The following is a 144,179-nucleotide window of genomic DNA, read 5'->3' on the forward strand; positions in this document are numbered from 1 at the left end:
GGCCTCCCGCTGATCAGGGAGCCCGATGCGGGGCTTGATCCCGGGACCCCGGGATGATGACCTGAGCCGAAGGCAGCCGCTTAACCAACTGAGCCACCCAGGCGCCCCTAAATTTGTGTTATTTAAGCCACCTGGTCTATGGTAATTTGTTACAGCAGCCTGGGCTAAGACAATGGGTCAACAGCATTTTCTTTGTATGCGAAGGACAGCACATTGGTCTTCATGACTCACAAGCAGAGAGTGGGAGTGAAAAAGAAGTCTGAGGCATTGGACAGAAGCAACTCTTCTGCTTAAACAAGTACACTAATAAAGAAAGCAACAAATGATTCAAATTCTCATTCTTTAAAAAAATCACTTGCGCATTTCTAGATGTCAGTGAAAACTTTTACATGTTGTAAAATTGCTTTAGTGCCTTTTTGGGTTCTCATTTTACTCTTTAAGGTTAAGGTAACTTTTTCTCTTTGAACTTCCGCATTTTATTTTATGATCACTCAGCTTTCAGAAAGTAATTTCAGTAAGTGCCTAACTTAGTTTGTGTGCACACACTGATGCATAGGGCTCTACTTACATACCCTTCATGTGATTGGGCCCCCCATAAATCTGGATCTTTCCACATGGTATACTTCTGAATTTGTGTGTAGCTTTCTTGTTCAAGCACTGTATTAAATGCTCTGCTTCCTACACTTTTAGGGACAATAGGAATAAAAGCAGTTTTGGTTACTTCTTTTTATCAAAAGAAGTTCATCTCCTGATTACTAAAAGCTTTTATTAAATGTCCATCTTTTCCTGCTACTGTGCTAGGTACTCTACCAAGCTGCATCAAATAGATAACGCCCATGCTCTGTAGAGATGATTATATATTCCATATTTTCCGGGGGAGTTCTGATCTCATGTATTTCTCTCTTCCTAAATAAAGGCAATTTTCATCTTCATATCCTCATATGATTTTTCATATAAATTCTCAAAGTTTAGTATCATAGACCCTTTACAAATAGTTGTCTTCAAAAGTCGGTCTCACGAAGAAAAGTGTATTCATTATAAATTATATTCTCATAAATTCAAGCTTAAAAAGAGTTAAGTATAGTAGAAAGGTGGTAGAAAAATCATATTCTGACTAGAAATGCACAACCATAAGGCGAGTTTTGACATAGACAGACATTTTATTCTGTATTATTTTTGATTGGCAGGCAAAAATGATGTAGAAGTCTGACAACTTATAGAAGTAATAGAAGTGTAGGAAAGCACTCTTCTAGGATTAGCAAAAAATGACTAAGTTTTGTTTTGGACAATTAAGCTCAAGAATAAAACTCCACTTATAATAGATGGCATAGTATTTTGTGGTTTTGAAGCCACAGACAGGGTAATGAAAAGCATTTAAATCTATTCAAGTCTAGAGAAAAGTAGGATTTTCTAAATAGAATGAAAACAGTTTAAGATTAGTGAGAAAAATTAATACATTCAAGTATATTTTGCAAGTATTATTTTATATTGTTTTAAATGATAGTGATAGTAGCTAATATTTATACTCGAACACTTCTTGTGAGTTATATGTAAATTTTAAAATAATTTAATGGAAAACTGCTTATATTTGCTCTCAGTAAATTTAGTCTCAGTCTAGCAGTGGGGACCATGAGACTACACCTGAGATTGTCTGTATTAATATAAACTGAATAGCAGGTGTCACTTGGGAGGAAATAAAATAGCTTCAGGCAAAATTTCACAAGCTTATGATGTAAGAGTAAGCATGACTTCAAAGAGCTGACTTGAGTTAAAACTTAAAAGGATGAATGTGATGTCACCAGGTATGGAACAATTCCAGGACTATTCATGAGGACTGGGGGTCAGTGGTGCAGATAAATACTCCAATTAGAAAGTAACTTTCTTTTCTCTCTTTTTTTGTTTCCCTTGTTTCATTTTTCTTTTTTTTAAATTTTTTTTATTAACATATAATGTATTATTTGTTTCAGGGGTACAGGTCTGTGATTCATCAGTCTTACACAATTCATAGTGCTCACCATAGTACTTACTTCTCTCTTCTAAAAAGATTTTATTTATTTTACAGAGAGAGAGGAGAGAGAGAGAGAGTACACGCACAAGCAGGGGGAGCGGTTGAGGGAGAAGTGCTGAGCAGGGAGCCCCACATGGGGCTCTATCCCAGGACCTAAGCGAAAGGCAGACGCTTAACTGACTGAGCCACCTAGACACCCAGTAACTTTCTTTTCTCATACGCATCAGCAACAGACTGCAAGGACACATCAGAGATAAAGTGTTCATCTTGGCTTTTAGACACCGTTCAGTTACATTTTGTAAAGGCATAAAAATTTATTTAATTTTGAGGGCCACTCTAAATGCAAACTCTCATCTTATTGATAGAAATTGCGCTGTGTATTTATTTATACAAATTTTTTTAATTAAGTAAAACATATTAGCATTTACACTTGCAAAAGCAAAATTAGAATTCAAGACTTCACAATCATGGTGAGATGATTTTAATCGATCTCTGTTCATTAACTGAAATTTCCTTTAACTCTCACATCTGCCTTTGACTTCTTCAAAACATTTTTCTAGTATTTCATCAGAACAAGGTATCAGCTGGGTAAAATCTCATATTGGTGAACTTTGCTAATTCTTCATAACTCTGATATAAGGTTTAAGGAGAAAGTGAATGAAATTCTCATATACTTCTGCTTTCTCTAACTTCTAAGACTAGAGAATATTTATAGTTATTATTTAAAAATTTGGATTAAAAGAGACCATGATTATCCTTCATGGGTTTTAACAGAACTTAAATGGTTTCATTAGAAAAACACGGAGACCTCCCACACTGTTGGTTTTAATCTCACAATTACCTAGATATCTATCAACAGAACTCTTAAGTAGTTTGTTAACTCTGGATGCCAAGGGCTGACAGTTTCACTTTCACCTTCAGAATATCTATTTTTTTAGTGGTGTAAGAATGTCATCAGAGCTTCTACAAAATAATTTGTTGTAATTGTAACTTGTATTAGATTTAGTACCAGAGAAATGTGGAAGACACAATTCATTAATTATGGGAATTTGACTAACAATTCTTCTGGGGGGGAGGGTGTCTGAATTTCAAATGGAGGCATCTTTGCAAGTCAGACTCAACGCCTCATTACTCTGTGATGCAGGCTCCTCCAAATGGCAGCAGAAATGTACTACTCTTTAGAAATTCTACAGTAGTGCTAAAATTTTATGGTTTCGGAGATAGGCACAAATTTAAAAAAATATATTCTTAGAAGAATAGCATTATTTAAAATAAAAACACTTCTGTGACTGTAAACCAGGATAGCTTTTCTATAATAGTAAGCTCTTTACAATTTTCTGTACATTTTTTAAATAAAACTGTATTTTTTTCAATGTGGAAAAAAGAGTGAATTGTTTGAAAATATGACATTTTTGTGTATAATTTAACAAAATTTAAAATATGTAATTATACATGATATCCTCACATATTTTTGATAAGCTTCTGATTATACACAAAGCATGTCTATTATAAAAAACCGTCAATTATTCAAAACTTCATGTAACCATAGTGACCAAATTAATATTGGAGGGGAAAAAGACAGAGTCCAATGATTCTAGCACTTCCCCAAAGGAAGAATCCAGGCCGGGGTGTATCAGTAACCATGTTCAAGACGATCAGACATGTAGATCTAGGACAGATGGGTGGAAAGGAAAAACAATGAAGATACCAATGGATACGGTGGATTTGAGATGTCCAAGATCAAAAGTCACTTCCCCTGTGAAATCTTGTCAAATACTCCTACTTCCAACTGGAATTGATTTCTCTTCTGAGCTCACACAGCACTTTCTTTGCATTTTGATAATCACATAACTGTATTTTGTTCATAGGTATTTCTTATTGTTGCATTGTTATTTTATAGTTGTTTTCATATTTCTCTTGTAGCACCAGTCATCTTCATCATATCTGGCCTACAAGTGTATTTTTTTCCTCTTTCATCTACTCTTCCCCAAACTCACTACTTGAAGGCCTGTCTACTTATTTTTGTATTCCTAGTGCCAACAGAGCATCCACGCATAGATGATGTCCAATAAACGGTTGCTTAATAAATCCTCTTATCATAATAGCACTATGTTAATATAATCCCCAGTCAAGATTTCTTAATGTTTTACTTAATAAACAGAAGACATTCATTTAATAAACATTTACTAAAAACCTACTAATTTCCACACACTGCTCTAGGATGGGAATATTAAGGTAATTATGGTAAGCACTTCTTTCTACTGAAAGTCTCGACGGTGCAGAACTATGGGTCAAACTCTTCATGAAATGCCTTCAGATTTCATATTTGGAATAGCACATATTACCAGTTACACCAAGATTCTGCTACGCTCTGAAGCTACACTTTACCTATTTCATAATTTTGTTGACAGCCCTCCCTGATGTGGAAACTTACACTATACTACACATGAAAATTCTTTTTATGATGCTAAGTACATGCTATCTAGTTCTTCCATATAATGCTTATGCATACCAAGTTTGCTTTATTTTCCATATAATGTGCTCTTTGTAATATGCATGCACCACATAAAAATTCTGTTAATGGCCTAGTACCAAAGTTGTGTCTGTTGGCGAATCGGTTATTACTCTATATGATATATTAAAATCTACCAAAAATCTAAGTACAGAGCAAGAGTATCTTTATGATATACATGTACTTATTATTTTAAATGTTTGCCTACACATATGAAACTACAGAGTTATAAAATGAAAAAAATAGTGTTATTAAGTCAAACTCATGCTCGCTTACTTGGCAAGAAACAAGAAAGCAATTACAAGGCAAGTTGGTGGCTAAACCTGCTTTTGTTTTTGTTTTTTAAAATTTGGAAGTGGTAAATATAAACCAAAGTGAGCTCACATATTTCCCATCATCAGTACCAGAGTGCATCCTAGCACTCTTGGCTACACTGACACCATTAAAGTATTTGTGAGTCTAAAGGTTCATGTGACATTGTTCCTACCTGCAACAGGTTCTACTGGTCTTATAGAGGGATGCTATTCAATTCATTAATACAACCTGAAGTGCTTAACACAGTGCTTTATTTACAGTAGATACTCAAAAATACTTCACTGACTTACAAAATGAACAATTACGGACAGAAGTCTTCACTTGGTGGGCGTCTATAAGGCTGAAGGCAACTCTGAAATCCTGTAGAAGAGAGAACCACTCTTCTCCACAAGTAATGAAGTCTGTCAGTTTCAAGGCTGTAAGAAGATACTGACTTAAAATTAATTTTCTAATAACACAGTATCGCTATATATCCAATATGGGGTTAGTAATAGGAAAAAACATAAGAAAGAGTCACATTTGAAAACATGTGCCCCCCCAGGGCGCCTGGGTGGCTCAGTCGTTAAGCGTCTGCTTTCGGCTCAGGACATGATCCCAGGGTCCTGGGATCGAGCCCTGCATCAGGCTCCCGGCTCCGTGGGAAGCCTGCTTCTCCCTCTGCCACTCCCCCTGCTTGTGTTCCCTCTCTCACTGTGCCTGTCAAATAAATAAATAAAATCTTAAAAAAAAAAAACATGTGCCCCCCCAAAACCAAACACAACACAACAAAAGAACCTGTGTGCCCAGAGCATAAGAGATGCCCGTTGGCAATGTGCCATTTTCACTCTCAATATAGCAGGGACATCTGGTCTCCAAGCCCTCTTCCACAAGTCAATTTTCTTATCACTATCCAAGGCCAACACTATTAATCTCTCCTCTTAAACAAAGTATTCTACATTTTCTATACTACTTCTTCCTCTCCCCAGATGCATATAATAGTAACACTGTAATGTTTCTTTCTCCACTTTATTTAGTGGAATTTTTTTTTTACAACTTAGACCTAATTTTCAAACCCCACAGTGATGAATTCCATTTCATATATTGTGAAAAGCACTGGATTGACGTCAAGAGGCTTGGGAACAAAATTCTAGTTCTGCTCGTGCCATGAAAGAGACAAATCACTAGGCTTTGCCAGGATTCAGCTTCCTTGTTTGTAGAGTGAGAGAACTGTAAAATCATCTCTCTGGTCCTATTAGGAAATGAAATGCTGTGATTCTGCAGCTGTTTCCTTTTCTCACCTAAGAATACAGATACACACTGACACACAAGAGGCTACAGAACCTGAGTGTTAAGAGTCTCTACTGTTTGAAATTCTCTCTTGCTTTGGATTCAGCCACAAAGGTCTCTTATTTCTTAAGTCTCTCTTTGCTGTTCTCTTGTGTACCTGGCTCATATTTTTCCATCCTTGGCGATACTGCCTCCTTTTCACCCTACATGTTTTCTCTACATGATGTGACCCCACCCGTGGCTTCCCCTGCCATCCATGTGCCGGTGCCTCTCCTCATATTAGCACTGCCAGCTAGCTCCGGGATGCTTCCAGGCACTCCCAATTCACTATAACCGCAACCGAGCTGTCCTTCCCCTGCTTCCCCGATTTGCTCCTTTTTTGGTGTCTCTTTTTTTTTTTTTTTTAAGATTTATTTATTTGAGAGAGGCACAGAGACAGAGACAGACAAACTGACATGCGGGGCTCGATCTCACAACCCTGAGATCATGACCTGAGCTGAAATTAAGAGCCAGCTGCTTAACAGACCAAGCCACCCAGGTGTCCCCTTCTGTGTCCTTTGTGAGAAATCTGAGTCATCCTAAACTGTTCCTTCTCCCTCACTTTCCACATCAAATCAGTCACCAACTTGTGTTGATTTTATCTTCTGAATGGTTTCTGGAAAGTGGCTGTTATGGACTGGATGTGTGTCCCCCGCCCCCCGTTCCCGTTGAGGCCCTAACTCCCCACGTGACTGTATTTGGAGATGCAAAGCCTCGAAGGAAGCAACTAGGGTGAAATGAGGTCCTAAGGGTGGGGCCCTGATTTGACAGGATTAGTGTCCTTATGAGAGACCCTGGAGAGCCTGCTGCTCTCTCTTGCCACATGCATATAGAGAGGAAAGGCTATGTGAGGACAGAGCAACAAGGCAACCTGTCTACAAGCCAGAAAGAGAACCCCTCTAGAACCCAATCCTGACAGCACCTTCATCTTGGACTTCGAGCCTCCAGAGCTGTGAGGAAATAAATCTCTGTTGTGAGGCCACCCAGTCGATGGTAATTTGTGACAGCAGCCCAGGGCAACTTCTCTCCGTCTGCTACCGACCCTTCAGGGCAGCAACTCATCATCTCTCCCCTGCAGTCTGGCCATTCTCTTCTCGCCTACCTAACCGCAGCATAGCTCTGTGGGTAGTCGGGTCACTGGGGACTGAGTCCGTGCTCCACCATGGACTCTGTACTCTTGGGCCAGCGACTCAATCTGGGTGCTAGGGACCTCCCTGTAAAATGAGGCTGTGGACAGGAGGGCTGTTTCAACATGGTGATGCAGGTACAATGCTGACGATGATGCTTGGCACATTATCAGCATCTGGTGAATGCTGGCCGTCTATGTTAGCAGGACAAGCCATCTGAACCACAGAGCTGCCCATGCCATTCTCAAGTATTAAAATTCTTCCCTAGGCTCCCCGCCACCAACAGCATGAAGGCCAGGCTCCTTAGCATGACTTACGAGCTCCATAGGAACTGGCAAGTTCCACAGCAGGAACTCACGTGCACCTTCCACTCGTCCTCTGGCCTCATTCGTATCACTCTTCACCCACACCACACTGCAGCAATATCGAACTCCACGTAGGACCCTGCTGCTCCATAATGCTAGCAGCTGCTTCCCTGTGTCCTCTGCCTGGTCCGCCCTTTGTCCTTTGCTTCACCTGGCCAGTTCCTATTCATCCTTCTAGATTCCACTTGGATGTTTCCTTCCAAGGAAGCCTCCATGACCCTCTCCCAGTCTCAGTTATGAACCCCTCATCTTTGCTCTTTTCATACTTCATGCAAGCCTTTATCATAACACTTAACCGTTATAATACTGAAGTGACCTATTTGTGTGTCTTCATTTCTCACTAGATAGAAAACGCCTCTAGATCAGAGACCATTTCTTATTCTTTTTTTGTATCATAGCATTTCACAGCCTGACATACAGTCAGGATTCAGTAAGTATTTGACAAACTGGAATTGAGCTCTGGCATCTGGACAGTTCTTTCCATGCCCACCGCTGCTGTCTCAGTTCAAGTCTTTACTTCTCATGGGAGGCCATGCAAAGGCCATTTCACCCTAGTTGCTTCCTTCGAGGCTTTGCATCTCCAAATACAGTCACATTGGGAATTAGGGACTCAAGAGGAATGGGGGGCGGGGGACACAAACATTCAGTCCATAACAGCCACATTCCAGAAACCATTCAGAAGATAAAATCAACACAAGTTGGTGACTGATTTGATGTGGAAAGTGAGGGAGAAGGAACAGTTTAGGATGACTCAGATTTCTCACAAAGGACACAGAAAGGGACACCTGGGTGGCTCTTTGCATGGCCTCTCTCTCCTCTCTCTTCTCCATACTATCCTTTAAGCAGCTGTCAGAACTGTTTTTTCTAAAGGCACAAATAGCTTACCTTACATAGCCTGGATTGAAAACCTCTGGGTTTCTCCCTGCTTAAGAAGAATCTAACTCTTTAATAAGGCACACAGATCCTTCAACACATCCTTCCATCTCACTCCTCTTCGTGCTTCTTCTTGCTACACTGAATTTCTTACTCTTGCTGGAATGTGTCCAGCCTTTCAAACCTCCCTGCCTGTGCATACACAGATCCTTTTGTCACGAACGCCCTGCTCTCTTACACCTGGAAAATCCTCATTCATTCTATATGACCTATTTTCATTGAGTCACCTCCCTCATCAAGCCTTTTTTGGATTTCGGCTGGGAGAGTTAGTTGCTTGCTCCTCTGTTCCCATAGCACGTAGTTCATACTGATATTATAATACAGGTGAACTTTGAACAACACAGGTTGAAACTGTGTGGGTCCACTTGTACACGGATTTTTTCGATGAATACTGTATAGTGCTCTAAATGTATTTTCTCTTATGATTTTGTTAATATTTTCTTTTCTCTAGCTTACTTGATTGTAAGAACACAGTATATAATACACATACAAAATAGGTGTTAACACCTGTTTATGTTATTGGTAAGGCATCAATAGTCGACTACTAGTACTTAAGTTTTATGTCAGAAGTTATATGGAGATTTTTTCTTTTTCTTTTTTTTAAAGATTTTATTTGTTTATTTGAGAGAGACAGAGAGAGCGAGAGAGAGAACCAGCAGGGAGGAGAGCGAGAAGCAGGCTCCCCATTGAACAGGGAGCCTGAAGCAGGGCTTGATCCCAGAATCCCGGGATCATGACAGGAGCCTAAGGCAGACTCTTAACCAAATGAGCCACCCAGGTGCCCCAATACGAAGATTTTCAATTGCACAGGGGGTTAGCACCACTAGCCTCTGCCCTGTTCAAGGGCCATCTGGACTTACTGAATGTTATTGTAATTGTTGTCTGTCTTATCCATTTCAGTTCAAAGGCAAGGACTGAATCATCCTCACCTTTGTAGATCCTGGGACCTAGAACTGCATCTGACATGTAGTAAGTGTTCAATATGTAAGTGTTCAGTATGTATAAACACATTTTGAGATAAATTTATGAACAGAATAGCTAAAAAAGGAAGAGGGGCGCCTGGGTGGCTCAGTCCTTAAGCATCTGCCTTCAGCTCAGGTCATGATCCCGGGGTCCTGGGATCTAGCCCCGCATTGGGCTCCCTGCTCGGCAGGAAGCCTGCTTCTCCCTCTCCCACTCACCCTGCTTGTGTTTCCTCTCTCCCTATGTCTCTCCCTGTCAAATAAATTAATAAAATCTTTAAAAAAAAAAGAGAGAAGAACCTCAGGCTTATTATCCTACTGTCGTACTAAGAATACGTCTTCAGTAGACACACATTAGACCACTACTTTTCAAACTGTAGGTCCCGATCCATTATAAAGAATAATTTGAATAACAGGAAACCTCAGAGGGCAACACATACAGCAAGGTTGGGCACTATTTTACACAATTTTTGTTTCAGTTCCATATGTGTGTGTGTATATACACACTGGGTTGAAATGTAAAATTCCTTTCTCACAATGGGGTGTGATTTTTAAAAAAAAAAGCTTGGGAAACACAGCATATGGTCACTTCTTAGTTTAGTTTATTAGTTTTTGTAATGACCCCAACTATAATATAATGTCCACCATGTAGAGTTTTGGGAACATTCAATGAGATGTGAAAACTGGTGGGAAAGACTGGGTCCGTTGCATAGCTCACTGGGACACCTTCCAAAACTTCCTTTCTTCTTTCACCTTACCCACGGGTTTCAGTTTCCTCATCAAAATCACCCAGAGGGCAGTAATGGAGATAATGGAGTGGAGATAAGGGGTGGAGATAATGGGATACTGTATGTAAACGTATGTAAAGCCCCCAAGTACCAAGCACCATGCTTTTTATTCAGTAAATCTTAGTAGTGGTGATGATGATGTTGATGATGATGATGGCATAGTGGCACATAAAACATTTAAAAAAATGTTAGTTCCTTCCTTTGATCAAATAAACTTAGATTGCTGGTACTAAATTAGGCAGGAGGTCATTGCTGGCATCTTGGAAAGGTAGATTAAAATAAAAAATGACTACTGTAGGGGTGCCTGAGTGGTTCAGTGGGGTTAAGTGTCTGACTCTTGATTTTGCCTCAGGTCATGATCTCAGGGTCATGAGACTGAGCCCTGTATTGGGCTCTGAGCTGGGCATGGAGCTTGCTTGAGATTCTCTCTCTCTCTCTCTCTCACCCCTACTTCTCCCTCCCCCTCACTCTCTCTCTCTCAAAAAAAAAAAAAAAAGACTACTGTATAAAAATAGTGAATACTTATTAACAAAGCCAGGTTCACTTGGTACAACAGTGGAGTGACTCATTTGGAAGGAAAAGGAGAACAATGCAAGTGAATATGTAACCTTACATATGACAAAAGAAATAAAACATCGGAGTAGCAGTCTCCTAGACCAAGCCTTTACCTCCAACACAAAGAGATAGCAAGAAAAGAGGGCTTCCCTCAAATAAATGACTTTGTCTCTTTTGGATTCATTTTTTCATTAGTAAAAACAGTTTCACAGAATTTTTCATTAAAAAAAAAGTCCTAGTATACCACCAGAAAGCAGAACTTAGTAGGTGTTCAAAAAGAACTATTAGCTCTGCTTTATTAGCCAGCAGATACCCACCTGGTTCTAACCCCCAAATTAGCTCTTACTTCTTTTCCTAAACAAGTCTATTGTATTTATTTAATTCAATCACTTCCCTTTACATATTTCAGTGCAATATAAGAGATATTTCAGTAATCTTGTTAAAATAGATATCACAGGCTATTTGGAATCACCCTGGGTTCATGGTTGGACTTTAGCTTTGGCTTGTTTTACTTATCAATTCATCCACTGATTCATGTTAATTAAATCCATTACAGAGTAATTTACAAATAATACCAATTTGTTGGTTTATGATAGGAGATATTAATTCAGCCACAAATATTTATTGAGCATCTCCTACATACCAGGGAATGAGCTCTATATGCTGGAAAGCTGATACCAATAGGCATTTCTTCCTAGTAAAAAAATATTCTTGGGAGACATTACTGAACACCATGCCTTGCACAGCATAACAAACATTTAACAACTATTAGCCGAATAAAATTAGAGACTAGAATGACACCCAAGAGTAAAGAAAAAGTCAACCTGGCTTTTTGAGAATTTCTATCATGTTTTGCTCTTGACATTGTCTTCCTAAAGACAACCATAGGTTGCCTTTATTCTCCTTAGTTTTCCATGTAGTTCCATGTAATAACCACTGGTTATTATAATTAAGACACCTTGTCCCTGAGAACTACTGGCTCAATAAGGACATTCCTCCTCTTCAGCATTTCTATCATAGATGATGCAGACTTACAGCTGTATGTCTACCTGCCTAACACACACATACACAATTTTTTTTAATGGACAGAAGAAGGAATCAAATTCAAGAATTGAATCTTAGACTTTGGATGACTTACAGGAGTGGACATATAGCTCCTCCTAATCGTATTCCATAAATAGCACAGCCCAGGTTTTGATGATAGCTGAAGAGTGTACCAGTTTGTCTAGCAAAGGCCTAGAGAGAAGGGTTCAGCAAACAATGGTTTGTGGATCTCAAATGCTGCCTGCTGCTGGTTTTTGTAGATAAAGTTTTATTAGAACCCAGCTATGCCCACTCATTTTTTTTATCATCAACGGCTGCTTCCAAGCTTTAACAGAACTGGGTAGTTGTACCAGAGGCCATATTTATCACCTGACCCTGTATTAGACAGTTTGGGCTGCTGTAACAAAATACCATAAATTGGGTGGCTTATAAACAACAGAAATTTATTTCTCATAGTTCTGGATGCTGTAAGTCTAAGACTGAGGTGCCAGCATGGTAGGGTTCTGGTGAGAGTCCTCCTCCAGGTAGCAGACTGCCAACTCCTTGGTGTTTCCTCACGTGGAGAGTAGAGAGAGGAAGCAAGCTTTTGACTAAGTAATTAGGTGAGGTGATAAAGACACTAGTCCCATTCATGAGGCCTCGACCTTCATAACCTCATCTAATTCTAATTATTTTCCACAGGCTCTGCCTCCTAATACCATCAGATTGCAAGGCAGGGCTTCAACATATGGATCTGGGGGCACACAAACATTCAGTTCATAACAGACCCTTTAAGAGAAAGTCCACTGATCCTTGGGGAGGACAAGTATTCTACGTTGCTGATTAAGAGCTGAACTACATGTATCAGAGGCCAGATGAGCAGGTGATAAGGCTAATACTCTAAAACGGAAATGGAGGTTCCTAATCAGGGCTCTTGCTTTGATAGAAGGTTACCTTAATAAGGAGGGAGACATATACAGGCAAGGTCAGAATTTTCTGCAAGAAGTTGTTTTGAGTCCATTTTAACATGTCAACAAGGGCTCAGCTATATTTAATCTGTTAACTATGCTTCTACGAATGGTTCTCTTTAGCAGAGATTGCTTTCTTCACTAAGTTCCAAGACCTTCTGGGAAGTGGGGAAGATGGGATAAAAAGTGTCTCAGGACTTACTGAAGGGAGTGTTTTACGATTTTCAACAGAATCACCATCTCAGGCATCAAATAAATGGGCATCAAAGCTGCAGCCAACAGCAAGGAGGGAGAGCAAAACATGACAGGAGGAGTAAGAAAGGAGGGTGGTCTAGAATGATCTGGGGGAGCTTTTATGTGGTGGTATGTTTCAGTGTGCTAGGAACTGGACACTTGAACAAGACGACATACATAGGAATGTTGATAAAACAATGGCCTCTATTGGAATCGGCACAATTTCTCTGTTTCTTTGTTTTTGCAATCAAAACCTTTAAAAATTGTTTGACAAAACACATTATTTTTTAAGTAGCAAGAAAATTAATATTATGCAATCATTAGGTGGTTTAAAAAAAAACAAACCAAGACACCAAAATGGGAAGAAACACGAGGAATTACTATCCAAGAAGGAAGGGATATAGCTGCTTAAATCAATTTGTATATTTGTTATCTAACATGACACCACATCAGAACAGGTACTTAAGTCTCTGCTGAACATGACGATTCTCTTTCCCTTATAGTACCCATCAAATCCACCTGTGCACCCTGAATTTAACCAGCCTCTGCCATCGCCAGGGTTACAGCTCAGGAGGAACTATCATGATCTCACTGGACTACCGTAGATGCCTCATAGTGAGTCTGTGCCACATGGCATTCAGACTGATCTTGCCAAGTGCAAATCTAATCCTGTCCCTTCCCTGATTAAAACCTTTCTGGGGCACCTGGGTGGCTCCGTCGTCGGTTAAACGTCCCACTCTTGATGTCAGCTCAGGTCCTGATCTTAGCCCTGTGCTGAGGGTGGAGCCTGCTTAAGATTTTCTCTCTCCCTCTCCTTCTGCTCCTCCCCCCACCCCCTACATGAGCAAGTGCTCTCTTTTTCTCTAAAAAAACAAACAAAAAAACACCTTTCAATGGATTCCTATTAAGGAGAAAACTCAAATCCAAGTTCCTTATCCTAAACAATAAAACTCAAATAATCCCAATGAACTCTCTGAACATCTACCATTCTTTTCCTAGATTATTCCATATCCCAGGCACATTAGCCTTCTTACCTTCCTGTCACCAGCCAAATACAATCCTGCTTCAAGACATTTACACTTGAACCTCCTTCACCCATTATTCAGTCTTAACTCAAAGGTTACCTCCAAGAGGCTTTTCTTGACCACTTAGCAAAAGTCATCATCCCAGTCACTCACTACTACATTATTCCATTTTATTTTATTCATATTACTTGCTAATACTAAGTACTGAGTAGTGTTATATTAAGTACCAAGTATTTTGTACTATACTAAGTAGTATATGCTTTTTGTCTTCCCCTCACATCCTAAAGTGTAAGAGCATTTCTGGAAAGCACAGACCTTTTCACTCCTGTATTAACAGCAGCTAAAACAGTACCTGGAATATAGCAGTGTTTGATATAAATTTATTGACTAGCTACAAAACATTCTACTTAATTTCATTTTCTCAGCAAAACACATATGCATTGAAATGTAATTAATTGGGTATTGGTATTTTTGCAGGTATGTTCCAATCTTTAAATAAAATATTTACTATTTTGGTCAACTAGAAACATTATATTGTAAAGTGTTTTAGCAGCTGGATAGCTTCTAAAAATGTTTACATTAACACAAGTTTTTCTAGAAATGTGCATTCATGACTGGACAGAATACATTGAATTTTTTTTTAAGTTTAGACAGAACACAGTGAACTCTTTTTCATTTATAAAAAGCAATGCAATGTGGAAACTTTAAGTCCAGTATATATATAAGATATATACACAGTTGATTCTGCAGGGATTTTTTAAAATTTTTATTTATTTTTAAGTATTCTCTACACCCAATGTGGGGCTCGCACTCACAACCCCAAGATCAAGAGTTGCACACTCCACTAAGCCAGCCAGGGAACCCATTCTGCAGGGACTTTTAAAGTGTAAATACCTCTTTTAACACTAACCACAAAGCTCCAATATCTATAGGTTTAAAACTGACTGCTAGCTCATTCCCATCAAAATATTATCCTGTGACTTCTCACCTCTGTCTACTCATTTTTTATCACAGCAAAATTCTCAAGATAATTGTTTGTTTCCTCCTGATCCACCCACTTACCTTTAGCCCACTTCAATATGGCGTCAGTTCCTAGGGCTCCTCCACTAAAACTGCTTTTATGACGGCCACCATCAATGATGTCTATGTTGCCAAATCCAGTGGACATTTCCTGTCCTCATCTTACCCAATCTCACAGAAGCATTTGACATAGCTGATAATTCCCTCCTTAAAACACTCTCTTCTTGACTTTTAAAAATACTCAACTCTTCTTTTTTCCCCCACCACTTCCTACTCTTCTATTGGCTTCTCTTTGTCTGACCTGTAAATAATAAGAACTCAAGGACTGGACCAATTCCCTTTTCCATCTGTGTGTTTCTCCTGGGTGCTCTCATTCAGTTCCATGCCTTAAATACTATCTGTAGGCTGAAAAAACACTTATATCCCGATTTTTTTTCCTAGGCTCTCTTAAATCACTGATCTACTTGACATATCCACTTGGACTTTTTTTTTTTTTTTAAGATTTATTAATTTCAGAGGTTGGGGGGAGAGGCAGAGGGAGAGAGAACCTAAAGCAGACTCCGCACTGAGCCCAGAGCCCGATGTGGGGCTCGAGCTCATGATCCTGAGTTCACGACCCAAGCCAAAACAAAGAGTTGGACACTTCAATCAACTGCACCCCACAAAGGCCCCCCTCTTGGATGTTTTAACAGGCAACTGAAATTTAATGTGTTCAACAAACAAACTTGACTTTCTCTCCTAAACCTGTTCCTACCTCCTTCAATAAGTAACATTACCATTCTGTATTCATATACTGAGAATAAGTTCTGTTAAGTATATGTTGTTGTAAAATTTATTAAAATTCTTTTCTCCTGGGGTGTCTGGGTGACTCAGTTGGTTAAGCATCTGCCTTCGGCTCAGGTCATGATCCCAGGGTCCTGGGATCAAGCCCTGCATCAGGCTCCCTGCTCAGCAGGAAGGCTGCTTCTCCCTCTCCCACTCCCCCTGCTTGTGCTTGCTCGCTATCAAATAAACAAATAAATAAAATCTTTAAAAACTATTAAAAAAATTCTTTTCTCCCTAGTTATTGTGAGTAAAATGTTAAATTTATTTTCTCTAAAAACTTCACGTGTAGGATATTATTATTTTAGTAGGCTCCACACCTACTGTGGAGCCCAATTCAGGGCTTGAACTCACAACCCTGAGATCAAGACCTGAGCTGAGATCATGAGTCACACACTTAACTGACTGAGCCATGCAGGCACCCCAGGATTATTTATTATTTTATTTTATTTTTTATTTTTTTAAGACTGTATTTATTTATTTGACAGAGAGAGACACAGGGAGAGAAGGAACACAAGCAGGGGGAGTAGGAGAGGGAGAAGCAGGCTTCTCACGGAGCAGGGAGCCCAACGTGGGGCTCAATCCCAGGACCCCGGGATCATGACCTGAGCTAAAGGCAGACGCTCAGTGACTGAGCCACCCAGGTGCCCCAGGATTATTCTTTTAAACAGAAATCAACATTAAGTAATGTAACTTCTCTATTTTGTTAAAACTAGGTCTTCTCCTTGTGTTCCACTTAGTATTTTTTTTTTAAGATTTTATTTATTTATTTGAGAGAGAGAGAATGAGAGACAGAGAGCACGAGAGGGAAGAGGGTCAGAGGGAGAAGCAGACTCCCTGCCGAGCAGGGAGTCCGATGTGGGACTCGATCCCGGGACTCCAGGATCATGACCTGAGCCAAAGGCAGTCGCTTAACCAACTGAGCCACCCAGGCGCCCCCCACTTAGTATTTCTTTGTAAAAACAATGACCCAGATCAATATTGGTATCAAAAAACTCATAATCTTATACCTTTAATAAGCATAGTGTGTAGCAAGGGATTTTGCCATCTTATATTACAATAAAATTTTTAGCTTGAATATTGGCAAAGGATGGACTGCTGAGAATAAGACTGCATTTCCCAGCTTCCCTTGCAGCTAAGAGTATTGCTGTATGAACAAGCTCTAGCAAATTACATATAAATGGAAATGTCATGTGGTATCTTCAGGATGTGTACCCAAAAGAGAGAGAGAGAGCACATGCATGGTTTTTCCTTTATTTTCATACCTTTATCTTGATACCTAGAACGCAAACGCCACCATGAGTTTGAGGCCAAAGACAGCATGGCAACAAGCCAGAAGTTTAGTTCCTTGATACCGTAGGATGTTATACTCATCTTAGATCTCCATGCTGTCTTACGTGGCCAAATAAACCAACTTCCAACTTGTTAAGCCACTGTCATTTAGGGTTTTCTGCCATCCAGAACTGAATCTATTTCTAAATAATTAGCCACAACATCTACATTCATGTTCCACTATGATAAGTGTTTTCTACAGGTTCATTGTGTAAGCCTAACAACCACCTGAGAGTAGTTATCCTTTTCCCCATTTTACAAATAAAGGAAACTAATGCTCAGACTGAGGAACTTGCCCGAGGTCACCCAGCTCTCATGAGAGAAGAGTTATTAGAATTTAGTCGAAAACCAAAGCCCATGACCTTTATCCACAAGGCACCAGACACAACTCTTGTTACTTCCTACTTCAAAATGATCATATAGGTAATACTAAGTGAATACAGTTAATGCCAAACTTTCATATTTCTATTACATATACCATATTGTTTGATACAACACACAACAGAAGTAAAAACTAGGAGGTAGGACTGAACATGGCATATTAATGGGACGGTAGAAAAGATCTGCCTCTGCAGTGAAAAAAGAGTAATAGGAAGTTAGATGGTTAAAAGATTTGACAGTTAAGGTAGAGTGAGGATACTAAAGGTCTTGATGTTGAGGCAAAAAGGTACAATGATAACACAAGAAATAGAAGGTTAAAAAAATAAGACAAGGTGGGGCGCTGGGGTGGCTCAGTCAGTTAAGTGGCCAATTCTTAGTTTTAGCTCAGGTCACGGTCTCAGGGTCCTGAGATTGAGCCCCACATCAGGCTCTGTGCTCAGAGTCTGCTTGTCCTCTCCCTCTGCTCCTCCCCCTCCTCTCTCTCAAAACCTTTTTTAAAAAGAGAGAGACAAGGGAGTAACAAAGATTTGTAAATGTGGCATAAAGGATGGATTAAAACAGGAAGGACCTGGAGTTGGGGAAGTAAGCTAGAAGGTTACATAGTTAGGAGGGCTTGGATTAAGAGGGTGGCAGTAGACATTCAAGAGGAAATGTTGGATACATGGTCGGTCATATCAGCTGTGAAGTACATGTTTGGTAAAAGTACATTCTGAAATCTTCACAATGCAAACAGGCACTTATCTAGACCCAAAAGTTCTTCATTAGAGTGTCTCTCTTTCCATAAAACTCAAAGAACTGAGGAGGTCGGATGTGTAATTGTTTAGAAACAATTAATAAAAATTCATTATTTAAAAATAAATCAGGAAGCAGAAAAAATAGGTCATACTACTTTAAAATTATGTGCTTCCCCCTCCTATGCTGCATTTTTCTTTTAAAAAAACAGCATTTACTGTTCTTTTCTAATTATATATATTTATGACCTCTTAGTTCATGCTGCTGACAGAATACCTGTTGTTATAAACAACAGAAATTTATTTCTCAGAACTCTGGAGGCTGCAAGTTCAGGATCAGGGCGCATGGTTGGGTTCTGGTAAGAGCTCTCTTTCAGTTGCAGACTGCTGTTTTCTTGTTGTATCCTCCCATGGTGGAAAGAGAGCTCTCTGAGGTCTGTTTTATTAGGAAGCTAATCCCATTCCTGAGGCCTACACCCTCCTGACCTAATTACTTCCCAAAGGCCCCACCTCCTAATAAGACCACATTGGGTGTTAGGATTTCAACATAGGAATTTTGGAGGGACACAAACACTCAGTCCATAACAACCTTCATTCATAAAGTTGAAGTTTACCATTTCTTTTTATACATGAGAAAACCAAGGCTGGACAAGATTAAAGCTAAGGTCACGAAGGTAGTTAAGTGGAGGGCCCAGGATTTAAAATGAGATCTGTTTGATTCCTAAGACTATGCTGTTTCCACTATATTTAGTGTGAAGTATGATGGATTCAAGAAATGTTTAAAAGGTGGAATTTGAAACGTGTCCAGTCTAGAAGGGAAGACATACATGATACAAACCTAAATTTTCAAAAGTAAAGTGTCTTAATAATGAAGGCAAAATGCTAAAATTAAGGAGAAATCTAACCCAGACATTGGGAATGAACAGGACTGGCTAGAAATGTTTCTTGCATTAAATGATACACGATATAAATCTTGAAGGAAAAGTAGGTTTTAAATAGATAAGGAAGCAGAGAAAGTTGTAGTGGGCAGAGTGTGGAACAAAAGGCTCTAACGACACCGGCCAGTAGGACTTTCTGTGATGATGGAAACATCTGCTATCTGCACTTTCCAGTAAGGTAGTGACTAGTCACATGTGGCTTTTGAGTTTATCATACATGGCTCGTGGAACAGGAACTGGGTTTTAATTTTGATGTATTTAAACTTAAATTTAAATAGGTGCATGCAGGTAGTGGCTATCTTAAACTGTGGAAGTTAGATGTGAGCAAGGAAATGACAAGCTGTTTCATGTTGCTAGGAGATGAAGTTCAAGGTGGGCTGAGGCGGGAGAGGAGGCTAGAGAGGGAGGCAGAAGCCATGTTACAAAGAAACCCACTTTAAGGTTGAATCACATAAAATTTCCATTATTCAACCAGTTTTCATTTTTTAAAATCACCTGGCAATTTTATAGCACACTATTTATGCTAAGGAATTTAAAACACTTTGCATTCTGCTCTCTAAGCTCTGTGCAAAGCAGTAGGGATTTTTAAATTTAAGACAACCTAGTCAGTTCTTAATCAATATTAACAATATAAATAAGAAATAACTTCTATGTAATCTACATTCCATATAATCAGATTCAGAGCTTACCTTATGCTTCACAATACGGTCCTACTGTGGGAAGCCCAACAACTAAGGTAGTTTGAAAGATCAATTACATACTATATAGTTAACTACATTTAAACTACATAGGTTAAAAGTACCTGTGATCCTTTCCTTTCAATGTTAATAAAAGGAAGATTGTCAAAATTAGCTTGAGAGTCTTACCAGAGAATTATTTTGACTAAAATAAATATTTATCAATAAAATATTACTCTGTCAGTATTTACCAACATAGAAGGAAGGACATATATACAGCCACTTAAAAAAAATCTTTTCCAATCTTATATTAGATTTATGGATTCTTGAATTCCTTTCTGTTCTCTAGGTGCCTTTTAATAAGATTTTTTTTAAAGATTTTATTTATTTATTCATGAGAGACAGCGAGAGAGAGAGGCAGAGGGAGAAGCAGGCTCCCAAGGAGCAGGGAGCCCGATGTGGGACTCGATCCCAGGACTCTGGGATCATGACCTGAGCCGAAGGCAGACGCTTAACCATCTGAGCCACCCAGGCGCCCCTCTAGGTGCCTTTTAAAGTCATATTTCTGACAATATAAAACCACAGATCCTTTGCTTGAGCCTGGTATTTAGTCACTGTATTAACAAAATATAACATAGAATCTTAAATAGATAATATTTTCTTAATTCTTATATTAAGAATTCCATGAAAACATCCATCTTTCCACGTAATTGCCTAAGACACTGCCACACAAAGAGTCAAAAACAAAGCCGTAACTATGAACACAGCATCAAAAGATACAAAGCTGTTTTATCTTCAGACTTAAAAAAAAAAACATTTTTCACACCTGTGATACTGTTGGAAATGATGCATAAATTGAAATGAAATTAAAAATTTAGTGCTATTATTTTTTTAAAAAGTGAATTCCTGGACATTCCATATATACAAAACAATTGACACTTCAAGAATTCAAGCATTAAAAGAAATAATCTATTTTATCCTGCAGTCTTTTAAAGGGATTGCCTGCACTAAACTATTCAATGTGATTTAGTCATTTTCAATGCACCAGAATAGGTTAAAAATGCCAAGCAGCAGCAAGGTTAAGTTTTTCTTGCAATGGATGATGTCTCTTATAGGAGGAACAGGGATTCCTCTTGGGCAGAAAGGAGTATCCAGCACAGTTACAGACTATCCTCAAGTGCAGGGTCTTGTCCTCTCTGGCCTACTAGCCTCTCTGGTGGTCTTTAACATACAGTGTGGCACAGGAAGTCTGTGTCACATTCTTCTTTGTATCCCCACGATCCACTCCAATGTCTGACAGATGGTAAGAACTTCGCAATGTCCATTGAAAATACATCAATAGTTGGAAGAAAATCCTTTGTTTCCACAAAAAGATATCACTGGCTTTTGGGGTAGCTAAGTTCATCATGAAGCTAAACAAAACTACTTAAGGTCATACCAATGCCAAGATATTTCTTGACTTCTAAAAATCCAGTCGTTGGGCCAATCAATACTACTTACAGTAACATGAAAGATTGAAAATGCTCTTATTCTAAACATTTTCTAAGAAGTTGATTCTACAATAGGTTTTGGGTTTCCATTTCAATTGCCAATAATTCTTTCAAACTAAACATGACCTAAATTTTTCTTTAAATTGATCCTTGGAATGGAATACTGTTTTCTCACTTTAGAATATTTAAGCGGATACTGAATCCTTCCAGATAAGCCCCAAATGAGGAACATTCTACCAAAAAAGTGTGTGTGGTGGGAACATGTGTTCTTCCAAAATGCTAATGTCATAAAAGACGAAGTCTATGGAAAGTTTACAGTTTAAAGGAGACCAAAGATACACTAGATGCCTAACCCCATACTGGGTCCTATACTGGGAAGGGGGAAAAATGGCAAAAAGAACATTTAATTGGATTACAAATAGTAAAGTATCAATGTTCAATTTAATCAAAGTTTGTTAATGTATTTCTTAGGAACTAAACACAAGAATTTAGGGGTATAGGGCTGTGATATATGTGAGCTACTCTGAAATGATTTAGAAAAAATATTGTGTACGCAGACATATATACATACATATACATACACACGTACATATACATGTACATACACATATACATCTACAAACACATCACTGAGAGCAAGAGGACATAGGAACATAAATAATAAAGCAAATGAGGCAAGAACTTAATAGGTGAATCTAGGTAGAAAGTATACAGGTGTTCTTCATGTTGTTTTTTTTCAATTTATCCATATTTGAACTTATTTTCAAATAAAGAAAAACAAACAAGGAAAAAAGGACATTCTTTTTCTCAGGAAATCTTTTAAACATGACCAACTTTAACAGCTCTTCCTGGTTCTGAGTCTTTCCCCTCTATTTGTTTAGATACTTGTTAAAATATTAAGTCCCATATAAATAACTGTATTTTTGTTTCATTTGCATCTTTTAAACACTCTAACATTCTTTTTAAGGAAACCTATTTAAAATACCACATTTATTTCCAAATAAAGTAGTAAAGATAATTTACATCCTTCTAGCAAAAGCCATAGGTGCAACCCAGGTGTTCTAGCCTTTATATAAGTCAATCACATTGAATTAAATATTTTTAAAGCCCTGTAATAACCTCAGCTAAGGCATACAAAAGTGAGTTAAGACATGAACTCTGCCCTTCAGTGGACAATCTAATTGGGAGATAAAGATATAAACAATGATCTGAAAATAGGAGCAAAATCAACAAAGTTGGTATTGTTACCTATTTTTGCATAACACATTTGCCCCAAACTTAGTAGCTTAAAACAACAAACATTTATTATTAATGTTTCTGCAGCCAAGAATCCAGGAGGGCTTAGCTCTAGATATGGCTCAGTGGCAGACAAGACTTTGGCTGGGGCTGCAGTCCTCTGAGGGCTTGACAAGGGCTGCATGATCCACTTCCCAGGTGGCTCCCTCATATGCCAGGCAAATTAGCACTGCCTCTTAGGAGGAGGCCTTAGTTCTCATCACTGGGACCTCTCCACAGGGCTCTTGTATCCTTATGACACGGCAGCTGAATTCCCATAGAGTGAGTGATTTGAGAGAGCAAACTGGAAGCTAAGATGTCTTTTATGACCTAGCCTCAGAAGTCACACACTGTCATTTCCACAATATCCTACTGGTTGGTATGGGAGGGGACCTCACAAGGACAGGAATAACCAGGGGTCATCTTGGAGGCTGACTCCCACAAAAGTATGCGGGGTAACAAATTCCAAGAGTGCAAAGGAGGTGCAATTAAACTTCACTCCTTGGGATGCCAATGTTAAGACATACTAGGTTATCTCTGGGGTATAGCCTTTTATTTTTTAAAAATATTTATTTTAGAAAGTGTGTGTGTGAGAGGGTGTGCGCGTGTGCGCGCATGTGTGTGCAGGCATGTGCACACACACACAGACACACACAAAGGCGGGGGAAGGGAGAGAATCTTCAGACTCCCTGCTGAGCACGGAGCACCATGCAGGGCTTGATCTCGCAACCCACGAGATCACGACCTGAGCAGAAACTAAGAGTCAGACACTTAACCTACTGAGGTACTCAGGCGCCCTTGAGGTATAGCCTTTTAAAATTAGTTCTTCACTCAGAAATCTGGTCCATAATTGTAACAGAAAACACAGTCCAGCAATATTCCTCCCACTTGTAATCTAGCATACACTAGTATCCAAAGAGAACTTTACGAACAGATTTTATAATCAAATACTGGGGCCCCACAATTAACGCCCATACATACTACTCCAGATTGGCTAGGTAAGTCTTAATCTGTATAGAGGTTTACCATATACTCTTTAGTATGAATTAAATGTACTGTCCCTAACCAACTGATACTCCAAATGCAAGAGGGTCTCATCACATTCACAGAATTAGAAGCTTGGAATCCTAGATGTACAAGGTACTTTTGAAGACCTTGTCCCTTCTTTTAAAGAAAGGGGAATTAAAGCTTAAAGAGATTTGTCACAGGTAAAAAATGAGTGTTGAATCTTAGAACCTGTAGCAGAGTTGTGACTAGAACCTCTGGATGAGCCACCTGCTATTGAAACAGGCGAAGCGCAGTTCTAGACCAATGCACGCTCTCTACAAATTTTCAACAACTACTGCCTAGCTTATACTGTACATGTATGCTTATTCCCTAGTAATAACAGACCTTTGGTGAGTTCTTTCTCAACTAAATATACAAAGATTTTTTAAAAATTTTAATTCTAGTCAACATACTGTGTTATATCAGTTTCAAGTGTACAATATATGGCTTCAACAATTCCATACATTACTCAGTGCTCATCATAGTAAGTGTATTCTTACCTGCCTCCTTAGCGCAGTAGGCAGTGCGTCAGTCTCATAGTAAGTGTATTCTTAATCCCCTTCACTTATTTTACCCATCCCCTACCTACCTCCCCTCTGGTAACCATCTGTTTGTTCGCTATAGTTAAGAGTCTGTTTTGTCTCTTTTTTCCCTTGTTCATTTGTTTCTTAAATTCCATATGAATGAAATCATATGGCATTTGTCTTTCTTTGACTGACTTATTTCACTAAGCATTATACAAAGATGGTTTTAACCTAAAATTACTACATGATGTGCTCATTTCTGTGATGGAAATGATGGATTAATTCTAATCCATCTATAATTATTATATCTATAATAATAAATTATATATATATTATATAAATATATAAAATAAATTATAGATATAATAAATTATATATATTATATAATTATAAATTATAATTATATATATAATTATATATATAATATATAAATATTATATAAATTATAATCCCATGATTATTGGAAGGCACATTAAAAGATGACTGGAATAATGCAACTAGTACAAGCAAGTACTACACTTGATTTGAACCTCATTATTCTATTATCAATTGTGTATTATGGTTTCAAGCATGTAGGTGAGTAAGCAGTGGACCAGTCAGAAGATCTACATTTTAATACTAGTTCTGCACTTAGTTGTAGGACTTGAATGACTTCTTTGTGCTTTCTGGTTTTGGTATTCTTATCTGCACAATAAAGGCTTACAAAATGTTGTGGGTTTGTGTTCTCCAAAAAGATGCTGAAGTCCTAAGCCCCAGTACCTGTGAATGTGACCCTATATGGAAATAGGGTGTTAGCAGATCATAAAGTTAAGATGAGATCACTAAGGCGGACCCTACACCAATACTATTACATCCATGCAAAAGGAAAATCTGGACACAGACACAGAAATACAAGGAGAATACCATGTGAACATGAAGACAGAGATCAGGGTGATACATCTACAAGCCAAGGAACACCAAAGTCTGCTAGCAAACCACCAGAAGCTGGGAAGAGACATAGAACAGATTCTTCCTCATAGCCCTCACGATGAACCATCCATACCGACACAGTGATTTTGAACATGAGCCTCCAGAATTGTGGGACAATATATTTCTGTTATTTAAGCTACCCAGTTTGTGGCACTTTGTTACAGCAGTCTTGCAAACTAATACATGAGAGATGATTTCTCAACTTTCTATAGGGTCTAAAATTGAGTAATTCTATGAAATACTACAAGTGTTCAGAAAAAATTCTCATATTCAACTCTTTACAATATACCACCGGTCTTTCAACAGAAAACACAAAACAGATCCTCTATAATGATATGCAAGAGATGACAAACTTTCTGCAGAGACAGATAGTAAATATTTTGTGCTTTGTGGGCTATACAAGGTCTTCATCATATTCCTATTTTTTAACAATTCTTTAAAAATGTAAAATTCATTCTTAGGCCAAGGGACATATAAAAACAGGCCTCAGTCCAAACTGAACCCACAGGCCATAGTTTGCTGAACCCTGATGTGTAGGGGTAATAAGCTATTTTTCCCTTAGGCTCCTTTTCTTCAGAATCCCAAACCCAAGGAAACCATTTCAAATTTTTTCACAACTAGATGGAAGATATTTTACACAAGACCAGGCATGCTTCCAGTGTCCTTAGAGTTAGCTGCCCCTTCTTGACTATTGTAACTATTATAACTATCATACCAGTTCAAGGGATAGCAACTTTTTCCATTTTTCCTCCTGTTACTCTCTGTTAAGAAAGGGGCATGCACATGCAAATTACTTATGACTGTCAGCGACACACTCTCAGAAGCACTAGTACCTCCATGCTATTTCCAGGGCCATTCCCCAAAGGTACCCCAAGGATATGCAGCTTTCATATCTCACAAAAGGATTTACATCTAGAGATTTCAATAGTTAAGATACCTTTTGGAAATATCAGGTATTGTGGATCTGATAATGGCAGGGCTAAGTATATAGAAACTAGGGTAATGGCCAGAGACTCAAAGTTCCAAAGTGATGTCACAAGTCTATTACTGTTGCTTTTCCTTTTCCTTTTCTAAATTGGGTCACTGCTGGTTTTCTCACCAAAGTGGATGGTTTATGTAAAGTGAATAACATAGTACCTAGCACAAAACAGGTACTCCATAATGTTAAGTCTCTCTCCTCCTTCAACTGGGTTACTCAAGTATTTATTTTATAGACTGAAGGCAGAAAAACAACATGGATAATTTTCTTGTTGCTTAGGAAAATAAAAAGCTTGTTAAGAGAATATAACGAAATATAAGGACTGAAGGCAAAAGGGCCAGCTACCTGGTATGCATGGGTGCTGGATAGGGTGGTGTAGGGTAGGGTGAAAGGGTAAAGAAACAGAAGGAAAAAGAGTTATAGCTATGGTGGTAGGGTAAAGGATAAGACCCTTCTAATCTGTTCTATTTCAAATGCTAGATCGTAACTTGGCTATTTTGTAAGAAGAGGTTCCTATAATCCATTCCTGATTTCTGTTCCTGTAACAAAAATTTTTGGTTTTGAAAAAATACCAATTATAAAATACCGTGTGAAAGGGTGGAAAATGGCCTGCCCCTGTATTAGTTTGCATGGGCTGCCATTACAAAATACCACAGACTGAGTGGCTTATACAAGAGAAATTTATTATTTTTTTAAAGATTTTAAGTAATCTCTACACCCAACGTGGGGCTCAAACTCATGACCCCAAGACCAAGAGTTGCATGTCCCACTGACTAAGCCAGCCAGGTGACCCCAGAAATTTATTTCTTAACGGTAGAAGTCCAAGATCAAGGTGTCAGAAGGTTTGGTTTCTCCTGAGGCTTTTCTCCTTGATTTGTAGATAGTCACTTTCTCACTGTATCCTCATGTGGTCTTCCCTCTGCATATGTGCAAGTTTGTGTCCGAATCTCGTTGCCTTATAAAAACACCAGTCATAATGGATTAGGGCTCAACTTAAAGATTTCATTTTCACTTAAATCACCCTTTTAAAGATCTTATCTCTAAATATAGTCACATTCTGAGGTATGGGGAATTAAAGCTTCAATATATGAAATTTGGGAGGGGACACAATTCAGCCCATTAACAGGCCCAAACCTTAATTTGTCAGCACTGTAGTTGGCATTTATAGTACTGACTGCATCTGTGTTTACCTAAATGTCACATATGCAAATGAAATATCGTATGACAATCTGAATTCATTAAAAGAAATCTCTCCCTTTTCTCTATACAAACCCAAATCTATGAATTGTATATGTGACTGATTTGATCAATTGCCAGGGCTGGCCCATGGAAATCGGCAGACCACAAGGAGGACCACTGAGAGATCCCTTTCCTACTCCTCGCCTCCTCACTGGCTTGCCAGAAAACCTAAAATTCTTTTATTCTATTCATTCATTGGCATTATATTACCTCTGAAAATGTAAATAATTTCTGGAAGAGTGATATATTAAGTGATCATCAGCCACTAACACTTAGGGTAGAACAACCAAGACTGCAGTCTTATAATAACTAATTCCATCAGATGGGATTTATTATTGCTTTACTATTATAATGTTAATGATATTTATATATCACTTATCACCTTTAATAATAATTCTAGTCTGGGTCATTGAAATCTTTTTAAAAGATAACAAGACAAATAAGATGTATAAAAATATTTCCTAATAAAGAAACCTGAGAAGAGTATGAGAAAGGTGGTGAAATTAACATTTTTGAGTACCAGCTCTGTAACATGCACTCTGCTAAGTGCTTAATTTTCATTATTTTTTAAATTGAGGTATAAATGGCAATATAACACTTACTAGTTTCAGGTGTACAACATAATGATTTGGTATCTGCATACACTGGGAAATGATCACCACAAGAAGTTTAGTTACCATCTGTCACCATACAACATAAAATTTGTTTGTGAAACTTTTATTTCCTTTTTTAGCAACTTTCAAATATGCAATACAATATTATTGACAATAGTCACCATGCTGTACATTACATCCCATGACCTACTTATAACTGGAAGTTTGCACCTCTTATAACTGGAAGTGACCCCCTTCACACCCATTTTGTCCACTCCCCAAAACCCATCCTCTCTGGCAACCTACAATCTGTTCTCTGTATCTGTTGTTTATTTTAGATTCCATTTTAAGTGAAATCATACAGTATTTGTCTTTCTCTGATGTATTTTGCTTAACTTCCTCAAGGTCCATCCATGTTGTCACAAATGGCAAGATTTCCTTCTATTTATGACCAAATAGTATTCCATTGTGGGTGTGTGTATATGACACCTGTTTCCATATCTTGGCTACTGTAAATAATGCTACAGCGATGCATCTATCTTTTCAAATTACTGTTTTCATTTTCATCAAATACCCAGAAGTGGAATTACTGGATCATATGGTAGTTCTATTTTTAATTTTTTGAGGAACCTCTATACTGTTTTTTATAGTGGCTGCACTAATTTACCTGCCCACCAACAGTGCACAGGGGTTCCTGTTTCTCCACATACTCACCACCACTTGTTATTTCGTTTTTTTTGATAACATTCTAAAAGGTGTGACATGGTATCACATTGTGGTTTTGATTTGCATTTCTGTAATGATTAGTGATGTTGAGCATCTTTCAAGTGCCTGTTGGTCACCTCTATTTCTTTGGAAAAATATCTCTTCAGATTCTCTGCCCACTTTTCAATTGGATTGCTTGTTTTTCTGTTATTGAGTTGCAGGAGTTCTTTATATACTTTGGATATTAACCCCTTACTGGATATATGATTTGCAAGTATTTTTTTTCCCATTCAGTAGGCTGCCTTTTCATTCTGTTGATTGTTTCCTTTGCTGTGCAGAAGCTTTTTAGTTTCATGTCCCATTATTTATTTTTGCTTTTGTTGCCTTCGCCTTTGGGAATCAAATCCAAAAAAATCATTGTCAAGACTGGTGTCAAGTTTACCACCTAATGTCTTCTTCTAGGAGTTTTAGTCTTAACACTTAAGTCTTACGTTTCAGGTCTTACATTTAAGTCTGTCATCCATTTTGAGTTAATTATTATTTATGGTGTGAGACAGTACACTAGTTTCATTCTTTTGCATGTGACTGTCCAGTTTTCCCAGCATCATTTATTGAAGTGACTGTCCCTTCCCCACTGTATATTCTTGGCTCCTTTGTCATAAACTAATTGACCATATGGCCTTTATTATGTTGAGGTATGTCTCTTCTACACCCAATTTGTTGGGAGTTTTTATCATAAATGGATATTAAATTTTGTCAAGGGTTTTCTGCATCTATTGAGGTGATCAGATGATTTTTACTCTTCATTTTGTTAATGTGTTGTAGCATGTTGATTGATTTGCAGATGTTCAACCTTCCTTGCATCACTGGAATAAATCCCACTCGATTCTGATATATGATCCTTTTAACGCATGTTGAATTCGGTTTGCCAATACCTGGTTGCGGATTTTTGCATTTATATTTATCAGGGTTATTGGCCTGTAATTTTCTTTTTTTGTGGTGTCTTTTCTGGTTTTGGTCAGTTTTATCTTTTGAAAAGCTATCAAAAGATAGCTTTTCTTTGATAGAAATATAACTACCCCAGCTTTCTTCTGGTTCCCATTTGCATGAAACATTTTTCCATCCCTTTCCTTTTCAGTCTGTGTGTAACCTTACACCTGAAGTCTCTGGTAGGCAGCATGTAGGTAGGTCTTCGTTTTTCTTTTTTTCTTTTTTAATTTTTTATTGTTATGTTAATCACCATATATTACATCATTTGTTTTGGTGTAGTGTTCTATGATTCATTGTTTGTTCATAACACCCAGTGCTCCATGCAGAACATGCCCTCTTTAATACCCATCACCAGGCTAACCCATCCCCCTGCCCTCCTCCCCTCTAGAACCCTCAGTTTGTTTTTCAGAGTCCATCATCTCTCCTGGTTCATCTCCCCCTCTGACTTACGCCCCTTCATTCTTCCTCTCCTGCTATCTTCTTCTTTTTCTTTTTTCTTAAAATATGTTGCGTTATTTGTTTCAGAAGTACAGATCTGTGATTCAACAGTCTTGCACAATCCACAGCATTCACCGTAGCACATACCCTCCCCAATGTCTATCACCCAGCCACCCCATCCCTCCCACCCTCGACCACTCCAGCAACACTCAGTTTGTTCCTGAGATTAAGAATTCCTCATATCAGTGAGGTCCTATGATACATGTCTTTCTCTGATTGACTTATTTCACTCAGCATAACACCCTCCAGTTCCATCCACGTCGTTGCAAATGGCAAGATCTCATTCCTTTTGATGGCTGCATAATATTCCATTGTGTATATATACCACACCTTCTTTATCCATTCATCTGTCGATGGACATCTTGGCTCTTTCCACAGTTTGGCTATTGTGGACATTGCTGCTATAAACATTGGGGTGCACGTACCCCTTCGGGTCCCTACATTTGTATCTTTGGGGTAAATACCCAGTAGTGCAATTGCTGGATCGAATGGTAGCTCTAATTTCAACTGTTTGAGGAACCTCCATACTGTTTTCCAGAGGGGTTGCACCAGCTTGCATTCCCACCAACAGCGTAGGAGGGTTCCCCTTTCTCCACATCCCCGCCAACATCTGTCGTTCCATGACTTGTTAATTTTAGCCATTCTGACTGGTGTGAGGTGGTATCTCATTGAGGTTTTGATTTGGATTTCCCTGATGCCGAGCGATGTTGAGCACTTTTTCATGTGCCTGTTGGCCATTTGGATGTCTTCTTTGGAAAAATGTCTGTTCATGTTTTCTGCCCATTTCTTGATTGGATTATTTGTTCTTTGGGTGTTGAGTTTGATAAGTTCTTTATAGATTTTGGACACTAGCCCTTTGATACGTCATTTGCAAATATTTTCTCCCATTCTGTTGGTTGTCTTTTGGTTTTGTGGACTGTTTCTTTGGCTGTGCAAAAGCTTTTTATCTTGATGAAATCCCAATAGTTCACTTTTGCCCTGGCTTCCCGTGCCTTTGGTGATGTTTCTAGGAAGAAGTTGCTGCGGCTGAGGTCGAAGAGGTTGCTACCTGTGTTCTCCTTTAGGATTTTGATGGACTCCTGTCTCATGTTTAGGTCTTTCAACCATTTGGAGTCTATTTTTGTGTGTGGTGTAAGGAAATGGTCCAGTTTCGTTCTTCTGCATGTGGCTGTCCAATTTTCCCAACACCATTTGTTGAAGAGACTGTCTTTTTTCCATTGGACATTCTTTCCTGCTTTGTCAAAGATAAGTTGACCATAGAGTTGAGGGTCCATTTCTGGGCTCTCGATTCTGTTCCATTGATCTATGTGTGTTTTTGTGCCAGTACCATACTGTCTTGATGATGACAGCTTTGTAATAGAGCTGGAAGTCCAGAATTGTGATGCCGCCAGCTTTGCTTTTCTTTTTCAAAATATTCCTCTGGCTATTCGGGGTCTCTTCTGGTTCCATACAAATTTTAGGATTATTTGTTCCATTTCTTTGAAAAAAGTGGATGGTATTTTGATGGGGATTGCATTGAATGTGTAGATTGCTCTAGGTAGCATTGACATCTTCACAATGTTGGTTCTCCCAATCCATGAGCATGGAACGTTTTTCCATTTCTTTGTTTTTCTTATCCATTCAGTTATTGTGTCTTTTGACTGGAGAATTTAGTCCATTTACATATAATTATTGATAGGTATATATTTATTGCTGTTTTGTTAATTGTTTTCTGGCTGTTTTATAGCGCCTCTCTGTTGCTTTATTCTTCTCTTGCTCTCTTCCCTTGTGGTTTGGTGACTTTGGAGTGTTATGCTTAAATTCCTTTCTCATTACCTTTTGTTCTGTTGACATGTTTCTGTTCTGTGGGTACTATGAGGTTTACCTTTAACATATACATATTATATCTAACAGTCTGAGTTGATAGCAAGTTAAGTCTGAACACACCCTACAACTCTACATTTTTATTCCCCTGCCCAAGTTTTGAGATATTTTATATCTTTTAATTTTGTGTATTCCTTAACTATTACAGTTTGTTACTTTTACTACTTTTGTCTTTTAACCTTGACACTAGCTTTCTAAGTGATCAATCCACTACTTTTACCATATATATTTACCTTTACCAGGGAGATTTTTGCTTTTATAGGTTTTCTTAGTGTCCTTTCTTTTCAGCTTAAAGAAATTCCTTTAACATTTCTTGTAAGGCCAGTTTAGTGGTGATGAATTCCCTGTTTTTCCTTGTCTGGAAGACAACTGATCTCCCCCTTAATTCTGAGTGATAACCTTGCTGGGTAGAGTATTCTCGGTTGGAAGTTTTCTTCCTTTCAGCACTTTGAATATATCATGCCAGTCCTTTCTGGTCTGCAGAGTTTTGGCTAAAAAAATCTGCTGATAGTCGCATAGAGGTTCCCTTGTATTTAACATGTCATTTCTCTCTTGCTGCTTTTGAGATTCTCTAACTTTTGACATTTTAATTATAATTTGTTTTGGAGTGGATCTCTTTGGGGTCATCTGATTTGGAATTCTCTGGGCTTCCTGGACCTGAATGTCTGTTCCACAGCCAGGCACTCAAGGGATGTCCCCGATGTGGACTATGCACCTGCCAGCTTTAGCAAGGCAGCAGGAGAGCACAGGGCCAGGACATGCCTGCCAGCTTATGCAATGGAGTGGGGGAGTACATGGGCTGGGTGTGCTTGCCAGCTTCGGTGGGACAGCAGGAGAGCACAAAAATGGCACCTGCCAATGTCTCTGTCCCCAGAGAAAGGCACAAGCTCCTACCCCTCTGGCATATGTTTTAAGATTAGCAAATGAATCTCCTCCATATAAGGTCTGGGTGCTTTACAAACTGCTGCTTTTGTGCTGGGCCCTAGAATGAGGGAGTCTGCATGCAAGCCCTTTAAGAGTGGAATCCCTTACAGTCTCTTGGTTCTCCTGGATGTGTAAGCCTCATTGGCTTTCAAAGCCAGGTGTTTTGGGGGTTTGTCTTTTTGATGCAGGTCACAAGAGTTGGAGTGACCAGTGTGAGGCAGGAACCCTTTGCTCCTCAGCGAGAAGTGTTGTATTTGTGAGCTCTCTCCCAATTGTGAGTTGCTATGTTGGAGATGGGGTTTTTAGGGAGACCACATATCTGCCTCTCCCACCAGTCTCTATGTGGCCCTTTTAGAGGAACTGTTGTAGAGGAACCGTTCAGTTAGTTTTCAGGTCTTTTCCAAAGGGAACTGTTCCATATGTAACTGTAGATTTGGTGTGTCTGTGGGAGGAGAAGAGTTTAGGATCTTCCCATGCTACCATCTTGAACTGCTTCTGCTAGGTACTTCAGAAAGCAAATCATTCAATCCTGAAAATAATTGTGTAGTAGTATTACTCCCATTTTACAAATGAGGAGTCAGGCTCAGATAAATCAACATCACAAAGTTTGCTGATTGATAAGGAGAAACTGAAACCCATGTTTGGTTCTGTGGCTTACCTGTTTGGTGCCTGTGGTCAAACTACTAAGTGCTGAGCTTTAGTTTCCTCACTTTAAAATGAGGATAATAATGGTACCTACTTTTTGTAGCACTGTTGTGAGGTTTAAATGAGAATCTGCATACATATTAGTGTGGCAGAAGGCAAAAGAACTGATCTTACGCAACTTCTGAGACTAGGCATTAAGAAACCTTGCAGGCTTCTGCTTTTGCCCTCTTGGAATACTTCTGGTGCCATGTTACAAAGCCCAAGGGAAATTATGAATGAGAAGACCCTGCTTGCAGAGAGAGATGCCCAGCTGACGGGCAGCACCTCGGCCTCAGACATGTCAGTGCAGCCATCCCTAGACCCTTCAGTCCCAGGCCAAGCTGCCAACTGACTGCAGCTGCATGAGTGGACCCAGGTGAGACCAGCAGAACAACTTTACAGTGACCTACAGAATTATGAGAAACAATCATTTTTTAAAGCCAGAAGATTTTGGAGTAGTTTGCTGTATAACAGATGACTATTAGTTAGACTAAGACATGCTAGTTTACTATCCCAAGTTAAAGGATAAGAATGAGATAAAAAGAACACTTCATAATCCACACTTTAAAGTTTTTCCATGCCCAAATTTCCAAGTTTGAAAAACTGATTTTTCTAAGGCATAAAAGTTAAGAGTCTTGGTACCTATGACTAGTCATAACCAGCAGGCTCTATTTGTCTGATGTAATCAACACTTCGATAAGCCCTGAGGAAGAACAATTATTCAGTTTAAACCAGACTGAAGTAAGGGAAAGAGTTCTAAAGTATGATGACCAACTGACCCTATCTCATTCGTTTCCCTTGTCTTAGAGAAGCAATCAGCAGTCTCTTATCTCCCCCCCACCCTACATTTTCCCCTGTGGCTGTGATTAGGGAATATTCTTGGTTACCAGACTACATTTCAAGCCATTCTTCCAATTATGACATGTAAACATTCTCTCATTTCTGCCTACTTAATGATTATTCCCAAATCTGTATCTACAGCCCAGATGTCTCTCTTGAGATCAAGACTCCTATCTCTTAACTACCTGATGGAATAATCTCATGGAGGGACCCTGGAGTTAGTTCAAAACTGAATAATTTGCTCCCCTCTTTCTCTTCTCCTTCTACTATTAAATACCTTTCTCTCCTTCTATACTACCAGACTAAGTCCTACTTAGGCATCATTTCTCCTGAGAAATCTTTTAAGAATCTCTGGGCTAGGTTAGGTGCTAAGCCTTGCTTGAAATGTCAGCACTTACCTTGGCACATCTTTACAACTGTACATATTAAAACTCTAAACTTTGTACACATTATATTTCAAATTTTACTATTCATTCAATAAATATAAGATGTAAACTGGTAAATGATGCAGTAAAGAAAAATAAAGTAGGGTAAGGGGCTGCATCTCCTAGTGAAAGGGGTGTCCTTTCCAATTTGCATAAAGAGTAAAAGCTTTGAACAATGGGAATAACCTGCTTTTCAACAGGTGTATGTGTGTGTATAGGGAAGGAATCTGTAGGCACTTCTTACAGATTTGTGCCTAATGAGATGGGAAGCCACTGGAATGTTTTGAGCAAAGCAATGACGTGATCTTACTGATGCATTTACGTGATACACTGGTTGCTAGATGGAGAATAAACTGCAGGGAGGCAAGGAAGTAGAGAGAACAGGAGGCTATTGCTATCACCAGTGGTCCTCAACTGGAGGCAATTTTGCACCCCCCAGGGGACATTTTAGCAATGTCTGGTGACATTTTTGGTTATCACTACTATGGGAGAGACAGCTGCTACTTGCATCTAGCAGGTAATGGCTAGGGATACTGCTAAGCATCCTACAATGCACAGAGCAGCCCATCCCCTCAAAGAACTCTTGGCCCCAAATGTCAATAGTGTGAAGTTGAGAAACTCTGCTATAATGTGTCAAAGAATGGTGGCTTGGATTAAGATGGTAATGGTGAGAGTTGAAGAAGTGTTTAGTTCTAGATATATTTTAAAAGTAGAGCTGATTGTATGTGCTACAGGATTAAATTGATAGTGTGAGGGGAAAAAAAGGAGTCAGAGATGATACCAAGCTTTCTCACCTGACCAATTAGATGAATGAAGTGCCTAGTACTGAGATGAGGAAGAATATGGGAGTGGCAGGTAGGAAACAGGTGCTCTGTTTTGTTTGGGGGTGAGCAGAAGTGACTGATGAGACTCAGGCATTCAGTTTTAGACATATTTAATTTGAATTTGTCTATCTACTTGGCATCAAGAGAATATATTTGGTAGGCAGATTGATATATGAGCCTGAAGTCCTGGGGAGAAGTTGGGGCTGGAGATACAAACTTGGAAGTCTTGGCATCTATATAGTACTAAAAGCTACAGGACAAGATAAGATTAGTTAGGGAGTGAGTGAAAATTGAGAAGAGATCTGAGCTCTGAGCCATTCCAATCCTTAAAGAGGAGGGGAACCAGCAGGAAATACTAAAAAGGCAAAGGAGAAGACCTGAAGTAAGAGTAGCAAGAGTAAGACAGAATCAACAACTGTGTAAAATGCTGCTGAGAGGGCAAAGGAAAGTGAGGACTGAGAAATGACTACAAGATCTGGCAACATGGGTGTCAATGCTGATGTGGAAATCGACAGTGCTGGTAGGGAGGCAGGAATGAAAGCCTGACTGGCCTGGATGCCAGAGTAAACAGAGGAAGGTAGAGACAACAGCTCTCCAAGATGATACACTCTCTTGAGGCCTTTGTAAAGCTGAGTAAGAAACCAGAATAATATCTGGAGGAAGATTTTTTTCTCCCAACTTCTTATAGTACGTGTTCAAACATACAGAAAACTACACTATGACAACACCCCGTATATCTACCAGAGATTCAACGTTTAACACTACACACATTAACAAACACACATCGTTTTTCCTATTTGTATATATGTATACATATACACACACACCCTTCTGAATATTGAAGATAATTTCACTTCTAAATACTCTTCAGATACAGCTCCTTAAAAAAAGGGGGGGTAATACTCCTACATAACCGTAATAACCATTAACACATGTAGGTAAATAAAAAATACATTCACAAACATATTCTATAGCTAGGCATATTAAAATTCTCCCCAAACATGTTTTGCAGCAGTTTTTCTCAAACCAGGATTTAATCAAAGTCCATGCATTGCATTTGGTTTTAATGTTTCTTTGGTGTCTCATTTTAATGAGTTTTTGAAAAGACCTGTCTTACAGAATGGATCTGATTCTTGGTGAAGCCACTTAACTTGTTCTTCTGTCTTGGAAGGGAGTTTCTGAATGTAGTAAATATATTCATTATTCCTGGCACAATATCTTAACACTTCCCAACTTTCTTGTAGCTCTTTGCACTTTCATTTTCAGAAAATTGTCAATTTATTCCAGGTGGGTGTTTTTTTTTTTTTTTCCATTTAACTGCCATTTATAAGCTCTAAAGATTCAACTGAGCAACATTCAGGGTTTATATATTCCATAGTCAGAAAAAATATACACCAGCTATCATTTACTGTAAGAATCATGGGAGATCTCATCCTACAGCTAAGCAGTACCCAAACCAAACATTTTATTAAGCACTACAAACTACATCTGGAAAATAAAAGAAATTCTCTGAAACTTCTTTCCTGACTAGCAAAATAATAACTGAGGTTGAAAGCTGCTGTCAGATACGCCTCTACATGACTAGAAAATACAAGAGCCAAATGAGTGCACTGGGTCTAGTGCTAGTATGCGCTATACACGCTTCTATGTAGTAAACAGCTTAAATACAGATGAAAGATTTGATTATCCTTGTACTTGGGATTCTATAACTGGTCATTCATGTATAAATTCTTCAAACAATGTAATGGATGGTCTTTAAGGAACTTAAAATGCAAACTGACCCAACAATGTTTATGACTAGAATTCTAAAAAACATTTAGGCATTGTCAATTTATCTTAAAACATCTTCTGCCACAATCTTCAAATTATCTTTTCCATAATGTTGGGAAACCTTAAAAACAGAATGTTTTTATAGAAATGATTTTGTACAAATGAATTTTGTTTAATTCAATATATATTTCACATTCCTCAACTTACATTGCTATCTTACAAAACCTGCATTTAGCATATTATATGAACCATAAATTATGATAAAATGAGTTCGCTTATGAGTTCATAATGAAATAAAACAGTTCACCTCACATGGTGAAATAAATGACTAAAGTAAAATGGTTAATGATTTTTTTCCCCAAAGATTTTACTTTTAAGTAATCTCAACACTCAATGTGGGGTTTGAACTCATAACCCCAAGATTAAGAATCGCATGCTCTACCGACTGAGCCGGCCAGGAGACCCAAGATGGTGAATGATTTTAAACCATTTCACTAACTTGGACTTCTTTAGTGCTTTGGCATTAGAATTTTAATCAAACCACTGATGCTTACTTAAAGTGGCGTGTTTTTTTTTTTAACTCCTTAGGGCCTATCACACTACCTTCTTGCTAACTCCTCCCTAGTGTAAGCGGGAATAACTGGTCTGATAAGTTTGAAAGAAAAAATTCTGAGGCTCAGCCATTTCCTTCTCTTTCCATTTGGGATTTGTCTAACTGAAGACAGCCATTTGTTCTGGGCTGTTCTCTATCACACAGTAAATACAGTGGGACAAGCTCCATTCTTATAGACAGAGAAACTTGAGGTTTAAATCAGCCGAATCATGGAGTGCAATACTAGGAAGTTCATTGTTGCTGCAAACCTCAGCCACATTTCCCAAACAACTTTTTCGGTAATTAAACTTGTATATGAATCGTCATCTATGTGATTTCTGCCTCTGATTTCTTAACTGGATCTATACTTCAGCAAGGGAAAAAAGGTGGGGCATTACTATCACCCTCTAGACTAAGTACATAGCACTATTATGGGTATTTCCTGCCCATGTGAGCTGTACAGTATATTTGGTGTGTAAACTAAGACAACCTAAAGGTTAAATAGTAATATAATAATTACCTAGCACATATAAACTATAAGAAGCATATAATTAATAAGTGAGAAATTATGATCACTAGTAAGCATCAGAAAATCTGAAGGAGAAAGGCAAAAAACAGATCCCCAGACCCCATGCCAAACCCAAAGAATCAGGAATAGGACCCAAGTAATTGCATTTTTAATAAGTTCCCAATATAATGCTGATCCATACCAATTTAAGAACCAAGGTATACACAGTGAGTGCAATGACTCTGGAAAAAAAAAGAGACTGCTATGAACTATGAAAGGAAAGATTATAGCAAACAAAACTTCAAGCAAATTTTTAAAAGACATGCAGGATTTGGATGAGATGGAAGATAATGGAAGGAAACCAACATTGTTGAAGGCTTATTAACTGCCGGGCACGGTTCTACGTATGACCTCATTTAAGATAACTTCATTTCATACATGGGAAAACTGAGGCTCAGACAGATTAATTTTCCTCAGGTCACAAAACTAGTTAAATGACACAGTGGGATTAGTGGATATTTTCATCATATGGATGAAATTGAGCCTGAGGGAAGTAAAGTATTTTGTTGGAAGAAACAATTGGAAAGTAGCAGAACTGTAAATAAGTAGACAAACTGAAATCAGGTCTGTGAATCTAGAGACTGTTGCTTTCTTTCTTTTTTTTTTCTTAGGGAAAAGGGGAGAGAGTCTATTGCTTAGGAAAACTCAAAAGAATAGGAAAGCAACAGGAAACTTAAAAAAGAAATCAAATTACACCATCAAAAAATAGTCTACATTTTAACTCGTGGTGTGGTCAAAGAACCATACATTGAAGACCACAATGGCTTAAAAATCACTTAAAAAAAAAAAGAAAAAAAAAATCAACATTTTTTTTTTTTTAAGATTTTATTTATTTGACAGAGCTACACAGCGAGAGAGGGAACACAAGCAGGTGGAGGGGAAGAGGGAGAAGCAGGCTTCCCGCCGAGCAGGGAGCTCAATGCGGGGCTCGATCCCATGACCTGAACCGAAGGCAGATGCTTAAGGACTGAGCCACCCAGGTGCCCCTTAATTGATTAGTTTAATAACTGCTAACTGCAATCAGCAATCATAATCTAATTATTAGATTGAACCGATGACTTAGCAACTAGTTGGAAAACACCAACCTAGTCAAAATAGTCAAATTAATTTTAAAGTTAGTCTCAATTTAAAAGTATAATGTTTAAGGCCAGAGTAATTTTATTACTGAAATTTTTAAAGATTGCCTTATGACAACGTTTTATAAGAGTTCTTTATGATAAATATTACTATTTTAAAGACTTTCTAAAAAGTGAAGCTAAACATTTACTTATCCCTGTTCACTTCAACTATTTTTCTATCTTTAAGACCAAAGTCAAAATTCAACTCTGTGAGGCTCTTCCTGTAATTAAAATTAACCATTTTTCTTCATTGTTGCTATTTCTTGAAGATCTCTATTTAGAATTTATTTCACTTTTCCTTTGTATAAAAACTATTTGTTTGCAAATGTTTCTACTTTTCTTTTCTTTAGAAATAAGGATTATGCATTATTCACCTTTGTATTCACCCAGCATTTAGCATAGTGCTTTGCATATTCAATAAAAGCTTGTTGACAATATTTTTCTCAGTAAGATGAGCGTATAAATTACATATACATCTCCCAAAAAAACCGCTGAATATAAAAACATGGGGAAATACACCGTTGAAAACATCCCATTTTAAAAGGTTTTGTCAGCCATATGAATTGGGAACCATGAAGATCGTTCATTGATCAACAAATATGTATTATGTATTAAGGGAATGTCTACATAACAGGGAACAAAACAGATGTAGTCCTTGCCCTCACAGAGCTCACAACTTAGTAGAGACAGACAATACACACACACACACACACACACACACACACACACACACACACAATGAAGAAAACAAACAGGAGGTGATAATAAAGAATTAAGAGTAATGGTGGCAGGTAGAGGGCCGCTCAGATAGGGTGGACAGCTTGACAAGAGAAACTGAGGTTGACACTTGAAGGGTAAGAGTCAAATATGCAAGGAAAAGGGGAACAGCCCCAGAATTAAGGCCCTAAAACAGGGGTGGTGGTCATATGACACAATGCCAGCTTCAGGAGAATACAGTTACTATAGCACATTCTCCATTCTTCTATTTATCAATTCTTTTGCAGTTGTTTCTATCACTTCTCCTTTTCTGATGGCTCAGATTTTCCTGGCTAAATTTAAAAATGGCATGAACTCTGGGAAATGTCAGATTGTTTCCAAATAATCCTAATTTCCCTCCAGTCCTTATGACTGTTAAATTCATCTCCAAATGACAACTGTGTCCCAATTAGGAAAGAAGAGTGTTTCTCTAGATCAGCTTTAATTTTTTGATGTGGAGTCCTCCTGATTGCTAATCAACATGTTGTGTAATTACTTCAATAATTACTTATAGAATGTTCTTTTGTCTTCAGAAAAACGCCCTGCTGCTTTCTGAACTCTAGGTTGCTCTAGAGCCTAGGCAGAGAAGGGGGACCAAAAGCAGTCCCTTACCACTGGGCATTCTCAGATCTACTGCTACAGCTACATGTGAAATTATGTGAGCACGTGCTACACTGGAAAAAGCCCTGCATTAGAAATTAAGAGGATATAGGTTCTAGTTCCAGGTCTGCCACTTTGTTACGCAAATTTGGGTCAATTGTTTACTTTTATGTTTAGTCTTATTGGTAAAGTGGGAATACATAAAAGTTGTATCTTATATAAAGTCAACTGTATGTGCTTGGCAAAGAAGTTTAACAGAAAAATATCAATTTAAATAGTACTCAATGCGTGTAAGTCCAGGAGTAAGCATGCGCTGAAAAACATAAATATGTTGTTACACCAATTAGTCTCTCCATTTTTATGAGCCTCATTGAAAATCTTGCTCTGCTGCAGGATTTTAGAGTTTAAAGATTTACATACTTATTTAGATATGCTTACATATATATATACATATATATACAAATATATACACACACACACACACACACACACTTATTTGTTCGTTTAGGACAAGGTCTCTACATATAATCCACTTGCTTCATCTAGGGCTCAAATAAAGAAACAGCCATTCAGATGATGTGGTTTATCTTGTAGGGTATTGACTCCACTATACCACTGTACTATTCTGGCACAGAGAGCACACAAGTCAAAGTTGATGGAACCCTGGGAATACACTGTTGAGACCGTGAGCCATCAATTTTTTCTTATTGGTAACTAAATAACACAAAAACATAAAGGACATAGTTTTATCAACTATGTCACCATCCCAATAGAGCTGTGCCATGGTTTAGGGAAAAGATATTCACATATATGGAAGATGAGGAATGTACAAAGTTATTCATTATATAATGCTTTTAATAAAGACCAGGAAAAAATCTAAATGTCCAGAAGGAGAGGATTAATGAAGTGACACATCATACAATGGAATATTATGCTGCCATCAAAATGAAAAAGGAGCCTTATATGACAAAGAACTTCTAAGATAAATGAAAAAAATAAGGTACATAAACTGTACATAGTATCAACTGTGTAAAAAAAGGCAAAAAATAAAATACGTGTAGTATTTGCTTATATACATGTAAAAGTTTTTTGGAAAAATATACAAGGAAACTGTTAGCATCAGTTGCTTCCTAGGCAAGGAACTGGGTGGCTAAGGGGCAGGAGTAGAATGAAAACTTTTCACTGCATATTCTTTTTTACCCTTTGAATTTTGAACCATGTGAATGTATTACCTAATCCAAAAGAAAACAGAATTTAGATTGGCAATAAAGTAGTTTGAGATGGGATATGATCAGGTTCTTAATGGAAAACATTGTTACAAAAAGTAGGCATAGTTCTGAGGATAAATATCTGCAGGTAGAATATCAGAACGGCGACTATTCCAAACTTCTCACTTTATAGATCTATAAACCAAGGTCTTGAAAATTATGTGACTCATGTAAGGTCACACAACAAAAGAGGATTAGAAATCGCATATTCCAATATCTACTCTATGACTCTTCTTTATCATATTGTTTTCTCATTTTGTGTGGGCAAAACAGAAACAAGTTTAGGCTGTCGTGTTCCATCTAAAGCTTAGAGTCTAAAGTATGAAATAACCTCAAATCCTGAGGCTACTAATTTCTTGCGTGGCCTTGATGTGGCTATACTTACAAATATGTGACTGCACATATTGCAATATGATAAATGTACTTTTTTCTATCCTATCTCAATTGAATTCACTGAGGGCAAGAACTAAAGTGTCTTATATTAATTTTCTAAATATGCAAATGCTTAGCTCAAGTGTATTGCCAAAAATATTAATATAAGTTCACATTCCTTAACCAAAACCCAGAGTCTGGATGTGGTTTAAAAATAATAATTTCTTGGGACGCGTGGGTGGCTCAGCCAGTTAAGCCTCTGCCTTCCACTCAGGTCATGATCCCAGGACCCTGGGATGGAGTCCCTGCATCAGGCTCCTTGCTCAGTGGGGAGCCTGCTTTTCCATCTGCCTGACACGTCCCCTGCTTGTGAGCTCTCGCTCTCTCTCTCTAACAAATAAATAAATCTTATAAAAAAAGAAATAATTATAATAATTTCTTGATATTTAAAAATGTTACAAGGTACAAAAAACATTATGTAACACCTCCCATACCAGTGGCCAAGGGCAGCACCCCATAATCAAACATAAATATTTCTTCAGCAAAACATATGGGATAAAAATTATATATAATATCTCATTTGCTCAGGTCATATTACCAAATAAATTTTGTCTCCAAGTTTAACTTTTTGGTTTGCAAAGCCTGATTGTTGGAATTAAATAAGGTTATACAGACGGTACTCACAAAGGTGCTGTTAAAAAATATGGTTAGTCACTTTAGCTCTCATCTTTTTGATGAGATCAGAACAACCTATCACAGCAGGCAGCTTTTATATCCAGGTTTGGGCTAAAGACTTGGCTTATGATTAAGAAATCCAACCTAGCAGACAGGACAAAACCCCCGACACTATGAATAGAAAAAATTAAAAAATGATAGAAAGAAAATCCTAATTGTACCTTATATTCTTATCATAGCTGTTCATTAATTTAATAAAAGCTCCCTTTGATTAGATTGTGTTAGTTTTTAATTAGAAACAGGTAAATAAAACTTCTGACCCACACTGCTGACAGCAAGACTGCTTTAATTCTCCTGTAAGGTAACTGCACTTTCTGGGAGCAGTGTACATAGAAAAAGGCATTTCAAATATATTGGTAAAGAAAAGCATTTATGTATTCAATTTTTTTCAACCTGGGACCGCTACTTTAATATAAATGAAAAGAGACTTTCTAGTCAACCTCTTCTAATTGACTCTCCTATATTACCATCATTCTTTTTATCTTACAAAGTCTTCCAGAACTTTTTCTACGTTTTACAAGAGAGAAAAGCTCTGGAGTCAAAACACAGTATACACTAAAATCCTCTTTTCTTTCCACAACCCAAGCCCCACATCCATTTTGTTTCTGTTACTATTACATATTTTTTCCTGGCAAAAAATCAAATTCGCACTAAAAGACTATAAAATCAACTTTATAATCAACGTTTCATTGATATAGTTCAGTTTGGCGATGTTGATTTTTCAATCTTAAAATTTTAACTACAATTTTAATTTATTTTGTTCAACTTACGAAGTTAACAATTCAGCAAGTATTTATTACCAAAAAAAAAGGGTATTCCATCCTAAAAATTGAAATAGCAATGGTGAACAAGAAAAACTCTTGAGTTCAGCTATGATTTCAAGGTGGAAATACTAGGTTCTCCTATTTTCATAATTCACTTATAAAGAGAAAATTGGATCTTACAACAAATATACCAGTATATTAATAATCGAGTACAACAAAAAAGGTAAACAAAAACTAACCAGCCTGGTTTTCTGTCTGGAGAAAAACAAAACAAACTACTTATTGGATTTCTTGGCCATATGCATTCCTAAGTACAGAAAATTAAAATCCTTTTTACTGAGGAATTTCTTGGTATATGGGACTTGTTTCCTCTATACCGCCCTATCAAAATTACCAGCGTTATTCCAGAATATAGTTATTTAGTTTGAGACCACTAAAAATACCCCACAGACCAAAATGCCAACGGTGGTTACTCTGTAAAAAGAAATGGCCAGAAACTACATATTACTCTAGGACATAGAACCAAGCGACCAAAAGGACTTCTAGAATATGCTGCCCCAAGATTCAGAATGCAATTCAGAAATAGCACACGCGGTCACGATGTCCCTTAAACCACATGACCTTCCTACGAAAGCAGAGCCTCAAACTTATCAACTACATGAGAACTCCCCCTTTCTCTTAAAACAAGGCGGGGCAGCTGAAATGAGCGCAGCAGGGAGAGATCGGCTGCTGACTAGTAAAAATGGGTCGTGGATAGCAAAGTCCCTGTGTTTTGGCTACTCCCCTTACCGTTAGAAGATCTGGGAGGAAGGAAAGGAGGAGAAACACCCCAGAATCCTGGCAGAAAAGCCCCTGGCCTCGCAGATGGGGTTTAGGGAGACAGGGAGGGGCAGCTCCGTGTGTGGTGACCCTTTGTGAACACACACTGTGGCTGCTCGGCTCTCACCGAGGCTTTAGGAGAGCGGACTACGGGGGCCTTGCGCGACCCACAATCGTCGTGGAGGCCGCAGCGCTGCAAGGACGCGCCTCCCGAGAGCTTCCATTGCACCCCCCGCCTCTGCAGGCTAGGGAGCCCTTCCCTCGCCCAACCACCCACCCACCCACCCACCCAGGTCACTCTCCGCCGCGTCGACTTCCGACCCGGGCTCGCGCGGACCAGGGCGCAACGAGGTGCGCACCAGTCTCTTTCCTTAGCGTAATCCCTCCGCTGCCGGACGCGCACTAGTTTTAATCACGCCCCACCCCCTAGCCGCCGGCGTCACCTCCGCCACTCGAGCGCTTTCCAGCAGCTTCCAGAAACGTCGCCTCCCCAAACCCAGCCACTCACAGATGCCGGGCTCGGCAGCCACCGGCCCCGCCCCTAGCCGTCGCCGCAGCTGAAACTGCGGCTGCGACAGCCGGGCGCACAGCCACGCCTCTGCAGAGGCCGTCCGGAAGTGCTCCCGTTCTCGCCTTCCCCGCCACGCTGACGTCCCTTCAGGCCCCGCGCGGAACAGGAAGGGGAACTCTTTTGCCGCGGACTCAAACCGGAAGCTGCTTTTCTAGCGGAGAGGCTGTTGGGGGAGGAGCAGGCCGAGGGGAACGTGGGTTGAACGTTGCGTGGTGTAGTGTGGACCCAGCCTGGAACAGGAGTTCGGAGCGACCCGGTGCGAAGAAGGGGAGTGCAGGCGGCAGGTACGGGAGGAGAGGAAATAGTTTCCACCGGCTCCCGTAATCGGGAAGACGGACAGAGCTGGGGAAAAGAGACTGCCTGTGGGGTAGTCGGCGCGCAGAAAGGTGGGCTACGCTGGGAGAGGAAAGGGGCTGGGACTGGACTCGGGTGGGAGGGTTGGTGATTGAGGTATAGAAATAGAGTTACTGATTCGTTTTGGCTCAGAGAGGTAAATGCTGAAGAGAAACCAGAGTTGTTTTTCGCTCTTCCAAAGAGCGTGGAGATGGGGAGGGTTAACGGAACCCTGCTCCTCCTCGGGTTTCCAAGGTTGGTTTTAGAAACTGAGATGCCTTGGTCCTGTGCGTCTCTGATTCTGGAGGGCTGGGTTTGGTACCAGGAAGGGCCGGACGCCCAAAGCCGACCCCATTTCTCGGCTTTAAGTCCGCTGTGGCCTTATCTTTGACAATTTATGTGCTGAGCCCGCTTGGTCTTGGAGGGCAAACTCAAGTTTAAGGCTCCTCTCGGAGCAGCTCGTTCTCTGGGTTTCCCCCCTGTGCACACGGGACTGTGAAACAAGCTTAACTGCATATCTTTCGTCATTCCCAGGGCAACCTTTACACATTCATTGTGCTGTAACAGTTCATATGGGGTAGGATTCACATTCAGGGACCGGGAGTATCAGTGACTCACAGAAGTCCTGAAAAGAGGGCGTCAGAAGAAAGGTGCTGAGGGTGAAGTGGAGTAAAGGAGGGTAAGATTGGAAAACCGGGTTGGTCTCAAGTGCAATTAGCTTTAGGTCATAGTACTACCTTCAGGTAAGGAGTAAATAGATGATTTTAAGCTGATCCGTGACAGACTCAGACTTGTTTTATACAAGCGTCACTTTGGCAGTGTTACAGAGCGGGGATGGGTTGGAGAGGTGGGGATTTGAGGCTTCCAAATAACTGTCCACAGAATTTGGTGACTTTTACTGCATGAAGAAGTGGGAAGTGAAAGTTTCAAGGATCACTCAAATTTTCAGTGTGTTTGGAAAGATGAAGATACCAAAATATAGGTGAGATACAAGAAAGAGGAGCAGGTTATGTTGGTAGGGAGAACAGTAAAGATGATCATTGATGGCACATTAACTTGTGAGAATCACCCCAGGGTTTTGTATAGAAGACAAAGTTAATTAATTTTGGAAGACCTGGATAGCTCACCTCTGGTATTTTTTTTTAAATGAATTTTCTTTTGCGGGTTTTTGCATATTTAGAATTTCCACCACCAGCCTTATCTGCTTTCCCCATTGAAATGTTGGCTCCTGGGATTAGGATCAGGGCAGATTTGAAGGCTTCTTATATTTTACTTTTATAATAGAGAGAGAGAAAACAGGCCAAAAAAGTTTTCTAGATCCCTCAGGCAGATGGAAATTTTCATCAAAAATATCTTATTCAAGGTATATAGGGTGCCAGTTTTTCTTTGAGAATACTGCTGAATATAATGCAAGATGTGCAGCGTGTTTTCTATGTAGAGTGAAATATAAAATTAGTACCGAATGAATTGTAGTTAAAATTTACTGTCCGTTCAGGTGCTAAGCATTTTACATGTATTGTATTTAATTCTTAGTGCAAACCAGTGTTACAAATTTCTGAACCCAGATGTGCAGTTGTAAAGCTCATGCTTTTAGCCACTCTGGAACTATAAGCAATTTGACTCTTTCCTGTATAGTTCTCTTTTGTAAGTATATTATAAATAGAGCCAGCCAAAAATAATGAATTGGTGTTGTCTGTGAGGAGCTGGAGAAGTAAAAGTTAGCACCGAACTTATTTTTATCTTTTTGACAGTGGTTCTCAGTGGGGCAGATTTGCTTCCCAGGGGTCATTTGGCAATGTCTGGAGACTTTTTTGGTTCTCACAACTGAGGAGTGCCAATGGCACTCACTATCTAGTAGGTAGAAGTCAGTGATGCTGCTAAACATCCTACAATGTGGAAGACAGCCCTCACAGCAAAGAATTGTCTGGTCCAAAATGTCCATAATGCTGTAGTTCAGAGATCCTGCCTTAGCAATATTTCTTCAGGAATTTGAGATTACTTATACTTTTCTTAGAAGCATTTTTATTTTTGAAATTATTCCTTGGCTTAAAAGATGTGTAAAGTTTATACATCTGGAACAGAAGAGCGTAACTGGTTTTTAAAGTGAAGCTGTAAGCCAGTTTCCCAGGAAGTGGTTGTTATAGAAATTCTTAGATTTGGGCAAGATTTTTGCTTGAAATTATTTTACAACACCCCATAAGTGGTGATTTACTCTGCTTTAAGGTCTTTTGTATCTGGTTTCCCTATATTTTAAATCCATACCTAAACTACTCTTAGTAATTAATTTTTCCTTATACTGAGCTCCAGTCTTATAATTTTGACTTTACTGAATGTGATTCTGTTCCATGGGATTACACTCAAAACAAACTTGTTACATGTGTAATTTGTACTATTACAGTGTTTATATTTTTGTTTGGTACAGTTCATTTACTACAAAATAGCATTATTCTCTTGATGACCTTGGTGGTTAAAAGCAGTAGAAATGTATGGGGTTCTTTTGTTCCTGTTGAGCAATGGCACAATAGATCTGGGGTCTTTAAAATACATTCTTAGTATAATATTGACATACTTGTTTCAGATTATGCATAGACCCTAAAAACTTGGGTTTTTAAACTCTGGTCAGTATAATTTGTTATTTAAATAATAGTTTGTCTCTATCATAAGTTTTAAGTGAAACTTGGTCCTGTTGCCAATCTGCCCTCTTCCAGCAAATTTGCTAGGTTTACTAGTAAATAGAGGTAATTTGCTTTCGCTTCAAGATTACAATTTTAGAATATGTTTATCTTGGGACATGTAGTTTCAAAATATACTTAATGTATATACATCTTATAAGATAGCATAGCTCTTTTTCAAAGTAAACAGGATTTTTATTTAATTGTCTATTGACTTTTTTTTTTCCAGGGTTCATTGAAAAATCCTTAGTGATATTGACATGTTTCAAGTGACATAAATTAGCCAATGACTCGGAATGATGGATTCCCCGAAGATTGGAAATGGTTTGCCAGTGATTGGACCAGGGACTGATATAGGGATATCTTCACTCCACATGGTGGGGTATTTGGGAAAAGTTAGTGAACTTATTTTTTGCCTCAGTGCAAAGTTGGTTTTTTTCCTCCTTTTTATGAGACTTAAATTCGGTTTTAATTTTACCAGTTAACTTCTAAAAATTTATATCTTCCACGGAAATCTTACAGCAATGGCGAAAGATTATTTTAATGTATTTACCTCTCTGTGTTTTATTGATATGTGAAAGTAGAAATAAAACATAGACCTTGTGGTTTATTATTCTCAGAAAATATGGAACATATGTTTTCCCTGGCAGTTGACATTACTTTTTTTCTTGCAAATAAAACTGATGTTATTTTTAACACTTAAAACTTAGTATTTAAAACTGTAATACATTCTTTTTGGAATAATAGCTATATTTAAAATGTATATTCATTTCTTTTATTTACCATGTTTAAAATATCTAGCCAGGACACTTCCAGGTGAAAAGTGTATTTTTTTTCTGGGTTATTTTTCCATTTAACTTTTTGTAATTTGATACAGTCTAGGAATGTCTACATTTTAATTTACTTTATTTCTTTTTTAGAATTATGATTCAGCTAAAGTCCCGTCAGATGGGTATTGCCCTGCTTGTAGAGAGAAGGGAAAGTTAAAAGCCTTAAAGACTTACCGAATTAGTTTTCAAGAATCTATCTTTTTGTGTGAGGATCTGCAGGTAAAGTATTAATCTTAGATAGTATTAAGGTTTTAGCTTTTTTCTTTTTTCTTCAGTGTTTAAATTTGTACTCGTTTTGTATTTTTTAGACTGTACATTTTTAATACATATCAGAGTTTCTAGATCTGCCTAGTATACAGTTTTAAATATTTTCTGTTATTTTTCCCAAGTTACTGCATGAAGATACTTGTTTTTATTATCATTAGACTTGTGAGGGGAGAAAATACATTTCAAGATGGATTTTTTTTTAACCTTGTGGGGGTCTTTGTTAGTTGTTGGAATATAGTAGTTATCCTTTCATCTCTTTGATTTATAAACTTTGGAACTTATTAGAAAAGTTATTAATCTCTAAATATTATATACTTAAGGATCTAAATATCCAGTGTATCCAGTGGTAGAACTTTTTTTTTTTTTAAGATTTTTAGTTACTTATCTGAGAGAGAGCAAGAGAGAACACACACGCAAGAGAGTGGGGTGAGAGGGCGAACTAGACTTCCTGCTGATTAGGGAACCCTACTCAGGACTCAGATCTCAGGATCCCAAGATCATGACTTGACCTGAAGTCACTTAACCAACTGAGCCATCCAGGTGTCCCCAGTGGTTTTGTTGTACTTGACAATTTATGAAACTTACATACATGTTTAGTTCTCAAAACTTTGCAAGGTAGTTATTTCCATTATGAATAAGAAATCAGAGAGGGTTTAGGAACATAAGATCTTCTTAAAGTTGCAGAACTGTAATTGGAATATAGTCTTCTAATTTCAGATATGTTTTATTCCAAGTAAACTAGCAGTTCATCAGAATCGCCTGGAGTACTTTTAAAAAATTTCTGAGTATCACCCCCAGATGCCATTTCAGTAGAATTGACCCAGAATTATATAATTTTTTAACTCTTAAGGATGAGTCTGGTGATCAGCCAAGTTTGCAAAATAGTAAACTAAATCACACTGTTGGTGATAGATACTTTCTTTGGCTGAGTGTAACTTGAAGAAAATCTCAGGCATTCCTACAAATAGAAATAAATTTCTTTTTGCATTTATTCAATAATTTTTTTTTTTTTTTGAGTGTCACCACGTTGGCAATGTTCCAAAGGCTAGGATACAAGGAATAAAGCAAAAAATATCTAACCCTCAAGAAGGTGGTTATGGGGGTGCCCGGGTGGCTCAGTTGGTTAAGCATCCTACCTTCGGCTTAGGTCATGATCCCAGGGTCCTGGGATGGAGCCCCAGCTCTGGCTCTCTGCTTAGCAGGGAGCCTGCTTCTCCCTTTCCCTCTGCCTGCCATTCCCCCTGCTTGTGCGTGCGCTTTCTCTCTCTGCCAAATAAACAAATACAGCCTTTTTTTTTTTTTTTTTTAAAGGTGGGTATGTTCTAGATAGGGGAAAAAATATCAATAAGTTATATTTTGTGTGTGTGAGGTAATGAAAGGTGCTGCGGGGAAAAATAAAGCCCAGGGACCCAGAGCGGTGAAGGGAATTCTTCATTGAGAAAGTGACATTTGAGCAAAAACCTGAAAGAGATGAAGAACAAGCCACGTGGCTATCAGATGGACAAGCATTCCAGGCAGGGAGAGTAGCAGGTACAAGGCCCTGAGAAAATAGAGGTTGCCTGTGCAAATTTGTTCTACTGCAAGGAAACTAGAAGAGCTGGATCTGAGTAAGTAAAGCAGAGTAATAGAAGATGGGTTAGAAAAATAATGGGGAGGGGACTGGACCAAGTAGGGTCTTAGAGGCCATTGTAAAGTCTTTGGCTTTTACTGTGACTGAAATGAAGAGCCATAGCAGGGAGTGACATAATTGATTTACATGTTAAAAGGATCACTGTGGCTCCTGTGTTGCAAGTATATGTAATGGGCAAGACCTGAAGCGGGGAGACTAGTTGAAAGACAGAGTATTCCATGGAGAGCAAATAGTGGCTCAGGTGATGAGACATGATTGGATTATCTATATATTTTGAAAGTAGAGCCAAAAAGGATTTGCTGAAAGATTGGGATACACAGTAGGAGAGAGAGGAATCAAGGATGATTCCCAGATTTTTGGCTTACATAATTGGAAGGGTGGAGTTGCCGGTTAACTAAGATGAGGAAGTCTTTGGGCAGAGGAAGATTTTGGGGGAAGATCAGGCCAGGACCAGTCAGGCTTGACACAGCTATCTAATAATTGGGGGTATTTGGAATAAGTGGTTGGATCTGTGTGTCTGGTATTAGGTGGAGAGAGGTTAGAGAGATACATTGGGAGTCAACAGCATGTAGATAATGGAACCATGAGAGTGGATGAGTTTACCTAGAAGTGTGGCAATCCAAGGACACTTATACTCCCGCGTTAAGAGATTGGGGAGATGAAGTGGAACCGGGAAAGGAGTGAGAGAAGAAGTGGACAGTGAGGTAGGAGTAAACCCAGAAAGGGGAGAGTGTTCTGTTCTGGAAGTCAAATGAAAAAATACTTAAGGAAGAAATTACTGAATTTCAACTCAAGGAGAATGAAGAGTCAACTCATCATTGGCTAGAGTGTTGTGAGCATCACTGAGAACCTGGATGAGAATATTTTGGGTAAAGTATTAGTGATAAAGGAAAGCTTGGTTGGAGTGAGTGATAGAAAATTGGAAAGGAAGAACTGAGAAATAACAGATGTGAGGTGGTACCTGGAGGAGGAAAATTTTAAGTTGGGAAAAATAACAGCATGTTTGTATGCTGGTTAAATCCAGTGGAGAGGGAAAAACAGGAGAAAGTGTCACAGAATTGCTTGAGAGCTATCCCTGAAGCAGACAGTGGGCTCTATTGAACAGTGAGAAGGCTTGATGTTAGGAGGTTTGGCAGTTTATCCTAACAGCAGGCTATATAGAGAGTTTACTCATTAACTACCTCAGAACAAAGTTGTAGAGTGGTGAATATGGGAAAGAGAAATCTTTCTAGAAAAAAACTACTTTTTTCCTCTCTTCCAGACAATGTATTTCATTAGCGTTCTTTAACCATGGACTGCTATAATAAAGAAGTCCCTGTCCTCAGGACATTAGGTTTTAGCTATTAAAGTTAGAGGTATTATTTGCATTTTTAGTTTTGAAGCATTTTTTTTAAGTGATGAGGAAAAATACAACCAAGAATTTTAAGCATATACTTTGCAGATGTGAAAAAAGAACTTTAAAGTAATTATTGATCTAATTTTTAGGAAGTGTTCTATTCAGTAAGGGCCCAGTGTATTTTATGAAGTAGATTGGTTTAGCAAACTCTTTATATGACACCCACTGGCTAAGAACAATAGTTACATTTTTAAATGATTAGGCAAAAATGAAAAGAATACTATTTTGTAATACATGAAAATTACATGAATTTCAAATTTCAGTGTCCATAAGAAAAATTTTATTGGAATGTAGCCATACTCAATCATTTTTTCATTGTCTATGGCTGCTTTTGTATTATAATGGCGACTTTAGTTATAACAGAGACCTTGACTAGCTCACAAAGCCTAAAATATTTATCTGGCCTTTTTCAGGTAAAGTTTGCTGATCCCTGGTCTATAAGACCTTTGAATCAATTTGTTAATTTGTTAATTTTTTTTATTATAAAATTTGAAGTCCACTGAACATTCTGCTTTCACTTGCCGAATTGCAAAGAACCACATGGGAAACCCCTCTTAATCAGAAGTTTCTTGATTTCAAAAAAGAAGTAAGATTCAAACTCTGCTTCCAAATTAATAAATTGAAACTCAAGTTTTTTCAAAGTGTAGGGAGTTTTATCTTTTTTTTTTTTTTGAGTATTCCATTAGTCTTTTATTGGAACATTTATTTAGTTTTTTAAAAAAAACATGAAATTTATAAGGCTCTTAAGTCTTTAGTTGTCAGAGAAAACACTCATTTTCTTGGTTTTCTTCATTTGTAAAATGAATGTAAATTATTTTTTTGTAAATGTTTTTATAGTTTGTTTTTGGCATACCTTATACTTTTTCAAATATAAGGTAATGTGCAATGTTTTCCTTTTTCTGTTTTATAGGAAAACAGGAATGTATTTAAGCTGCTCAAAAAATCAGTGAAATAGGCAGCATTAGAATTTTTCAGCCTTAGATTTTAAATGCTCTTGCATGGTTGGGCTAGATGGGAAAATTAATACTCTATGTATTATTGTTTTACGGCTTTCCTTTTTTTGAAGACAGGTTAAAAAACTTCTAGTTACAAAAATGGCATATGTTCATTATAAATACAGAGTAGATATTAAAGTCGAGATTTAAAGAGATAAAAATCTGAAAACAGTTTATAAAAGGGAAAAAATGGGGCAAGGACAAATTGTATTTTAAATTGACCCTATGACTGGAGCACAAATTATAGATAGAAAAGTCAGATGAGACATTTGCAAATAATGTAGGGGGAAATCATCTAGGCCACTAAATTTTGCAGCTTCAGGGCCCTTTATTTGTTTATTGTTTTTAATTAAGTAGTGGTGCTGGTAGGATGTGACCCCATGATCTTGACTCTGCTTGAGATCGATAAAGATTTTTTTATTTTTTTGTTTTTTAAAAATTTTTTAATTATTAAAAAAACGTGAAATTTACCATCTTAATCATTTTTAAGTGTACGGTTCAGGATTGTTAGGTATATTCACATTATTATGCAACAGATCTCTTGAACTTTCTCATCTTGAAAAACTCAAATTCTGTACCCACTGAATAACAGCTCCCCTTTCCCCCTCCACCCGTGCTTTGGAAACCACCATTCTACTTTTGGTCTCTATGAATTTGTCTCCTCTGGGTACCTCATATAAGCGGAATCATACCATATTTGTCCTTTTGTGACTAACTTATTTTACTTAGCATAATGTCCTCAATATTTATACGTGTTGTAGTCTGTGAACAGATTTCCTTACTTTTTAAGGCTGAATAATATTTCATTGTATGTATATACCACATTTTTTTTATCTGTCCATTCATGGATATGTGGGTTGCTTTCACCTCTAGCCTCTTGTGAATAATGCTGTAATGAATACGGGTGTGCAGATACCTCTTTGAGGTCTTTCATTTTTTTGCTTTCATTTTTTTTGGATACATACCGGTCTATGACTATGAATCCACAATTGTTGTTTTAAAGTGTTCTCTATTTTCTGACATATGGTAGGATTTAGGAAATAATCTCAAGGTATAATGTTGAGGGTCAAGTTGTCAGTTGATGGTGAGTGCATTACTAGTTGGTAACAGTGAGAAGAATCCAGAACTTATCCTATTAAACTAAAGAATTTCATAAGTACGATATTATGAGTATAGTGTTCATTTGTATAGAAGAAACTGCGCTTAAAAGAGGATTTAGTGCATTTCAGTATCTGTTGCTCACAACCTAGTGACTAAAAAAACTTAATGGCTTAACTTAGCATTACTCATGATTCTGTGGGTCGCCTGGGTGGTTCTTACACTTCACCTGCTGTTGGCTAGGAAACCTAAAATGTCCACATAGCTGGCAGTTGGTGCTCGCTGCCAACTGGGAACTCAGCTCAGGCACTCAGCCAGGATCTCAGTTCTTTTCCATGAGGGTCTCTCCATGAGGCTAATTGGGCTCCTCACAGTATAATGGATGGGACTTCTTTAAGAAGGAGTGTTCCAGAAGGTAGGCTCCAAAAGGACTAGCTCAGTGAGCCCATGCTTATCAGGCTTCCACATGCATCATGCTTGTGAACATCCCATCAAAGCTGGTCACATGGCTTAGCCCAGAGTGGTGCAGCAGAGGCCTGACTCTGCCAGGGCATGAATAGCGGGCTGGGTAGTTCTTTAGTTCAGTGGAGGCCACCAAGGTAGCAGTTACCATGCTTGTGTAGAAGAAGGCATTTTAAATGAGGACACATAGTCTATTAGATTTCTTGAATTTGTCTTTTAAAATATCTTCCTAGGTTTCAGACTTGGGGAAAATTGGTTATTTTAGTGATTTGTCTACACTTGATATTTGGCTGAAATTATGTTAATACATAATAAGATTTGATGAAGTTGTTAAAATTCGGCCAATTTGACTCTTAGATCCAATGAGGGTGTAAAATTGATAACGCTGATGTGCTCTCAGATTAATACTGTTTTAAAATTAAGAAACACGGAAATTACTAATGTAGTTTTTTTATTTGAAAATACTTCCCCCCCAAAAATGAAAATACTCTTCCAGTTTTTAATATTACGCAATGTACCTGTCCCAAAAAGAATAACACTCATCATAGCATGTTTCTTTAAATTGTTGAAATTTGTTAATTCACTAAACATTAGGTTTTTTATTAAAACAAAAGTATGTATGTTTTCCTTGTTAGTTTCCTCTAGTGTGGATCAGATTAAAACCCTTGATTGTTCAAATTAACTAGGGAAAATTATGCTTTGGGGGGCCAAAGTTTTTATTTAATAGTTGTTTATTCCTAGTTCCTTTAAATTTAGATTGGTACAATTGTATTGATGCTAAAATTTTATACGTATTTTTCATGACATAGAAATTGTACTATAAAACTTGAGCTTATTTGAATTTTTTGTAGTTTTTATCATTTTCTTTTTCTTTCTAGTGCATCTATCCTTTGGGCTCTAAATCACTTAATAACTTGATTTCTCCTGATTTGGAAGATTGTCACACTACAAATAAGCCTCAGAAAAGAAAGTTCTTGGAAACCAACTATAAAGATTCACCTCTTTTAGCAAATGCTAAAAAGACTAGAAATCATATTGTTACTGATGGTGGACAGGCTTTGAACAGCAAACATAATGGAGAAGCATATGATGAAACCTCATCGCACTTACCTGATTTACCACACAGTGGTCCACAGAATCCAGTTAGGACAGCTGATTCCTTGGAACAGAATGAGATTTTGGAGGCTGATACTGACATGGCTGCTGAAGAATATCCTACTACAGTTGATGTTTCTGGAACTGGAGGGATTTCTCCTCAAAATGAAGGATGCACATCTGAACTGGAAATGCCATTGGAGAGCAAATGTACATCACTTTGCCAGTCTTTATGTGTCCAATGGAAAAATGCTAATGCTCTCTGTTGGTTAGATTGTATCCTATCAGCATTGGTGCACTTGGAAGGGTTAAAAAACACTGTGAATGACCTGTGCTCTAATGAGGACTCTGTGTTCTGGCAGTTGTTTATGAAGTATAATCAAGCCAATAAGCTCCTGCACACCAACCAGTTGGATGGAATTAAAGGTTGGTAATAATAATTTATTTCTCTTTTACTTTTAAAGAAGTTAATGTTCAGGGATGCCTGGGTGGCTCAGTCAGTTAAGCATCTGCCATCAGCTCAGGTCATGATCCCAGGGTCCTGGGATCGAGCCCTGCATTGGGCTCCTTGCTCAGCAGGGAGCCTGCTTCTCCCTCTGACTGCCACTCCCCCTGCTTGTGCCCTCTCTCTCTCTCTCTGACAAATAAATAAAATCTTAAAAAAAAAAGTTAATGTTCAGTTTTGTTTCATAACATGGAAAAGATACAGCTACAAATCACTCATTAGTCCACAATTTCCCAAAAATCTATTAACAATGAGGGATATGTATTATTTTTTTCTTATAAAATAGGATATCTATGAACCCACCTCCCAACCCAAAAGAATTAAAATATTTCCAATAACTTAATCTACTTGTGTTCCTCCCATCCCACGCTCCATCTCCCCCACAAAAGTAATTAACCTGAAATGTGTTTATCGTTTCTTTTTTGAAATAGTTTGTTTTGCATATGTGTTGCTGAACAATATATTGCCTACTTTAGTTTCTTTTGAACATAATAAAAAGGATATTGTACAGTAGTCTTCTGGGACCTTTTTTCTTTCTTTTTTTTTTAAATTTGTTTATTTGAGAGAGAGTATAAGCAGGAGCAGCAGCAAACGGAGAGGGAGAAGCAGGCTCCCTGTGGGACTTGATCCCAGGACCCTGAAGACAGCTGCTCAACTGACTGAGCCACCAGGTGCCCTGTTGTCTTTTCTTTTTATAAAGATGTATCTGTGAAGCTGCTTGTATTGGTGGTTCATTATTTTTCATTGCTATAGATGTCCATTGTGTAAATATATCAGTATATTTATTCATTTACCTGTCATTGAGTTGTTTTTTGCCATTACAAATAGTGCTGCTGTGACTATTCTTGGGCTCAAATAGAGTTTCTCTTGGGTATACCATAGGAATGGGATCAAATCATAGACTCTGGGGCACCTGGGTGGCTCAGTTGGTTAATCTTTTCCAAGATCAGAAAGTCATTCACCTATATTTTCACTGAAAAGTCAACTTGATTTCAGCTCAGGTTATGGTCTCAGGGTCATGGGATCAAAGCTCTGTGTTGGGGTCCATGCTCTACGCAGAGTCCGCTTGAGATTTTCTCTCTCGCTCTTCCCCCTCTTATGTGCGCATGGCTCTCTCTCTCTCAAATAAATAAAATCTTAAATCATAGGCTCTAAGTTCACATTTACAAGATAATGGCAAATTGTTTTCCAAACTGGTTGTACCAGTCAGTACTCCCATTAGCAATGTGTAAGAGAGCCCTGATCCATATATTCTCCCTTAGTTATTTTCACACTTGGAGAATTTTGCTATTTGAATGGTGTAAAATGGTTTATGGTCTTGATTTGCCTTTCCCAAATTTTATTTTATTTAAGTTTTTATTTTAATTCAGTTAAGACAGTTATATTAGTTTCAGGTGTATACAGTATAGTGATGCAGCAGTTCCATACATCACCTAGTACTCCTCGCAAGTGCACTCCCTTGTTCCCTCACCTATTTAACCCATCCTCCACCCACCTCTCTGCCTTTCTCAAATTTTAAAGAGGTTGAACAGCTCTTCAAATGTAAAATTGATCATATGTTTCCTCTTTTGTGAAATGTCTGTGTCTTACCGTTATTTGCTCTATTGCCATGTACTTGTTTGAATTTCTTTATGTCCTTGTTGCTATTTTTATGTCAGGTATGTGTTGCTAAATCTCCCAGTTTGTATCTTGTGTATTTACTTTTTTAAAGATATCTTTTGATGCACAGAATTTGTTAATCTTCCCTCTTGTAGCTAGTAATACTTCTGACATTTAAAAGGAATCTTTCCAAGATTAGAAAGTCATTCACCTATGTTTTCACTGAAAAGTCAAAGTTTTGTTGTTGATATTGAATTTTAATTCAGCTGAAGTTAATTTTTGTGTGTGATAGTCATCCCCTTTTCCCCCTGTTGCCTTACCAGTTTTTCCTAGCTCCTAGCTCCACATTTTTCTCAACTGATCTGCCAGGCCACCTTTGTTAAATAGCCTTCCATATATGTGGGCAGCTGTTCCTTAACTCTCAGTTTTTGTTTTCTTGGTTACTTTATCTGTCCCAGTGTCAGTACCACACTATTTTAATTACCAGGGTTATTTAGGTCTTGCTCTCTGGGAGTATAAGAATCCTCACCTTTATTCAACTTGTCTTTGGTCATGCAATCTTTTATATAAATCTTATATATTTTTCCCCATTGTTGACCTTCAGGCTGCTTATTATTATTTGCAATTATGAATAAACACCATGATATATAATCCATATATCCTTTGAATCGATCCATTGCCGATTATATCCTAGCAGGGATATTAAAATTTGAATATAAAGAGTCTTTCTGAATGGCTTTCCAAAAGGGTTACATAAAACATGTAATTCCATTTTCATATGTAAAAGAAAGCATCCCAGAGCACTCAGATCACCTTTGAATGTAAACATTTTAAAAGTTAAAATTTTGTTAGATAAGAAATATTGTTTCAACTTCAGTTTCTTCGAGATGAAATTTTTTGCGAGTTTTAAAATTTAGTTTTGTGTTAGTTTTTGTTTTTTTAAAGATTTTATTTATTTCATAGGGAGACACATAGCAAGAGAGGGAACACAAGCAGGGGGAGTGGGAGAGGGAGAAGCAGGCTTCCTGCTGAGCAGGGAGCCTGATGCGGGGCTCGATCCCACAACCCTGGGGCCATGACCTGAGCTGAAGGCAGACACTTAACGACTGAGCCACCCAGGCACCCCTAAAATTCAGTTTTTTTTTTTAAAGATTTTATTTATTTATTTGACAGAGAAAGAGATAGAGCAGGAGCACAAGCAGGGGGAGTGGGAGAGGGAGAAGCGGGCTTCCCGCTGAACAGGTAGCCCAACGCGGGGCTCAATCCCAGGACCCTGGGATCATGACCTGAGCCGAAGGCAGACGCTTAACGACTGAGCCACCCAGGCACCCCTAAAATTCAGTTTTTTATAAGTATTTTTGTTTTTGCCTTTCCTTCTCTGTGTTCCTGTTCTCTATAATTATAGGAACCCAATACTGAGTTAGGTGACAGTTCAATTGATTATTACAATTGATTAATACAGAAGTATTATGAACAAGACATATACTCTTCTGTAATAATCAAATAGTCAATAGTCAAAATTTTGACTTGAATGTTGAATTAATTTTAATCATACTAATTTTTTTATAAAGCGTAGCCACTTTATTTTTTGTGGTTTTTTTCCATTATTAACATACAGTATTATTAGTTTTGGGTGTACAATGAAATGATTCAGCAGTTCTGTACATTACTCGGTAAGCATACTCTTAATTCTCTCTATTTCACCCATATATATTCAATCGTATTAATTTTTTACAGAATAATTATAGTTTTTATAATATGGTTATAATTGCATTTAAGTTGACTTTGAATTGTAAGTTTTCTCTTTTTTTTTGGCATGGTCAAATAAGAATTCTGGTTAATGCTTCATATTATAGGAGAATCCAGATATTTTCCTAGTAAAACATGTCAACAGTATGATCAGGTTATATGAATATAAGAGATTTTGGTGAAATCTTTTTTTTTTTGTGAAATCTTTTGTAGCTTAATAACTAGAGTGAGATGCATATGGGGGCTGGTTTTCTGACACAATAATTCTATTTTGAGTACTTTAACCCTAAAGAAATGAACAAAAACATGGATAGGTATGTGCCCAAAAGATGTTTTATCACGATAGTATTTATAATAGTGAAAAAAGAAACAACTTAATTGTCCAGCACTAGGAGAATGGTTAATAAAACTGTGATTCAATTGGTGTGTAATAACCTACAAAGTTTTTAATGAAGCAAATTCGTGTGAAGTAATAAAAGTTATACAAAGAAATAAATGAGTAGATGTCTCTAGCATGAGTAATAATCACATGTAAAGACATAGCTTCAGCTGTTTCAGAGATAGGCAGAATATCTGAAAGCATAGAGCTCTTGCTAGGCCTGTGATTATTTGGATGAGAATTATTTGAGATTTACTCAAACATGTTGACTCATGCAGTCGGAACTAATGATACTGGGCTGAGGGAATATTAGGGCGATATATGGCACACAGAGAGGAATAAGAATTAAGGAAATTTTGTCTTTCCATTTTGTCTCTGCTAAATTTATTGACTGATGAACTTTCATTCTTGGTAATGTCTTAATTTTCTGTGGAAAGATAGAGATTGATAAGAAATTGATAATCTGTGTTTCATTTTTAGATGGAGATTGTAAAAAACTTACTTCAGAAATATTTGCAAAGATAGAGACCTGTCTGAATGAAGTCAGAGATGAAATTTTCATTAGGCTTCAGCCTCAGCTTAGATGCACATTAGGTAAGTAATTTATATAATTTAACTGTATTACTTATCTACCATAAAGAGATACTTACATCATAAGAATATATAATACTATTTTATTATTTGGGTGATTAGATTCTTGGGAGAGAGAATCTGTGTAGTTTCATTTAGGAGCCTACCGTTGGTTAAATCATTGGTGGGCAGAGTTGTTGTTCCATATAAATATACAGGCTTGTGTTCCACCCTTGAAAGTGGATGCATTTTTCAGAACCAGGTGGATACTCAGGAGTTGACACCATTGGTTGCTTTTCCAGTACTTTCCCCCAGTAGACTAATTCAGTGTCTTCAACCTTGACTGTGCATTAAAAGCACCTAGGGAATTGAAAAGTGCTTGGGGTCTATTAAATAAGAATCTCAGGGATAGAGCTCAGGTATCAGCAATTTTTAGAAGCCCCTGTGTGATTTTTAAAGATGAACAGGGTTGAGAATCTCTAATCTAAACCAACCATAGTATCCCTTGCCAGTGATTGGTTTAGGAATAGACATATGGTACAATTTTCATCAATAAAATACGAGGAGAAATATACTTTTGGGAAAGTTTTGCTTACTTTTAAAAAGGGCAGAAGAATGAGATCTGCTTTGTTCTCTATGATTTGGCTTTTGGCCTTGGAGCAGAGTAGAACTAGGGCGCTAGAATTCTGGGGCTTTCGAAAAATTGTTTAGTGTTGCAAGAGAGAGTCATTGGTGATTTTTTTTTTTTAAGGGTAGTGTCTTTATTTCTCTTCATTGTTGTAGTGACTCTTCTGTTAATATTGTGTTGTAGTAAAGAATATATGATACCCCTATTAAATATCCACATTGAATTATGTAAAATATCAATGCCTTCAAATTTTTCTCTCAGAAAATTTATTTCTCAGACTCAGATACAGTATCTGGAAGCAGTGTCTTTTTTGCGTGGTAGTATCTTTGTCCCACTGTGCTGTTCCCTAGTTTTATTATTTTGTTTTCCATGAACTCGTGCATACATGTTTACTCTGTTCTTAAAATAATAAACTGAATTTCCATATGCCAAATCTTTGGCATTGTCTCCTTTAGGTCCAAAGGACTATTCTAATTTATCATCAGGTAGGATCTCAGATGGGATAAATACTCTTTTTTTTCCTTTTTAACAAAGTATAATTTCTGTAATAGTGAAACCCTTTTTAAGTGTATACAGTGTATAACCATTACCATAATCAAGATAGAGAATAGTTCTGTCACCCTAAAAGTTTTCTTCAGACTCCTTCAGCCCCTGTTCTTACCCCAAACCACTGATCTCTGTTGGATGGATACTCATTTCAAAGGAGGCTTTACCGTAAGATTACCAGAGTGTAGACTGAGGGGCTCCCGTAGTGCATTTTGCAGGTGTCCTTTCCCTCCTGGAGTGACCTGAGATGTTTTATTCAGGGTCCCTGCTCCAGTTCCCATTTGAATTAAAGAGTGGTTTCTCCCCCAGTCCGAATCAGCACTCCTCTTAGCTCTGATAATTATATCTGGAACAAGGTTGCATCTTGTTCCACTGCTGCCTTGGGCCTGGTTTTCTATGTAACATAGAAGGAATTTTTAAATTATTATTTTGTGCAATCATAGCAATTGGGCAAGCATACAGCTCTTCTAATACAATAGAATTCCTCTCTTGTTTGTGTTCATACTACTCATTCAGCAGTAATAGGTGCTGTGTTGGAGCTTAAGATCTTACTAGTGAAATCTAATCTTTGCTTTGGAGAGCATTTTAAAAATCCTACAATGTGTGTGTTTTTATTTTGAATGTTAATGTGTACTTTCAAGTACTAAAGAAAGAGAAATAGAATCTCTACTGACCCTGAGTGTTGGTTAAATTTTTAAGATCAGTCATTGTATCATTTTGATTGTTTTTAAAAAATACATTATAAACCATCCTTTCTGTTCCCCCTCCCTGCAGTTTAAGAAATAAAATATTACAAATACACGTGAAGCCCCCTTTGTACTCTAATTCACTTCTTCCTTACCTCCCCACAAAGGTAACTGCTCTCTTCAGTTTAATTTTTTTTCTCTCTAATGTCTAATTTTTTAAAGGAAAAAGCTAATATTGTTGTTTGTACTTATTTATGTAATTTTAAGAATAATTTAGTCTTTGAGATATGTGTACCAGTGTAAGGATGCACAGACCAGTAGAACAGAATAGAGAGTCCAGATGAAAACCCTCCCCTTTTGCTTAAGTCATACTGTCTGACAGAGATGGTGATGCAGGTAAGTGGGGGGAAAAAAAGACTGTCTAGCAAATGGTGCTGGGACAGCTGGTTCCTGAGACGGGGGAAATTGGATCCCTACCCTAAACTGTAATCAGAAGTAACTTCAGCCTATTTATTTATTTATTTTTTATTTATTTAAAGATTTTATTTATTCATTTGAGACACAGAGATACAGAGAGAGAGCATGAGCAGGGAGAGAGGCAGAGGGAGAGGGAGAAGCAGGCTCCCCACTGAGCCAGGAGCCCGACGTGGGGCTCGATCCCAGGACCCTGGGATCACGACCTGAGCCGAAGGCAGACGTTTAGCCATCTGAGCCACCCAGGCACCCCAACTTCAGCCTATTTAAAGACCTAAACATGGAAAGGCAGAATTATAGAACTTAGGGAAAAAGATGGGTGAATATTTAAAACAGAAGAATTTTTTAAATAAGGTATATAAAATAGTGGTAGATATGATCACATTGAAGTTTGAAACCTCTGGGCAAAGATAGAGAACAAAGCAGTAATATCCTGGCTATCTTGTGAAGAATTCTGTACATCAGTTTAAAAAAAGGACAGCCTGATAGAAAAGTGGCCAGAAAACATTAACAAGCAATTAACAGAAGAGAAAACTTGACTGGACAGCAAAGAGTCACTGAAAGATTTGTATCATAGCAAATGATGGTATTTTAGGGAAATATGCAAACTAGGTAGTTGGATAGGCATTGGGGTGAAGATACTAGAGGCAAAGAAACCATTTAAGTGATTTCAGCAGAAGGTTATATAAATTGGAATTAATTGGTATTATATGTTCTCTAGTGGATGCTTTATGCTTAATACCCATAAAATTTGTAAACAAAGGAAAATAATTAATATCAATTAGGAACTATATAAATTCCCTAAAATGATCCATACACCTATAACTTATTTAACAGTGTGTTTTGAGCTCTTTGGTATTTTTTTTCTTTCATGATACTTTGATTCATTGAGAACTTTATGTATTTTTAGACCTGAAGATTCTATGTTGTCATTGTGAAGTATAAATTATTTACTTTTCAGTTAATATTTAGTTACAGTAGAGTGAGATTTAAATGCTAGTAACTGTTACAAACTCCTGCTGTACTGTGCACTGTTTAGATGCGGGGTGATGCTATGTGTGTTCCTGTTTAGGATACTGATTTGTATTTATTTCTATTTATAGAAAATATTTTGATTTTTATTTTTGTACAAAAGTAGTGGTGGGACTATACCACAAAGGTGACTGTTAAAATAGCCTTTGTAACTACTGGCATTTATAGAGCGTGTTTAGGCAGTAACACCTCCTGCTCTGCCTTTGGGTTGTGCCAAGGTGACTCCTCCTGGCCTTGTTCAAGGCTACTGTCGCTCCAGGCTAGGGGGAGAACTGGACCATGGAAGTGAGACTGTCCCGGGGAGGCAGGGGAGGGAAGGACTCCAGTTCTTTGGCAGCATCTAAGCTCCCCTGAGGACAGGAAGGTAAGAAACGTCCAATTGGTGAACAAGTATAAGAGGAGAATGTAAATTCTCCTGTTTAACTTGCCTGTTGATCCCAAAAACTGGAAGACTGGATTCACTATTCAGTTTTTGTTTTAATGACACCAGGAATCATATCTTCTCTAGTCTTAAAGTCATTGAAGTTTAATTTTAATTGGTTTTTTTAGAAATTTATTTATTTGAGAGAGAGAGCAATGTGGGGGGCAGAGGGAGAGTGAGAGGATCTCAAGCAGACTCCCTGCTGAGCTCGGAGCCCAATAAGGGGCTCAGTCTCACACCCCAAGATCATGACCTGAACCAAAATCAAGAGCCAACGCTCAACCAACTGAGCCACCCAGGCACCCCTAATTTTAATTGTTAAAAGATGAGACTAAAAGATTTTAAGAAGAGTGGTGGATGAGGAGTGGGGAGATTTGAGGCTGGCCCTTTAACCCTGTGTGTCATGTTCTCTCCACACATAGAACAAGAGAATTGGACTAGAAATGGCTTTTTAATGGTTTTGTCCACCTCTGACATTGTTCTACAGTGTTAAAATGGATATATCGCCACAAATAGTATTTGTGGTGAACTATTTATATATTTTTATTTTGTTTTTATAATACTTTATTAAAATTTTTATAATGCTATATTATAATTTTGTTTTATACCCTAGGGGTGTTATAGCTCTGAGGATTTTTTTTTTTCCCAGAGAAAAGTTAAAAAAGATATGAGGGAGATAGTATGGGTCTTTTGTCCTTAAAACATTTCCATAAGTATCCACCAAGAAAAATGAAAGACAGAGACTGAAGTGGTAATTAAATCTTTCCTATGATAGACATTTTTAGAAAAATGCTTTAAAAACTTCCCCTGGCCTGGGTGGCTCAGTTGATTAAGCATATGACTCTTGATTTCAGCTCAGGTCATGATCTCGGGGTTGTGATAAAGCCCTGCTAGGCTCTGTGCTAAGCGGGGAGTCTGCTTGAGATTCCCTCTCTCCCTCTCCCTCTGCCCCTCCCCTCCATGTGCATGCACTCTCTCTCTAAGAGAAAAAAAGATTCTTAAACACTTCCCCTTGCCCAACTGTGAATAACTTAACTCTGTCCTATATTCATGTATTTTCACATATATTCGTACTGTGAATATACTGGCAAAATGTAAGTTAATAATTTTTGTTCACTTTTTTCAGTTAATTATGAGCAATAATTTTCCCTTTTCTTTTTGAAGGTGATATGGAAAGCCCCGTGTTTGCACTTCCTCTGCTTTTAAAAATGGAACCGCTCATTGAAAAGCTCTTCATTTATTCTTTCTCTTGGAACTTTGAATGTTCACAGTGTGGACACAAGTATCAAAATAGGTTAGTTTTTCTCTTTTTTAAAAATGGACGTATTTTATTGAAAATGGTTCCAAATAATAAAATTTGAATAAAACTTGCTTCCGTTTGTACTGCTCTCTCCCTCGTTCCTTCTGTGCTCAGTAAAATTTCCCACCATATCTTGAAGTCTCCCCACCGTTAAGATTAAAAGGAAAACTGAGCTCCACAAACTACAATTTGCTTGCTTTTTTAAACTGGAAGAATAAAAAACCATGGTTTGCTGGATTGTTAATTAGTAGGAGTTTTCTTAAGTTCTTCAGTGGAAGGGGAGACAAATGGGAAGAGTAGTATATTCCACTCACAGCTCCCCCTCTGGATTCCCTGCTGAGTAAGAATACTTCTTAGAATTCCTTGAAATGATACGTGTTTTGTTTATTCCTCTGTTAGCAACTAGGGTTTTTGCTTGGTTTTGTTTTTATGATTTGAGGCTCCCAGAGGCTGGCAGTGGTTCTGAGAAGTAACTTAGGCTCTCCCGTTCCTCCAATGAAAGACCAGCCACGCCAGACTCCTCTTGCATGTGAGCTGTCTCAGCCTACTTTCTACTTCCCTGATGCCCTTAGGTGAGGATTAGAGGGGTCATGATTGACACACTATCATTTTATGCCCTGAGATTGGGACTTGGGAAGAACCATGGAGAAGAAAGCAGCAGCGGATTTCTTTTGCTTCCTTACACTGACCCCATTATAGAGAGAGTAGATTTTGGAAGAGGAGTCAGAAAGTTTTTATCACACAGAAAGTTGCTGGCTGGCAATTAAAAAGATTACCAAACTGGTTCTGTTGGTCATTTATTCAAATCACTATAATAGAGATCCATCCTTTCCTCTTTTCTTACCTACTAGCAAATTAGGAAATTTGGAGTCTCTTAAAATCATTAAATAAAAATGTGAGAGAAAACTATTGCTTAGATATTCATTATCTAAATTGAGATGATTTTTGGTATGTAGGGGTCAATCAAGGAGAGTCACGTCTGAGACAATGTTCTAGGAAATACAAGCAACAGAACCAGAAAACTTATTTTCACCAGTTAACTCAAAAGGATTAGAACAGAGTAAGAATAAGCATTTCACTCTCATCTAGGACTTAAATAATTTTCTAGGAGTATAAGAACGAGTATTTCCTGGTCTTCTATCACTGATTTATGTAAATTAATCTGATTTTCTCCTCATTTGACAAATGTGGAAAGTGAACCTTGAAAGGGGTTAAATAGGCAGGCAGGGCCCCAGGTGACACACTACTAAGTGACAAAATTCAAGCTTAGGTTCCCTAGCCTCGGACTTTCTTGCTCACTGTGATATACTCCTTAAATCACCACCTGGATTTTAAATAATATAAACAGGTTTGTTGATTAAAATCAGCTTAATTACAGCTTTTCCAAAATCCACATCTGAGTTGTTTGACAGCTTTTCATTGAGTATATTTTATGTGCCAGGAACTTAACAGAAAAATAATCTTTATTCTGGCCAAATTCAGACTAGTTAGGGAGATAACATATAAACACATAATTGAGGGCCAGTGACTTAGTAATTATTTTTGATCTGTTGGATGCATTAAGTTACTTTGAATGCAAAATGTTGTGCATTTTGGAGGTGTATATAAAAAACTCTGAGGGTACAAGGGAAAGAAGCCACTGGCATTTGGGTTTGCTTTTTTTTTTTTTTTTAATTCCTTTGTTCTAAAAATAAGTAGTTATAGAGGAAAAGCTAAAATGAAGTGGCATTTCATTAAATACATCTTAGTATTGATCATAGTTTAAAACATTTCCACTAAATCTGATGGGAGAATATCCAGCAAACTCATGGTTTGTGCTGCTGTTTTTAGGGCCAGTTTAAGATCTTTTACTTGTTTTACGAAGTATATTTTGGAGACAGTTTAAAAACATGGTTTTTGGAGTCAGACTCCCTGTATTCAAATCTCAGGTCTATCCTTTATCATCTGATACGGGCTCTGTGTTTCACTTTCCTCATCTGTAAGATGGGGAGCAGAATGGTACCTGCCATTTAGGGTTGTTTGGGAGACGAGTGCTTAGCACAGCACCCTGCTTTTGCACATAGTAAGTGCTCAAAAATGTTTGCTGTCATGTGGAGCATTAACATTTATTTTCTGAGACAGACTCCTTTTTATAGCCTAAAATACAGAAGCCTTTACTCAGCAGTCGTCTGTGAGAAGCAAGAATTTAGTAGAAATAAGTCATTCAATTTTAGTGATAACTTTATGCCGCTTTGCTTTTAAAATGTTAGCTTCCCTGAGAACTGGTATATTTGTAACAGCCTCTGCTTATCTCACCTATGATTGAACAGTATTTGTTATTGTTTACCAAAAAAAAAAAAACTAGTGTCTTTTAGGTAATTAATTGCTCTTTGAAAGGTATTTTTATTAAGGTGAATCCAGTTGAGATATAGTGTACATCTTTATTTACTTAAAGATTTTATTTATTTGACAGAGAGCTATATTGAGAGAGGGAACACAAGCAGGGGGAGTGGGAGAGGGAGAAGCAGGCTTCCTGCCGAGCAGGGAGCCCGATGTGGAGCTCGATCCCAGGACCCTGGGATCATGACCTGAGCTGAAGGCAGACGCTTAACGTCTGAGCCACCCAGGCGCCCCTAGTGTATATTTTTAAATACCATCTTTTTAGGTGTCTGTTGCTGTCAAGTATGTAGGCTAAAGTGCAAATTTAGAACTTCTGTAACCTGTGAAAACAAAATTATTTCACAACTGGTATTCTAATTTTTTAAAGATGAAGAAAATTGAGTTGTGTGTATTCCTGATTATAATTTGGAAGTGCCTTTTTTCGTTTTTGGTTGTCAATATGGATAGCCAGATTGTGAATTTTGTAAGTAAGGGGTGAGCTCTTAATACATTTGGAAACAGTGGTTCCCAACTAGGGGCTGTTTTGCACCTCAGGGGACATTTAGCAGTGTTTGGAGCTAACGGTTGCTACATTTGGAGCCGTTAGTGGCATCTAGTAGGTAGAGGCCAGGGATGATGCTAAACATTCTCGGTGCACAGGACGAATGCCTCATGGCAAAGAATTACCCAGTGCAAAATGTCAGTGGTATTGCTCTTGAGAAATCCTGGTTTGAACATTTTCTTCATCTCACAACTTAAAAAACATACATAATTATGGTGAAGAGGCTTCACCGAGAGCTTTTCTATGGTTTGGAAGGAACAGTGGCGTATTTATTACATGGGGGGATTAGGAAAGTATGAATAAACAAACCAAGGTTTAGGCATTAGTTTAAATTGATGTAAATGAACTTAAGTTATGTCTTCTTTTTTTGCAGACATATGAAGAATCTGGTCACTTTTACAAATGTCATCCCTGAGTGGCACCCACTTAATGCTGCCCATTTTGGTCCATGTAACAATTGCAGCAATAAGTCACAGATAAGAAAAATGGAATTGGAAAAGTGAGTTAAAATTGCCTTACTCTTTTTAGAACAAAATGAAGGTGGATTTAATGTGTAGAATTGCAAGTGATGACTACAACCTACTTTTCAGAAGTTTGCATTAAACAACGTAGTTACAAATTACCAAAATGCCCCTCTGTCAAGAACTCTGGCCAGTAAGCAAACTGTCCCAGACAAAATACCGCTGAAGACCTGTCTTAGGGGGATTGTCTGACCCCACGCTACTGGTGCCTTTCCTTCTTTTGCCTTTTTTCTCCCTTTAAGGATATTAATCTTCAGTTTTTCTCTCCTGCCAACTGCTTGGAGTCCCAAGAATTCTGAAGTTTCCTTAATCTAATATCAAGAACTAAGATGACTCAAAGATGAACCACAGGCTCATCTGTCTGAATTCCCATCTTCTCCCTGAACTCGAGCTGCTAATTCTTATCCTCTTGTAAGCTTTCTCTGCCCTTGAGCAGGATGTGTTTTTATTATATTTCGCCAGCTTTTCTATTTGTCCTCAGTGGGACCACTGGTCAGAATTACTTTATTCTAAAATTGCTACCAGAAGCTCCATATTTTAAACTGAGGGGTCAGTTCCAATATGGGCAGTTTGTCTCTCTTTTGTTAGTTAATGCACTCACACATTTACACATCCTCTGTAACCTGAAGGTTTAGTTGCCCTCACCTCTGACTCTACAGTAAAGAAATGTTTGGGGCGCCTGGGTGGCTCAGTTGGTTAAGCGACTGCCTTCGGCTCAGGTCATGATCCTGGAGTCCCAGGATCGAGTCCCGCATCGGGCTCCCTGCTCAGCAGGGAGTCTGCTTCTCCCTCTGACCCTCTTCCCTCTCGTGCTCTCTATCTCTCATTCTCTCTCTCTTGAATAAGTAAATAAAATCTTAAAAAAAAAAAAGAAATGTTTGGAAGTATAATTTGGTGTCATAAAGAACAATTAACCTTTTCTTACCTTTTCTCATGCCCTTGGAGGATGTACCAGGAAATCCCTCAATCTTTACTAAAGGTTTGTTTTCATCCAAGTAATAAATTCTCAGTTAATCTAATAGTGCCTAGACTTAGAAGGAGAAAGAGCAGTGCCCCTCCTACCTCCTCTCCTTTAAGCATCTACTTTACACCTTGAAGGTGGTATTCACTATGACAATTCAGAACAGTGTGCTTATTCTACCTTTATATAGCCTTCTCCTTTTACACTAGTTGAGGACTAGGGCTCTGACACCAACACCTGGGCCCCATTTCTGTGTAACCTCTCCCTGTCCTCCTTCCTATATGATTACATTTTTTGTTAAATCAGTACTCATTGTTTATTATTATGAATATACATATATTCCCTCCAGCCAAGCAGTATACAAGGTTATGTTTCATTTCTTTTATAACTTTTCATTTTTCCTGGAATTACTAATTTCCTTGTGTTTTCATTTGCTTTACGTATGCATTGTGCATTTTTTCCAAATTCTTCAAACACCCATCAGTAAATTTTCCAAACACTTAAATGTTTCACAGTTTTTGAATCTTCCTCCCTCCCCCTTTTTTTCTAGAAACCTTTCTTCTACCACCTCCCATCCTTCTGCTCCAGTGTTCCAGTTTATAGGGTTCCTCTCTGGGCCTGGTCCATGGGAGTGTTCTTTATACACTCTGTCACTATCCCAGTTTTTAGCTCAGGGCCTTACCCCCACATTCTTCAGCATCTGTCACCTATCAGTATTGAGTCTTCTAGAGGTTCTGTGGAGTGTATAAGTTCTCATCAGTGTGCCCACTCCATAGCACTCATGTCATCACTTCATCCATTCTGCTAAGTTACCACTTTCCCGTTTGCTTTTTGCCTTCAAAATATTTGTTGTTTTCTTATTTGCTTATGTCTCCTTTCCCTTGTTGGTCCTTTTGGTTTATTACCCTTTTTTTTTTTTTTTTTTTTGTCATTCACTATCATTTGGAACATTTGAGTCGAAAAGAAGAGAAGGTACCTTTAAGCTGAAGTCCATAGTCTTTCTTGGCTTTCTGGGGTTTCAAACTTTCAGATTGGAGTGTTGTAGGAGCCCTTTTTTGTTTGTTTGTTTAATCCCTGTCCTTGGTGAGAAAGAGGTAGAAGGGTAGCAAGTTGTGGGTATCTGCCATCCTGTACTGGACAGTTGGGTTACTTGAGGCTTCATGGTGTATGTAATTTCATCTAACAGTTATACTTGCTTTTTCTCAAGCCCACATTGAAGATAAACTTACACTACTATTTTGTTTGATCTGTTAATTGGTCACATTGCAACATACAATTTTTAATTACACAGGTATGTTGCTTTACTTACATTAAAGATTCATGCTCTGATTTGGCAGTGTATGCGCTAAGTGTTTCAATGTGAAATGTGTTTAGAGTTCTAACAGGTCAATTTATAAGCAGAATTTATAGTTTGGACATTTACTATACTCAAAAGTAAATTGAACTAGTATGTGAAATTTCATTTAAATTTTAAATGACAAGGTATTTATAAAGTCCTCTAGTTTTTTACTTTGAAATTCATGTTCTTGATTTGTTGATGTCTAATGGAATTTAGAAACAAATTTAATACAGTTTTTAAGGATAACTTAAAAGTAGTTAGGCCCATTATGATATCATGCATAATTCCACCTTACAGCATTCTAAAAACTAATAGTGTTGTAAGGTCCCTGAATACCTTGTCTCAGGCAATCCACATCTCTAATATGTTCCCATTAGAAAGAGTCCATTGTAAATCAGATGAATGGGATCTGTCAAGTTCAGATCTGCTACTTTAAGTAAATTATTTAGGAATTATATTCAGAGCATGGTGACGTGGAGCACCAACTTAGAATCTGATTTAATTTTACTTCACAAACTCTTAAAATGAACCTCATTACTGCCATGATCACCTCTAGGAGTCCGGTCACACGCTATCCTGGATTGTCATTTGAAAAGTTTATTAATTTAAACTTAGTTTTTAAAGAATATATAAAAAAATTTAAAAACCTTCATTTTTAACAGTGATTTTTTTTTTTTTTTTAAACTAAAGGTTAGGGGAGGGTAAGAAGAGAAATTAGATGTTTCTGGTCTGTGCTTATAGGACCTATTAAAGTGTCATCAAAGTATCATTAAATATAATGATTTTGAGACTTTCTTCCAAGCAGATAAACTAAACCATCCCCTACAAAAGTTTGGATGGAGTACTGATATATAAAATAGTTAAAATTATGTTTCTTAATTTAAATCTTCATTGTGTGGCAGAAAATGCTTTATTATTTTATGAGATCCTTGAACTTACCTCCGAAGAATACAGTTGTAAACCTTTGTTTAACAGTTGAATTTTTCTGAAGAAGTATTTTGTTATAATTAATATGAACCAATTCTAATTATTTTAATTACATCTGATTTTACTCATATATTTCATTTTTTGTCATAGAATCTGAAATAGGAAATCGTTCAGTGATGTAATTAGATCTAAAATATAATGAGACTTAAAAATTATATTTGCAGACTTTTTTTGCCTAAAGCCTACATTATTACAGTTCAGAAATACATATATGCACATTGTTAAAGTTGCATTTTCTAAAATACGTTACATTAGTTGGGATTAGAAGTAAAACACTTGTCCTCCAGGCCATTTGCACGAGACTGGCTGCTCTTTGTGGGACAGGGATTTGGTGTTTCCCTGCTGTCTGTGGGTAGCAGGGCAGTTGGCACAGTTCTCCATGTGCTGCTTTCTCTGTTTTCTGTTTTCTCTCTTTTCCTGAGGGTAGATCCTTATAATAGGAGTTTAACCTAAAGTTAGGTGAATGCAAATGGATCTTGGCTTGAAATCTCTTGTGACTCTCGTTCCAGTTCTGTTAAGCCATCCCATCCAATTTTTTTATGGTTGAGTCCGTACATAACTTGATCCTCTCAGCTCTGAGCATCATCTTTGACATGCTAGGCGTTGCAGGTAGGAAGAAGCCTGAGAACAAAATCTGTTGCCAAGCTAGGAGTAAAGTTCTACCCTCAGCTGAGAGGCTGCGTATGAGATAAGTTGGAATTACGGGTAGGAGGAACCTGTAACATTTAGGGGACACTAGAGTCTAGGGGACCAGAGAAGAAAATGAACCAGAAAAGGATGAACGGGGGCATATGCTTTTTAATTGAATCCAAGATGCCATCGTTTATAAGTTGCACCGGTTTTTAAATATGCCATTAAGAAAGAAATGCTGCCTATTTAATACTTGCTGTGTTTAACTCACATAAAGAAGGCAGGAAGTTCATGAGTTTTCGTAGTCTAGGGATCAACAAGACTTTTAGTAACTAGTCTTAGAAGATACCTTGAAAAGGTATCTATCATATGAGACCAGGAGAATTAAATATGAATTTAATTATGAATTAAATATTAGTACTTACAGAGTCATGCAGGTGCCCAAGCCTGCATATACAGCTGTGAGAACAGATCTCTAGTGTCTCTGTGGATCTTTGATTCAAAGGCACACTCTTCACATGTTAACATTTGAAATGGTAGAACATCTAAGAATTGATGGCGTGGTAGAGTTTAGTTGGCAGTTTTCTTTCCTAGTGGTATATGTTATAACTAGTGGTATCTTAGATCAATTAAGTAGATAAGATAAAAAAAAACAAAGGGGGTTAGCATTATAGACAGTTTTACAGCACTTTTTTTTTTTTTAAAAGATTATTTATTTATATGAGAGATAGAGAGCATGAGAGGGAAGAGGGTCAGAGGGAGAAGCAGACTCCCTGCCGAGCAGGGAGCCCGATGCGGGACTCGATCCAGGGACTCCAGGATCATGACCTGAGCCGAAGGCAGTCGCTTAACCAACTGAGCTACCCAGGCGCCCTACAGCACTTTGTATTTATAGGTACTTTAATTTTGAAGACTTGATTATTCCTCTAACATGATTGACAAGAGATAACTTACTAATTAATTATTCCTTGTCAGTCTGAATAATCTGCATTTTGGACATTGATTCAAGTTCATTTCAGCTGAATAAATTTTGATAAGCTAAGTAAGTTTGACAGCTGTTTAAATATTGGGAAAAGAGATATTCATCATTTTTCTTAAATCCTGAGAGCTTTGTTAAATTTGGTTATCTGAGGCCCATCATTAGGTTCTGTGTTCTGGTTTGGTATGTTACTGTAATGATAAAATGTATTTTTGAAATATGGATGTCTTAAAGTTTATAGTAAATCAGCCAGTATGTTGTATTTTCTTCTCTGTTTTAGGTACAAATTGAACTTCCTAAGTAAAAGTTTTACTTTGTTGGACCTCTTCGCTTCTGGAAATAACAATGAAATAGGCCAAATTATTAGCATGTTGAGGTTTTTTTAAATGTTTATTTCAGTGTCTTAGGTTTATTACTTCGTTTCACATATTACCTATAAAACAAAAGTAATTCATTTGGGCACTAGATGCCCAAGAAAATTCTAAAAGGTCTGGATTTTTCGCTGTGATTTTACAGAGTAGTTATGTTACCAAGAGATCTTTAAGCCAAAACAGCATTGTGGCTTACAGAGCAATTTTTGCTTAATGGTCTGTGTTAGAGCCTTATTGCATGATGGCTTCCAACTGTCACTGATACAATCCTGAGAAGGGTTTACTGTTACATACTTCATAGAGTGAGTTCTCCATTTCTAATTAAGGCACACATCTGGAGGTTCTCAAGAAAAATTAGTTCAGTTAGCCTTGAACGTGTAATGTGTGACTTCCTTGCTTCAGACCATCTATTGTATAACCAGGCACAGGGCGTTACATTTGTTTGACTTCACTTGCCTTTCTCTCCCACAGAGTGTCTCCCGTACTCATGTTGCACTTTGTGGAAGGCTTGCCACATAACGACTTGCAGCACTATTCATTTCATTTTGAAGGCTGTCTTTATCAAATAACTTCTGTAATTCAGTACCAAGCAAATAATCATTTTATAACATGGATTTTAGATGCGGATGGTAAGTATTTAAACCTTTTTCTTTTATGATAATAGGCATGGAGGCCAAACTCTAGATTTTTTTTTTTTAAAGGCAAACTTTGCTTTGACTCTTTTTTTCTCTCATGTCTTGCCCTTGCCTTTAATTCGTCTGCCCCCTTCTCTCCTCTGTCACTCTGTTTTAGAGTCACTCCTATCTTTGCTTTGTATAAGTATGGGTATACACGTGCATATGCATATTTCTTTTCTAGACAGAAAAGGAGATCATATAATACTGTTGGTTTACAGTTTGCTTTTTCCCACTTAGTATGTTTGCTTTCACTCCATGAGAAATACATGGTCGGTATAGAAAAATGAATGGTAGCGATTTTGATTTTTTTTAGATATGTAACCGTGTACTGCTTTTAAAAAGAAAGTGCATCGTACTGAAGGTTTTTAATTGAGAAAGGACAAAAACAAACTTTGCTTAGTTTGCAGATGTTAGTAATATAAATAAAAATAAACATCTCTTGGGTGCCTTGCTGGCTCACTCAGTAGAGCATGTGACTCTTGATCTCAGGGTTGTGAGTTCAAGTCCCACATTGGGCATGGAGCCTACTTAAAAAGAAAAAAAAATTGAAAAAAAGAAAAGAAAACATCTTTCTAGAACTGTGAAACAGACTATCTGAAATTCATTATTTATCTAAGATAAAGCCTTTATTTAAATAATTAAACTTTTCAATAGAAGGTTAAATAGTATAGCTCATAATTTTTGCTGAGTCTCTCCAAATTTCACGTATCTAATATGGTTTAATACTGAGTTTTTCTCACAATGTTCACTTTGTCTTAAACAAGATCACTCAGTCCCATAAAGTGTTATATTAGGCTGTTGGTAAAGGTCTCTTTGATATTTTATTTATTTTTCTCTTTTCTATTGTTTGGACACTTTTTATATTTGATATTTTCCTCTTGGGGATAGTTTGGGTGGATGACACAATAATGTGTTGTAAAAGCACTTTGCAAACTGAAACTCACATTATAAATACTGTCACCTTAAAGTTTTACCCTACTTCAGAATTGGGGGGAAGTGGTTCTCAATAACATAAGCAAAAACTAAACAAGGAACTTACTTATTTTAATTTTTTACTACATTCCGGGGAATCTGAAATCCTTTTCAGGTAGGTTAGATAGTTATATGGTTTCCATCCCTGACAACATATAAAAATCATGGTTACTTTTTAAAAAATGTCTTGGCTGGGTGCCTGGGTGGCTCAGTCGGTTAAGCGTCTGCCTTCAGCTCAGGTCATGATCCTGCAGTCCCGGGATTGAGTCCCGCATCGGGCTCCCTGCTCAGCGGGGGGTCTGCTTCTCCCTCTGACCCTCTTCCCTCTCGTGCTGTCTCTCAAATAAATAAATAAAATCTTTAAAAAAATAAAATAAAAAATAAAAAATGTTTTGGCTTTCCCCTGTCATTGAATTGATCTCTGGGGATTAGACCCAAATGTGACTTAAGTAATTCTATGTGCATTTGTGGTGGTGAACCACTGACGTAAGCAAACAAAAGAGTCTCAAAGTTTTAATGGGTATAAAAGAAGAAACAGTAGGTTCGTGTGGTTTATAAGGGTGTATCCATGTTAATTTAGTGAATGGTTTTCTTGTGTGTAGAGGAGGTTAGCCTCTTCCCTTGTAATCTATCACTTCGTTTTCACTTGACAAATGAGAAAATAGAAGCTCAGAAATAAAATAAGCAAACACCTAAAAACCTCTAAGGTTTTTTTTAACCAAAAAAAAGAAAAGAATAGTTGAATTGAAATAAGAATTGAAACAAATGTGGGTACTTGAGGGTAACAGGCTTCATTTATCTTGAAAATTCATGTATATGGAAAATTTTAATCCATTTTCTGATGCTGTTGGATAAATTGGGTGATATACTGTATTCTAAGTCACAAAAATTAAATAGACTTCTCTCTTGATTTTTGTGGGTATTGTAGGAAAGGGTAAAAACTATCTCAGTTTTTCAGATTTCTGGATGTTAGCCTACAACTTTTATTAGCCAAATAAGGACTTTAACCTTGGCAGAGAAAAAATGGTGACATAAGGATAAGGCCATGTTCTTGAGTGTTCTCTTTTGGTGGATATTCAGGGATATAGCAGTTTAAATGGCCAGAAGAAAGTGAACCTCGGCTGGTGGGTTTTGAATGTCTAACCTGATTTACTGAACTTTCCTCATCCCCCAGGAAGTTGGCTGGAATGTGATGACCTAAAAGGCCTACGTTCTGAAAGGCGTGAGAAATTTGAAGTTCTTGCTTCAGAGATACATATTGTTATTTGGGAAAGAAAAACATCCCATATGACAGATAAAGCACCTTCCTGCCTTCCACTTAAAAAGGCTAATGATGAGCCTGCTTTCGGTGATGAGAAACCAGCCTCTCCAACATGGTGTTCTATGGGTGATGCTGCCTCTGCTGAGCCACCCTCAAGAGCTCTGCCCACCGGTATGGCAGTTGCACCTAGCACTCTCTCACAGGGTGCATCTATAACTCATGGACATCATTTACTTTCAGGTCCAGAAGGTTTGGTTGACAATAATATTTTATCTTTGACACTTGAAGAAATACAGGTTAACTCTGAATGTTTTCTCTTAGAAAATGAACCTGTGGCAGAAAATGCAGGAGTTGGCAAAACAAATACTTTGCAATCAGAAGAGTCACTAATGGCTTCTTTAGTATCAGCTCCGTGTGTTGAAAAGCTTACTCAAGACCAATTCGTGAATGTAAGCTTGCCATCTCAAATTATAGGTGCAAACATGCAGTTGGCACAGCCAAGTACAGAAGACACTGTAATTACTAAACCTGTGAATACTACGCATGCTACTGACCCTATACATGGAGTAAAGCCAGTAGAAGTTGAGGGTACAGTTGCCCTAAAGGACACTCCATTCAAACAGTATCTTTCACCCAAAACTGAGAAATTAAAACCAGAACAAACTGTTAAAGCTCAGGTATCTAATTTGAAAAAAAATGAAACTGTGGCATTTTCTCAGACCATAACAGCGAAGTCAGTACAGAATCCATCTCTGAAAGAAACTCAGAAGAAACCATTTGTAGGAAGTTGGGTTAAAGGCTTATTAAGCAAGGGTGCTTCTTTTATGCCACCTTGTGTTTCAGCTCATAGTAGAAACACTGTCACTGATTTGCAGCCTTCAGTTAAGGGGGCAAGTAATTTTGGTGGCTTTAAAACGAAAGGCATAAACCAAAAGGCTAACCGGGCATCCAAGAAAGCCAATAGGTGTGCAGGTAAGCCTCCTACAGTTAGTAACCCTCCATCAAGCCATCCATCGTGTGGTAGCACGACTTCTCGTGTATGTGCTAATGTTATTGCTGATTCAGACGCTTTGAAGAAATGTGAAAACACCTCCTATGGAGCTCACCACAGTCACGATTCTTGTGTAAAAGAAAATGGTTTTTCTTCAGCAAACCATGGAGACTCAGTTGAGGGTCAGATTCATAAACTTCGTCTAAAACTTCTTAAAAAACTTAAGGCAAAAAAGAAAAAATTAGCTGCTCTTATGTCTTCCCCCCAAAAAGGAACACCTCCAACTGAAAATTTAGAACATGAGTCCCACTGTGGGTCTCCAAATGATTGTGAATCAATAGAAGACTTGTTAAAAGAACTACAGTATCAGATTGATACTGCTGATAATAAATCTGGGTGCACCATGGTTCCGTACAGTAGTCAAAGTCATGAAGAAATTTTAGCAGAATTACTGTCTCCTACAACTGTTGCCTCAACAGAGCACTCAGAAAATGGGGAGGCTGACTTTAGGTATTTAGAAATGGGAGATGACCACATCCCAGCACCAGTGTCTACTGAATTAAATGATATTCCCCAAAACACACATCTGAGACAGGACCATAATTACTGTAGCCCCACCAAGAAAAATCAGTGTGAAGTTCAGCCAGACTCACTGACAAATAATGTCTGCATTAGGACATTGAACTTGGAAAGTTCCATGAAGACTGATATTTTTGATGAGTTTTTTTCCACTTCAACATTAAATTCTTTAGCAAATGACACATTAGACTTACCTCATTTTGATGAATATCTGTTTGAGAGTTGTTGAGTGCATGTTACCTCTTTTTAGTTTAATATTTATTACTGCTCTTGGAAAAACTTAGTATGTTATTAGGTAGTGTTTACACACTGGCCTTGTCATGAACAAAAATGTAAGCTACTGAAGGCTTTCCTATGGTTCTGCTCACAAAGCATGTAATCTGTTTTACAAATTAAAATAATCAAAAACTGTTTTTCCTTGTTTGCTTCATTTTGTATTATAGGAGAAGGAGGATTTCAGAATGAAAACTAGAAAACTAGTGTCTAGTTTCTGGCATTTTTTACAGTTGGGTACATTAAATTTCTACATTTTAATTTTGGTTACACTGTTTCAGGAAAAACACTAGTTTGTACAAACTAAAGTCATTGTATACGGAATATAGAATGTGTGACTGTTTGGTAATGGTTCTGTGATCATATAAGACCCTAAGCCTGTTTCTTACGTTAACAGTTGAGTGCTGTGGAATGTAAACCTACCCCCATACAACTTCTCTACTTACAAAAGATGGCAGGAAACCTTGTTACTAGAACTCTAAGTAATGTTACACGTTTAATATATGATCTCTAACAGGAAAATAATCTATGTGTTAATAAGAGTTCACATTATCATAAATGCCCTCTTTCTCCTAGCACATGTATTTCTGCAAGGAAAGTGGGATACCATCCAACAGTACTGTTTTGGGAGAAAATAATAACCAGGTGCTTATTAGGCTTGCTATATGGGTTCTGTTTTGTATGAAATACTAATTCATTAAAACCCCGTTTCTGTGAGCGAGATACTTTTATCACATTTAACAGATAAAGAAACAGCACAGAGCTTAGTAAATTGTGCGGCTGGGATTGAGGAGCATGGTTACTACAGTGTTTAGAAGTATGTGTTCCACCTATCAGTTTTCATTTAAAGTTTGGATGCTTGAACAGCACCACTGCTGTAGTGATTGGAGTTAGTAGGAACCGTTACTAAGGTTTTAAGGGTGGCGGTCTTGGGATATTTACTTTGCCAGGGACTCGGCACTTCATGATTGATTTGTCCAATTTACTCCCAATCCCCTCCCATGATTGATTTGTCCAATTTACTCCCAATCCCCAATTTTCTGATTACAAAAGGTACTGCATGTTTGTCAGGAGAAATTGGGCAAACACAGAAAAACATGAAGATTTTGGATCATCCATTTTAACTACTGGTAATAGTGGTAATTACTACAAACATTTTCATATTTCTATACATGTAGACTTTTAAAAATTCTATTGTACTTATTTGATCTTAATGTTTAATGAGCATTTTTCCATCTTACAGTTTTGACAGCTTTTGGATAGCAATGTTATATTAACACTGTATGGATTATCATTGTTTCACCAGTCTTTAGATTTTGAGGTGATTTGTACCGTTTTGTTATTAATTGTGCCACAGCAATTAAGTTTTTGCACAGACCCAGGTCTTATTTTCTGGGAGTGGAATTGCTGCGTCACAGGATACGCATTTAATGATTGCATGATTGGCTTTCTTGAACCCTCACCACCAAGTAATAGCATTGAGGGTGGAAAAAAAAAAACCTTGGCTGTTTTTATTTACATTTTCATGATTACTAGTGAGGTTAAATATAACTTTGTATAATAAAGTTACATGTTTATATAACTTTTTCTATGACTTTATTGGCCAATTGAGTTTCTCTGAAGAATTGCTTGTGCATCCTTGTTATTAATCATTTAAGTATTTCTAGATTTCTGCTAAGTACCAAGCAGTGCTGTAAACCTCAGAGATCAAGCAGTAAAAAAAAAAAAAAAAAATTCTTGCTCTTTAGAGGAATTTGCCTTCTAAACAAGAAAATAAATACATAATGTTAAGTAGTCATAGAAGATACAGTTGGTTCTTATTTGTGGTGGTTCTGTAAAGTTTCCAAGAGCATTCTGTGAACATGAAATACTGAACCATTGCTCCTAGGGGAAATAAAAGGTTAGGTTCCTGTGAGCCTCTGGTCACAACATTATTGTCAGCTGATCAACACATAACCGTGTTTTTTGTGTGTTTCTGTTAAAAGACACCTTATGTAATATATATTGTTGGTTCATTCCCATTCCATACAAGGCCAACAGCACTATAAGTCATGCCCAAATGAAGCTTATCTACATGAGTTTCTTCTGTAAGGCACGTGACAACTTTCTTGTGCTTCGGAACACCAGACAGAAGTTAACACTGCACTTGGGGGCCAATTTAAACAGTGAAGTCAACAAAAAGCGCACATACAAAAAAATGTGGCACTAAATATGCTGTAAAAAGAACGTGTTTACAGTATAAGAGCTGAATCAAAAAGGCAGAGTGAGTTGTTAGACCTCAACTGGGATCGTACGTGTTGGACGATTCTGTGGGTGTCCATAATGACCACAAAAGAATTGTGTTAATTTTTTTTAAGATTATTTGAGAGAGCAGGGGTAGAGAGGGGCAGAGAGAGTCTCAAGCAGACTCCACGCTGAGGGTGGAGCCCTACGCAGGGCCCGATCTCAACCCAGAGATTAGGGCCTAAGCTGAGATCCAAGAGTCTGAGATCCAACCAACTGTGCCAAACCAGGTGCCCCTGTAAGTGTTGATTTTTAAGGTTATAAATAAATCTTAGCAAGTAGGCAAAATCACAAATACAGAATCTGAACAATGAGGATTGACTAGATAACAGCACTAAACATCAGCGGATGGGAGAACTCTTACACTGCATACACTTGGGAAGTTTCTTGGGGGTGGGTGTCATTTCAGCAGGGACTTTGGTGAGTTAGGGAGTTGGACATGTGACTGGAGGAAGGGCATTCTGGGAAGAACGAAAATCCTGAGGAGTGAGAGTCCTTAGCAAGACTGAGGACAGGGAAAAGGCCGGTATGGCTGAGCAAAGAGAAAGGGAAAGCACATGAGATTAAGGAGGTTGACAGAAGCCAGCGTTTGTGTGGTTTTGTGGGCCACAGCGAAGACCTTGTCTATGCTTGAGAATAATGGAAGCCACTGAAAGGTTTTGGGTAAGGGCATAACATGATCTAGTCTCAGTTTTAAAAGGATCACTGAAGTGTGGAGAATGACTACAACCAGTGTGAAGAGAAGCAATAGTCTGTTACAGCCTCCCCAGAGTTTAGGGTGACAGCTGTGGAGGTGTTAAAAAGTAGCTGGATTACTGTTGCATTTCAAAAGCAGAGCCAGCAGGATACGTTGATGGGTTGGATATGGGGCAGAAAGAGGAATCTCAGGTTTTGTTGCCTGAGTAGATGGGTCATGCCATTTACTGAGATGGGACAGACTTGGGAAGGAAAAAATTTAAAGGAAAGCATTCATTCATTCAGTTTTGGATATGTTAGGTTCCTATCCTATTAGACTTCGCAATGGAGACACTTTAATAGGAAGATGGATCTACAATTCTGGGGCTCAGGAGAGGCGGACACTAGAGATTCTCATTTAGGAATTATGAATGCATGAATCATATTTAATGTCACAATAAAGGATGGGGTCATTTGGGGAGTTAAAATAGCTCTGGGGAACAAGAGGGGCCATGGGAGGAAGACCAGAGGAGGGTGGTGTCCTGAAAATCAAGGGAAGAAAGCTTTTCTTCAGGAAGGAAGGATGCTGATCTGTCAGATGCTGCTGAGAAGTTAGAGTAACATGAGGACTGAGAATTGACCATTGGCTTTGGTAATTGGGAAGTCCTTGGTAACTTGGTGAGGACAGTTCAGTGGAGCCGAGACAAGTGAAGGGATGATGAGAAGGTGCAGACAGAGACCTACCCTTTTGAAACATTTACCTGGTTCCTGGTGAGGGAATGTGGGATCAAAGTTTTTGTTAATGTGTTTAAGATGGGCGATGTCATAGTATGTGTATGTGTGGACCTGAAGCTCCTATAGTAGATGTTGTAGATGAGAGGAAGGACAGTTGCAGGAGTAAATTTCTCCAGGGCTGAGCTCCAGTGTATAAAAGGAGGTGTGACCTTAGGAGCTAGAAGAGTTAATTGATTTTAATACTAGGGAAGACAAAGTATATGGATACAGATATTAGGAGATGTGATGATTAGAGAGTGAGAAAGATCACATTTTAATTTTCTCAGGGACATAGTAAAATTGCCAGCGGAGAGTATGAGGGTAGGAGGAGTTGAAAATTGAGGAGAGGTTAGAATTTTTAGTCTTGAGAGCTAATTGAACAGGGACATAGCATAGCTTCCTAGGCAGTGCTGAGAATCCACTAGAAGTTTGTGGCCATAAATTTAACTGAGATGAGCCAAGATGGTTGTTTATTTTTTCTCCAATCACATTAGCTGCTCAGGACAGAAAGAGTAGGTGGGAAGTTGGATTCATCCAAGGTTAGAGGTATTGCCAGGCAAATGGGACAGAGGAGAAAAGGAATTAAGGTTTTATGAAAGGAAAATGATGATAGTGATGGATAAGGAAGGATGTAGGGACATAAGACAGGTGATGAGCATTTAAAAAGTGGTGGCAGATCTCAGTGGATTGGAAGTGGATTCAAAGAATGCCAGAGTGCGATTAGTGGAGCAAGTAAGCTGGTTAGAAAGTAGTGTGCTTGAAATTGAGCTTTTGGGAATATTGATAACAAGGTCTGAAGTATAACAAGGGAAGTGCATGGCCAAGGTTGGGTGAGAAGTCCATGCAAAGTGAGTAGATAAATCAAGAGGCCAGGATGATGTATGGATAGTCTCTGTGGAAGGCAAAGTCATTTAAATGGCAGAGGAGTCCTGGTGGAAAGAAATATACAGTAAACCAGGAGCTAAAATCCTCAAGAAAAGGCAGAAGACCATGAAAATGGGTGATGGCAGGGAAAGGAGCAAAGTGGGTAGTTCAAATGGTTTGTGCTTCTAAGGCACTGGAGGATTATAATGAAGATGGGGGAACAGTGGTTGAAAAAGCAACAAGGAGCCAGGAATACTTGACAGGGCTGTCAAGGGAGTAGTTTTTTCAACAGATGTTCAGAGTTCATTAGCATAGGGCAGGGAAGAGAGTGTTCAGGAAGTTGAGGACATGGGAAGGCCTGTCAGTGACAGACCATGCATCCCAGAGGATGCTGGTGGGGTGGGGGTGGGGGCTGGGTTAAATGCTGGATAGGAGTGGAAGGCTGGGAGAGATAAGATCTAGAGTTTAATGTCCCAGGAGGCTTGGAGTCACAGAGTGATGGAGATAAACTGCAGGTTATGATGAGTTTTCTCTGGGAGAGGAGACTGGGAGGATCATGAGTTCTAACTGCAGCATCCCTCTTGAGAGGGGGATCTTTTGAAGACGGAGACTGGGAGAAAGGTATGTGAAGAAGGAGCATGAGGAGCATTGTGGGCCTCCCTTGCGTCCTGTGGCGGTTGAATTGGAGTCTTAATCATTTATAGCTGCTCTTTAAGTATAAAAGGATTAAACTTTTCTCTGCCATGTGGCAATTTTGGTTTCTGGCTGACCATCATTTTTAATGGGTTAGCAGAAATTTTACATTATTTTATAGTCCTTTCCTTTTGGTATTATGATTTAGCAAGGTCATTTCCACCCCCCAAAATACCACTACAACATACCACGTATTTGATGCTCCCTCAGCCCTAAGGCAATGTAAACCAGGCCAATTTAGCAGGATGGTAAAACGTTTGCAGTTGTAAACTGATGTCACCACTGGCTATGTGAAGAATCTCCGTGCTTGGTAATTAGTGGAGAAATTCTATATTTCAAACTTCAGTTCTATGTTGAGTCCTATCCATTGTAGATTTTCACCTCTGTAGTATTTATTCGAGTGAATTCCAATGATCAGACTGGCCTATACTCTAGTGTAAGTGAATATACTGTTCAATTAAGTATAAATAAACTGCCACTATGCTCACACATCCGTATGATAATCTATAATAATCTACTTCTCAGTTTATTGCTAAGGTAGTTGAGGATCTCCTTAAAGTGTATATTTGATTTACTCTGTCACTTTATCTTCGGGAATAACTAGTTTGAGTCCTCTTTGACAGACAATAATTTCCGTTGTTTTGTTTTTACTAAAAAAAAAAGCAATGAAAAATGGCTCAATTCCTAGAAGGGGGTAGTAAAATATGACAGTTTGCTGGGTGTCATTAAAGTAAGTCGCAAGGAAAGAAACACAAATCAGCTGCTGCTGCTATAAATCCCTATAATAGGAAGCGACCCTGAACGGATCCATATAGTAAAGCCCTTCACACCCAGTCATTCCAGATTATAACAATAAGGTATTAAGTGTTAAAACTCCAAAGCAGCTTTGTTGTCTCAAGCCATTTATTATTAATTTTACATATCTACTTAATTGATCAGTAAAAAGAAAATCGGTTTCTTTGTGGCTTGTCAATAGTATTAGACTATCCCAGTTCTTTATATTACCTTAAAATCTTCAGTTTAGTAATTTGCCATACCTAAACACCCTGGATTTGACATACTTTATAACCTTTACCAGTAATTAGAATACAAATAGAATAAATACAGTACAAAGCCTTCGAAATCGGTGCAGGGGGGCAGAAATCTGTTCCAGATTCTGTGACTCCCTTGGACACTGTAAATACATTTTTTTCTGTGAATGTGTACATTGTGGGGAGAGGGTCCTTAGCTTCCCATTCAGGTTTTTACAGGGCTCCGTGGACTCCTAAAGTAGTCTCTTGGGAAGTTTACCTTAAATAAATGAAGTTTAACTTAAAATGAAAGTAAACTTAAAAAAATGATGATTGATTCTGGGACTAGGTTTTAGATGAACGCCATGGTGGAGAACCAGCCACAAGTAAGTAAGTTAAAAGTATGGGCAATTTAAAAAGAAAAAGAAGAAGATAGCAGGAGGGGAAGAATGAAGGGGAGTAAGTCGGAGGGGGAGACGAACCATGAGAGACGATGGACTCTGAAAACCAAACTGAGGGTTCTAGAGGGGAGGAGGGTGGGGGGGATGGGTTAGCCTGGTGATGGGTATTAAAGAGGGCACGTTCTGCGTGGAGCACTGGGCGTTACGCACAAACAATGAATCATGGAACACTACATCAAGAACAAATGACGCAATGTATGGTGATTAACATAACAATAAAAATTTTTTTAAAAAGTATGGGCAATTTATAATTTCTCGAATTTCAAGATTACTTTAAGACCCCTCCAAATTCCCAGTATCAAGCAAAACCACTCTCACCATTTCCTGGGGGCACCGAGGCTCTAAATGTAGGCATCCCCTCCCCACTTCCCTCCTGTTTCAGTCCCTAAGTCTTATCCAATCTTCCCTGGAATTACATCCTTCTTTTCTAGACCCACCTTATTGCCTCTCCTTTGAAATATAATTGCCTCTTAACTGTTCTCTAATCTCTTATTTCCCCTATTCTGTTGCCAGACCAACCATCTAAAATAAATTTCATTGTGTCCTGAAAACAGAAACCTTTAACAGTCACTCCTTTGCTTCATAGGGTAAAGTCTAGCTTCCAGCCTTGTTCTTCAGGGCCCTTCCACAGGCTAAGAATATTGTCAGTGCACTCTATTTAAGTACATTTTTTCTATATTCTGGTTACCCCCATCTTGCCTCCAAATTTTGCCAGCTTTAAATAGCCCTCCCCTGCCTTCTGGCCTGTCCAGATCTTTCAGGGTTGTTTCGGATCCTCCGTGAAGGTGCAATCCAGCCTATCTATGTTGGCTTCCTCATTATCTACCTGGGAACATTCTTCTGTGGCCCTCATGCTGACACTTCATCATATGCATTTTTATCTGACTATCCGTCCCTGTTAATCACATACTCCGACAAGGCAGGGAGTGCTTCAGTCCTGAGCATATGCTATGTGACAGACCTATGCTAGATGAGCAAACAACGTAAATAAAGACCTAGTCACTACACTCAAGGAGTTCATATACTAGGGTAGGTGACAAGTTAACTCCCTGGTTTCAGGGTAGTGTGATGAATGACTAGAGGACGGGCGCCTAAATCAGACAGAGGCAGCATCAGGGGAGGCTTCCCTGAGAAGGTAATTCCTCAGCAGATGTTACCCAGGTAAGTACAGAGGAAGTGGGGACTGGCACATCAGGGCAAAGGGAAAGACACGGGGGGCGGGCGGAGTACAAGGCAGAATGGGCCATTGAAGCTGCTGGTAAATGCATATAACCACTAGAGGGTTTCATGCAGGAACATGGTAGGGGAAAGCCCCTGTGTGCTACACTCAAGAATTTGAACTGTATCTTGAAGGAAATACTTTGGAACCTAAAATGATCATTAATAACAGAAAATGGTCTCTTCCCTCAAGGAGCTTACAACCTAGTATAAAAACACTCAGCTTAAAGTGGAAGCTTATGCTTTCTAAGTCCCCATAACTTAAGTACTAGCAAATATTATGCCTTCCTCATCTTGAAATGTTAGACTAGATTTGAATGGTATAGAAATGATCTTATGACCTAATTTCCTTGTTTCCACGGTAGGCTATCCTTAAGTATGAGTGGAAAGTTTGGACTTTTGAGCATCAGAGAAGCCCCTAGCTAAGAACATTTTGGGGGGCTACCCCTTACTCTGTCTGAAATTGTACAACACTGTGTCTCCTTTTTTAAGGGCTCCTAACTAGACAACAGAGGATATTTTATTATCAACAATTATTTGAGAAGTAATTATCAGCCAGCATTTGCCAAGACATTCCCCGAAGGACAGCAGAGTGAGGCAGTTTAACTATTTTTTCTTCCAGGTCTCTAAATTCTATCCATGAAAAGTACATCCCAGAGACAAAGCACCCACCCCATAACCTCAATCTTGGCAGAAATGAATTATATCATCACCTTATCATGTTATCGTGTGGTTCTCTATCTTTACAGAAAGTCTCATGTGAACCATCTGCTTGAAAAATATCTGTGTCTTCTGTGAGACCAGAGTTGAAAATACATCCTGCAAAACCTTTTAACAGGAACCCATACCATTTCTGCCCGAGTTTAATTTCAGGGAAAATTCTGTCAGCGATCTAAGAGCAAACATTAACACCTTCGTCTAGGTTCAAGTCCATTGTCCAAAGGCTGTAACAGAGCTTCATTAGCAGACAGTTACATAGGGTGACTATGCCTCCACATACTTTTAGGTGACTCCCCTTGCATATTTTCATCGAACAGCTCCTCGGATCCTTTTGGCAGTAGATAAGGCAATATTGAATAAGGACATCTACTTTCTGGTGGTACCAGATTTTCCGAGAAGAAACCAGTGGCATTTATTCACTCACTTGTCGAGGGCTTTTTTTTTTTTTTCCTCTCCGTTATAACTAGTGCTGTTGAAGCACAATCTTTGGGCCGGTCTCCCGAACAATGTGTGCCAATTTCCCGTGGACATGCAGTGGAATTGGATTACCAAGCCCCGGGCTGCCAGTCCAGAAGCATAGTCACTCTTAGATCCACCCCCGCTGGGCGACAAATACTGAGAGAACACGGTCTTCCTCCGTCCCAGACGTACGGTAGCATCGTACTCATTTCGATTAAAAATCTCACGGTTGCCGTTTTAAAATGAATCCGTCCCGAGCTTGTCTGAGGAAAAGGAGCACTGTCGTCCCTGGGTGGGCTCGAACCACCAACCTTTCGGTTAACAGCCGAACGCGCTAACCGATTGCGCCACAGAGACCCAGCTACCAGAACCGCCGTGCGATGTGTACAGATTTCCGCGGCCGGGGAGGCTCTCGCCGCCCAGGGCGTCGCCGCGCCAGCCCCGCGGAGCAGCGCGCGGAGGCGGCGGCGGGAGGGGCCGAGGCTGCGGGCAGCCCCAGCGCGGGCGCGGGAGGAGAGAGGCCGAGCCCGCGGCCGCGTGGGGACGACCGGAGGGCGAGCGGCCGGAGCGGCGGGGCCCCCTATAGGGGTGAAGCGCGCCCCCGCGGCCGGCGCGGGCCCCGACCCGAGCTCGGGAGCCCGCCCCGGCTGGGGTGCGACCGCGTTACCGCGTCGGCCCGTGGGACGCGGAGGGGCGCCCAGTGCGCGGGTGCGCGGGCCGCGTGGGGGCACCGCCGGGGAAGCGCGACCCCGAGCAGGCAGCCCTGGGTCCGCCGGGGAGAGCTGGGGAGAAGGGGTCACAGTCAAGCCTGGGAGGGAAGAGCCAAGTGCTGTGTGGGCTTGAAACATGGGGGCTCGGAGCGTATGTTAGGCCCTAAACTTTCGGGCTGTGTTTCTCAACCTTTGTGTATGTCCCCCCCCGCCCCCCCAGCACCACTGGCCACTGTTAAATTTTAATTCCACAGATAACACCGTGTATCTGAATTTGCCGAACGTTTATCTGTGCTTGCTCCTTAAAAAGGTAAGATTTCCACCCCCCCAAGAACCAACTTCTGCCCGCTTTGAGGGAATATGGCCTCCGATGACAACGCAGGGTTTAGGAGACATCAGAAGGGGCTTCGTGGAGGGTGTGGCAACTAAGATAAGCCTTTAAGTTCGAAGTGGTGACTGAAGGAGTCCCTCTTTCCCCGACTTCTGAATTGAGCCCGCTGAAATCGAGGATGCCGCAGGAGCCCAGAAGGAGGGCGGCCGGAGCCAGACCCCGACCAAGGCGAGGAAAGCGCTTCCCGGCTGCCGTTTTTTCTTCGGGACAGCCCAGTCGCTAGAGCTCAGTGGGACCGCCTCCTCCCTCCTCGCCCTACAAAATGGGGGAACTCGCTCCAGCGCTCCACGTGGTAAATCCAGTCCTTGTGTGTTCCGTGTTTCCATCCGATTGGACCCCAGACCCACCCCTCCTCCTCGGTCTTTTTCTTACCCCCTTTTTTAAAAGTGCACAGTTCGGTGACATTAAGGACATCTATATTGCTATGCAACTGTCACCACTCTCCTTCTGCAGAACCTTGTCATCTTCCTCAAGGAGGATCTGTACCCATTAAACAGTACGTCCTCGTTCCCCTCTTCCCCAAGACCCTGTCAACTCCCCTTCTACTTTCTGGCTCTGCCAATTCGACTATTCTAGGTATCTCATGTGAGTGGCATCAGACAGCATTTGTCCTTTTGTGCCGGCTTATTTCACTTAGCATAATGTCTTCAGAGTTCATACATGTTCTAGTACCTGTCAGAATTTCATTCCTTTCTAAGGCTGAATCATATTCCATTGTATGACTACACTGCATTTTCTTTACTCATTCATGTGTCAGTGGACACTTGGGTGGCTTCCACCTTTTGGTTACTGTGAATAATGCTGCAGTGATCATGGATGTGTAAATATCTCTTTGAGACCTTGCCCTCAATTCTTTTGGGTGTATCCCTAGAAGTATAATTGAGGAATCATAGGGTAATTCAATTTTTTAATTTTTTGAGGAGCCATCCTACCATTTTCCACAACAGCTGCACCATTTTACATTCCCACCAACAAAGGTTTCTGTTTCTCCACATCCTCACCAACCTTCCTTCCTTTTTTTTTTTTTTTTTGTAATCATCCTAATGGGTGTGAAGTGTTATCTCATGTGGTTTTGATTTGCAGTTCCCTAACGATTAGTGATGTTGACCATCTTTTCTGAACCCTTCTTTTGAATCTGGATTCTGTGACCAATCTTCTACTTGGTTCCTCCTAGCAAGAGCCCGCTCTGCTTCACTGAGGAGGACGCTGAGAGTGACCAAGGGCAGCTTCTGATAAAGGGCAGAGAGAAGGGGCAAAGTGGAGCCCGCAGTTGAGCCTGAGCTGTGCAGGGAGAGGAGATGAGAGGGGATCTTCTGAGTAGGACCATCCGGAGATTCTGGTTATCAGGAGGTTCTTGCTCATCTGGGCTGGGCAACTTTTGTGGTCAGTTACGTTTATCCTGGCTCTGTAGGGTTATTTATGTATGTGTTGCCTGTGAGTGGCCAAAGGTGAAGAAGGAATTGATGGCCTCCACCTTGTACATATTGGAACGGATGTTTTTGGAACTGAGTTTATAAAAGTTAACTTAAAATGATGCTAATTTAACAGAATTTTCCATTTGCATTTTCAGGCTCTTCTTTTTTTAATCATTATTATGTTATGTTAATCACCATACATTACATCGTTAGTTTTTGATGTAGTGTTCCATGATTCATTGTTTGTGCATAACACCCAGTGCTCCACGAAGAACGTGCCCTCCTCAATACCCATCACCAGGCTAACCCATCCCCCCACCCCCCTCCCCTCTAGAACTCTCAGTTTGTTTTTCAGAGTCCATCGTCTCTCATGGTTGGTCTCCCCCTCCGATTTCCCCCCCTTCATTCTTCCCCTCCTGCTATCTTCTTCTTCTTCTTCTTTTTTTAACATATAAGGTATTATTTGTTTCAGAAGTACAGATCTGTGATTCAACAGTCTTGCACAATTCACAGCTCTCACCGTAGCACATACCCTCCCCAATGTCTATCACCCAGCCACCCCATCCCTCCCACCCCTCACCACTCCAGCAACCCTCAGTTTGTTTCCTGAGATTAAGAATTCCTCATATCAGTGAGGTCATATGATACATGTCTTTCTCTGATGGACTTTATTTCGCTCAGTGCATTTTCAGTTTCTTTTTAAGAACTATGGGAATTCTTATTTAAGTGTTTAAATAATTATCTCTTTTCTGTATGTGTCATTGCTCTTAAAAACACGAGATCTTTCAGAACTTTCTATAATTCCATTCAATTTTTATTTTGATTCCTATTCTGCTGGTGCCAAAACCACAATCTCAGTTAATTCAGGATTCTCTCTGCTTCCCTGGAGTTGTTTCCGAGGGCTGACACTTTGGAGAATGGTCATTTTTCTGGTCCCTGAGTCACATGCTCACACAGTTTGCTGAGGAGGCAATTTTGCTCCTATTGTAGGCCCCACAGCTCTCCTGTGCATCCATGGAGGGATGGGAATCTCTTATAAAATTGACGCTGGTGCATCAGCCATTCCTTAAAGTCATTCCTGGCACAGTGCCTATGTCCCCCACAAATTCACATGTTAAAATCTAATGTCCAATGTGATGGTTTTTGGAAGCTTTGGGAGGTATTTGGGTGAACCCTTATGAATAGGATTAGTGACTGGTGCCCTTTTAAGAAGAGGCCAGAGAGCTAGCTCAATCTTTTCCCACCATCTGAGGATACAACAAGAGGTCAGCAGTCTGCAACCCAGAAGAAGGCTCTCACCCAGACCTGACCATGCTAGCACCCCGATCTGAGACTTCCAGCCTCCAGTACTGTGAGAAGTATGTTGTTGTGGTATATAAGCTACCCAGTCTGTGGTACTTTGTTATGACAGCCTGAGCCAACTCAGATAGGACCCCACACTTCTCTGTTCTCATCATCCCCCCTCATACTTCTCTGTTTCTCCTGCCCCCAACTATGAGATGTACAAGTGAGGTACCTGTGTGAAAGGAGAAGAAAGAACCCCTAGCTATGCTCCTGATGCCCCAAGTCCCACTTGAAAGTCTATGGCTGCCCTTTCAGTCATACCTGTTTGAAAATACTGTCTGATTTTCTCTATCAGGCTAAGTCCTGGGGTCTCTCTTCTCTGTATTCATGTGACTACAGTGGTTTTCTGAAAGGAAGATGACATTAATAGGCCAATTATGTCTAAGAAATAGGTACTTATGAAACTCTAAAACAGGCATTCGAGGAATTAGATGGTTCTGTTGATTGCAGTTACACTTTCAACTAGAAGCCCCCACTAATGGGTGAGCTCTCCAAGGACAGAGATTTTAGGTGACTTTGCTCCCTGCTGAATCCCCAGCACCTACAACAATGCCTGGCACGTGGCAGGCACTCAAGAACTATGTACTGATTCAATGAGGAAATGAAAGCCATAAGCCATAAAGTAAACTGGAAAAAATAAAATGGGACAGAAAAATTAAATTCCCAATATATAAAGAGCACTTATCAATTAATATGAAAAAACCTCTTTGCAACTCAACCAAAAAACCCCAAACAAATGCCAAAACACTGGGACATGAATGGAATATTCCCTAAAGAAGAAATACACAGGACCAATATAATCATAAAAGTTTGGCCGCACTGGTAATCAAAATCAAAATTAAATGAAATAAAAATTTTCTTTTTCCCAAATAGCAAAAAAGAAAGAAAAAGAGATAACACTAGAACACTGTCACCAGCATAGAGGTTACTCTCACACAGGACTGATGGGAGCAAACTTGGAATTTTTTTCTGGATAGCAGTTTGGTGATATAAACATTAAACAATGTTTATACCCTATTGTTCTAGAGATTCTATGTTAGAAACCTATCCTAAGAAAGCAAACAGAGATTGTGTGACTCAAGTTTTAAGTATATTGTCACAGTATTATATATCATAGTGATAAATAGGAAACAACCTGAATGTCCCAAAACAGGAGAAAGTGATAAATTATGGTATATTTAGAAGATAGAGTATTAGTTATACAGCCATCAGAAATAATTTTTTAAAAGAATATTAAAAACATAGAGGCATGGTAAAGCATTAAGTAAAAAGTAGGATAGAGAAACATATAATCATAAAAACAATATTTTTCAAGGAAGATTTGACAACAGGGTCCTGATAAAATGTGAAGTTCAAAGCTAAGATGGGGAACCGTGTAACTCGGAGCTGCATCGTTCTTTCTACGCGTCTCGCTGGTGGAAACACCGCATACATATCACCTCCCCTAAGCCCATGGCAACCCTATGAGGCAGGTACTAGGATTCTCATTTTACAGGTGAGGGAATGTGTGCAGGGAGCAATGTGTTCAGGTAACAGAGCCAGTGAGTGGTAGGGCCAGGTTTCAGACCCTGAGTCAGGCTCCCGCGGCCACGCTTGTAACCTTGACTCACACAGCCTCTCACTGCCTAGGGGGCATGAGCCTGCAGTGTGGTGTGCGTGTGTCCGTGTGTGCGCAGTATCCGGTAAATTCTCCGCAACAGTATTAGTGGTTATCCCTGGGTGGTGGTGATTTTTCTTTTCTTCTTTACCCCTTTTCACTATTTTCTCAAGCATTCTCAGCAAGCAGTACTTTTAAGGAGCCAGCGAGGAGAGGCGGCAGTTGCCCTAAATTACAGATAGAGGGTGGTAGGTGGTTATTCTCCGCCCGACCTTCTCAGGCTGGGGCTAGAAGAGTGCCCGTGTGAGGTGGGGGCTGGGACAGTCCAGTCTGCGTACTGAGGGGTCTCTGCCAAGCACAGTGTAACCGTCACACTGGCCTCTCTCCTCCAAATCTTTAACCTCCCGAGAAAAGGGTGTCTGAGGACATTGTAAAGCATTTTCTGTGGGGAGTTTTACAATGTGTGACTCTTCAGTAATGAATAAGCTCTCATTTAAAAAGAACTCGAGTGCCTGAGATTTTAGGTGACTTTTATATTTCTTCTTAATGTTTAAAAACACCTTTTTGCGCTAATTTTATTTTCTCTTTTACAACGAGCTGTTTTCCTTTGTGAAGTATAACCCAACCTACAGGAGAATATTAAGAGTTTTGTAACATTGGTAAATATACTATGAGATATTTAATACATATTGGGCTAAATGGCAGTCAGCAGATACTTATTGAATCCTCCCTTCTGCCCAAGACTCCCTGACACATCATTCCTGCCCACAGATCACTTTAATCTACTTTGGGAACCAGGAGATATATAAAAACATTTCAGGCAGTAAGTGCTAACTTGCATGGCACAGATGGTAAGTGTTTTAGGAATCTCAGGTGGGAATAATCACTGAGCAGTCAGTAAAGAACCTATGGAGGAAGTGGGTCTTGGGCTGTCCTTGGCAGGATCCTTTGGTTGGGGAGGAGAAGGAACAGAAGCAGAGAAGAGAAGATCTGCCCTTAGGAAGCAGAGGATTTACACAGGATGTGATGGGACATAAAGAGAGCTAATGGGTGACAGAGTATGGAGGGTCTTAAATATCCGGCTAGAAAATTCACATTACAAACGATATTGTTCATAATTGTGGAAAAATTTTAATGACCTAAGTACTCATCAAAGAGACAATGTCTCCATGTCTATGGCATATTTAAACAATGTGCAATGAGGCTGCACTGAAAATTTTGAGAAGAGAGACTTGATAGTGGCCAGGTTTTGAGGAAGCTTCATCTAGCACGTGAGGATGGCAGAGCTGCTGGAAGTCGGATGGCTAGTTAGGTGACTCTTTCACTAAACCAGATTTGAAGAGAGGAAGCCTCATTAGGACGGGGCCACGGGGAATGGAGAGACAAAGGCTTAAGGAGAGAAGCAATAGGACGTCGCTGATGAACACGCGTGTTGGAGCTATTGACTTGCTGCTACCCACCCATGGCAATAACTCTGGCTTTGAGAATTTTATTGTGCCGTGACACCTAATGATGGCTTACGTTGTTGTTTCTTTTGTTTTTTTAAAGAAAGAAGTTCCACAAATCTCCTTACAGGTCTGCCATATAATCGAGGCTTAATACGGTTTTTCACTACATGGGCTGTTTCAGGTGCCTTGTTCCATTGCTGTAGCCCTTACTAACAAGATGGCCTTTCTGATTTCTAATCTAAATATTGCTACAAGTTAAAACCCCATTTCTCAAGTGTATCTTTTGTGAAGAAGAATAATTAGCTACTCCTGCCATTTGTACACTTCCATATGTATAAAGGAAGGTGTTCTTCAGCTTGGTTTCATTATGATAAATGGCAGCAACCCCTGTAATATTTGTAGTTAAGTCCAATTTTACAATATAAATTTGCCTGTACGAGCAAGGTGCTTGCACAAGATAAAAAATTGGATTTGTGTAATGTCCTGGAGACCAACAACCTGGAAAGAATTTATTTATTCATATATTTATTTATATGTTAACTGAGGCTTTACTTTGTGCCCTGAGGAAGACAGAACTGTGACTTCAGGATGAGAGGGGGTTTCATAAACACAACATAATAAGTATAAACGTAAAAGAAGGGGTTGATGTATTTGATTAAATTTAACATGTAGTAAAACTTACATTAAATGAATAAGCAAAAAGTAAACAAATTTTAAAAGCCATAGACTGAGAAAAGAATTTTCAATGCATGTACCCAACAAAACCCTAGTATCCATCCAGAATTCATAAAGAATGTCTACCAATTAGTGGGAGATAAACAACAAAACAGAAAAATGGGCAAAACATCAATGAAGAGAAAATCCATATTGCCAATAAACTCGTGAGAAGACACTCAACTCTTCTAACAATCTGGGAACCAGAATCATAATGAGATGTTATTTCACACCCATTAGGCTGGCAGAATTTAAGAAACTTGACAAACTCAGCTGGTGAGGATGTGGAGCACTGGTACTTCCATCTATTATGGGTGAGGACGGGTGCACCTGCTCTGGAGAATGATTTGTCAGTTTCCCGGTGACCTGAAAGAGACTTATTCCCTCCAGTGCAGAGTTTCCTTCCTCGAGACATGTGTACAAGGATATATACAAGACTATTTGATCCAATATTGTTCCTAATGTTGAAACATTTTAAATGACTCAGATGCTCATCTAAAAGACAGTGGATAAATAAACATGGTGTATTTAGATACTGCAATACTATATAGCAGTTTCAATAATGGATTGGACCTTTATTTACCAATGTGTATACATCTAAAAATACAATGTTGCAGAAAGCACAGGTATAGTAGTCCACATGCCCATGCAGATCAAATAATACAGAGCAGGTTATAGTGGAAAGTCATGGTCTTCCATGCTTCCTCCCCTCCTTGAACCCACAAGTCAGAGAAAATGTTTTCTTTCTCTTTTGTTTCCTTCCTTCCTTCCTTCCAGTTTCTTTACTAAGTTCTTCTTGTGGCTACCTTCATAACTCTAGATTTTATGTTGTTATCTCTATTAGTTAGCCTCTACTTATTTAGAAGACTTTGACATTACCTTTTCACTCTCCAATATGAAGATTTTACTTTGCACTTTCCCAGTCTACCACCCTCTTCCCAGTATTAATATTTGTGGTAGGCAGAATTTTTAAATGTATAAGCACTCCTTTGTGGTTCTCTGAATGTTCCATTTTCATAGCAACCTATTCTTGTTGTATGGCTACAACAGGGCTGGGGGCGGCTGTGGTTCAGCCTGCGGGACTTTCACTTGATGCTCGGCTCTGGGTGTGGCATCATCTGCAATGGCACCCGATCCTACAGCGGAGCCCCTCATTTGTCTGGTAAGCCCAAAGCTTTGCTCACGTATAAGGTGGGAAGACTGTGTAGCCGATGTGGGCTTCCACAGCTGTTGTCTGTTTTCAGGCAAGATTTCTCTACCAAGTAGCCTTTGGATTCAGAGCTCTGGGTAAGATGGGCAAGAAATGGGCTGTCAGGCTGCAGGGGCCTCCAAATAAAGGCCTCAAGAGGGCTGAAATATTCTGTTCAGTATCTTTGGGTTTGGTTTGGTTTTGCATGGAGGTAAATGCTGACGGCTGGCTCTCTGGGCAGGGATGGGGAAGATGGTGTCAAGGGTAGTTGTCCTATAAGACGTTCCCATGTTCTCTCTCCTTTTAGCCCACTTCTTGCTTCTGAGCTCTAAACAGCTTCTGACTCTGAGCCAGAAACATGTCAAGGTTCTGTCAGGTAGATCAGCTTCCAGCATCTCTGCAACAGCCACAGAAAATTCTAGATGATGGTTTCTCTTTGAGTTTCATCAGTCAACTTTTCTTCATTCTGTCTTGCAGCTTCCAAAGACTTACAGATGTTTCTCTTTTGTTGGAGTGGCAGAAACTGCTAGCTGAGCACCCAAAATTCATATTACCTTCTTTACTAACAAAACCTCTCTATTATTGGAAGTGGCAGCTGAATAACCTACTCCAGCTTTCCTTGTAGAGAGAAGTGGCCAATGAAATATAAGTGGAAGTCATTAAAAGAAACTGCCAAAAAAAAAAAAAAAAAAAGAACAACCCAACTCTCAAAAGAGATAGACTTGGGGTGCCTGGCTGGCTCAGTCAGTAGAGCATGAGACTGTTGATCTTAGGGTTGTGAGTTCGAGTCCCACATTGGGTATAGAGATCACTTAAAAATAAAAATCTTAAAAAAAAAGACTGAGACAGACAGACTCAGCCAGCAGTTCTTCCTGTTTATCTGCCCCCCGTCCGCTTCATTTCCTTCCTGTGTGGAATAGGGCTATGTTTCCTATAGCTACAGCTGCCATCTTGGCAGAAAAGGCCAAGAACTCTCCCAGACCTCGGGCCTGGCATATTTTCAAATATTTGCTCCTCCAAAGGAGGATTAGATATTCTTGCCTGGTGCCTTGGGACTGTGGCAGAAATATATTTCCCTGCCTTATTGTCAGGTTTGCTTTGGCTAATAAAATGTGAGTGGGAGAAACCTGCAGAGCTTTGCACGTTTCCACCAGCATTTTTGCTGTCTTCCCTCTGTCTTTAGAAAGGCACACCCAGGATAGAGGCTGTTCCTTTAGCCTAGATTCTGTTATGAGAAGACATCTAGAGGAGACTGGTAACATATATAGTGAGTTAGAAATACACCCTTGTTGGGCACCTGGCCGACTCAATCCATACAGCATGCGACTCTTCATCTTGGGGTTGTGAGTTTGAGCCCCATGCTAGGTGTAGAGATTACTTAAAGTCTTAAAAAATAAATTAACCTCTGTTGTTGTAAGCCACAGAGATTTTAGGTTTTGTTACTACAATGTTATCTAGTGGAAAGTTCGCTTACACAATCGGTAATAGGATATTAGGTGCTAGGGTTTCAGAACTGAGGGAAAAGGGTGAAAAGTGCTCACACATTCTGAAGAGAGATGCTAGCTCAACCTGCAGCCATTTATCATGATTTAGGGAAACCAGTTCTGAAATTCTGAAATGGTGACAGTTTGGATCCTCTTGGGAGCAGACCCTGAGGTGAAATTATGAGTGCAAGAGGTTTATTGGGGAGCAATGGCTGTAACAGATGATGGAGGAAACAGGGTTGGACAGAGAGACCCCAGACTTTGATGGGAATCTGAGAAAGTATTGGCCAACCCCATGGAGACCTCTGGACCAGCAGCTGTCCACGAGAGGTGTGCCACATTGAACAGAAATAGCCAGGCCCTAGTGTTCCTGTTTGAGGTTCCACACTGACCCCTCTGCTGGGGAGTCTGTGCATGTCTAGCCCTTCAAGTGGGTAATCCTTCTCAAGGTGACCTTCCACAACTCGGCTTGGTCCCTGTCCCCAGAAGCAGGACAGGTCTAGCCTCTTTCTCCTTAGGTTTCTTGATGGTGGGCAGTTCTCTGGGTAGGGATCCCTTTGGGCTCAAAACTGCTACCTTCCACGGTGCCCATTTGGGTCGTGGAAAACCCTATGCATCCCTCTTCTTTTTGTTAAATTGTCTCAAAGCCATATTATAAACTTTGCCATCTTAATCATCTTTAAATGTCCAGAGCAGTAGGGTTAACTGTATTCACACTGTTGTGCAACAGGAGACCCGTGCATCTTTCGTCAACAAATTCCAGAAGCACAGGCTGTTCCCACTCTTGCCCTCATCCCATGCCCCTGGCACCAGGCTCTACGCCTCCCAAACTCAAGGGACACAATTCAAGCTCTTGCAAGAACCATCCCGCCTCCTTCTGCCAATCCTGCAGCAGCTCTAAGCACATGTCCTTCTGTGTGTGAGAGGGGCTCCCGCTTCTTCCAGCGCCTTCCTTAAACTTCCTTTCACTTCTCTCTTGATCTGGGGAGGAAAGCACTCAGCTTCTGTCTCAGGGAGGGAGAAGAGGGGGAAATGTCTTAGAACTCTTAGGCTAACATTGCTCCTCAAAGAAATCTCCATTCCTGGATCCCTCAAAGTAGGTTGCAGCCCTGCAGGTGCCCTGGATTCTCTCTACAAGAACTTGCTGCCAGAGGGGAGGGGTGGGGGAGATGAGCAAAGTAGGGGAAGGGGATTAAGAGGTACACCCCTCCACTTGCAAAATCAATAAGCCACAGGGATGAAAAGAATTAGCCAATAATACTGTAATAACATTGTATGGTGACATACGGTAACTACACTTGTGGTGGTGAGCATTATGTCATGTATAGAATTGTCCATTCACTACATTGAACTCCTGAAACTAATGTAACATTGTATGTCAACTAAATTCCAATAAAGAGAAAAAAGAATAAAAGGAAAGAACTTGCTGTCCCACCGTGAAGAGAGTGGTGGGCCTCCTGTCTCCAGCCGTGGCACCTCTAGCATCTGCTACAGAATTTGCGCCAAGGCCATGTGCTTCTGGGAGGTTCCCCATGGAGGGATCACAGTGGACCCTCCAAAACTGATTCAGATGAGAAGCAGGCAGCATTTGGATGATGTGTGCTGCCATGACGGCGGGCAGGCACCGGACAGTGGAGAGGACTTATCAACAGTACCAGCCAAGTAAGAAAACCACCACAAGCACTTCCTTCCCCCCTCCATTCCCCCCGCCCCCGCCCATTTCTCTTTTCCTCTCAGCTTGGGAGCAAGTTAGGGGAGGAAGGCATGTGGGGGATGGAGTCCACAACCCCGCTGCTGGCCTTGGCCCATGGGGGTCCCGCATGAAGAGCCTCTGAGCCTCTGCTCTTGGGTTTTGCCCCCCACACTCACTCCCAGTGAGGAGAGAATGGCCGTCTGGCCTGCACGCGGAGTGCTGATGTTTGGTGCTGTCTCACAGGGAATGACTGGTTTCACCCTGGAGGGCTTGGGGAAGTCTCTCATAGGAGGAACATAAGCAAAGCGGGACTTATCTGACACCGAAGAAGACACTTGGAGGCACAGATGGCTGAAGTCTGGCTCAGGGAGAAATCTACTTTGGAGCAGAATGAGGACGGGCTCTTGGTAATGCGGTTGAGGACAAACACAGTGGCAGAAGGAAATCTGCAGCCGGGGGCGATGGCCAGAGAGATGAGAGAGAGACAGAGACAGGGAGACAGAGACACACAGAGAGAAAGGCAGCAAGGAGAGGAGAATTTAGAATGGAGAAGCATCAGGATGCCCAGATCCCAGGTCTAACACTTGTATCTTCAATTAAAAGGCAAAGGAATCTTTGTACTTCCTGTAAGATGTTATCAGGTAGCATTCAAGAATCTTGCGCCAAATGACAGTCCCCCTCCAATGCTATGTAAGCACATTCTTTTGCATAATCACTCCTGCATAGCATTTTTTCATTTTTATTGATTTGTTTTAATTTAATACACATACAAGAATATCTTCCATTTTTAAAAATTTGCATTTCTTTAATTGCTTTGGAGGCTGTGCACTCTATTCTGTGGTGATTTACTCTGCCAATAAATATGTAATCCTACTGTGAGCATGTTTTATTTGTGTAATAAACCAAGATAAAAAACACACAAGATCCACTAACTATGAATTAGATACGTTGATCGGGACCAGGGTGACAGAGGTGAACAAGGTGCAGTCCATGTTTGGAACAACCTGCACTTTGGTTTAGGAGACTGGGCATGTGCATCAAAAGGATTAAAGTAATAAAAGGCAGAGATTATTGGATGCTGGGCTCTCATGCTACAGAACACAAATGCTGAAGGAGTTTCGTGTAGGGAGAGATCAAGACTAGCCTAAGTGATAAGAATAGGTAAATTTATGACATTTGTTTAAAAACTCACCCTTTGCATAGCAGGATGAGCCTTTTGGAGTGGGGATGGAAGTTCTGCTGGCCTTGCTTCTCAGATCTGTTCCCAGGGAGACTGAAGGGGGTGGGGACACAAAGGTGGGGCCCTGGACGAATGGCCAAGTGGAGGAGGGTCCCGCCAGCCGCACGCCTGGGTCACCTTTGCAGCCTGCTCTCCTTTACAAGCCCTCCCAACGAGTGTGTTCTGTCAGGGTTCTTTCAGGAGCTACCTCAGGAGAATGAAGGCAGAAGGAAGTTTCCAGCAAAAAGATCCAAAGGGAAATGCATCTTACATGCACAGGACTGTTGTCCTGGCTTTCCATATGGAGTATACCTAGAAAAGCCCATTTCTCTGACAAGGTTCTAAGAGGAGGGACCATCCTCTGCGACAGGATCATTCATTCTCCCCTTTATCGGCAGCGCTGATTGAGTACCACTGTCAGACCCTGTTCTTGCTGCTACCTGGAGGGTCCTAGGCTTCTGTCTTGCAACAAACATGCTAACTAATTCTTCCTTGGAGTCTTAACCACGATTTTAAAAATAGGAGGCAGTTTCCTCAATCTGGCTCTGCCGGCCTTTCAGAGATTCGAAATTCCCTTTTGCAAGTCCGGCTGGGGTTAATGGCTCTTTCTTGCAGCCGCTGAGAAATCTGAGGGCTCTCTCAAATGTGCTGAGCAGACAGTTTGAAAGCCCCGCTTCTTGTCTCTGGGTGTGCGGGAGCGCCCACTGAAAGCTGAGAAGAGCCGCCCCAAAGTTCCAGCAAGTTCCAGCAGCGTGGACTGCTTCACCTTGCGAAGCCCCAGGCGGGGGAAGAGAAAAGCCACGGTTTTGAGAAAGAATGCATAAAGGAGAGGGGATCTGAAAAAGAGCCTGAGCAGGGTTGGGGCAGGGGGGCTCTTGTCCCAGCGGACAATGATGATAGGCGGACTGAGAAGAGCCCCACCTTATAGGAAAAGAAAGATACACTGAAGGACAGCAGGAAGGAAGCAGAACAGAGCTGTCACATCCGGGCTGATAAAGGCCAGCTTTCTCATTTTACAGATGAGGAAACTGAGGCCCAGAGAGGGGAAGTGGTTTGCTCCAGAACAGATTCTTGAAAGAATCATCTGCTTTCCCCCTCCCTCTCCACTTCCTCACCTCCCCTATGGTCCTGAGTCAGACCTGGAGGATGGGCAGGCTGGAAGCCCTTATGCGGAGGGGCCTGGGGGAGGGGGGCCTGGGGCGGGGCATGAGGCCCGCTGAGGTCCTGGGTGTGCCTTTGATTCTTCATTCCAGGGCGGGGAAGGGAAGATCTTTAAGATCGTCTCTGCTCCCTTCTGGTAATCTCCCCTGAGCTCTGCACCTCTAGACAGAATCCCAAGGAGTGCAGAGCTGGTGGTGTGAGCTGGTGTGGAGCCAAGAGCAGGGTGGTGTGCCGAGCTCAGCTCCGGCAGTTAAGTAAGTGGGTGCTGAAACTCTCCGTCAACACTTTCTCCCTACCCCCGTGAAGACATTCTCTACAGAACATTCTCACAGGAGGCTTCAGAGATAAGAAATGCAGGCCTCTGCCCTTCTGCTCAGTTTCTGCCTCCTTCAGCAAGCGCTCCTGAATCTGGGCTCCTCCTAGGGTCTGCTCACCCATAGTATTAACTCTACTTTTATGCCTTAGCCCACTCAGCTTAGAGTTCGGTTCTATGGGCCTCTGTCTGCTGCCTTCTCTAGACTGGAAGTTGTCTGAGGCCAGGAGGACCCAGTCTTGTTCACATCTGCACTATGACTACCTATGTCCTGGCACTAATGTGCTCTGTGCTTTGGCGTTTGGGAACAGCGTTAATGGTGGCACACTCCCCATCTTCAGTGAGAGGTCTGAAGGGTGGAAAGTAGAGGGATTTGGGTGTGGAAATGGAAAGTTATTCTAAGAATGGGTGTGGAAGGAAAGACAAATGTAGCTTGTGCAGTGGAGGGAGTAAAGAAAGTGGAAGTCAGAAGGGAAGGGCCGACAGGAAGAGCAGAAGCATCACAAGAAGAGGAGGGGAGGGAAAGCAAGGGGCAGAACTGGCCCACAAGGCTCTGCAGCAGGCTCCCCGCTCGCTCTCCTCCCTACCCCCCACCCCCATCCCATCCCAGGGTGTGCCTGACTGCTGCCGACAGACAGACAGACCTTCCTGGTCTTTTGTCTGCCATTCTAAAGCTGGGTCATTTAAAACAACCTTTTCTTTCCACCAATACTCTGATTTCAGACATTTGGGGGAAAAAAAAAGGCCATGGTCCCTTGCATGCCAGTCTACTGAGATTAAAATAAATATATTCATTGAAACCATTTTTTTCCCCTTAATAGTTATTTGTGGAATTAAAAGTTTCCATGATCATTGAGGCTCTAAATATCATTTTTGGCTCTTTCAGGATAAAGTTTGCATTTGATGCAAAATAACCCTGAGGCATAGGTGTCTGTAGGTGCAGGTAATGGGATTTTTTTCATCATTACATCCTCTGCCTTGTGCTTCTGCCTTTACATCTTTTACCTCTGTCTGCTGTTTGGCAATCATAGCGTGGGTCTCAGGAGTTTGTTGTTGTTGTTAGGAAGGAACCACTAGTTGGCTCCTGGCTCTGTCACAGGGTCCTGGGCTAGCTTATCGAGAAAATGTTGCTGTCGGTCCTGGGCCAGAGGAGCCTGTGGTGTGAGCTGCCCACTGGCTCTTCCGTCTGCTAGAACCCCATTTAGAAACCTGAACATTCCCTTTGACGTTTTATAGTCGCCAATCCTCATTTGTCAAAATGTGTTCCGAAGAAGTTTTTTTTTTTTTTTGAAAGTGAAAAGAAGTCCATAACCTCTCCTCAGGGACCCACAAAAAGCATGTGGCCAACCTCAGCCAGCAGGGGCCACTGTCCCCCCCGCCCCCCCCTCCCCGCATGCCCATCAGATGTGCTGGTCGGTCCATCGCAGGTGGCTAGACGCCAGGCCATGTGCAGTGTTCTGTGCAGTCTTCTGGATGCTGCAGGGAAACCTCACAGCACCCCCCAATCCCGTCTGCACTGGCTGGCAACTCGTGTTCTCCAGCACCCTGTTTCAGATGAAGCCTCCTCCTCCCTGTGGACAGTCAGTGGCTTCTGCCCATCTGGAGAGCCCCCGTCACAGAAGGATCCAGCTCGTCACTGAGACTCAATCTGGGTCCCACCTCCTTATGATAATGAGGACAACACTTCTCTGTGCAAAGGCTTCCTGCCGGTCCACGAGTTACCAAGATATTCCAGCTCCTCTCCTTCAAGCTATTATCATGAAGACCTGTGGGGTCAGATAATCTAGGGGGCTTGGTGGCAAGCTCTCTTCTCTAATTCCCTGCCTTAGGCCTCCCGTGTGACACTGCCTGGGGGTGGGGTGGGGTGGAAGTGTGGTGAGGGAGAGGCCCGAGTTTGGAATCTTTGCTCTCACCAGCCATTGCCACTCTGGAGAGTAGCCTGAACACTTACTCTTGGGGTGCTGTTGACTTTTCCAGGAACTGAAGTATTTGACTTTTTCCATTAAGGTGATTGCAAGGTGAGGAACTGAGGGAAGCAAATTCCCCCAAATAGATATTTGTAATCAATTATGGGCAGAGAGCGTGTTAAAGAAGCAACATGGAGAAACATCGGCTTGAATGCTCGGTTCAAATCCAGCATAGCTGTACTTCGGTGGGCAGGGAGGCATTGCTGAATCATGGTGTAGTATATTCTGTGAGCCAACATACAGAGGGAAATGAGCCATGTTGCCAAAAATTAGCTTTCCCTTCTCATTCACTCCGTGACTCCGGAGGTCCTCTTGTTCGTGTGTCTTGGTAACGAAAGCACGATGCTCTCGTTACTTGCAAAGAGCAGGGTGTTGTGAGGAAACTTCTGTGGGCAGAAGGGTGAAGTATTCAGAAAGCTTTGGGGGTCATTTTTCAAAAGATTTATTTATTTATTTTGGAGAGAGTGCACAAGTGGAGAGGGCAGGTAGGGGAAGGGGAGAGGGAGAGAGGAGAAGCAGACTCCCCACTGAGCATGGAGCCTGATGAGGGGCTCGGTCTCACAACCTGAGATCACCACCTCAGCCGAAACCAAGAGTCCGAGGCTTACCCGACGGAGCCACCCAGGCCCCAAGAGTGGGGGGTAATTTTTATAGGCTTCTCAAACTAGTGAACATTGATCTTACCTTTTTATATGAGACAGGACATAGTCTCTGAACACTTGGGACGTCAGTAGCGTGACCATGAAAGGAAAGGGTAGCTACAGAGCCTGACAGAGATGGTCTCTCTGTATATACCCCCCTGCCTCTCACCACCCCCCCACACACTCCTTAGCCCCCTCTAAGCCAGGGCTTCTCTCCTGCTTTTACCCCCAGCTCACCCTCCATGTAAGAGTAGGAGTCAGTGGAGAAATTTGGTTTGCATACATGTTTCATTTCATGGTCACTTTGTCCCAATATTCTGTACAACGAAGGGCCTCTGTATAGTGTAGTGATTTAAAGTGTGGGCTCTAGAGGCACATTGTCTAGGGTTTTATTCCGGCTCAACCACTTATTATCTGTGTGTCCTCGGGCAAGCTCCCTCACCGAGGCTTGTTATCCCATTTGCGAAATGATAATAGTAATACTTACCATATAAGGTTGTTGTGAGGATCCATCAGATAAAATATGTAAAGTGCTTAGAACAATGTCTGGCACATAATAAGTGCTCAGAAAATATTAACTCTTATTATTCATAATAAACTGACATATTTCTTGAGTGGGGTGGTGGGCACATGATGTTCAGTTTATTAAGCTTTAAACTGTGCATATATCTTATAAAGCCTTTTTATGTGTATGATATATTTTGCATGCATTAAAATAAATGCATTAAAAATAAATGAGCATTTATGAGGGTTGTTTTAGCAATCATATGTCCCAGGGTTCCAGGAAAACAATGAGGTAAAATATTCCATCCATTATTGGATCCATATACCAAACAATGGGACTGCCCAGGTATTCTTATTCATGATTCAGAAAAATACAGTAACTGTAGAAAGAGCACTGATTTTCTAGGAATTTAATACGTGAGCCCGTGTTTATTTTTTCCCTTCCTAGATGATCAGCAGTTTCTAGAGTCATAGAGTCGCTGCTATTGAATCATCGGTATGCCTGTGCTCTCCAGGCTGGCCACCCCGGTTCTGAGTGGGGATGGACAGTACCGGGCGGCCTGCGGTGAGGACTGATCCATTTTCCAGAGAAGGCATGCTGCCGAGAATTCACACCGGGCGAATTCAACTTTGCCATTGAGACAGGCAATCCCGTTCCTGTTTCCTTTCTTGGCTCTCAATTCCCTGCTTAGAAAGAGAGAGGGGTTGGCAGGGAGGTTTTGTTCTAGGGACCAGGGGAGGGTGTCCAGATCTTTCTGGACAAAAAAGACACCGCTGTTTATCTCTGATGTAGCTTGTGGAGGTTACTCTTGCTCTCAGGAGCTTCTAGAGCAGAAGGGGGGGATCCACTCCTCACCGTGCAGGCTGAGGAGAATTGCTGTTGGGAATATGCTGCTTCTACTCTCTTTTGTTGTGCCAACAGTTGTGTTACCGTTCTTTGTGTACCCGTTTGTCTCCTCCACTGGACTTCAAAGGTCTTGGGAGGAGAAACTTCATCTTGTGTATCTCCAAATACCCACGGTCACGTGCTCAGTGAGTGTTTTCTGAGTATATGAATGGATGAGTAGGTAGGTGAATGAGTAGGAACCATCATAAAAAAATTGAGAATCAAGTGGAAAGATGGAGCCACAAAATCTTCTAGATAAAATATTTTTCAAATATTAGGGATATTCTGATATGCTGAGTTGACGGAGTAGAGAATTTTAAATGCAGCTTCATTTGTCCAGCCATTTATGAGAATTTACAAATGTTTCATTAGGCTGTAACGCTACGTCAGCAAAGACCACACTTATCCCCAGCAGCTAGCACGTAGCAAGCACATAGTATGATGCTAAAGGACATAGTCTCGTCTCTTCGCTTTTAGGATTTAGCCCAACCAGTAACCCTGACAGGAAGGAAGACACATTCAATTCAATAAACTCACACACAGCATCTTCTTCTGAAAGCACTTTGCCAAGGACTGGGTGAGCATGAGAATAAGTCATGGGTTCTCTCTTTCGGGAGTTTTTGGAGGTAGATACATTTGCATCCAACAAGGCAGAATGTGATAAGTACTATAACAGAAGTAGAAATGCTAAGTGGACCAGGAGAAGAGGAATTTATTAAAGCTTATGGGATGTGGGAGGACTTCACGGCAGGGAGTCCTGGCAGGATAGGTAGGATTTTGTCAGGGAGAAGTGGAAGGAGGATCATTTGTGTGACTACGATGCAAGGTGCACAGGATGAGAGAGTGAGGGTCAAGATGGGAAACTGCCTCCAAGATGGCACCCAATGATTCCCACCTCCTGGGACTCGTGCTCGTTTGGAGTCCTCCCAGAGTTGTATGGGGGTTGGTCTGTGTGACCAATGGAACATGGAGGAAGTGACAGCGTGTGGCTTCTAAGAGTGCGTCACGGAAGATGTTGCCACTTCCCTGCTGCTTTCTGGATCGCCTCCTCTGGGGGAAGCCAGCTGCCTCCGCACGAGACCACGCGGCAGCCTAGGGAGAGACCCGCATGGGGAAGGAACAGAAGTCTCCTGCCAAGAGCCCGCACCAACCTGCCGTCCGTGTGAATGAGCCATCTTGAAAGTTGATCTCCTGGCACTGGGCCAGGGCTTCGGATGACTGCAGTCCCAGGTGACATCGTGACTGAAACTTACAGAAGACCTTGAGCCAGAAACGCTCAGCTAAGATGGTCCTGAGTTTCTGACCCACAGTAACTGCAAGATAACAAGTTTTATTGATGCTTTAAGCCTCTGGTTTTGGGGGCAATTTGTTAGACAACGAGAGACACATTGTACAGAAATGAAGGCTTGGGGAGGAGTTTGGGGTAAGCCTTGATTTTCAAGGAGCTGTACTTGCACGCAATGGGGGCACTGTTGTGTGTGTGTGTGTGTGTGTGTGTGTGTGTGTGTGTGTGTGTGTGTGTGTTTCTTAACATAAAGGATGATCATTCTGATGCTGTACCTAATCTAATTTAGCAAAAGGAGTGCGGGGGCAGGAAGATAATTTAAGAGGCCACCGCAGTAGTCCAGACGAGAGATGATGAGCGAGCCTAATTGGAGGCGCCGCGGGGTGGGGGGCGGTTGGAAACGGAAAGAGGTGCATCAATTTCAACATGGGGAGCGAGGGCGCAGGAGCGGCGGAGTTGACTCCCGGGCTCTGAGCGCAGGAACACGGAGGAGCCGTCATCTCATGTTCCCGAAAACGAAACGCAGAGGCCAGGGTGCGTGGGAATAAAGAAGCGGGGGCGTCTGTCTCCTGGAGAGAGCACTCCCCGTGTTCAGAGCTCCGCGGAGGGCTGACCACCAGGCTCAGTCACAGATCCGGCTGGTTGAGAAATCTCTCCCTAAAGGACAAGGCTGTTCCATTTCACAGCACATCTTCGTCACTGCCAAGTGTTCCCTGGTGACAGGCTCTGCCACTGATATTTTTAGCATGTGGCCTTTCGCAGCCTGAAGAGCAGCATCCTCTTCCTGGAGCTCTTTCTCCTGTGGACAGCCAGTGGCCCGCGGAGGAGGGAGCTTCAGTGGGGCCTGACAAGTGAGAGTCTGTTGCAGCGCCAGCCTGCTGGGGGAGAGGCCGTCAGACCCCAAGTTTTAGAGAAAGCTTCCATCTCATTCCCTTCTGTTCTGCTGCAGACGCCTACCAACTTCAGTGTCAATCAGCAGCTGAAAAATAAAAAAAAGCCTGTCCATGAATCCCAAGGGGAAGGAAGTTTCCCAGGCAATTTCTTTATACGACAGTTACATCAAACCCGAAGGTAATACCTGGCCAGGTAATGTGAGAAACCCACTAGGACCTATGTATTGCTTTTATAGATCCTAGAACAGGCCTGAGCGAAAACGCTTTGGGATTTGTAACATGTCCCGTTGCCTCAGATGGAGCCAGATTTGGGGCAAAGCAAGAGAGCACTGAGGGAAGCTTGAGAAGGGTGAATGGTTTCTCAGATGGGGTCTGCAGTCCCTGGCTGAGGCTGGGTATGAGACTACAAGGACTGGGGTGCCTGGGTGGCTCAGTTGGTTGGGCGACTGCCTTCGGCTCGGGTCATGATCCTGGAGTCCCGGGATCGAGTCCCACATCGGGCTCCCTGCTCGGCGGGGGAGTCTGCTTCTCCCTCTGACCCTCTTCCTTCTCGTGCTCTCTGTCTCTCATTCTCTCTCTCTCTCTCAAATAAAGAAATAAAATCTTGAAAAAAAAAAGAAAAAAAACAATATTTGTAAAAAAAAAAAAAAAGAATACAAGGACTGTCCTCCAGACTTGTAAGAGTTCTCTGCAAGAATTTTAAAATTATGTGTTTTAGGGTTATGGTAATCTACATAGATTAGGATGAGCATCCTCGGTGCTGACTGCCCCCCTTATGTAGGAATAGCATCTTGCAAGCCCAGGACCCATAGCCATAAATGTGTTTATGATCATTTTGATGCCAAGTGGCATTTTTATTTCTTTTTTAAAGATTTTATTTCTTTATTTCAGAGAGAGAGAGAGAGAGAGCACGAGCAGGGGGAGGGGCAGAGGGAGAAGGAGAAGCAGACTCCCTGCTGAGCAGGGAGCCGGATGCAAATGCAGGACTTAATCCCAGGACCCCAGGATCATGACCTGAGCCGAAGACAGAGGCTTAACCAACTGAGCCACCCAAGCGCACCCCCCAAATGGCATTTTTAAAGGTGGAAGCACAGACTACAGGAAAAGGCGAAAGATGGATTTCGTGCAGAACAAAGCATTTGTGTCAGTGACATCTTTGTGCCCGGTTGGAACAAATGTGTAGTGGCCGCTCAAGGCAGGAATGCCAGCAAAGCTGCTGGGGACAGGCAGGGCCACCTTCTTGGTTGTGAGGATTAGGGTTCAGCAAAACGGCATCATTTGTCGCTCTGAACTCATGTGGTCCCTGGAATTTAGGGGTTTTGAAGAAAAAGAGCCACTCTTTGGGGGAATATAATCACTATAGCAGGCACCATCATCAAAGCGTTTACCTGGTGTGTGCCCTCGGAGCGGCGGTAGGATTAGTAATAGGAGGTGGTGGTTGTTTCTCCGTGAGGACTGACTGCATGGATGCAGAGAATGTGTGGGGATCGGAAGACGACGGTCTTTTGCTAATGAGGTGAAGGCCCAACATAAGTCTACCCTGGGTGGTGTGCATGGACATAAGTCTACTCTAGATGGACAATAGCAGGATTTCCTTCCTGAAGCCTCAGGTGGGCTGGGCTGGCGGGGATAGAAGAGGATTTGGGGAGAACACCTGCCCTGGAACCAGAGGATGAGACTATACGTGTTGGGTAGTAATAAGTGGGCAAGGCAAGAGATCTGCACAGCAGGGTCCTATACTACTGTGAAAACCGCCCTGAGCTAAAACCAAATCACATGTATGTGGACATGTTGAAAGCGGGACGGGGACAGAAGTGCCAGGGGGACCTCAGAAAGAGTCAAAGCACCAGGGATAACCCCCATCTTCTCCCTTAGCAAATCCAATTCTTTTTTTAGTTGGGGCCTCTTGGAACTTCAAAGCTTTGGGTACCTTTGATTCACACATCCAGTTCCCTGGCTGTGAGTGTCTAAAGCTGGTCCTGGGATGCCGGGAACGTCTGGTACCTCACCTTCCCTTGGGCCTCCGTCTCCCCTCAGGAATAACCACCTGTGTCCTATTTCCATGCAACTTGACTCGTGCACAGAGCTCCCCCACCTACACAAGAAGATCCTTTAAGCCATGTGATTAATGCAATTAATGGTATGCACTTCTGGGGCGCCTGGGTGGCTCAGTTGGTTAAGCGACTGCCTTCGGCTCAGGTCATGATCCTGGAGTCCCGGGATTGAGTCCCGCATTGGGCTCCCTGTTCGGCAGGGAGTCTGCTTCTCCCTCTGACCCTCTTCGCTCTTGTGCTCTCTGTCTCTCATTCTCTCCCTCTCAAATAAATAAATAAAATCTTTAAAAAAAAATGGTATGCACTTCTGAGGATTGAAGGACTTGTGGACGGAGGTGATGCTGTTTACCACACTGCTTTTGGTTCTTCATTTTCCCGTTATTGTCTTTATATTTTTACTCTAGTTTTTCCTTCCTGAATCAGGATGGATTACATTTGGCCACATTAACAGAAACCTGACTGCAGGGGCTTAACCAAATAAGGTACTTTTTGTTTTTTGAGATATGGTTTGTAAATGTAAATGCACACATTTTAAGTTTACAGTTCAATGAGTTTTGACAAAGGTACTATAGCTCCTAAAACCACCACATCAATATACAAGACGTTTTTATCACCCTAGAAAATGAGCTCATATTCCTTTCTTGTGAATCCTGACCCTGTCCCCCAGACAACCACTGTTCCGATTTCTCTTACTCTAGCTACTTTTTGCCTGTTTCTAGAACTTCACATAATTAGAACAATACAGCGTGTATTCTTTTGTGTCTGGCTTCTTTTGCTCAACATAACATTCATGGGACTCATCCGCATTGCTGAAAGTTTCAGTGGTCCTTTCCTTTTTATTGCTGAGTAGTATTCTATTGAATAAATATACCACAATTTGTGTAGCCTTTCATTGGTTGATAAATATTCAGACTGTTTTCAGTTTTTGCCTGTTGTGAATAAAGCAGTTAAAAACATGATTGTATAAGCCTTTAGCTTATAAGTTTTCATTGTCCGGGGGCAAATAACCAGAAGTAAAAGAGTTGGGTGATAAATAGGTGCATATTTAATATTTTAAGAAACCGCCCATCAGTTTTTCAAAGTGCCTATGCTAATTTACACTTCCAAAATGGCAGCGTATGAGAGATCAATTGTTCCACATGCTCACTGACAGTTGGTGTTGCCAGTTTTAAATATTTTAGCCGTTTTGGTAGGTGTGAAATGTCATGAGGTTGTGATTATATTCCTCTGATAACTGATGACATTGAACATCTTTTCATGTGTTTATTGGCCATTTCTATAGCTTCCTCTGTGACATGCTCTTTGAACTATTTAGTTAATTCTTTAAAAACATTGGGTTGTATTTTTCTTTGTTTTCTTTTTAACATATAGCAGTATATATATTCTGGATACAAGCTTTTTGTCAGATAAATATATTGTGAATATTTCCTCTCAGTTTGTGGTTTGCCTGTTCATATTCTTAATGTCTTTGATGAGTGGAAACTTTAAATTTTGATGAAGTTCAATAGATCAGGTTTTAATTTTATGGCCAGCATGGATCTATTTCTGGGCTTTCTGTTTTGTTCTATTGATCTACTCGTCTACTCTTCCTTATGCCGATTTCCATGATTCAGATAGGGTTATTATTTCGTTTCCAGCGGTAGGTAGGCTGGGGCTGGGGAAGCTGCTCCACACTGAGTTGTCTGCTCAGAGCCAGGTTCCCTGTAGCTCTCTGCTCCACCATTTTCAGCAAGCGGTTTTTGTTTTCCAGATAGCAAGATGGCCGCTTCCTCACTGGCATCACATTCTAGCTTCTGGGAAGAAGAAGAGAACGAACAGGTTAACAACCCTGCTAAGTCTGCCCCTTTTTATCAGAAGAAAAAAAAGTCCCCAAACCCAAAAAGCCAAACCATCATAAAAAGCTTCCTGAGGCCCCAACTAGAATTCTGTTTACAGCTCAGAGTTGGTCATGTGGCCACCCCCTAGCGGCAATGGAGACTGGGGAGAGGAATATTTGCATGCTATGCACTGGCTGCATTAGTGAATCGGCCACTGAGGCAAAAGGGGAGGGATGGCACCTATCAGTCTGGGCAAGTTAGAACCCGCCGTTGGAGCTGGAGGTGGGTCAGTCTTACAAACCGTGAGGATGCTACAGAATGTCTTGGGATGACAGTGAAGAGTGAGGACAAAGAGAAACATCCAGAATATATATATATTTATGTATATATGCATACATATATATATTTTTTTTAAATTGAATTTTACTTCTTCAGTTAATTCTACATCAGTGCTTCTCAATCTGGCAAGAGGTACACAAGAGGGCATAAGATTCGTGGGTGGAGTTTCTCAAAAGACTCAACTTTCCTTCCACAGGGCTACCCCTACTGGCAATATGAGCAGCAATGTCTCCAGATCATTAATTAAATTTGCAAATTTTGAATCTTTAAAAGATAACTGCCTGGTTAATATCTTAAATGAATCAATGTCTTAGAAACCCAAAGCCAGACAAAGTGTTATGGCAAATGTTTGGGTCCCAGAGGTGTTCATGGGCACAGCCACTTCTGTTCAGAGCCTACTCTTTGTTCACTTAGTGACAGAAGTAAAAAGGGCCCTTGCAGGTTGACTGTATTACCATGTTGCAAGCAGGCACTGCTAAAGTTCCCAGTATGGCTAGTGTAGCATTTCTTGTCTACGGCTCCTATAAGTCCATTTATACTGCCTGTCTGCTGAGTCATTTGTTTCGCCTTTAATATTACCCCATGCTTGTTCCTGGAAGAAATTGAGTTGAGTGACAGGAACCAGGCAAGAGCCTAGCAGGTCTCAACCCAGTCTTCCATTTGGTAGGGTGACTTGAGACACAAGCCTCTTCTATCGCAGTGATGGTTAGCGATCTTTAAGAATCAGTTTGAGCTGGTACAACCCATGTCTCCTGTTGTATTCATTCTCTAGAGCAGCTGCAACAAAGCACCATAAACTGGGAGGCCTTACACAACAGAAATGTATTCTCTCACAGTTCTGGAGGCTAGAAGTCCAAAATCAAGGTGTTGGCAGGGCCATGCTCTCTCTAAAGGCTCTAGGAGAGAATCTGTTCCATGCTTTTCTCTTAGCTTCTGGTGTTGCCAGCAATCCTTGCCTTGTAGATCCATCACTCCAGTCTCTGCCTCTGTTGTCACATGGTGTCCCCCCCCACAGTGTCTGTCTCTGTGTCTCTTGTCCTCTTAGACATGATAAAGGCCCACCCTACTCCAGTGTGAGTTCATTAATTACATCTGCAATGACCTTATTTGCCAATAAGATCACATTCTGAGGTTCCAGGCATGAGGACTTGAGCATATCTTTTTGGAGGACGCAATTCAACCGGTAACAGCTGCTAAGACATACCGTGGAGCTTGTAAAGTGGGCCAGGACCAAGGTATCAGGATTATTATTCTGCAAGGTCCAGGAAGGAAGCCGTGTTAACAGGAAAAACAGGTTTTCCACAAGTCAGGCCAGACTGGGTTGCTACTCTAGCTGACAACAGAGGTGGTCTCCTGCAGCTCTCACTGCTGGGGAGCCTGAACTGGAAGGACACATCCACCACCTTCTTCGCTCTTGCATGAGAGCCGGGCTGCAAAGTCACAGAGCTGTAGGTAGGGAGTAGTCTGAGGATTTCTGGGCCATGGCCCTGGACGTGCCTAAGCCCGACTCCCCTCCCAGCCATGCCTGGGTATATGAGCCCACAAATCTTCCTTTCTGCCTTTCATTTTCTCTAATCCTCAACTAGCAAAAATTGAGCAGAGGAGAGGCTCTTTGTACATTTGAGCAAAGCCCGAGGAGCTGGATTTCCCAAGCCACGAGACAGGGGTGGGGGATTGAGGGTAGAGGGGCTAGAAGTGGTAGAGGGGAAGATTAACTTCCTAAAGAGGGGAAGGGGTGTGGACGCCAGGCTGCAGGGGTGCAAGAGGAGGCAGATTAAGTGGAGTGATACAGAGATTAGGAAAGAGGAAGTGCCCACACAGAGCACCTGTCTTTCTGCAGACCTGAATCGATGAGCCTTCCTCCCTGCATGGTACAAGGAAATGAGTAAGTGAGATAACATTGCAACTTCGATTCCTCTCCTTGCACTGTTCCTAAGCCCGCAGTGAGAAAATGGTGCCTACCCCCATCCTGATCTGGAGTGTGTTTGGTCTGCGGAAGGCTAGTGAGGCAAGAGGCCCCCAGAAAAGGAAAAGAAATCGCTTCCCATCACACAGGACTCTAGCGAAGGTGTCACAGCTCTGGCGGAGTTGGGGTGAAAAGGCACCCGCTTTAGCTAGGAGGTAACTCTGCAGTTCCTGATTTCTCCACCCCCACCTCTGCCCCTCTCTCCCCTCCCATCCCAGACCCCTGTGCAAAGGGGGAGTCCGGACATACCCGGTGATCCTGCAAGAACTCTGTAGAGTCAGTTTCCCTGCAAACAGGGCATTGTACAACTCTGGAAAGTCAACAGGAGCCAGAATGTTAGCATTTAACAGCAGCTCCCATGGCATGCACAGGAAAATCTGATAACCTCTGAATTTGGGAAATCTTTTGGCACCTTGGGGAGCCTTGGAAACATATAAGCTGTCGGCTGTCTCTGAGGTGCTAGTTTGTGTGTGTGTGTGTGTGTGTGTGTGTGTGTGTGTGTGTGTGTGTGTTGGAGGCACCTTCCACAGGCCCCCTATAAAACCACCTGGGCCCTGGGGCCCCATGCAGTGGTTATAAGAGCTGACATTCCCAGAAGCGTGAAGGGCAGCCGGAGTGGGCCTGGGCTCTATGTCCAACTCCACCTACTTCCGAACCAAGTTTCTTCTCAGGTCTTGTTCCATAAATCTGAATCATGGGGTCACACTCCTAGTCAACAGCTAAGGGATTCTTACCTGCCTTGCACTAAATAATGGTGGGTCCCTGAACGGTGCCTTGTGGAGGCAACTCCCAGCCCTGGCTCTTTATAAATGGGTGCTGAATAAACACTAGGGTAAATAATGGATGAACTAACCTTAAAAGAAAAGACCTAAGCTGAGTGTTCAGAGATTCATCAAGAGCTTAGAACATCTCTCTCTTCCTCTGGAGGGAGATGCCAGGGGCTCCCTTTTCCTCTCTCCTGAGAAGTACACCTCTGCAGGGATGAGCTCTCCTTCCCTCCTCACAGAGAGGCCTTGGCTGTGCAGGGGTGAGGGGGATGGGGCAAAGAGAAGGCCACATCCACAGGTGCGGAAACATGTGCCGGGAGTGCACTGTCATCCTGGTGCGAGTGCACTGTCATCGTGGCGTGAGCTCACTGTCATCCTGGTGTGAGCGCACTGTCATGGTGGCGCGAGCGCCGTGTCATGGTGGTGCAAGCGCACTGTCATCCTGGTGCAAACACACTGTCATGGTGTCATCCTGGAGCAAGCGTGCTGTCATCATGGTGCGAGCACACAGTCATTGTGGCATGAGCGCAGTGTCATGGTGGTGCAAGCGCACTGTCATCCTGGTGTGAACACACTGTCATGGTGGCACGAGCACACTCATCCTGGTGCAAGTGCACTGTCATGTTGGTGAAAGTGCACTGTCATCCTGGTGCGAGTGCACTGTCATGTTGGTGAAAGCACACTGTCATCATGGTGTGAGCACACTGTCATCCTGGTGTGAGCGCACTGTCATGGTGGCGCCAGCGCACTGTCATCCTGGTGCAAACACACTGTCATGGTGGCACCAGCACACTGTCATCCTGGCGCCAGCGCACTGTCATCGTGGTGTGAGTGCACAGTCATTGTGGCGCGAGCGCAGTGTCAGGATGCTATGAGCGCACTGTCATCCTGGTGCGAACACACTGTCATGGTGGTGCCAGCGCACTGTCATCCTGGCGCGAGTGCACTGTCATGGTGGCGTGAGCGCACTGTCATCGTGGTGTGAAAGCACTGTCATGGTGGTGCAAGCTCACTGTCATCTGGTGCAAGCTCACTGTCATCCTGGTGCGAGCTCACTGTCAGGGTGGCACAAGCGTACTGTCATCCTGGCGCAAGCTCACTGTCATTGTGGTGCGAGTGCACTGTCATCGTGGTGCAAGCTCACTGTCATCCTGGTGTGAGCGCACTGTCGTGTTGGTGAAAGCGCACTGTCATCATGGTGCGAGCGCACTGTCATGTTGGTGAAAGCGCACTGTCACCGTGGTGCGAGCGCGCTGTCATCCTGGTGTGAGCGCACTGTCATGGTGGTGAAAGCACACAGTCATGGTGATGCGAGCACGCTATCATCCTGGTGCGAGCTCACTGTCATGGTGGTGCGGGAGTGATCCGTTTCCCGAGGCTGCCCATGTTCTGCCCCACTCTGCCTGCCTCCCCTGGCTCCTGCCTGAGAAGCAGCGGCTGCCAGGGGCCTTGGCAGGAAGACTCCTGCGGGGCTGCCAACTGCCCGTGAGCCCCAGGAGTGCTCTAGGGAGCCAGCACATGGTTTGTGGGCTGCCGACAGGGTCTCGTGGATGCTCCCGCAGGGAGGACCCTAGACGTGGGAAACATTGGCAGGTGGTGCTGGTGGGGACTTTCTGTGGCCTCTTAGAAGACTGCTTGCCAACAGGCCTTGGGCATCTGGCAGAATGTCTCCACTTAGCTTACGGTCTCTGGTTCCTGTTAGGAAACTCAGGGCTTGCCAGAGTGTTCATTTTCCTAAGTGAACAACGCCACTGTTGGCATCTATCTGGTTACTCACTGCAGTGTTGTGCTGTGCTCCCACTTTGGAGCGTGCATCAAGCTTGTGAGAGACTACCTCTTGGCGGTGCTGGGGCAGCTCCGAGGTCAGATCATTTCTCAGCTTGGTCACGACGCATCACAAGATGTAGGAGGGCTCTCCTCCTCCTTAGGTTTGGCACCTCGCTCCTTCTCCTGGGCCTCCATGAGACAGCTGATGGGCTTTGGAGACTGACGACAAGTCTGGCTTTGCATATGGTGTTCCACCTTGCTGTGTGACCATGGACAAGTGAGTGGGGCTCTCTGAGCTTCATTTTTCCTCATCTGTAAAAAGGGCAATAATAATAGGGTTTTGTCCATATTCAATGAGACATTGGGTACGAAGCACTTGGTACAGTACCTGGTACATTTACTGTAATTGGTATATGTTACTTTTTGTTCTTAGGAAGATTCTATGATTCTGTGAGGATAGCTGTACCACACCACACTGGCCAAAGGCAAGGGGATGGACACCTTCCCTCTCCGGCAGTGGGTACAGAGAACATGCCCCTGCCCCTCCTGGCTTGCTCCTGAGCCTGGATGCCTCTCTGTGAGTACCGTGCCGGGAGGAAAAGGCCACAGTAACCTCCAAGGCCTGTTAGTCATTATAGTTACTGTTATTATGATTCTCTACAACCAAACCCACCTTGGCCAGACTTCATTTTTACCATGTGCTCACTGTGTCACCGCTTAGTCTCAGTGTTCTCATCTGGAAAATGGGACAATAACATCCCTTTGTAGGGTTGGTATAAGGATTCAGTAAAGTAACAGGCATAAGGTTGCTTGCATTTAGCTGCATTTGGTAAATGTTCCCATATCCTTGCTCAAATTTCCCCTCGTTCTCTTGCTATGGGTATAGACTTCAGACCACTAAGCTCGTTATAATCCAATATAATATGACCAGGCTCCTTAGGGCATTTCAGAGAGTCCAATACTGCTTAGTGAATATTCTTTGTGAAATCTATGTGGGTTGCTCAGGGTTGTCTTTGCTATGTCATATGTCACTTTGTGTCCTACATAAGTGGGGTTCATGGACAAATTCCAGATGAATGAGGAGGGACCGTTGGAGCTGTGCTGTGGATACGCTTGTGGCTGTGCATGTGATCCAAACAGAGGCTGAGAAGGTTCTGCTTCAAATGCTTTGTTTCCCTCCTTTCCAAGGATCCTCTTCAAATGTGTGCTTGCATTTGGAAAATGTGATTGTCATTTGTTTTGAATTTTATAGTATTACACACTATCAGAGGCTATGGATTACTTAAACCTTAAACCCTCTGGCTAACTAAAAAAATATCTCTAAGTGGTTCTCAGCAACCTGCATATACAATGTAAATTGTAACCTCTCTCAGAGTATGTGAGAACATCTGTTTTTCTTCTAATGCAGTAAACATATAAGGGTCTCTTGGGATATATTTTAAATAGACTTAATACAACATTTAGGAATGATAAGCAAAATATAATCACAGTCTTAAGGGAATGTGAACATTTCATATTAATAACATTGGAAACTAATGTTTAATGCAGTGTTAAAAGTTGACAATTAAGCATATAAGAGTCAGGAAATTCAATTAAAATTATCACAGTAATACAAATTTAGCCATATCCTGTATTGGTTATGAAATCCATTTAACACCACAAACAACAATGTTTTCAGCTGGTTTATTCAAAAGGAAAACAGGAACAAAACCACTCTAATGCTATATATATTCTGTTACTGTGGTCAGGCTAATTTTGCTGGGGGGAGAAGTTTAACTTCTGAATCTTTAAATGCCCAGTCATTTAATCTGAGTATTCTATTTCCTTGCTTGTTGCATAATTTCTGTCAATAAAATCAGACAGAACAACCACCACAGGAGGTTTCCCCTCCTCTCCCTGCTCCTTGCTAGGGGACTGGGCTGTCTGCAGCCTGAGGGCATCCTCCTGGGAGCCTGGCCACCTTCCTAATTTCTCCCGCCACTTCTCTGTGGGCTCTGTGATTATAGGGATTGTGATTCCGTGTGGATGCTGCACCCCTAATCTGGAGCTGGGAACCCCCTGGGGCCATGTACTTGGGGGGAAATGAAGCTTGTAATTCCATTCTCCATCAATGCACAGGGTTCATGGACCCTTCGTTGAATCTATTCCTCATGCCTCCCTTCTCCTAGCTGCGCACACCTTCCTCTACTCCTTTCCTATCCGAGACCACAGAAGATGGGCATTCATTTTTAATACACACACATCTGCAGCAAGGCTAAATTTGCCACATCCCAGGAGTTTCACCAAGCGATTGTTTGGAAGCTACGGTGCTTAGCAAACATTCACTCAACAGTAGCCAAAGTCAACCAGGCGCTGGGAACTTCAGCTATGGACCACACCATCCCTGTAAAGTGCTGTAAGAAAAATGATAGTGAGAGTCTCGAGAGGAACTTCTCAGGGAATTACATCAATGTTCATTTGGAAGGTTGTCAGAAATCTGAGAATCATTCTTTTTTATTTATTTTTTATTTTTTGAGAGAGAGAGAACACGAGTGGGTGGGGGAAGGGGCAGAAGGAGAGGGAGAGAGAGAATCTCATGGTGGGGGACGGGGGCTCAATTCCAAGACCCTGAGATCATGACCTGAACCAAAATCAATAGTAGGACGCTTAACTGACTGAGCTGCCCAGGTGCCCCAAATCATTCTTGACTCCTCTTCCTTATCCCCTATCCCTCGCTAAACCTTGTAGTCACTATTCAGTAAACAGCCCTCGAATCCACCAACTCCTGCCCAAGGCCATTGCCATCAGGCCAGTCTAATTCACCATCTTTACTCCATAGAGTTCTGGAATGGTCTCCCAACTGCTGGCCCCTCTAATCTGTTCTCCACCCCAGTCAGGTGATCTCAAATGCAAGTCTTGTTTTGAGACAAGTCCTCTTAAAGTCCCGGAGTGGCTTCCCTTTGTTCCTGGGATCATTTCAAAACTCTTGACAGCACTGGCAAGGCCCTTTGTGATGATGTGTTTCCCAGACTCCTCTCATACCATCTCCTCAATCTATCTTCCAGTGAATGCAAATTGTTTCAGTTCTTCAACTGCATTGTGATCTTTCCCTTGCTTGGGATCTTTGAACACATCATTTGCTCTTTCCTCAAGTCTCTGATAAGCTAATTTCTATTCATCCTTCAGGTTTTATCTTAGATACCACCTCCTCTGGGAAGATGTTCCCAAGATCCTCTGTAAAGAGGGCTGAAATAGTTTCCTACCCCACATCCATTCCCCATTCATCCAAATCACTATTCAGGGCAGTAATGCACCCAGCGGAAAGACTATAGGCATGTCTTATTTAATTGCACTTTGCAGATATTGCATTTTTCACAAGTTGAATCTTTGTGACAACCCTGCATTGAGCAAGTCTATCGATGCCATTTTATTTTTTAAGATTTTATTTATTTATTTGAGAGAGAGAGAGAGAGAGAGACAGAAACAGAGACAGAGACAGAGAGAGGGAGCAGGGAGAGGGGCAAAGGGAGAGGGACAAGCAGACTCCCCGCTGAGCAGGGACCCTGACGTAGGACTCCATCCTAGGACCCTGAGATCATGACCTGAGCCGAAGGCAGACATGTAACTGACTGAGCCACCTAGGTGCCCCTGGGGTGCCAGAAACCACGGCAATATAAGATGGTGAAATTTCATCAATAAATGGTGTGTGTGTTCTGCCTGTACCACCAACCAGCCATTCCCCCATCTCTCTCCCTCTCCTCAGGCCTCCCTTTTGCCTGAGACACAAAAATATTGAGATTAGGCCAATGAATAACCCTACAATGGCTTCTAAGTGTTCGAGTGAAAGGGAGAGTTGCACATCTCTCACTTTAAATCATAGGCTGGAAGTGATTAAGCTTAGCGTGGAAGGCATGTTGAAAGCCTAGATAGGCCCAAAGCTAGGTCTCCTGCACCAAACAGGTAGCCAAGTTGGGAACGGAAGAAAAAGTTATTGAAGGAAATTGAAAGTGCTGCTCCAATAAACACATAAGAAAGTGAAACAGCCTTACTGCTGAGGTGGAGAAAGTTCGAGTGGTCTGGAGAGAAGAGTAAACCAGCCCCAGCATTCCCTTAAGCCAAAGCCTAATCCAGAGCAAGGCCCTAGCTAGCTCTCTGTAATTCTGTGAGGGCTGAGAGAGGTGAGGAGGCCGCAGAAGGAAAGTCTGAGGCCGGCAGAGGTTGGTTCACGAGGTTGAAGTAAAGAAGCCAGCTCCACAACAGAAAGCACAAGGTGAAGCAGTGAGGGCTGGTGGAGAAGCTGCAGCAAGTTTTCCAGAAGGTCCATCTACAATAGCATGGAGGTGGCTACACTCCACGACAGGCTTTCAGTGTAGATGGGACAGCCTTCTACTGGAAGAAGATGCCATCGAGGATTTTCAAAGCTAGAGAGGAGAAGTCAGTACGGCTTCAAAGCTTCAAAGGACAGGCTGACTCTCTTGTTAGGGGGATAATATAGCTGGTGACTTGAAGTTGAAGTCAATGCACACTGACCATTCCAAAAATTCTAGGGCTTTTAAGAATTATGCTAAAACTACTCTCTCTGTGCTCTATAAGTGGAACAACAAAGCCTGGATGACAGCACATCTGTTTACAACATGGCTTACTGAATATTAGAAGCCCACTGTTAAGATCTTCTGGTCAGAAAAAAAGATTCCTTCCAAAAATTCTGTTCAATGACAACTCAGCTGGTCACCCAAGAGCTCTGATAGAGATTACAAGGAGATTAAATTTTTTTGAGAATAATGTTGTTTTCATGTGTGCCAACATAACATCCATTCTGCAGCTCATGGATCAAGTAGTAATTCTGATTTACAAATCTCAAGAAATACATTTTGTAAGCCTATGGCAGCCAGAGGAAATGATTCCTCTGATGGCTCTGGGCAAAGTCAATTGAACACCTGGAAAGGATTCTCCATTCTAGATGCTATTAAGAACAATTGTGACTCATGGGAGGAGGTCAAAATCTCCACATTCACAGGAGTTTGGAAGAAGTTGGTTCCCACCCTCACGGAGGACTTGGAGGGGTTCAGGACATCAGTGGGGGCAGACACTGCAGAGGTGGTGGAAACAGCAAGAGAACTCGAATTAGAAGTTGGGGCCTGAAGGTGGGACCGCATTGCTGCAATCTCGTAATCCAACTTGAACGGTTGAGGAGCTGCTTCTCATGGATGAGCCAAGAAAGTGGTTTCTTGAAATGGAATCTGCTCCTGCTGAAGATGCTGTGAAGATTGTTGCAATGACTGCAAAGGATTTAGAATATGACATCAACTTAGCTGATAAAGCAGCAGCAGGGTTTGAGAGGATTGACCCCAGTTTTGAAAGAAGTTCTACTACGGGTGGAATGCTATCAAACAGCATCACACACTTTGGAGAAATAATTCATGAAAGGAAGAGTCAATCAATGAGGTAAACTTCAGTCTTGTTTTATTTTAAGAAATTGCCACAGCCACTCCAACGTTCATCAACCGCCACCCTGATCAGTCAGCAGCCATCAACACTGAGGCAACACTCTCCACTAGCAAAAAGATTACGATTCATTGAAAGCTCAGATGATGGTTAGCATTTTTTTAGCAATAAAGTATTTTTTAATTAAGGTATATACATTTTTAAAAGACATAATGCTATTTAATAGACTACAGTATAGTGTAAACATAACTTTTATTTGTACTAGGGAACCAAAAAATGCATTTGAGTCACTTTGTTGAGATATTGGCTTTATTGTGGTGATCTGGAATCAAACCCACAATATCACCCAAAGATGAAGAGAGATTTATATCCTCTTTTAGGGGAAAGAGTGAGTGCATTTTTTTATTTTATGAGAGCAAGTTTCATTGTGTTATATGAAAGCATGATTTTACCATTGTCTTTCTTAGAAGTTAACTTCAGTTTGGTTAAAGGGGTGTACATGGATGTCAAGGTGACAAGGGGTAGACATGTTTGTAATGTGGTAGATAGGTTTGTACTGTGTCAGTTTACCTAAGCTGGAGCCATGTTTTCCTCAAGTCATTTCCCTGCGTAGTTTGGGTTAGTGTGGACTCCAGGAGACATTTTACATGGGGTCAGAAGGTGGGAGTGAAGCGGTAGCCATCTTTTATGCTTCAGCAGATGAGGCAGGCCACATGACTCTCTGGCACACATTCTTGTTTATCTGCTGGCTCAACTGGTTGACTTAGGGCAGTTGGCTGGGGCCCTCAGTTCTTCAGCTTCTGCGGGGAACTCCTTCAGCTTCTCTGGACTGTGACGAGGGGACCAGATTCTCCTGAAGAAAGCCCTGGTCATTGAGGTTTGGGCTTAAAGTCTGTGTGTGGCAGACATGGGTTCCAGCCTGTCTTCATGGTTTCCTCACAGATTTTAATGTCGGTTCAGTTCTTGCTTCCCCTGCTTCATGTCCCTCTTTACCTGACCCTCTTTGCCGGACGGCTTGCCCTTTTGGATTTTAGGCTTCAGCACCAGCAACGGAGAACAGCGGCCATACCCTCAAGGGGTGACCTGTCTTCCACAAGACCTGTCCAAGTCCTAACCTCCCGTACCTCAGAATAAGACCTGGGAATAGGGTCATTGCAAACATAATTAATTAAGAAAGATCATACTGGAGTAGGGTGGGCTCCTGATTCAATATGACTGTTGTCCTTCCAAGAAGATGACCATGTGAAGACAGAGACATAAAGCATGAGCATCATGGGGTGCGCTGCTACAGCTGCGGGCTAAGGGAAGTCAAGGACTTTGGTGACCGTCAGAAGCTGGGACGAGCAAGGAGGGATCTTCCCCTAATGGGTTTCAGAAGCAGCATGGCCCTGCCGACACCTTGATTTTGGACTTCTACTCTCCAGAACTGTGTCACAATAAACTGTTATTGTTTTAAGTTTCTTTACAGCAAGCCTAGAAAACAAATACATTCACATAGACGATTTTGCCGGCTCCCACAATTGTGTAAGCTCAGATCCCTATAACACATTCATATACGTATATGGATTGTATATATAATCTCCTAGCTGTTCTGCTTCTCTGGTAAAACGCTGACTGCTATGAGACGTGTGTTTTCATTTCTTTTGGAACAATACCCAAGAGTGGTATTGCTAGGTCCTAGAGCAAATGTGTATTTAGCTTTTTAAGAAACTACCCAACTTTTTCCAAAGTGTTTTTAAATTTTGCCACTTTTACATTTACCACTTTACACTCTGATTTGCAATGGATTAGAGTCCCATTTGCTCCACGTCCTTGCTAACCATCCTCTGAGCTTTATGATGGGATCTTTTACTTTGCATGTCCCCAATGACTAATGACACTGAGCATCTTTTCATGCACTTATTGGCCATTTGTAGACCTTTTCCTGTGAAATGTCTGTTCAAGTCATTTACTCATTTTTAAAATGGGGATTGTTCATCTTCTTATCATTGACTGGGAATAAGTTCTTTATATATTCTCGATGTAAGTCCTTCATCAAGTGGATATATTACAAATATCTTCTCCCTGTCTGTGGCTTGCCCTTTTATTTTCTTAATGGTGTCTTTTGAAGCACTGTTTTAAATTTTAATTAAGTCTAATTTACTGATTTTTTTCTTTACACAGCTCACACTTCTTGTGTCTTAAAACAAAAACACAACTTTTACAGCCTAGGGAATGTAGTCAATGACATTGTAATAGCATTGTCTGGTGACAGATGGCAGCTACACTTGTGGTGAGCCCAGCATAACATATAGGGACGTTGAATCACCACATTGTACACCTGAAGCTAATGTAATGTTGTGTGTCAACTATACCCAAATAAAAAAATTCAAAAACCCACTTTGCCCTCCATATGGTCACAAAGACTTTCTTTTATTTTTTTCTTCAAAAGTTTTATAGTTTTCTTTTTTATGTTTAGGTTGAAGACCCATTTCTAGTTATATTTGTGTGGTTTGAGGGGAGGGTCAAGGTTCATTTCTTCCCCATATGAATACCCAGTTTTTCTAGCATCCTTCATTTGGAAGACTTTCCTTTCCTCATTGAATTACTCTGTCAAAAATTAACTGAGCATATAGGAACCTCACAATGTTTAATTCTATTAGAATGGAATGTTCCCACATCTGGTCATGCCCACTACTGACCTCCTTTCGTTAGAGAGGCTATAAGACAGATTAAGCTGAGAGTTGGGGAAAGGAACCCACACGTAAGCTTTGTTTTTGTACACGATACATGGCATGATGTTTGCTGCACTTCCAGTTTACTTGCTTAATTTCTCCACAAACTCCTAACAATGCCCTGTGTTTTGTGTGTTTGTGATATGGGAGGGAAGATGCTTTCTGGATGCCACCTTGGGTTCATGCAGTCAGTGTGAGCGTCTGTGGACTTCTGCTTCCCTTTATGTCCTTGCATTGATATTAGCAGCTTAGAGCTCAAGAGTCTAGGGGATGGAGGTCGTATCTGTAAATGTCATTTTGTTTTGTGAAGCACCGAGCTCTGTGCCTGGAGCATGTGTGGAATTTAATCAGTAGCATTGAGGTTACAGCAAATTCACTATCCCTCAGTTTCCTCGTCTGTGTCATGGCATGAAGGCTCATCTCTAGTTCATTCAGTTCAGTTCAGGACCAAATGGGCGATTCGTGTAAAGAAAGACCATCGGACCACAGCTGGAGAGGGAGACTTGACCTTTTCACCAGGCTGATTTGGTTCTCTTGGAGACTATGGATGTGTGATATCTAGAACAGACCATGGCCTGGTCTTTGCTCATATTGCTCGTCTTTCAGATTGACGTTGGTCTAAATAGTTTTTAGGTCAACGGAAATTAAAGGAACTGCTTTGCACCCGTGGACAGTTTGTGCCTGTGGACCCGGGCTCTATCTCTATGTCCCAGCTAGTGCTGACGCCCCAGCCCAGAGAATTCTGCGCCTTCTCCCTCACTCCCACCGTTTATGTACAATCCGGGGAAAGCCTCGTGCTAATAGACACGGAGGGCAAGCCTGTGAGGAAAGCGAAGGGAAGAGATGTCACGAAATGGCAACATGCACCGGAGGTGAGATGAAGGATATGTGCATGTTGCAGCTTGACAGCCAGCCAGAGTGGCCCAACGTTGCCATGGTGACGGAGCCTGCTGCCACTAAGTGTATGAGCAGCTCCCATGTTTTTTATAGCAGCCGGTCAGTGCCACTGCCTTCTCTGGATTGCTGTCCCCCCTCCCGCCCCGCCAGTGGCCGCTTGGCCCCAGCTGTCCTGATCTCTGTTGACAAATGGTTGTCCTTCACAGTCAAACTACTAGCAGTCATCTAATTAATGAATGTGCTAATTATCCTTCCTGACTCCCAGAACATTTGTCTAACCAACCTGTCACACGCTGGGAGTGCAGCATAGGCATGGTCAGGGAAGTGTGAGAGCAGGGGTCTGGGAGCTGAGGGGTGGGCTCACAGCTAGGAGCGGGGGATAGTTCTTGTTAAACCACCTTTACTACCAGTGGGGGGTCTGGAGAATCTGTTATTTCCTGTGACATGTATCGGTTTTCCTTTCCTTCCTTTTTAAAAAAAAATCTCTCTTTAGGGGCCAGGGGCCATTTCTCATTGAACTAGCGCCGATGCGGAAGGACCAGGGAGTCCCGAGCTCTGAAAATGATTCTAGAAGCTCCAGGAGCAGCATTCAGAGAGGTTAAGGACCCAGACTTTGAAGCTAGGAGAAGCCTGGCTTTGAATCCTGGTTCACTTACATGCCTTACTACATGTGTGTCCTTGGACGTGTGGTTTAACCCTCTGCACCCCAGTTTTATCCTTTGGGCCAGGGGAGGAGTAACCTGTCCCCAGAGGGCTGTGTTGAGGAGCAAAGGTGCAAGCTGCTCAGGGCCGCGGGTCCTGTGCCTGGTCCGGCCTGGCCTGGGCCTTGTCCGACTGTCTGCAGGGCAGGAGACCATCTTGTTAGGAAGGGGGACAGAGAGCAGGGCCGCCGCGCTCCCCTCCCCCGCTCCCCTGGTGCCCCTCGTCTTTTTGTTCTGTCTCAGCAGCTCTCTATTGAGATGAATGGCATTTCCAGAGGCTTCACCTCTGATAAGTGTTCCTCTGCGGCGGCAGCCAGAATCTTAATGCGCGCGCTGTAATTTAATGGCCATCGCGGCTGACTATTAAAACGCTCTTCCCGGGTGAAGTGGACTCGCTCCATCGGCACGTGCTCTCCAGCCTGGCGGGATGACTCCAGGGAACTCAGATGTGGAGGGCACCCACGGAGGGGGGCGCAGCGACCGAACCTCTTACCAGGGCCCTCCCGCCTCCTAAAGTGGAAATGGCTGGGCATTACCCACCCCCACCTCCACTCCAGGCCCACCACACCCCACCCCCACCCTGCCCCCATTTTGTGGGGTCCCTGAAGGCTTGGGAAGCAAGAAGAGAGGCTGCCCCTTCCTGAGTTCCTATGTTCCAGGAACCCAGGCTGGGATGATTTCCCCAAGCATCCTTGGATTTTGTCATGCTGTTTTTTATGTGCCTGCAAATGGTGGTACCCACTTACATGCCTTAAACACAAACACCCAATCAAGAAGGAGGTTAGGCTGAGCCTTAGAGCCATCAGGCTGTGTGATAGAGAAACTTCTTTAATAACTGGGTGTTTCAATCTGGAATTTTAAGGGGTGGAGAGTCACAGCGTGATGGTAGATATACCCAGCATCCCTTCACCCCACACCCCCCAACACCCAATCTTTCTTTAGGGAACGATCTCCCTCAACCATATGACAATTATGGAAACTACCAGGTTCTTTCATTTTCCTGCCATCTGGTTGTCCTAGGAATGATATGTGACTAGCCAGGGCCCATGAGATCGTTCTAAGAATTTAGATGAGAGAAGTTGGTCCTTTACACTGTGGAGAAAAGTGGTCCGCAGAGAGAATAAAGCTGACAAACCAGGAGAAAGTTGAGAGAGAAAGAGAGAGAGAGTGAGAGACAGAGAACTCTATTTGAGAGAGAGAACGCCCGGCCTCCAAGGCCCAACCACAGACATCTCTGCTCTTTTCCACTTTTGGTTGTTCAATTCCTTGGATTTTCTGAGCCAATCAATTTCCCTTTTTGCCCAAGCTAGTTTGAGCTAAGTGTCTATTGTTTGCAACTGGCGTACTTTTCAAAGGGACTGGCCTTCACTGCTGATGCATTGTCCTTAGTTATGATAAGTTTTAGAAAGGCTACTTCTTCACCAGGGTCAGACTCCTTATCTCCTGGGCCCTAAGCAGCCTCTGAAACTTACCAGACCTCCCATAGAAATAGGGCCCCATTAAGGTGAATATGCAAATCTTGCTGGTGCTGAGCCCCTAACGGAACTTGTGACATCAGACTTGGCAGAGTGCCCCAGGCACTCAGACAGTACTCCGGAGGGTCAAGACCTTGTCTGGCCTGCCCTTGCCATAGGCCTCCACATGTCCAAGCTCTGGACATTGCCTCCGCGGACCTCTGTCTCTCTCTGTTGAATGGAGGACATTCAAGCTGGCCTCTCCCACACGAAGATGCAGTTCCCTGCTGCCACCAAGTATAGTGGCTCATGTTCTCTTTCAAAGTGAGGTTTTGATAAAAGCTCCTCTTGATCACTGCCCAATTGTTGTTGAGTCTGGGCTGAAGATTGCAGGAATCCTGCCTTTTCTGTGTGGCTTCTGAGAGACTGCCATTTACAAGGAGAAAGCTGTCCTGTAAAATGACAGGTGACCACCTACCTCACCCAGCAGGCTCACTCTTACCCCTTCTCTCTACTCATTATTACATTGAGAAGGTTCCAGGAAGGTGTCTCAACAATGACCTCTGAGGAGCCAGCGGAGTTTAATAGTGCTGCCCGTTTGGAAGTTTTCCTTATGGGTCACCCATATCCTCATTTCTGCTCCTTATCTAAATTCTTTGGTTGAGTTTTACTTCTCTTGTTGCCCTTTTCTCCCCTGTAGAAATGGAGATGTCAGCTTGTCCCCCCTCCTCATTCATTCATTCATTCATTCAATCCCTCATCCAGCCCTCATTATGTGGCTGCCACTCAGGACTGCCGTGTGTGAAGTATTCCATTTATTTTCACCCCTGGGAATTCAAGAAAGGAAAGGCAGCACTCAAAACCCAGATCTTTTGGGTGCTCTATAAATAAAACCCAAGTTTCCTTTTTTTCTTCCCTTCCTGCTCCTCTTCCAAGCTCTGCTTCTCTTGGCAGGTCACACGAGCCAGGGCGCTTTGGTGGCTAGTGAAAAAAAAAGAGAGAGCGAGAGAGAGAGAGAGAGAGAGAGAGAGAGAGAGAGAGAGAGAGAAAGAAGAAGTCAGTGTGTAACTGTGCTGGGACCTTCGGAAATTCTAATGATGAAAGACAGAGTGCGGGCCCTCACTTCCCCTTTCTGCAAGGCACAGGCCTGGGTACCTGCCACCAGACTAGAGCAGTCCTCCCTGGGGAACCCGAAGCAAACATGGATCAAGAAGCTGTGGGCAACATTGTCTTGCTGGCCATTGTCACCCTCATCAGTGTGGTCCAGAACGGTAAGGGAAGGTCCTCACTCGGAGGGGGGGCAAGGGTGGATTTTGTTTGCCAGTTGTTGGCAAGTCAGTCTTACACCAGTCTCTGTGTCTATGCGCACTTTGGCCCACTTTTGCCTTATTTTGTTATTTGTTTCTTTTTCTTTGAATGTATGGGGTGTGTGCATTTGTGCCTGCAGTCGGGGTTTTCCTTCTGGTATTCCTTTCACTTTAATGGGGATGACTAACCAGAGCCAGGGCAGCAACCTAGAGGCTTTATCCAAACCCTGACTGAAGTGTCTGCAATCAGCATTTTAACTATTAATTACTGTGGCCAGAGACCGGGTGGGAGGCAAGAAGCCTAGAAAGGGAACGTGAAGTACATGTTTACTCAGGCACTAGGCTTTAGTAAGCGCGGCTGGGCTGACCTCAGTGCAATTGAGATTATCTGTCACCTGTCAACTAAAAAACATGGTCAATTTGGGGGGTGGGAGGGAGAAATCCCCTTATCATTATTTCATCCCTGTGCTGCTCTTTCTTTTTTTTTCCCTTGTGGAGAAACAGGTTCTTTGTAATACTTTCTTTTTCCCCCTAGCAATGTATAATTTTGAGGCATTTTTCCTATGCATTATATATTTACATAAAGAGAGAGAGGAAGCATTTTTCTTGTGTGGGGTTTGCATTTCCATTAACCTTGCTAGCACTTAAAAAAACCAAGTAAGGGACCCAGACCTGACAAAGATAAGACCGTGTTGAATTTTCTTTTTAGAGTTCTGAGTCAGGATTGCCACCGACTCTTTTTATACATATTTCCAGTGGCTTTGTGTTTTGTAGTTTATTAAGATAGAGGAAAAAGGAGAGTAATTACTAAGGGCAGCTGCTGTAACCTAATGGTCATTACTGCGTGTCCCCACACTGTCACACTTGGGAAGTTTGAATATTTAACCGGTTTGGGATATCCTGTTATTTCCCCCCAGCTTGAATGTGGACAGAAGCTGAGGTTTCGCCTTCTGAGCCCAGAGCGGGGCTTCCCGGAGACCTTCCCACCCAAGAGAGGCCCAACTTTGCATCCTCCGAGTACGTTTCCTATATGGAACAGCAGTTGATCGATTTTTGACCCAAACATTTTCATACTAAATCCACACCATCAAGTTGCAGCTCAGAGAGGGGACAAAGGGATTGTTTAGGCTGCCATTCCTCAAGCCATTGCTATTTCGTGCGGGGACCGTGAGCTCCCTTGATCTTGCACATCAGCCAGGGATTCATTTATTCAGCCTACATAAAGCTGCCGGGACCCGCTGTGCTGGCTTTATGGGGATATCGCTATGGTGCGGGCCCCCAGGAAAGGAAAAGATAGTGAGAAAAGATGGCCAGGCATGGTCAACAGGAAGCCTTCAAAGACCCTTCTGGTGTCTTTGGGGCAGTGTTCCATGGGTGGGTGGGTGGACAGGGCTCTTTCAGCTCGGTGTAGGGTCTCCCCTCCGGCCCTTCCTTTTATGAGCATCAATGTAGCTGATGATCTCAGTGGACTGGGGAGCCAGCTCCCCGTCACCCGCCTGTGGGGATGGGGCTAAGCTAGCTGGAAGGTTGGCGCTCACCTTGAGCTGTTCCCTCTCAGTTCAAAGCTGACTTGGGGGAGGCTGCAGGGTCTCCTGTTGTGAGTACAGAGTCTCTTCATCTCTCCCGAGATGCAGAAGCCGCCCTTGGTCTGTTGAGTGGGTCCTGGGCTTTTTCTCTAGTAGCAGAACAAACCCTGATCAGACTGGAGGAGGAACCGTGAAGTTCCTAATTATTTTTGGCAGTGAGAGTAAGTCTTCTTCCTTGGTACAGTATGGAAGGAGAGATTATAACTAGTCAAATGTCTGAGTCTTAACAACCACAGTCTAAGGGCCTTGACTTTGGACAGGCCATTTCAGATAGGGAAAGAACACAGTGGCCTCACTAATAGAAGTCCACCAACTGATGAGTGGGATGGAGGTTTCCTGTGGGGAGATGTGAGTATGGACCTGAGTGGAGTTCCCGTTTTGGGCTGGAGACTTTTTCAGACTGGGCAGACCCTACGTGGCGGCCACATCCTTTCCTCTGCCCTCCCCCACCCGCTAGGGCAACGTAGGGGGAAGAGTGACTTTGTACAGCTCTGGTGCACCTTTGCTGGGGGAAGGGACAACCGGCTGCTCTTTTGAAGCCACAGAAGCAGCCCAGCCACATTCCTCTCTGAGGCAGAGACCTCGGACTGCCATGTGATGCTGAGACCACTGCGTGAGGCCTTTTATTTGTAACTGTGAACTATGCCCATGTCGGGGAACAAGAAAAAGTCCAATAACTTGGCAGAGAACATCTGTACTTGCTTGCACCACGAGTTTTCAGGTAAACACAAAGGTGCAAGTGCATGTCCAGAGCCTCTCTTTGCAATTCTAATTAACCGCGACGTTGCAACCATAGATCTTCCTTACAAAGTTCAGAAAATATGCAAAAACTGTGCCTCTCTCCTCCTGCCCTGCAAAATGCCATTTCCAGCCCTTCCTGTTAGTGTTAAGGAGTATTTACATGTTGTTGTCAGGACCGCACACTTTGTCTTTGTCCCAAGACAGAGGTCCTGTCCACCTGTGTCTGTGATGGTATCTGGGGTCTGTGCTCTCTGTACACTGTGTGGACCTCATTTCTTGGGAAGAGGCCAGAGCCCAGCCCGCCTGGGGGCACTTCCTCCTCTGACTCTTAAACATTTTTAGTCATCAAGATCTTTGAACCTGTGGCCCTCTTCCAGCTTGATCCAGCAAAACACAGATTTGGAAGCACAGAACGAGTTTAAAATACATCATTCCAAGAAAGCTGGGCCAGAACCACCAAAGCCTGGTTTCCCAGGGAGTATAGATAGATGCATTTCCTATGAATAGCATCCAGAGAGCCTCCAGCTTCTCCTGCCAAGGTCCCAGCAGCGTTGACATGCAGCAAACTGAAAAAACACAGATTTGGGGAGAGCGATTTCCATAGGAAGCCAAACTAATGAGATTGAGAGGAGAAGGTGAGCCGAGGGGTAGAGCACTGAGCCTCGTGCATGAAAGCCTGAATGGCAACAGCAGAGAAAAGATGTCTTGCAGCAGGACAGCTGTTCCCACAGCCCTCTGGTTGTAGGGAAGGGTTGTGGAAATTGGCATCATCCTCTCTCCTCCACTCTCTTGTTACTGTGAAGCCAAGAAGGGGGTGACATGATGACCCTACGGACACAAGGGTTTGTGAGAATAGTGGTGAGGAGGGATATAGAGCTGGTAGTGAGCCCTTACCTTCCCATGTCATCCCTGGTACTCCCACCCCAACACACACACACTCCTAACGAACCTCATGGGCACCATATTGGAAGACCTAACAACCCAACCTAGGGTTGGATGGGCTTTAGAAACAGGACTCATGAAGTGCCCCATAGCGGAAATCTTACCTACACCATTCTCAGTAGCTCCTACCTGAACCTTCCTGCGCTAAAGAGCTCACGACCTACTGAGCTTGCCCTTCCCATCATTAGGTGTCTTGAGAGTTGGCTTTGTGTCAAGCACAGTGCTTTGTGTTGGGAATAATGCCTCACTGAATCCTTGCAGCCTGTGGAATATACACTATTATTATTCCCATTTTACAGAGAAGCCATGTGGGGCTTGGAGAGGCTAGGCCATGGGTTGAAAGTCCTCGAGCCAGTTGTGGTGACACTGGGATCCAAACCCATTCTAAAGAGTAGACGCTTACGCTATGTATATTGCCCCAGATACATTTATTCAAACGCACACTCCTCAAGAGGTTCTACTGCCCTATAACCTCCATCCACTGGTCCTGTTTCTATTCTCTGGAAAAGCCTGGACTATGCTTGCTGCTTCTAGGTTTACAGAGTCAGCTGTAGCACCCTACCTTCAATGTATCACTTCTCAGGTGACTTGGTTTCTAGGGTCCCTTGTCGTTGGGTCACCCCCTCCCACCCCCACCCATCTTGCCCTGTGCTAAGATGCAGATGATAGATGCACCTAGGATCCAGACGTCAATTCTATGAAAATAATCATGGGCGTGTGATTCTTTGAACACTTGTATCTCACTGCTGGCGTCTATTAACTTTCTGCTTAACTAAAATCTCCAGATCTTTTCATGTGATCCTGAGAAAGTTAGTTGGCTTCTCTGACTCTCAGTTTCCTTAACTGAGAAATGGAGCTATGGTAACTTCCACATGTACTTGTTGGAGGCGCTGCGTGGCATACCCGGGGGCAAGTAGCCAGCAGGGCCCAGCATGTGGTAGGTGCTCAGGGATGGCCTGCAGCCTTTTCTCTTCGTGTCTCTGCCTCTGGCTCTCTCTCTCTCTCTGGTTTCGGCCTACTGTCAGCAGTTGGCCAAGATCAGTGTGTTCGTGGTCTCTGCACGAGAAGTTTCTGTGATACCGTGGAGGATAACGTGGGGGCAGGGTGTGAGTGGGCGGTGAGGAGTGGGCAAAGGAAGCCAAATTCTTTCAAGTTTAGCTAAGCAGGAGGGAGAGGTAGAGCCTAGTAGATTGAGGCAGGCTTGCTTTTGTTTTGTTTGATGGGTGGGAAAGATCCGAGTCTGTTTCTAGGGTCAAGAGATGGAGGAAGAAAGAGAGGGAAGGTTCAGGAAATGGGGAGAACACCAATGAAACAAAGGGCTGAAGGGGTAGCAGGAATGGACTCAAGGTCACAGGTAGAGGGCAGTCCTTGGAAAAGAGGAAGGGGTTGGTTTCTCTGAGCAAGGAGAGGAAGAAGAAAGGCAGATGCAGAGAAGTACGGCCAAGTGGTGCGGCTGGTTGCAGAAATAACCTCTGACTTTCTTAATACCCGTCTCTGACATGTTCAGAGGCAAGGGCCGTCCCTGTGGGTTCTGGAAAGGCAATGGTCAGAATTTTCTACTGTATTTTGTGGTAAGAAGAGACATTCAGAACAGACCGATGTGTACTTGCATCCTGTGTGGCTGATGGAATCCCTGCGGTGAGCTTCAATGTGACAGTAATGGGAAAAAAAAACATCCTCATCTGCCCCCCTGGATTTGAATCCCCAGCTGTGCTGCTCCCCAGTGGAGTGAGCTGTCCGACCTCCCTGAGGCACTGCGTCCTTGTCTACAAAGTGGGAACAGCACTGTCCACTTCCCAGCATCAGCGGAAGACCCAGTAAGGGAATAAATGTTAGGTGTCTGCTGGAGCGCCTGGAGCTGGCCGATGCCCCCTTCAGACCAGTGGCCCTTAGCTATGCTCCAGACAGGCACGTTGCTAGGATAGGGCTGTACTTTTGCCCAAAAGAAAACCAGGGCAGGGTTTTCTTCATATACATGGTTGAGAAAGCATCCGTTTGACATTTTTTTGAGGAAGCTAATATGAAGCTGATGAAAAGGAATCCCATAAGACCCCTGATATTCTCGAAATAAGAGTAAAGGAATATAATGGGGGGGAGGGGAGAGAGACCTTCATTCCTACCCCTCCCCCCCAATCTATAGACAAACCTTCTGGATTCTGGCTCCTCGGCACCCCTCACACCCCACAGCCATCACCCTAGTTGGCTCCCTCCTATCTTCCCCCCTGTCGTGGGCCTGACCCCTCTAGACACTCACCATGCAGAAAACAGAATGGCTCTTTGCTTAACACCATTCTTCAGCTTACACCTGTCAGGAACTCCTTGTTGCTCGTGAGATGGGAGTAAGTTCTGATTTTCTTAACATGGTTCTCATCAAGGTCATAGTCACGCTGCTAAATCCTGTAGGCACCTCTCAAGTATCCTCTTCTTCAGGCCTGGGCTCACTTACTGCTTCCTCACTCCGTCCACCCTATGAGCATGCCACACGGCTCCTTACGCTGCTCTGCCTTCTCTTCTGTCCATGGCTCGGCACACAATATAATTTTAATTTGAGTGTTTTGTTCACTGTGAAACACTGTGTATGATCTGTCTCCTCTTCCACCCTTACTGGAACATAAGCTCCTCAGGCCAAGGTTCTCTGTGTGTTTTGCTCTCAGATGCAAGCTAAGTGTCTGGTATATGGCAAGTCACAAAGAAAAATGTCTGAAAGAACAATTCACCATCTATCTCTTTGGCCTCATTCGTAATTCTGCCAGCTTCCACTCCCTGCTCCTGATTTCCCCCATCATAAGCTGGACATAGCAAACCAAAGGCTGTTCTTGCCTCTGCACCTTTGCGTATTCCATTCCACTCGAGTGGGGTGATCTCCTCTGTTGCCCCCTCCATCTCTTTGGCTAATTCCCACTTGTTCGGCAAATCTTATTCTAGATGTCGGTTCCTCTAAGGATCACTCCGTGATCCCAACACTGAATTAAGTTGCCTCTTGGACCCTCAATGTTCTCTGTCAGTTTCATCTTAGCATGAATCACTAGAGGGCAATTTCTGCTCTAATTGTGTGTTTATTTCCTTTGACTTGTAAGAACCTCAAAAGTGGGGGCTGTGTCTTGCTCACCGTCAAGGTGATGGCTTCACCATCACCAAATGCAGTGATTTGTAGAGATAGCTACTGAATGAATTTTTGGCAAATGACATTTGATGGAAGACATTTAGGGCTGTTTGGAGGGCACATAGAGGGAACATTGAACGTTCTGGTAAAATAATGGGACACCAGGCTCAAGAACGTGCCTGTTATAAACCAGATCCAAATCTTTCTCTCTGCCAGGTTTCTTTGCCCACAAGGTGGAGCATGAAAGCAAGACACAGAATGGGCGGAGCTTCCAGAGGACGGGAACACTTGCCTTTGAGCGGGTCTACACTGCCAAGTGAGTCCAAACCCTGATACTGCAAACTAAGAGTGCGGGCCCGGGCACAGGGGCCTCCCTACCAGAGTGAAGACCACTTTCGAGGCTACATGTCTGTCTGGGCCAACCTTCAGAGTGCGGGGGGAGGCAGAGCTCCCAGGGAAGGCTGAACCTCTCCTGGGGGTGGGAGTGGGGGTGGCTTTGTGGACACCCCTCATGATCTTAATGAGTGCTAGTGTTTCAAGAAAGGAATTGGGGATATTGGAGGCTGGCGGGGGGAGATGTGTGATCACCACACCTCCACCTTGCTCCAGAAACTCTGAGCCAGTCCTGTGGTCACAGTGTTACCAGTTTCCTGGGGAATTAGTCCAGAGGTACTACCATGAAAACCAGTCATGACTCACTGGCTGACTTTGGAAGCAACAGGTGGGCCGTGATGGCGGCAGCCTTCAGCTCACTGCCCCTTGTGTCCCGCTCCGTGGACATCTGGAGGTGTGGCAGGACCTTTCAGAATGCCCGGTCTCCTTGAGCAACCAGAACAAGAACAGTAAGAATGGGGGAACTGTGCAATTGCTCCCCCCGCCATTCTTTACTTTTGAATAAAAAGGCTGCTTGAAAACACCTGAACGGTTCAGTGAAGGAAATGGGAGCTATTTAGGATGCAAATCTGAATCGATGTTATTCAAACACTCATTTTTTCCTTTATGCAGAATGTATTTGAACAGCAGTTTCAGGCAGTGGCCTGTTTCTCTGTGCCTGTGATGAGGGGCCTGTCAGAAGGAAAGGCTTCAGCTATGAGCTGGCGCAGGAGCTGGCCTTGAGTCTTAACTCAGAGATGACTCTGATGGCCCCCACAGATCTTTCCAAACGGGCAGTCATGGACACGCAAGGAAATCATCACAGGCTGATGTCTCGGTCCCCTCACCCCATCTGGGCCCTTTGCTTTTTGGGCTCGGGGCTTCAGGCTACTCCTGAGCGCTCGCAGTCCCTCCAAGACCCCCCCCCCTCTCCCGGGCCCTCACCACCTGCTCTGTTCCCCCTTCCTCAGACTAAGCAGTCCTGGGCAGGGTCATTCCGGCAGTCGGATCTCAAGGAAATCCTTTGCTGAGCTACCTACAGGGAGATTTCTTTTTTAACGTTTGGGCCTTCAATGTATGAAGTTAAGTTTCCATTTTGCCAGCAACGAAGACAAAATGGAGCAGGCCGGGCCGTTCAGTTTCTGCCATTTTCCCGAGAGGTGGGCTAGCTCTGTGCTCACACCTGGCCCCTGGCTCCAGCACCCAGATTGCAGAAATGCCCTTTGGTGGTGGCTGCGCTACGTCATTTGGAAGGGCGGTTTGGAAGTTTTGCAATGGTGTGGGGTTCCTGACGGAAGAAGGGGCCAGGGGAGAGGGGTGGGGCATTCTTGCTGCCCGCGGGTCCCCATGGTGTGGATGCTGCAGCCCAGCTCCCCAAGCCCCTGTGTCTTTACCGCTTCACCTCCGGCAAAGGAGAATGAGAAGAATGAAGAGGAGAGGGAGCTGTGGAGAGGTAGGAGCTCAGGGGGAGGAGAGGAGAATTTTCTGTAAGATGAAGGTTGCCCAGATACTGTTGTGGTTCTGTTACAGAGACCACTTCCTCCCTGACCCAGCTAACAGCAAGCACTGGGTGTGCCTACGGTGGTTTATAGAAGGGCGGAAAGTTTGGGGCCACAGGCTACTGTGTGCTGGCAAAAGCCAGAGGCGCCCAGTCGGCTTGCATCTGCCAGGAAGTTATAGGCAAAGGGTTGTGTGTTGGTCCAGCAGAATATCTTCTCCAGCGGTGGCTTGTCAAGGGGCCTCCAAAAGCACCAAAGAAGGTGCAGGTTGAGCCATGGATTTGCAAAAAGACAAGAACATTTATTTAATCTTGTTGTCTAAAAACTAAGAAATTAAGCTGTACTCATGTTTAATACTCAGGTTGAAAGCCGACTGTGTATTATACCTGTCACAGGGTTGCGTGATCAGATCTTCTGGTTGATGGGGTGTGAGATCATAAATGTTTCCAGACCACAGCTATCAAGAAAAAGTAGTAAAACAGGATAAATGATGCTGGTGGGTTGAAAAGCCTGATGCATATTTTTCAGCATAAAATATGACTGCTGACAGATACAGATGGTTCCAGATTTTGGGGGGCAGTTGATAAACAGATATTGCAGCGAGGTGTGGCCCATCAGCTCCAGCTTGGCCTCGGTTAATGGTCTGTCCCATCACCCATCACCCACCAGGGCAGAACTGAGTCAGGGTTTGAGAGACAAAAAGAATCTTGACCTTGACTCTCTGTTCATGTGTATAAAACATAATTCAAAGCTCTGTTCCCCGATGAGCACAGCTAGAACAAAGTTTGATTTCTGGAAGAAAAGCTCAATTAACTGACCTAAGATTCTTCCCCAGGAGTGCAGGTAAGCACGCGTTGCTGAGAGGAGAGGGGGTCTCTGGACAAGTGTAAATTTCTGACATGTGTTCCATAGATTACAAGTTCATGAGCTGGTAACACGCGTTACAGAGAAGAAAAAGTTCTGGACAGCAAGACTTTTTGAGAACTTTTGATGAGCTGAGGAACATTGTGATTCTTGGTTCTCCAAGAAAGGGAAGTCATTTTTTAACTACAGATACACCCCCCATTTTTTTTTTTTTGCAAAGTGTATCAAGGGTTTATTTAGTGTTTTACAGAATACGTTTTGCGAAATGCCACCCTAAAGTCCTTTCTCTCTTGCACCTCTCAAAATCCACCTCAGACTCACTTCTGAGTGGGGTGGACTTGTAAATAATTGGAAGGTAATAGATCTGCATTGATTCTATTGATTAGTAGTGATACTATTACTATTATTAGTGATATTTACTTAAGTTAATCCAAACTCACTAACAAAGCACTATGTAAGTACTTCTCTATCTGATTCCCAAAGGTGGAGAAAAACAGAAGGGAAAATACGAGTCCTTTTCTCCGTGAAAACATTGATAGTGTAGTGCATCAACTCGAGCGCAGCACAATGAATTGTCGACAAATCTGGCAAGCACCTCGGAATTGGACCTCAAGAAATGAGAGCCAAGATGGGTTTGCCAGTTTTGTCTTGCAGAAAAAATGGCGCACAACTCTCCACAAAAGAAAATTTGGAAGAATGATAATTTGTCAGCAGGAAAGACATTTCCACTGGGGATTGTAAGAAGGAAGACGTTGGAACAGTAATAGTCACTATTTATTGAAAGCTTGTTATGAGTCAGACACTGCTTTATCGCATTTTATTTTCACAAGCCAGGGTGGTAATTACTAATGTCTCCACTCACCTCCTATAGATGAGGAAGACCGAGAGGCTCAGCGAGGCTAGGAAATGCACCCACATTCACACAGCGGCTGACTAGACGTTGGACCGAGGCTTTGTGACTTTAGAGACCATGTGAGCATCTGCTAGGCTCCATCTCAAGAGATAGCCACATCACTGACCAAAGCTACTTGAATTCAGCCCAGCAGTGGCCCTCTGTCAGGGAGGGGCATCTTGCGTGGAGCTGTGGGTAGAAGACATATCAGAGATCCTGGAGCGGAGAAGGACTGGCTTGAGCCAGAGCGAGGGACGGGACTCTAGGTATATTCTGGAAATCCAGAGGAGGAGCCCATTCTCTTAAAGTTGGGAGAGTTTCATTTAACTCCAGACAGACCATTTTTATTGGGGACCAAGGTGACTTGAGACAATAGGAAGAATGATTGAATGACTAATTCAGTGTCACATTACTATACCATTCTCTCTAATGAGCAAATTCCTTAGTTAATTAAGAATTTTTTAAAATTTTGCACCACCCAGATGAATCCAGTACTTAAAAACAAACAAAAACAGAAGCATGAGAATGAGGAGGAGGCAGGGGAGATCTTGGTATTAATAAATTTTCAAACTGTTGGAGCATCAGGTATTAGGTCCCATCAGATGTAGAACATTATTCAATTAAATAAGGGATGTGCTCCCGCTTTTCTCGAACTGGGAAATAGATCACATTCTGAGTCCCAAGGCTGTGGTTTGGTGCCTCTGATATGTAAGAATATATATGATGCTCATGCTCTGTAGCTGCATATAGGACCTGTTTGTTCGCTAAGTACTTCACCCCGAATAATAAATTTGTTCTACCTCCTGCCCTTCAGAGTTCCTACTGTGTCCACTAGACACAGTGAACCCCCTGGGCACCTGGCAAGGTGAGCAGGGCTCTGTTCTCTCCCCCGTGCCTATAGCCCAGGATAGGATACACTGCTTTCTTACCTTTAATTTCATTGGCTTCTCCAGTAGAGGATCTTTTGATCATCAGAGGGACATGAAGTTTCCTGTGGCCAAGGACACAGTCCATCGTCTCTGGGTTCTCTGCAGGGGATGGACCAAGGGCTGCTCATTCCAGAGTTCTCAGTGGTACCAGTGAGGCATGAGACGCTATTGGTCGGAACAAGAGTTTATAGCTGATTTAGGAGGGAAAGCATGAGAACCAGATCAAGAAGTATCCCTAGGAAGGACTCCAAGGAAGGAATTTGGATAAAAGGCTGAACACGTTATGCAAATTGCATCTCTGCTTTTACCCGTGCAATTTGAATTACATTAGACCAGTGGTCTTTTAACTTGAGCATGCTTCAGAGTCACCTGGAGGGGCTTGTTAAAACACAGATTGCTGTTTCCCCCACCCTGGGAGGTTTTAATTCTGTGGGTCTGAGATGGGCATTGACATTTGCAGTTCTAGCAAGTTCCCAGGTGCTTCTGATGCTGCTGATCCAGGGACCACGCCTTGAGCACCACCTCATTTAGAGCATCAACTCTTAGAGTTTACATGGCTCTCAGAGTTGCTCTCAGTCTTAGGTTTTTCAGGTAGGGAAACTAAGTCCAAAGGGATTGTTTTGCCATTAACAAACAGCTGGTGAACGTCAGGGCAGGGACCAAATCCTAGTCACGTGCCGCTTCCACTCTATTGCTTTGCCCTCCCATCCTTTCAGGCTTCCACGTCTTGTAAGGTTGTTTTCCCATGGACATGTATATTGGTTGTCCTGATCTAGACTCTAAACTTCTCAAGAGGACACTCGCTATTTATTTCGCCTAGTCGAAGAGGTAACAGACCTGGTTTTAGAGTTGGACTGACTGTCGCTTGGTGATGCTGAGCAGGTTACTCAGCTTCTCCAAACCTCAGTTTCTCATGTGAAAATGAGAGTAGCTACAGTAGGCTGAATAAAAGGCCCCCAAACACATTCACATCCCGACCCCAGGAGCCCATGAATAGGTTCTGTTACATGGCAAGAAGGAATTAAGGCTGCTAACCAGTTGACCTTGAAATCAAGGGAGTATTCTGGATTATCTGGGTAGACTCCAATGTCATCACAAGGGTTCTTTAAATATGGAAGAAGGAGGCAAAGAAGTCGGTGTCAGGAAGACTTGAATGGCCATCGCTGCCTTCGAGGTTGGCAGGGGGCCACAAGCCAAGGAATGCAGGTGATCTCTAGAAGCTGGGAAAGGCGAGGAAATGGATTCTTGGCTGGATCTCCAGCAGGACTGCAGCGATGCTGACAGACTTGACTGTAGCCCAGTGAGACCCATTTTGGACTTCTGATCTTCATGTGATTTGTCTTGTTTGAGGCCACCGAGTTTGTGGCTACCTGTTCCAGCAGCCATAGAAAATGCATGCAGCCACCCCTGCGCCCCCTCGGGACCTTGGTGAGTTTACAAGAGACGAAGGGTGTAAGACACCAACATGGTGGCTGGAGTGAGGTGAGAGCCCCTCCACAGGAGCCAGGACTGAGCCCTGCACGCTGCGATCCCACTACCAGCAAGGGACCTTTCTGAGCACCTGCTTTTCTGAGTCGACCCTGGTTTCTCTGGTGCTTGAAGCTCACCCTTTGTTCCCCAGCCCAGCCTGTGAGTCTGAGCTGACTTGTGCGGCTGACAAAGGTTTCCTGAGTTGGGCTCCTCTCCCCTGCCCCTCCCCCTAATCCTGACAGCTGCCACAGCCCTGCTGTCTGTGTTGCTCACTTTTCAATTCCAAGAAGCACTTTGGCACAGCCAGGAGCAGGATCCCTGCCAAAACGAATCCATCAAGAAACCAAGTCTCCTATTGGCTTCGCCGAGGAAGGGAGTGAACGGATCTCGAACGTGTGTTTGCTTCATACCACTGCCCATTTCTGATGGGGCACCCGTGTCTTATTGGTAGATGTAAGTGCAGTTATGAACGGGGTTTGCGCCTCACGTGTGATGGTGATTATCAATTTGGGTTTCGGGTGATTTTCAGACTACGCTGCAGTAACATGTTTTCTGATTTTTCTTCTTATTGTTATTTTTTTTTTTTATTCTACAGCCAAAACTGTGTAGATG

At 41.5% G+C, this 144,179-nt stretch overlaps 2 protein-coding genes, 1 long non-coding RNA gene and 2 other non-coding genes across 10 annotated transcripts in view; 4 read left to right on the plus strand and 1 right to left on the minus strand.

Annotated features, from left to right (window-relative positions):
• The first annotated feature begins 45,984 nt into the window (after positions 1-45,984).
• Positions 45,985-80,091, plus strand: USPL1 (ubiquitin specific peptidase like 1). Of its 3 annotated transcripts, none has more exons than XM_028104874.1 (9): positions 45,985-46,209; positions 49,058-49,223; positions 49,749-49,877; positions 56,385-57,027; positions 61,314-61,427; positions 66,355-66,484; positions 69,784-69,909; positions 75,670-75,827; positions 78,022-80,091. In XM_028104874.1, the coding sequence occupies exons 2-9, from the start codon at positions 49,125-49,127 to the stop codon at positions 79,905-79,907; spliced, it is 3,285 nt and encodes a 1,094-aa protein (XP_027960675.1). In that variant the 5' UTR covers positions 45,985-46,209; positions 49,058-49,124; the 3' UTR covers positions 79,908-80,091. The 3 variants fall into 3 exon arrangements, with proteins under 3 accessions (XP_027960675.1, XP_027960684.1, XP_027960672.1); XM_028104883.2 differs by having other exon boundaries at positions 49,058-49,205; XM_028104871.2 differs by having other exon boundaries at positions 45,985-46,107.
• Positions 80,092-89,391: 9,300 nt separating this feature from the next.
• On the minus strand, positions 89,392-89,465 carry TRNAN-GUU (transfer RNA asparagine (anticodon GUU)). Its single transcript has one exon. It is a non-coding gene; the product is annotated as a tRNA-Asn (tRNA).
• Positions 89,466-89,581: 116 nt separating this feature from the next.
• On the plus strand, positions 89,582-101,966 carry LOC114210620 (uncharacterized). 3 transcript variants are annotated; one of them, XR_003609549.2, is made up of 6 exons: positions 89,586-89,816; positions 90,073-90,128; positions 90,337-90,501; positions 97,778-97,889; positions 100,799-101,062; positions 101,337-101,966. It is a non-coding gene; the product is annotated as an uncharacterized LOC114210620 (long non-coding RNA). The 3 variants fall into 3 exon arrangements; XR_003609548.2 differs by having other exon boundaries at positions 89,587-89,816; positions 90,312-90,501; XR_015767889.1 differs by having other exon boundaries at positions 89,582-89,816; positions 90,073-90,501.
• Positions 98,646-98,718, plus strand: TRNAN-GUU (transfer RNA asparagine (anticodon GUU)). Its single transcript has one exon. It is a non-coding gene; the product is annotated as a tRNA-Asn (tRNA).
• Positions 101,967-130,960: 28,994 nt separating the features above from the next.
• Positions 130,961-144,179, plus strand: part of ALOX5AP (arachidonate 5-lipoxygenase activating protein) — a 24,540-nt gene continuing 11,321 nt past the window's right edge. Inside the window, exons 1-3 of one of the 2 annotated variants that reach the window (XM_028104415.2) lie at positions 130,961-131,133; positions 137,758-137,857; positions 144,163-144,179. The exon at positions 144,163-144,179 is cut by the window's right edge and continues 54 nt beyond it. In XM_028104415.2, the coding sequence (XP_027960216.1) occupies positions 131,064-131,133; positions 137,758-137,857; positions 144,163-144,179 (187 nt within the window). In that variant the 5' untranslated portion in view covers positions 130,961-131,063. The remainder of the gene's footprint in view (positions 131,134-137,757; positions 137,858-144,162) is intronic. The other variant, XM_088021789.1, reaches the window with a different exon arrangement.

This window comes from Eumetopias jubatus, unplaced genomic scaffold (assembly GCF_037043125.1).
Source record: "Eumetopias jubatus isolate StellerSeaLion01/CBP00866 unplaced genomic scaffold, mEumJub1_p1.0 scaffold_3, whole genome shotgun sequence".
Taxonomy (NCBI): Eukaryota; Metazoa; Chordata; class Mammalia; order Carnivora; family Otariidae; genus Eumetopias; species Eumetopias jubatus.

Coding starts and splice junctions, on each gene's coding strand:
- USPL1 (XM_028104874.1), top strand. CDS start 49,125: ATGATGGATTCCCCGAAGATTGGAAATGGTTTGCCAGTGATTGGACCA. Junction 49,878..56,384: donor TTTTGTGTGAGGATCTGCAG/GTAAAGTATTAA, acceptor TTTTCTTTCTAG/TGCATCTATCCTTTGGGCTC. Junction 75,828..78,021: donor ATGGATTTTAGATGCGGATG/GTAAGTATTTAA, acceptor CTCATCCCCCAG/GAAGTTGGCTGGAATGTGAT.